Genomic DNA, 144179 nt, shown 5'->3' with positions numbered 1-144179 from the left:
GTTATCAAGGCCAGAGGGGGCTCTAATTACCCAGCAGTTAAAAAAAAAAAAAAATCCTTTGCCGGGAGCTCACCATGTCTGAGAAGGCAGATGGCTTATCCAGCTCTCTGTCCTTCAATAGCCCGAAAGTTGTCTGTTTTTCCATCTTCAAAAGCTACCTACAGCCAAAGTCTCTTAAGTACTCCAAAAAATAAAATTCAATTGAAAATCTTCTCAGAAGAGAAATTTTAAAAAGATAAAGCAATCATGAATGGCTACGCTCGTTTTAGAAATCCCTTCAACTATAACTATTAAAAACAAAACATTTCAAAACTAAAAAAAGGAAAGAAAGAAATAGCTCTCAATTGTACGGGATGCTCTCACGTTGAGGTTTGTCACTGTGTGAAATACACAAGCACAGTGAAAATGATCTTTTGGGTTCTCTAAGGGTCCAAAGTTTTCCAAATTCAAGCCCATCTTCACTTCCAAAGGAGCGATAAATCTGAGATGAAAACAAGTCACAGACACAGAAGGAATCTAGAATCATAGTCTATTTATTTACAAATATGTACTGCTCCTACACCATATGGTTTGAACAAAGACATCAAACAGTGAAAGCAGCAGCAGGGCCCGGGCACAGCTGCCATAGCAATAGCTCCACTTCCAGGTCTGGACTGTTCTCAGAGAAACATCCACTCACAGTCTGTTCAGTCACAGGATCTTCTGTTTTAGAAACGCCTCCACAGAACTCCACTTTCCCCTTGCCCCTCTGGATGAATTTAATCAATGCTTTGCACTCTGGGTTTAAAAAAAAAATGACCCTTCCTGCTTCCAGCGGTCCTTCCGTTTAAGAATACTATTTCCTCTGGCTATTCAAGTACAGTTTGGAACGATACATGGCAAGGGCCAACCAGATCCGAATGGTGGCGTGAGTTTGTCTTCAGCCACATCGTGCTCCATGTTTTGATCCCTCCACAGTTCCTCACCTTGTTGTTAGCTGCCTTCCAGTCAACTCTGTCTCGTGGCTACCCCACGTGCAACAGAACAAAACACTGCTGGGTCCTGTGCCAACTTAATGATCTTTGGTACGTTCAAGTCCGTTGTTGCCGCCACTGTGCATTTTGAGTGACTTCCAACACAGAGGCTTATCTTCCGGCACTATGTTGGCCAGTACTCTGTTGGAACACATAGGATTTTCACTGGCTAATTTTTGGAAGCAGATTACTAGGCCTTTCTTTCTAATCCGTAACTCTCCACGTCTTCGGTTTCTGCTGTGAGGGCTTTGCTCCACTGTCCTAGTTCTCACTGGGCTCTATTTCCCCCTCTGTTCCTTCAGCCCTGGGGATGGAAAGGCCTCCCGCTGGTGCCAGTCACTGGGGCCTCGCCATTCCTCATTTGTTCACTGACATGGCTGTATACAGTTCCTTGATGAATGTCTCTTCATTTGAACCATCTAGGGCGAGTCCACTTTCCTGCTAGGACAGTATCCACAGGTCTTTCCTTTGGAGTGCTGCCAGAGAAGAATCTTCTAATATTTTCCTAGGGGATGAAGAAGTAAACGACTGGCTATGAATGCTCACATCAGAGCAAGGAGCATTAGGGTGCGGGTTAGATTTTCCACGTGTAGACTTTATCGCCATTTTATTGCAGTAACTCTTCCCTGCCTAATGTTCTGCCTGGTGTCCTTGAGATTACTTTCCACAAAGTAAATTTCAAGTTTCTTTGTAAGGTTGTTCTTTGTAAGGGAATGAAAGAGAGGATCATAAGACTGTACTGGCTTTCAAAGAGACTTTCAACCAATACTTTTTGTTTTCAGCCCCATCTAGGCTTCCTGTGGTAATGTGTGCCTCTCAAACCTGAGTCTTTCCAGAGTTCCATGGAATGAATTTACTTGCTTCTTATTGCCATTGCCTCTCTTCTGGCTCTTCTCTTCTCAGCTCTTAGCGACTCCCTACATCCATTTTCCATCTTCCAAAATATTTTGGCTTCTCTAATCTGCTGTCATTGCCCTCTGGTTTTCTTTGTCCTTGGGCATTTAGACCATTTTTATGCCTTTCCTCCAACTTGACTATCATTTCAGTGAAATTTTTAATGACAGTATACATAAATCCTGGAGATGCAGCGATTAAAAGCTCAGCTGCTAACCAAAAGGTCAGCAGTTTGAATCCACCGGCTGCTCCTTGGAAACCCCATGGGGAAGTTCTACTCTGTCCTATAGGATCACTGTGAGCTGAGTTGACTCAACAGAAACAGGTTTTTTTTTTTTTGGTTTATACACAAACACATACTTCCATTTCACCACAGAACTAGACATTTCCCCACTGCCTTTTAACAAATGAAGATGCTGACATTGAGAGCATACTTTGTTTCTGAGAGGAAAGCTAGGTGGGGATGAAAGACAAGAGTTGCTGAGAAAGAGCACTGTTGCTCTGCATAAGACAGTAAGTTATTGTTGTTGTTGCTAGATGTCATCGAGACAATTCCAAGTCATGGTGACCCATGTGTGTAGAGTAGAACTTCTCCATAGAGTTTTCAAGCTTGACCTTTCAGAAGCAAATCACCAGGCTTATCTTGAGAAGTACCTCTGGGTGGGTTTGAACCACAATCTTTTAGCTGGTAGTTGAGTATTTAACTATTTGTGCCACCCAGGGACTCCATAAGACAATATAGACACTCCTAAAGGGAAGATCCGAGAAAGGGAAACCAGAAAAGAGAAATTTAGGGGCAGCGTGTGTGTGCGTGTGTGTGTGCGCACACGCGAGTGCAGGATGGTGTCCCAGGAGGGGAAACTCAGGTATGGGCTGCAGAATAAGCACCTTGAGGAAAAACAAAAAGGCCAAATAGGAATTTTTATGAGATTTATCATGTGTTATGTGCTGTAAAAACTCTTCTTCATATCCTCACAAAATCTTCAAACAATAATGACATAAAAATAGTTTTATTCACTTATGATTTCCAGCATGGGTGTGCTTCAAGGGAAAAAGTGCTGAATCTCATTATAAGGCTAATGATACCCCAGGAGACAGTTAATATTTCGGTTATGCCACTTTTTATTTTTGTTTTTACTGCTTTTCTTCCTTCAACAAATATTTATTAAACACTACCTGCTTAAGTATTATACTAGATGATACAGATAATAAGTTTCTGTTTTCAATAGGTTTCCAATATATCTGGAGACACTGAGAAGTGCACTGCCATTGCGGAAAATGGGGAGGTATGTGTAAAGAGCTGCGCCAAAGCAATGAATGGGATGCTTGATGTTGAGATGATCAAATCAGGCAGAGCCTCTGTCTGCGAAAGCTCTACATTCCAGAAGGGGTGGGTTAGAACATAGGGATTAATTAAAAAAAAGGTAGGAAGGAACATTCTAGGTAATGCCAAGGTATGTGCAGAGGCAGTGAGCCTGAAGCTGTGTAAGATATTCAGGGACAGGCCAGCCATTCAGTGTGGATGGAGGGAAGGGTACAAGTATGGGGTCATGCAAGACAAGCCCAGGCCAGACTGTTGAGGGACTAGTGTATCAAACTAACATATTTTAAACTTCTTCCTGAAAAACTTTAAGATGCGAGGTGGTATATAAACATATTTGGATGATTAGAAGACCATTTGGGAGCAATGTAGAAGAACTACTGATATGAGACAAGATGGGAGGCAGTGAGCCCAGATCAAGGAGCAATTGCTGAAGTCCAGCCCTCATAAGTGAGTTATAATGATGGGTGTCTTAACAGTGGCAGGGGAGCTGGAGAGAAAGGAAAGAAATAGCGGTAGGGGTAAAATCTATAGAATCTGGTCATTGGATATCAGGGTGGAAAAGGAAGCAGAATGAGAACATAAAGACAGAATATCTCATTGATTCCCAGGTTCCTGGCATGGGCAACTGAGTTCAAGGGACTCAAACATCATTTGCAGATCTTATACTGTAGGAAAATGATGTTTGGAGGAAGCAGAATCAAGAGCAAAGAAGGAAACAAAACTGAATCGATGGGTTTAAAGAATAATATTTGCTTATGTGAAGGTTTTGGAGGGCAGACGATTCTAGTCAGGACTCTGAGTTCCAAATGTTTTTCTTATGTCCACAAGGTAGAGTTGGACATTATAATAACGAGAGTCCAGAGGAACCTTAAGATCTACAGGGGAAAATGCAGTCCTTGTGGGGACCTGATGCTGTCATGGGTGCTAAGGCTGGATAAATTTGGGGAATGCAAGGAAATTATACTAGCTCCCTCACTGAACATCCTGGAAACACAACCTCCTCCATTGCTCAATGCCCCATATGGAAGCACTTTTAGCAGTAATAGGAAGCTTCATCAAGTGTTTGGCCTTACAATTGCACATAAAATGTAACCAAATGGGCAAACCCATAGAGACAGAAAGTAGATCGCTAGTTGTCAGGGGCTGGGCAAGGGGCATGGGGGGACGGAGGGACATGAGGAGTGACTGCTAATGTGTACGAGATTTCTTTTTGTGGTGATGAAAACATTTCGGAACTGGATAGTGGTAATGGTTGCATAGTCTTGTGAGTATACTAAAAAGCCACTGAACTGTGTACAATAAAAGGATAAATTTTATGTTACATGAATTATATCTCAATTAAAAATAAAGAGAAAATGTAGTCTAATCCCAGGTGCCAGACTCCACCACCCACACATTGTGGAGCATTGCATCATCTTAGAACCCTTGGACCACAGCACTATCCTCTGAGCTGGGCTCTGCTTCTCTCACTAGAGACCTTTTCTCTTGGCCAGTAAACACTTAGTCTAAGATAATGGCCTTTATAACACTCCTGGGCATTGATAGCATCTCATATCACCAAAGAAGAGCCTATTATCCAAGGATCAAAACAGGAGAGACAGGGAGAGAAGACGATCATCCCAACCAGCCCAGATGACAAGTGTCAGCAGCTTCTAGCTGACAGATGGCCATGTTCTGTAGGACACTGAGACTTAGCTCATCAAAGAAATAAGGTCACTCACAAACACACCCAAACATGCATTTACCAAGGAACTACAATACCCATCTCCATCATTTTATTGTCTCTGGGTGGTGCAAAGAGTTACTGTTCTTGGCTACTAACTGAAAGAATGGAGGTTCGAGTCTACCCAGAGGTACTTTGGAAAAAAGGCCTGGTAATCTACTTCCAAAAAAATCAGCCATTGAAAATCCTACAGATCACAGTGGTGTTGCCATCAGTCAGAATCAACTTTAAATGGTAACTGTTATTTTTTCATTTTCATTAGGTTTGAAATCTAATAAACTTTTTGCTTAAGTTAGAATTTAATAATGATATACAGGCAATCCCCAGGTTAACAACATCTAACTTACGGACAACTCATACTTAAAAATGGACTAAAATAAAGCCTATTCTGTTAAAAATTTAAATACAACGGTTCATAATAACAAACGCAGGCACAACTTTTGATGCTCCTGAAAACGTTGCCCAGTTTGGAGGTGTTTCTTAAGTGTCTTACATGCATGCTGTTGTGGAAGTGTTTCTTAAGTATTTTATATGCATGTTGTTGTTGTTAGCTGCAGTGGAGTTGGTTCCAACCCATAATGATCCTATGTACAACAGAACAAAACACTGCCCAGTTCTGCCCCATCCTCACAATTGTTGTTACGTTTGAGCCCATTGTTGCAGCCATTGTGTCAATCCATCTCATTGAGGGTTCTCTTCTTTTTTGCTGACCCTCTACTTTACCAAGCATGATGTCCTTCTCCAGGGAGTGGACCCTTCTAATAACATGTCCGAAGTATGTGAGATTAAGTCTCACTGTCCTTGCTTCTAAGGAGCATTGTGGCTGTACAAATTTGACTTAAAGACAGACTTAGGAACAGATCTTGTTCATAACCCATGGACTGCCTTATTGAAATTTTATTTTAGTAGGACTCGAATAGGTTTTTATTACCCAAAATTAAATATCATGTAATTTTGGCTAGTATGAAACGATGAAAAGATCATAGACTTCAAAGTCAGCAAGATACGGGTTCCACCACCAGCTGCTTGTGGTCCTGGAAGACTCTGAGCATTCATTTCTTCAACTCCAAATTGAAAATAATACCTGTCTTCAAGGATTAAATGCCATAAGACATGCAAAGTATCTAGAAGCATCTGGCTTAATGTTTTCAATGACCATTAATCCATTCCCTGTTAAAATAAAGAAGACTCTAACTCTCTGAATGCTCCTTTAAAAAAAACTGGGTACCTAAAAAGTTTACCCAAAAAGTAGGTAGTACCAAGAAATAAGTGCATGTCAAAACAGGAGGTAGCAAAATCTAAGATTCTCTAAGATTCTTTGACTGTCTTCTCTAAAAAGGAGAGAAAATCATATACCATATTTTAATTTTTACTTGTTTCTATGAGTCATATAAGCATAAAATACAGAAAGGTTCTGATAGCTCAGTGATTTTCCATTCTCAGGCAGAATAATGTAGCTGATAGGTCTCTCTGCCCCTTTAATTATCACTTTCATACAAGCCACATTAGGTTAGCACATCATTTGCATGTTAGCAAGACGGTTACTAACATGAAGTAATAATAATAATAAAAAAACAGAACGCAAACAAAAAAATAGAACACCTTTTTAATAACAGAGGCATTAAATGAAGAACAGCCTTCTTTCATGAAACTGTTACTTGACCTTCTGCAGAGACAAGTTCACTGGATTTAGTTTTGAGGAACCGATTACATTTTTTTCTAGCCAGATTATGGTTTGATCCAACTGAAGTCTGGTTAGGATGCAAAAAGGCTATTAAAATGATTTTTTGCATTTTTTTTTCTAAAGAACAGTCCATTAATTGCTTGTGAATATTCATCCCTCAAACCTCCTACTCTATTAGGCTCAAACCAGAGTTGTAAGATTCTGATGTTTTTATTGATGTCATTAGTAACAAATGTTACTCGTTAACTTGGTTCTAGCCAAATTGGACATTTGACAAATGTCCAATATAAATTTTATATTTAATTTAAATTTTATATTTAATATAAATATGAGGCTACATATCGACCTCAAAAGATGAAATCAAGAGCATTAGCGTGGAAAGGAAGAATAAAGGAGAGGGGGAGAGAAAACGTTTTACCAAGTCTCAGAAAAGCAAAAAAAAAAAGATTTTTAAAACTAATTGTTTTTAGGTTTCTCAAACACCATGCTTAAATAATTTAAGACATCTGTTCAATATATAACATCAATTGAAATGCTAAAAGATAGTTTAAAATATCAGAAGCAAGAATAACACCACAAAAAGCAATAATATGTAATGTACAGAGATTAGGTCAGGAAAAAAATATAAAAAACAACCCACCACTTGGCTCCACACGTCACTCTATACAGCCAAGAAAGCCTACCTCCTTTGTAACAAGAAAACCTAAGAAATAATAACAGTGAAAACCTTCTGCCCTGTATTTGCAAATCGTAACCTTGAAAATTGTAGTCAGGTGTGTACCAAGTGATGGCAATTATGAGAAGGCCTAGGGAACCAGATTCAGAAGAGCAGTCTAAGAACCCACAATAGAATTTTAATTCAGACTACATGAATTTGGACTTTGCCCATGGGCTGAGCTGATGTTTACCTTGATGTCATTTGAAACAAAAATCAGAATGTGGTGAGGATTTTTCTTGTATTTAATGAAATAAATTGTTTTCCAGCTTTAAGCAATAATCTGCATGAAGGATTTGCCATGTAATTCTTGATCCATGTGAACAAGTACAGTGGGGACAGCAGGGAGGTGGGAAGCAGGGAAAGAGGAGGACAAAGTTATTAACTTGGCCAGACATAATCGCTAGGTAGCTAGAGAGAACACTGAGTTCCACCAGGCCAGGTAGGTGCTATTTGATTTCATTTTATAGATCAGGAACTAAAATTGAGAGGTTGCTTGTGCAAAATCACACAGCTCTTTGAGACTCAGACGGGGCTTCAAACCGGTGCCTTCTGGTTCCACCCGCTTCTGGGAATTCACATTTCCACCCCAGATTCTGATTCAGTCTATCTAGGGTGGAAATGCAAATTCTCAGCAGGGGGTCGAACCAGAAAGAATGGGTTTGAAGCCCTGAACTCAGGCTCTGAAAAGCAGTTCTGTTTTTCTTGATACTTTCCTCATTATCACAGCAAATGTTACTATTTTTTAAGATTAAACATCATTGCTTTCATATTTTTTGCATGCATGTTTAAGAGTGAATAAATTACACACATATTTATGTCAATGTCTTAAAAAGCATATTTGTAGTCCGCTTAATTTGAATGCAGTAGTTAAAAGCGTGGCTGCTAACCAAAAGGTCGGCAGTTCGAATCCACCGGCTACTCCTTGGAAACCCTGCAGGAAAGTTCTACTCTGCCCTATAGGATTGCTATCAGTCAAAATCAATTCATCATCAATGGGCTTGATTTTGTTTGATTTTTAATTTGAATATTAAGTATATGTCAGGCTGAATTTTAGAAAGGACAAGTGGCCTGAAATCAATCGGTAAATGAAAGGAAGTAACTCCCAAAACATTATAGGGCTCCCAAGCAGGGGCAGATTATCCAATAGGGAAGGTAAGCACAGTGCTTACCATATTATCTGTAGTGAACAATTTCATTTTTTCACTACATCAAAGATTCTGCTTCTCTTCATAGACACATCCAAACACCCTGATGGACCAAGTTCCTAGGGCTGAGGGCTGGGGACCACAGTCTCGGGGGACATCTAGGTCAATTGGCATAACAGTTTTATAAAGAAAATACTCTACATCCCACTTTGGTGAGTAGCTACTGGAGTCTTAAAAGCTTACGAATAGCCACCTAAGATACATCTACAAGTCCCATTCCTCCCAGAGCAAAGGAGAATAAAGAAAACCAAAGACACAAGGGAAATATTAGTCCAAAGGACTAGTGGACCACAAGTACAACAGCCTCCACCAGCCTTAGCCCATAACAACTAGACGGTGCCTGGTTACTGCCACCGACCACTCTGACAGGGATCACAGTAGAGGGTACCAGACAGAGCTGGAGAAAAAGGAAGAAAAAAAATCAAATTCACACAAAAAAGACCAGACTTACTGTTCTGACAGAGACTGGAGAAACCCCTGGGACTCTGCCCCCAGGACATCCTTTTAACTCAGAACTGAAGCCACCCCCGAAGTTTACCCTTCAGCGGAAGTTTAGACAGGTTTTTATAAAAGTAACAATAACCCACTTGAGAAATGTGCTTCTTAGTTCAATCACGTATACAAGACCAAGTAGGCTATATCTGCCCAAAAGCAAAGATGAGAAGGCAGGAAGGGCAAAGAAAATGGAAAGGTGAAAACGAGGAAACCTGGGGTGGGGGAAAAAAGAGTGTTGACACATGGCGGGGATTGCAACCAATGTCACAAAACAATTTGTGTATAAATTGTTGAATGGGAAACTAATTTGCTCTGTAAACTTTCACTTAAAGCACAACAAAAAAAACATTCTGCTTCTAGATACAGCTGGAATCTGTCTCTCTGCCAACCCCAAAGCACTTTCCTACAGAATCAAAGCCTCTTTTTAAATTTACAATCCCTGACAGGGGCGGATGACCCAATAAGCAAAGTAAACACAGGCTTACTTGTGCTTACTTATTGATCTGTAGGAACAATTTCACATCAGTCTCACCACATCAAACATGTGAAATTATTCATTATAGATGGTCTGGTAGCAAGGTAAGCACCATGCATCCCAAGTCTGGAATGATAAGGAACATCTATAAGACACAGGGCCCCCACGTGTCTGTCAGTTTGTCATACTGTGGGGGCTTGTGTATTGCTGTGATGCTGGAAGCTATGCCACTGGTATTCAGATACCAGCAGAGTCACCCATGGAGGACAGGTTTCAGCTTAGCTTCCAGACTAAGACAGACTAGGAAGAAGGACCCGGCAGTCTACTTCTGAAGACCATTAGCCAGTGAAAACCTTATGAATAGCAGTGGAACATTGTCTGATATAGTGCTGGAAGATGAGCCCCCCAGATTGGAAGGCACTCAAAAGATGACTGGGGAAGAGCTGCCTCCTCAAAGTAGAGTCGACCTTAATGACATGAATGGACTAAAGCTTTCGGGACATTCATTTGCTGATGGGGCACGACGCAAAATGAGAAGAAACAGCTGGAAACATCCATTAATAATCGGAACCTAGAATGTACGAAGTATGAATCTAGGAAAATTGGAAATCGTCAAAAATGAAACAGAATGCATAAACATCGATATCTGAGGCATTAGTGAGCTGAAATGGATGGGTATTGGCCATTTTGAATCAGACAATCATATAGTCTACTATGCTGGGAATGACAACTCGAAGAGGAATGGCGTAGCATTCATCATCAAAAAGAATGTTTCAAGATCTATCCTGAAGTACAACGCTGTCAGTGATAGGATAATATCCATACACCTACAAGGAAGACCAGTTAATACAACTAGTATTCAAATTTACACACCAACCACTAGGGCCAAAGATGAAGAAATAAAGATTTTTATCAGCTGCTGCAGTCTGAAATTGATCGAACATGCAATCAAGATGCATTGATAATTACTGGCGATTGGAATGAGAAAGTTGGAAACAAAGAAGAAGAACCAGTAGTTGGAAAATATGGCTTTGGTGATAGAAACAATGCCAGAGATCGAATGATAGAATTTTGCAAGGCCAACGACTTCATGCAAATACCTTCTTTCACCAACATGAACAGCGACTATACACATGGACCTCGCCAGATGGAACACACAGAAATCAAATTGACTACATCTGTGGAAAGAGACGATGGAAAAGCTCAATATCATCAGTCAGAACAAGGCCAGGGCTGACTGTGGAACAGACCATCAATTGCTCATATGCAAGCTCAAGCTGAAACTGAAGAAAATCAGAGCAAATCCACGAGAGCCACAATATTACCTTGAGTTATCCCACCTGAATTTAGAGACCATCTCAAGAATAGATTTGACTCATTGAACACTAGTGATCGAAGACCAGATGAGTTGTGGAATGACATCAAGGACATCATCCATGAAGAAAGCAAGAGGTCACTGAAAAGACAGAAAAGAAAGAAAAGACCAAGATGGATGTCAGAGGAGACTCTAAAACTTGCTCTTGAGCACTGAGCAGCTAAAGCAAAAGGAAGAATTCATGAAGTAAAAGAACTGAGTAGAAGATTTCAAAGGGCCTCTCGAGAAGACAAAGTATTACGATAACATGTGCAAAGAGCTGAAGATGGAAAATCAAAAGGGAAGAACACGCTCGGCCTTTCTCAAGCTGAAAGAACTGAAGAAAAAATTCAAGCCTCGAGTTGCAATAGTGAAGGATTCCAAAAGGAAAATATTAAACTATGCAGGAAGCATCAAAAGAAGATGGAAGGAATACACAGAGTCATTATACCAAAATGAATTAGTTGATATTCAACCATTTCAAGAGGTGGCATATGATCAGGAACCAATGGTACTGAAGGAAGAATCCAAACTGCTCTGAAGGCATTGGCAAAAAACAAGGCCCCAGGAATTGATGGACTATCAATTAAGATGTCTCAGCAAACAGATGCAGCAGTGGAGGTGCTCACTCATCTATGCCAAGAAATATGGAAGATAGCTTCCTGGCCAACTGACTGGAAGACATCCGTATTTATGGCTATTCCCAAGAAAGGTGATCCAACTGAATGTGGAAATTATAGAACAATATCGTTAGTATCACATGCAAGCAAAATTTTGCTGAAGGTCATTCAAAAATGGCTTCAGCAGTATATCGACAGGGAACTGCCAGAAATTCAGGCCAGTTTCAGAAGAGGAGATGGAACCAGGGATATCATTGCTGAGGTCAGATGGATCCTGGCTGAAAGCAGAGAATACCAGAAGGATGTTTACCTGTGTTTTATTGACCATGCAAAGGCATTCGACTGTGTGAATCACAACAAACTATGGATAACACTGGGAAGAATGGGAATTCCAGAACACTTAATTGTGCTCATGAGGAACCTTTACATAGGTCAAGAGGCAGTTGTTTGGACAGAACAAGGGGATACTGATTGGTTTAAAGTCAGGAAAGGTGTGCGTCAGGGTTGTATTCTTTCACCAAAAAAAAAAAAAAAAAAAAAATTTTTTTTTATTTAATCTGTATGCTGAACAAATAATCCGAGAAGCTGGACTATATGAAGAAGAATGGGGCATCAGGATTGGAGGAAGACTCATTAACAACCTGCGTTATGCAGATGACAGAACCTTGCTTGCTGAAAGTAAAGAGGACTTGAAGCACTTACTAATGAAGATCAAAGACCACAGCCTTCAGTATGGATTACACCTCAACATAAAGAAAACAAAAATCCTCACAAATGAACCAATGAGCAACATCATGATAAATGGAGAAATGATTGAAGTTGTCAAGGGTTTCATTTTACTTGGATCTGCAATCAACAGCCATGGAAGCAGCAGTCAAGAAATCAAAAGACGGTTGCACTGGGCAAATCTGCTGCAAAGGACCTCTTCAAAGCATTGAAGAGCAAAGATGTCATCCTGAAGACTAAAGTGTGCCTGACCCAAGCCATGGTATTTTCAATCACATCATATGCATGTGAAAGCTAGACAATGAATAAGAAGACCGAAGAAGAGTTGACGCCTTTGAATTGTGGCGTTGGTGAAGAATTTTGAATATACCATGGACTGCCAAAAGAACGAACATATCTGTCTTGGAAGAAGTGTGGCCAGAATGCTCCTTAGAGGCAAGGATGGCGAGACTGCATCTTATATACTTTGGACACGTTGTCAGGAGGGATGAGTCTCTGGAGAAGGACATCATGCTTGGCAGAGTACAGGGTCAGCGGAAAAGGGGAAGACCCTCAACAAGGTGGATTGACACAGTGGCTGCAACAATGAGCTCAAGCATAACAACAATTGTAAGGATGGCTCAGGACCGGGCGGTGTTTCATTCTGTTGTGCATAGGGTCGCTATGAGTCAGATCCGACTTGAGGGCACCTAACAACAACAACAACATAAGACACAGAGATACCAGCTGTCGCAACATAAACACAGGCCTTTTGGGGCAGCAAAGCTCAGGCCAACTCTCCTGGCTCAGTTCATGACCTGCTTACTCACAACTGCCAAAGCCAGAGTCAGTTGCCTTTTTTAAGAGCTGCTGAATTTTGGAGCTGGATGATGGGAATCCCTAGGTAGTACAACCTGTTAAAGCGTTTGGCTGCTAACCATAAGGTTGAAGGCTCGAGTCCACCCAGAGGCACCTCATAAGAAAGGCTGAAGAACTCATTTCTGAAAAATCAACCATCGAAAACACTATGTAGCACAGTTCTACCCTGAACACGTGTGGGGTCACAATGAGTCAGCGTCAACTAGACAACATCTGGTTTAGAACTTTTTTGGAGCTGGATGATACATTAGTGCTTACCCAAGCCAACTGTTGAATATTTCAAACGAGAAAAGGTTTGGGAGAGGTTGCAGGATTTGCTTGCGTTCACACTGTCTCTAGGAGCAAGATCGGACCCTTGGGCTGTCAGTCTAGAGCTTTCCTTTTCCCCCTGCCCTCATTTCCATGTTAATTGTTGCAACGAGTGACGAAACTCATGCCCTCCTACCCTGGCTGTGGCTTCTTCCCCTAGAAGCACTATATTGAGCAGAGGTAAATAATGGTTTCATGTTGGTCTCATTAACCTCAGTGTTGGCCCAAAACGTCCTTTCTTCCCCCAAGGCAGTCTAATGTGGGCAATTGAATCTGTTCAGTTCAAAATGTGTTTTGGGAGCTACATACATACATCTTGGGTAGGAGAGAAGGAACCAGCTCTCTGCTGAGTGGAATGCTTCAGCTGGTAGAGAAAAGTGGAAATGAAGTAAGCCAGCTATTCTAGCTAACCAGATAAAAGGATCAGCCACAGGAAAGAAAGTTAGAAACCAGGTTGACATACACTCTGTCTTTTCTTTTTGGTTAACAAAAAAGCTTCTGAAGAATTGCAATCTGGAAGCAAATTGAACATGTACTTCTTCATCTTAAATAACCCCAACTTATCTCTAAGTAATTTCTTTTCACAGTAGATAAACGTTAAAAGGAATGCCTGATGAATATATATGAGGGGCATTGGTGGTCCAGTGGTTGTATTCTTGCCTTCCATGCCAGAGACCCAGGTTCGATTCCTGGCCAGTGCACCTCATGGGCAGACACCACCTGTCTGTCAGTGGAGGCTTGCGTGTTGCTATGATGTTGAACAGGTTTCAGCAGAGCTTCCGGACTAGGACAGGCTGGGAAGAAAGGCCTGGTGATCTGCCTCCAAAAAAGCCATATGGGTCACCAAAGTCCTATCTGAGACCGATAATGGAGACAGTGCAAGACGAGAAGTTTCATTCCATTGTGCATGGGGTCCAGCTAACAACATAGAGGGAAAGAACTTAAAAAGAACAATAGTTTTCAAAAATTTCCTCTTTTAGGTAATTACAATTATCTTTAGATAATTAATTACAGGTTATCTTTTAAACGGTGAGGTAGATTTTTAGTTATTTGGGAAATGGGCTTATTTCCCATCCTGGATTCCATACACCCAATTTCATTTACTTTCATCAAAAATACAGCAGGAAAGCGTGAGAGAGAGAAGATGGTCCAGGGTAATTTGCCTGTGGGTACAATAATTCCACGCGTAGGTCCTGTGGAGAAAGCTGGTTGGATTATCTAACATAAATAACAACACATTTGCCTAAAACTAAGCAAATATCTCAGGTTAAATGCTGCCAGGTGGACCTGAAGTCACTAGATAAGATTTCGGGACCAGACCTGAAATTTGCATGACTTTTTTTTGACATCTCATTAACTCATTCATAAAACATTTATTGATCATCTACATGCCAGGTACTGTGACGGGTGCTATGAATACAAAGTTTAAAACAGTGTCTTGCCCTTAAGGAGCTCATGGGTTAGTTCGCAGGGCTCTTACCTAGCCCCAACACCAGTATTACTTAAAGCTGGTCTCCATTCCAATCCAATTGGTCGGCACCTGTGCCCTATTGGTTTTAAATACTTCAAGTACCCTTTCCCCCTTGCAGGTTGCAACTGTAAATTTTAGGAACATGGAAGAACTTAAAAGAACATGCCACTGAGTGAGTTTTAATAGAGATACATACAAGGTCTCGTAGGAGAAGCTGGCAAGGAGTGATAAACCTCATATAATGGCATTTGAGAAGGCTTCCCGGAGAACACGACACTGGAGCTGAGTCGAAGAAATGAGGCTTTCTGGTGAGGGTAGAGATCAGGAGAGAGGTTTGCAGGGGATAAAAGGAGTCTGGGTATTACAAGAGCATACTGCTTCTTACTGAATAATATTTGGGAGCTGCTCAAGTACCACATGGTATGTAATTAAATATAATCATCTTGCTTAGATGATAAAAAAGATAAAGCTACCTTTCGTATTTTCCTAGAATATTGAAGGATATTTGGGAGTTTTTTTTTTTTTTTTAAAGTAAGCAGAGAATAGGAAATATTGTAGCTCCAAAAAGTGGTAAAAAATTAATTAGTAGATAAGAACTGCTTTAGGTGAAGGGAAGGACAACACTCAATACATGGAAGGTCAGCTCAATTGGACTGGACCAAAAGCAAAGAAGTTTCTGGGATAAAATGAATGCTTCAAAGGTCAGCGGAGCAAGGGCGGGGGTCTGGGGACCATGGTTTAAGGGGACTTCTAAGTCAATTGGCAAAATAATTCTATTATGAAAACATTCTGCATCCCACTTTGAAATGTGGCGTCTGGGGTCTTAAATGCTAACAAGCAGCCATCTAAGATGCATCAATTGGTCTCAACCCACCTGGAGCAAAGGAAAATGAAGAACACCAAGGCCACACGACAACTAAGAGCCCAAGAGACAAAAAGGGCCACATGAACCACAGACCTACATCATCCTGAGACCAGAAGAACTAGTTGGTGCCCGGCCACAATCGATGACTGCCCTGACAGGGAGCACAACAGAGAACCCCTGAGGGAGCAGGAGATCAGTGGGATGCGGACCCCAAATTCTCATAAAAAGACCGTACTTAATGGTCTGACTGAGACTAGAGGAATCCCGGTGGCCATGGTCCCCAGACCTTCTGTTGGCACAGGACAGGAACCATCCCCGAAGACAACTCATCAGACATGAAAGGGACTGGACAGTGGGTGGGAGAGAGATGCTGATGAAGAGTGAGCTAATTATATCAGGTGGACACTTGAGATTGTGTTGGCATCTCCTGTCAGGAGGGGGGATGGGAGGATAGAGAGAGCGGGAAGCTGGCAAAATTGTCACGAAAGGGGAGACTGGAAGGGCTGACTCATTAGGGGGAGAGTACGGAGTAAGTGCGAGTACGGAGTAAGATGTATGTAAACTTACATGTGACAGACTGACTTGATTTGTAAACGTTCACTTGAAGCTCAATAAAAGTTAATAAAAAAAAACTGGTAAAAAGTTTCTCAGGTGGAATTCTCCTTTAATCTCTCCGTTCCTGGATGATGGCCTCCACCAGTCAGTGAATATGGGCAGAGGATGCTCGGGAGAAGGCTGGGGAGGATGTCTTTTGGCTGCCTGCCATTCTCTGAACAGAGGCTGATAAACCAGTAAAGTACAACAATAATGGTAAAATACTCTCTTATTCCAAATGATTTTAAAATTATTTGGAGAGTTTTCATGTGCTTTAGAATTAAGAGAATGATTGCAATTCTAAATGTTAGGAATGTGGAAAAACTTTAAATGATCCTATTATGTTAAAGTTTCAGTGCCTCCCTTCTTAAGACGTTATTTTATAAGCTCTTACGTATTTCAAATCTAAATGGACTTTTTGAATGTTCTTATTTAGAGCACTACTGTCTTTCTTTTAAGGAAAATAATACAGACTCTGACTTAAATGTATGAATCAAATATCCAGTAACAGAGAAAGTTGCATATTAGTTTGCTAGTTGAATTATACCTTATGAGTAAACAAACTCAGTTTATAAATGACACCAGATAGAGAACCGAAGTATCAGTTTGCAGGATAGGCAAGTGAGTGGAGAAGCTCGACTGTGCCACCACGCCTCAACACTGACCTCCAGGGGCCATTCCAAGAATGACAGGGGTTTCTAATTACATTAGAGAGTTGCTTTATTAAAGCCATCAAATTCCTCCATGTGTTTTAGTTCACCTGCACCAGATCATATCAAACAGAGGAGGAAGTTATCTTGTTTTTAATCAAAAAAGAACAACTCCTAATGCAATCCTTAGTATTCCAATCACCTGGAATTTCTGATCCATCTCTAGTGCTGCAATGAACACTTTATTCACTCTTCCTGCCTACTTTATTCTTGAGAATGATCAGTACAATGGTTTCCAGCTTTTGTGAATGAATTTTACTCTTTTCCTACAAATCTCATCTTCCATATTTACAAGACATTTATTACATATAACATGTTTATTAGATTCTCACTTCATCTAAAAATTGTGTGATGATGTTGGAAGAGATAAATTTATTTATGGAACTTTAGGGAATTTATATTTATATACACGTAAGCTGCAAAAAAAAAAATTCTGGAAAATTAAATGAATTAGCCTACAGCAAGCCAAGAAAGAGTGATTAAAGCTCACCAATAATCTTTGCATCCCCAAAGTGTTATTTTGACAAATACACACGAACACAATGGTGTCAGATACCACGTGGAGTCCTGTTTTTCAGCAATAAGCTACTAAGGCCCATGCTGGGCACACACAGTGTTAATTATCCCGTATATTAAGATCAGAGAACTTACAGTTGTCAGGACTAACAATTCTCTGAAGGGTTTTATGAGAGGCACCATTTTGATAGAACTGCAAGTGTGTTCTACTATGCCAGGAATGACAAATTAAACAGGAATGACTTAGCATTCATGGTGAAAAAGAACATTTCAAGATCTATCCTGAAGTATAACACTGGTAGTGATAGGATAATACCCACATGTCTACAAGGAAGACCAGTTAATATGACTATTACTCAAATTTATGCACCGACAACTAATACCGAAGATGAAGAAAGTAAAGATTTTTAACCAGCTTCTGCAGTCTGAAATTGATCAAACATGCAATCAACATGCATTGACAATTACTGTTGATTGGAATGCAAAAGTTGGAAACAAAGAAGGATCAGTAGTTAGAAAGTATGGCCTTTGTGATAGAAATGATCCTGGAGATTGAATGATAGAATTCTGTAAGACCAAAAATTTATTCATTGGTAATACCTTTTTTCAACAACATAAACAGTGACTATACATACGGACCTCACCAAATGGAATACATAGGAAACCAATTGACTGCATCTGTGGAAAGAGACTATGGAAAAGCTCAATATCATTGGTCAGAATAAGGCCAAGGGTGACTGTTGGAACAGACCATCAATTGCTCATATTGCAAGTTGAAGCTGAAGAAAATTGAAACAAGTTATGAGAGCCAAAGTATAACCTTGAGTATATCCCACCTGAATTTAGAAATCATCTCAAGAATAGATTTGACACATTGAACACTAATGACTGAAGATCAGACATCAAGGACATCATATGCAAAGAAAGTAAAAGGTCATTTAAAAAAGTCAGGAAATAAAGAAAAGACCAAAATGGATGTCAGAAGAGACTCTGAAACTTGCTCTTGAACGTAGAATAGCTAAAATAAATGGAAGAAATAATGAAGTAAAAGAACTGAATAGAATTTCAAAGGGTGGCTCAAGGAGACAAAGTAAAGCTTAATAATGAAATGTGCAAAGACTTAGAGTTAGAAAACCAAAAGGGAAGAACACACTCAGCATTTCTCAAGCTGAAAGAACTGAAGAAAAAAATTCAAGCCTCCAATTGCAATATTGAAGGATTCTATAGGGAAAATATTAAACAACACAGGAAGCATCAAAAGAAGATGATAGGAAGTCATTGTACCAAAAGAATTGGTCAATGTTCAACCATTTCAGGAGGCAGCATATGGTCAAAACCTGATGATATTGAAGGAAGAAGCCCAAGATGCACTGAAGGCATTGGAATACCAATTGCGGTGTTTCAACAAACGGATGCAGCCCTGGAGGTGCTCACTTGTCTATACCAAGAAATTCGGAAGACTTTTACCTGAACAAATGATTGGAGGAGATCCATATTCGTGCCCATTTCAAAGAAAGGTGATCCAAAAGAATGGAGAAATTATCCATCAATATCGCACACAAGTAAAATTTTGCTGAAGATCATTCAAAAGTGGCTGCAGCAGTACATCAACAGGGAACTGTCAGAAATTCAAGCCAGGTTCAGAAGGGGATGTGGAACAAGGGAGATGTATCTTGGTTGAAAGCAGAGAATACCAGAAAGATGTTTACTTGTATTTTATTGACTATGCAAAGGCATTCAACTGAATGGATCATAACAAATTATGGATAACATTGCGAAGAATGGAAATTCCAGAACATTTAATTGTGCTCATGAGGAACCTGTACATAGACCAAGGGTCAGTTATTCAAACAGAACATGGGGATATTGCATGGTTTAAAGTGAAGAAAAGTGTGTGTCAGGGTTGTATCCTTTCATCATACTTACTCAGTCTGTATGCTGAGCAAATAATCTGAGAAGCTGGACTATCTGAAGAAGAATTCAGCATTCAGACTGAAGGAAGACTCATTAACAACCTACAATATGTAGATGACACAATCTTGCTCACTGAAAGTGAGGAGGACTTGAAGTACTTACTGATGAAGATCAAAGACTACACTCATCAGTGTAGATTGCACCTCAACATAAAGAAAACAAAAATCTTCACAACTGGACCAATAAGCAACATCATGATAAACGGAGGAAAGATTGAAGTTGTCAAAAACTTCATCTTACTTGGATCCACAATCAATGTCCCTGAAAGCAGCAGTTAAGAAATCAAATGATGTATTGTGTAGGGCAAATCTACTGCAAAAGATCTCTTTAAAGTGTTAAGAAGCAAAGGTGTCACTTTGAAGACTAAGATATGTCTCACCCAAGCCATGGTATTTTCAATCACATCATACCCATGTGAAAGCTGGACAATGAATAAGGAAGATGAAAGAATCGATGCTTTTTACTTATGGTGTTGGCAAAGAATATTGAATATACCATGGACTGCCAGAAGAACAAACAAATCTGTCTTCAAAGAAGTACAGCCACAATGCTCTTTAGAAGTAAGGATGGTGAGACTCGTCTCAGTACTTTGGACATGTTATTTGGAGGGATCAGTCCCTGGAGAAGTATATCATGCTTGGTAAAGTAGACAGCGAGCAAAAAGAGGAAGCCCCTTAATGAGATGGAATGACAGAGTGGCTGCAACGATGGGCTCAAACAGCAACAATTGTGAAGATGGTGTAGCACCAGGCAGTGTTTTATTCTGTTGTACATAGGGCCACTTTGAGTAGGAACCAACTTGATGGCACCTAACAATGACAACACATAACTACCACCCCACCTCCACCACTACCCACCAAGTTTCTACTTCCCCATTCTCAAGATATGTAGAATATGAATCCCACGTGTGACCATATTTGGAGTGATCAGTGAGGTGTTCGTGGGACCTATAGCCTTTCTGAGGTTCTCCAACACAGCCTGAGGCAGAAAAAGAATTATCAAGAACCGTTCAAGGATCTACTGGTGTCTAGAGGAGTGGTCGAGTGTAAACACCTTGTGGTGGAGCAGTGGTGGATGAATGAAGTGTTGAATTTACCACATATTCACATGGAGCCTGGGTCCATGTTGGAACAGCCATTAGAGTCAGCCAAGGAGGGGGCTGTGACCGTTCAATGAAACTCCCTTTAGCAGCCCCCTTATTACCACTCAGTCCTCAAAGAAGGAAAACACAGGAAGGTACATGCATTTGTGTTTCACTCTAAGCCCCTAAAGCCAAATTCTAGTCTAAATGAGAGATAGGCAGAGGGCTTACAGTTAAATATAAGATTGAAATCTTTAAATGAACATAATCGATCTTTAACTAAATTCAGACTGTTTAATAACTGTGAGTGGCTGAAAATTATGGAATTGGACTGAGACACCATTAAAAAGTCTGCTAGCCTTAGAGCACATTTTGTAGCAGTTATTAGAAAAATACAATCATTCCATGTTTTTTTCCTTAATGAACTGATGTCTTATTACATCAGTTACATATATAATCTTATAGACTAAAGTATTAAATTTTTACCCCGAATAAACTCCAATTGAATTCAGTAAAATTATTTAGTTCGCAGTCTTGTCTGGACTACACACACACACACACACACACACACACACACACACATATATAGCCTTAGTTATCTAGTGTTGTTACAACAGAAATACAACAGTGGATGGTTTTAACAAAAAGACATTCTTTCACAGTCTAGGAGGCTAGAAGTCTGAATTCAAAGCACCAGCTCCAGGGGAAGGCTTTTTCTCTCTGTTGGCTCTGGAGGAAGGTTCTTGTCATCAATCCTCCCCTGGTGGAGAAGCTTCTCAGTGCAGGGACCCCAGGTCCCATGAATGCACTCCTCTCCTGGTTTTTCATTCTTGGTGGTATGAGGTCTCCCAGCATCTCTCTTTTATATCTCAAAAGAGATTGCCTCCAGACACAACCTTATCTTCTTGATTGAGTCCTGCCTCATTAACATAACTGCCTCTGATCTTGCCTCATTGACATCAAAGAGGTAGGATTTACAACACATAGAAAAATCACATCAGATCACAAAATGGTGGACAGTCACAATATTGGGAATCATGGCCTAGCCAAGTTGACACATATTTGGGGGAGGATACAACTGAATCTATAACTTATATACATAGAGAGAGAGAGAAAGAATATATTTATACGAGGCCTTTCAGTGTTTTATTTTAAAATAATGATATTGATTTACTCTAAAAATGGTGAACTGTTTAAAGGCAGTGTTGATTCATATTCATTATTCTCTCTCTCTATATATATATATGCATAGATTTAATTTATATATATTACTTTATTCAATGACAAGAAGAAAAACATTTTCCCAGGGAATACTTTTTTAATTAATAGATTTGTTTCCAAGTTGTAAGACATTAGCATTCACATCGTGCTTCTGCTGTACAGCTAGACATCTCTTTTATCATTAAGAGAAGGATATTATGACTAGCATTCAACAATAGGAATACTGCCTGGAAAAAAAAAAATGAGTGTTCACCTCATTAAAGCTTCAAAATGACTTCTGAGATGATATTTTACATTCCAAGAAAAGAAGAGACAACTGTAACTATAGTTACCAAGTGTATCAGAGACCCCTGCTTTTCAGAATAGCCTCCAGACCAAGTATTTATTCAAAGAAGTTGTCATGTGAACACACTTTGGGGCAGGAGGTTAGAAAAGAACTTAAATGCATCTGTCACAAACATTTTAATATGCAACATTTCTTATCTTCCCTTTTTTTTCCATAAAACTTTGCAAACATCTTTTAAAAAGATATCTTCCCTTGAGATGTCTAGGACAAAAACCATTAGATGGCCTCAGTTCTGGTACCACAGGTAGTTGTTTTCGGGACCTCACATGCCCAGGATGCTGTTCTGATAGATGGCCTTGACTTGTTTAATATTTTTACTGGAAGGAAGGAACTCCTATCATTTAAGCAGACAAGAGGCGGGTTACTCAGCTCACCTTGCTTCCAGAAAGAACTCCACTTTCTACAGAAAGTAGGGTAAGTAAGTGAGCACTCTTACTAACTTCACGGGCATCTGTAATTCCAGTAGGCAGGGTCACTTCTGCAAATAATGATGTCTATCCAGGAGCTGTGCTACAGGTTGCATTACTTATTCTATATACTGGTATTCAATATGTTTGACTGAGTCACAGCATATAAGAATGTAGGATCTACAATCAGATACATGGATTTGAATAATGAAGCCTTCACTTACGATCTTTGTGAGTATGACCAAGTTACTTAACTTCCTCAACACTCTATTTCTCCATCTGTAAAATGGAGAGCATAGTAGAATCTTCCTCATAGATCGGTTTTGAGGATTAAATGAGGTAATTCAAGTATAGCACAAAGCACTCAATAAGTGTTATCTCCTATTATTGTTGGAGCCTGGTGGCACAGTGGTTGTTACATATACACACAAGTCATGGCATGCAGAAGGTAAGATTACACTAAAGATACTCATGAACTTTTTTAAAACATGATGTAACCCAGTTGTTAGCCTCCCCTACTTAAGGAGTTGCCTTTCTCTGGTGCATTTGGCAAAGAGGACGACTGTCTTATGTGATCTCCTGAGTCATACTCTGGAGTCCTTGGGTGGTACAAACAGTTAACACACTTGGCTGCTAACCAAAAGTTTGGAAGTTCAAGTCCACTTAGAGGCACCACACACAAAAAAGGTCTGATGATCTACTTCTGAAAAATCAGCCATTGAAAACCCTATGGAACACAGTTCTACTCTGACACACCTGGGGTTGTCGTAAGTTGGAGTCAACTTGACGGCAACTGCAAAGTCATATTCTTAGCACTTGTTTGTGTACTCCTCTGGGCTTGGCTTGCTCCTCTGGGACTATTGTCCTTCTCGGTGCAGTACTGATGCCACAAACCTGAGAAAGACTGTACTTTCCCTAATGCCTCCCTCTACTACTAATGCATGTATGTTAATGCACGAGGTTACACAAGTGTACCCGAAGGAAGGAGGATAAGTAAAGGAAATTAGAATGTTAGAGAAAATTAAAATTGCTCAGTAAATATATGGATGCACATTGTTTTGTTTGCTAGGTGCCATCTAGTCAGTTTTGTCTCATAGCGACCCCATGTACAACAGAATTAAACACTGCCCAGTCTTGTACCATCCTCACAATCATTACTGTGTTTGAGCCCATTGTTGCAGCCACTGTCAGTCCATCTCACTGAGAGTCGTCTTCTTTTTCACTCACCCTCTTGCATTTACCAAGCATGCTGTCCTTCTCCAAGGACTGGTCCCTCCTGATAACATGTCCAAAGTAATGTGAGATGAAGTCTTACTATCCTAGCTTCTAACAAGCATTCTGGCTGTACTTCTTCCAAGACAGATTTGTTTGTTCTTCTGGCAGTCCGTGGTATATTCAATATTCTTTGCCAACACCGTAAAAAAAGGCATCAATTCTTCTTCAGTCTTCCTTATTCATTGTCCAGATTTCACAGGCATATGAGACAATTGAAAATACCATGGCTTTGGTCAGTTGGACCTTAGTCCTTAAAGTGACATATCTGCTATTTAACACTTTAAAAAGGTCCTTTGCAGCAGAAGTCCATGAGAAAAGAAAGCAAGTATTTTTCACACATTGCCTCTTTGTAGTGACAATTCTCTTCTGTCCTTGCTTCTCTGCCTTTCCTCTTTCTCCTTGAAGACTGTTTCTTTCACACTCAAGTGCTGGTATCCATCTCCCTGTAGAGAAATATGACCCTCTCCTGTCCGCAAGGATTGTCTCTTCTGAGGCTCCACCTCCTTTCCCTCACTGATACTGTCCACAGGATGTAATGAACACATTTCCCAAAGACTTAGTGGTTGAGTTTAGAATTATACCTTGAGGGATAGTTAGTAGTTTTGTACACAGACAGCAGATCAGTCTAGGTTGAGCTTTAGCTCTGCAAGGCTTAGAGTGTTCCAAGACTTCAGGACTTCTCTACCAGTGTTAAGGGAAGATATCCTTTCTGATTTTTCCCACATGGAGCCCCTAGGTGTTAGAAACAATTAACATGCTCAGCAACAGGGGCTGAGCAGCCTGAGGTTAGGATGGTAATCCAGACGTGTCTCAAACAGATAAACAAACGGGAGCTGACGCTACCGTGCATAATGATTTAACAGGCCAACATCTTAGTGAGGAATTTGTACTTTTTATTTAGAAAAAAAATTCTTCTATATTACACTGCCTCTGAAAATTTTTATTTGCCCTTTGGAGGAGTGTGTATGTGTGTGGGTGTGCATAAATCTCTGCTGGTAATCTGGAAACAAACAAACAAAAACAAAAAACAGCTGTGTGGAATCAGTTCCAACTCATGACAACTCCATGTGTGTCAGAGTTGAACTGTGCTCCATAGGACAGTCAATGGCTGATTTTTCAGAAGTAGGTCAATTTTTTTTTAGGTCACTAGGGCTTTTTTGGGGGGTAAACTTGATCTTTCAACCTTTCAGTTATCAGCGGAGAGCATTAACTGGGATAATAATAGTATCTGTTTAAGAAGATCATTGCAAGGAGGAAATGAAATACTATAGGCAAGAAGGCATAGATGGTTCAGTAGAATTCTCACTTTCCATGCAGGAGACTGGGTTTGATTCCTGGCCAATGTACCTCATGCATAGCCACCATTCTCTATCAGTGGAGGCATGCATGTTGCTATGATATTGAGCAGGTTCCAGTATAGCTTCCAGACCAAGATGAACTAGTAAAAAAGACCTGGCGACTTTTTTCTGAAAATCTGCCAGTAAAAACTCTATGGATCGCAATGGTCTGACCTGCAGCAAATCATGGGGAGGGATGGTGCAGGACCAGGCAGCATTTCATTCTGTTGTGCATGGGGTTTCCATAAGTCAGGACCAACTTGATGGCAGCTGACAATGACAATGTAATGTAACATAATGTAATCACTTTCCATAATGTAATCTATCTATCACTTGAAAAGAGAGTTTCCCTAGGGTGTTTTCTGCCTCCAGACTATAAATATTTTGGCAAAATTCTATCACACACACACACTGGGGAAAGTAGACACCATTTGAGGATTGTCTACAAGCCAAGGAATGTTAAGAAAACAAGGAATGCCTGGGGCTACCAAAGAGAAAGGAGTCAATGCTGCCAAGACCGTGATTTAGACATTTTGCCTCCAGAACTGTTAGAAAATAAATTTCTGTCCTTTAAAGCCACCCACATGTGATATTTCTGTTACAGCAGAACTAGGAGACGAAACCAGTGGGTTACTTCTGCACGGCTAACTGTTCATCTGCGTAGCCTTTTGATTATGAATGCCAGGATGTACCTACGATTTGGCACTACTGTTTTTGCTCTTTTGAAATTCTATATTCTAACAATTCAGGATGAGCTTAACCATTAGCACTAATGTGTATTTGCAGCTTTCAGGTAATCAGATGTTGAGGCAAGTCAGCTTACCACGCAGCATGACTGTCTCCTTTCATCTCCTCCAGGTGCTGCGTGATTCTTATCAAACGATGCTCTCACTAACCTGTCCTCATGAACTCACGACAAGATTTGCTGCAGAATTCCTTCAATATTAATGCAGGAGCTATTTCTTTAAGTGGCATGCATGATGTTACATACTGGGGGTAAAACAAAGCAGTTGTATATAATTCCGGCCCTTGTGAAGTGCACAGTCCAGTGAATAAAACAAAGAAGCAAAGTGGGAATTTACTGCAGTGTGGTAAGTGGTATGACTGCAGAAGCCCGAGTGTTCTAGGACCAGGAGACCTGATAGACTTGGAAGATCAGGTCAGCCCTCATGGGAGAGATGATGTGCAAGCAGCAGGTTTTGCAATCCACTGTGTTCATGCAACACAATTCTGGCTGGCTGTCTATGTTTTTTTTTTTTTTCTCAGCCTGTACCTTTTATTTCCACAAAGGGCCTTCTGAACCACTCTATGAACTAGATAGGGTAGGTTTGGTAAGCTGAATAATGCTCCCCAAAGAGGTCAATGTTCAAATCCCTGAAACCTGTGAATACGTGACCTTACATGGCAAAAAGGACTTCTGTATGTGATTAGGCTGAGGATCTTGAGATGGGGAGATTATCCTGGATTATCTGGGAGGGTTCAGTGTGATCACAACGGTCCTTATATGAGTGAGGCAGGAGGGCTAAAGTCAAGCAGGAGATAGATGCGAGGATAGAAGCAGAGGTTGTAGTGTGTCTTAGTCATCTAGTCCTGCTATAACAGAAATACCACAAATGGATGGCTTTAACAAAGAGAAATTTATTTTCTCACAGTAAAGTAGGCTAGAAGTCCAAATTCAGGGCGTCAGCTCTGGAGGAAGGTCCTTATCCTCAATCTTCCCCTGGTGGAGGAGCTTCTCGGGCACAGGGACACCAACTCCAAAGGACACACTCTGCTCCTGGTGCCGCTTTCTTGGTGGTATGAGGTCCCCAACTCTCTGCTTGCTTCCCTTTCCTTTTATCTCTTGAGAGATAAAAGGTGGTGCAGGCCACACCCCAGGAAAACTCCCTTTACATTGGATCAGGGATGTGACCTGGTAAGGGTGTTACAATCCCATCCTAATCCTGTTTAACATAAAATTACAATCACAAAATAGAGGACATCAGAATACTGGGAATCATGGCATAATCAAATTAACATACAAATTTGGGCAGGGGGCGGGGGAGGACATAATTCAATCCATGGCAGAGTGATATGCTTTGAAGATGGAGGGAGGAGCCAAGAACCAAGGAATAGGGTGGCCTCTAGAAGCTGGAAAAGGCAAGGAAATGGATTCTCCCTTAGAGCATACAGAAGAAACACAGCCTGGCTGACACCTTGATTTCACCCCAGTGAAATCCATTTCAGACTTCTGACCTCCAGAACTATAAGATAATAAATTTGTGTTGTTTCAAGCCACTGGTAAGTTTTTACAGCAACAATAAGAAACAAATACAGTAACCCCAGAAACCCAGCGCAGTAGATACGCTAAAGACCAAGCCTTTAAATAACTTGCTGAGGTCTTCACAAAAAGATAGAGGCAATGCCAAGGGCAGACCCACAGGCTCTTAACTTCTCATCTCACAACCACACTTCAGTGTCTCCTTCCCCTGCTGTGCTCCTCGTTCCCCACTGGGTATCATACAAATAAACCAATGATTGTCAGTTTCTTATACAGTGCACTTTGATATGTAACTTCTCTGTATAATCAAGAAATAATACAAAGATGATGGAATAGAAATGGAGAGTAGAATTGGGACTATGAAGCCAAGAGAAGGTAAGAGTTTTCAGTGCGTCACACAGCTCTTTAGAATCAAAGCTGACACGAGAACCTTGACCGCTCATACAGTATTCCTTCCACTGTGTCCCAGAATAGGAAGATTAGGATCCCCTGTGCAGTAGCATGTTTTAGCAATGATTGCAAACTGTATGTAATGATCTTTGACTTGGGCCTATCGTAACTCTTCAGTTTAGCTATTCCGCCATTACTGTGTTTCCTTTAGGGGCATGTTTCTTCCAATTCCACAATTGCACTGGCCAGTCCACAGGTCATATCTGCATTTGTAGCACGGTTTGTGTAAAGACAGTCTTTTATTGTACCAGTGCCTTTACCAGTGCACAGACTTAAAAAAAAAAATCAGTCTTATTTTAGAGACAGGCTTGCTCCAGCCAGTTACACTCAGAGCTTTCATTGTCCTGGTTTTTAAGCTGCAAGTTACTAATAAGATCCTTAGTCCTTCAAGCGAGACCAATGAGGAGTTTGACGATAAGTTGGGTGTGGGGCATGATCTTGGACCTGAAGTTTGACATCACTTTTTGTTCTTTTCTCTCTTCAGGGAGAGGGCAAAATTAAAACTCCTCGGGACTGAAACTCTTGAGTTTCTTAAGCAACCAGTGTGTAATTTAACCTACAGGATTATCTGAGTTTAGAAGAAGCAAAATTGGATAGCCAGTTATTCTTTTGTGTTTATTTTTCATGATATGCATATTTATGAAAAAACAAACAGATTTTTAAAAATAAAGCAACCTGGGAGTTCAGAAGAAAGATTGATATTTGGCTGAGACTGGAATACTCGATTTATCAGGTGCCTCAAACCAAACCAAACCCATTGCTGCAAAGTCAATTATGACTCATAGCGACCCTATAGGACAGAGTAGACCTGCCCTGTAGTGTTCTAAGGCTATAATCTTTACAGAAGCAGACTGCCACATCCTTCTCCCAAGGAGTGAGGAGCGGCTGGTGACTTCGAGGCACCAACCTTTCAGTCAGCAACTCGAGTGCTTAACCACTGCACCACCAGGGTTCCCCCAGGTACCTCAGAGGGCTTATAATCTTCTTTGTTTCCTGGGCAGCAGGGGGGTTGGGGCTGGGACTAGAGGAGGTCTCATATTTAAGGGAGCTCCTAAAAATGCAACAACACTTTAATGCAAAATTTTAAAAACTCAAACACAAATATGACCTGTGACTGGCTAATATACGGCACAGCTGACATGTGTTCCATTTCTCATTTGTGTGGGTCAGTTCTGTTCTAGGAGAACAATACTTATGAGTCCCGATTTTCTCAGATGTAAATTAGAGGCAAAGATCTGTGGGCTCTAAACACAAAAGGTACTTAATAAAAACATTTTGATGATTTAGATTTATATTGCCAAAGAGTCTAGGAACTGGATGCAAACCATAATTTTACTCCATTTACTCGATTAACTCATTCATTCAACGTTCAACAAATGTTTATTTAATAGTATTATTACATGCTAGGTACTGTTCTGGGCACAGGGAACAAAAAATCCTTTCCTGTATGGAACCAGAGCACAATCATAACGTAGTTAACATGACTTAGTGGACAGAGTAGGGTTGGTTTTTGTTCCTGGTTAATATTTTTAGGAATAAGTTACCCTTTAAATTTTGTTTCAGCTGGCTTGGCTTTGTTCTTTACTTTAATAGTTTAGGTTTCTTTATTAAAGAAAAACTACATTTTATTTGTTCATAATAATTAAGTACCAATAAGTAGTTTTAAATATGTAGTAACTATTGTAAAATTTGTACACACTGGAAATTTATTCTTAAGAAATAACTCAAGATAGATGAAACTATTTCACCAAAAAGGTCTTTATCACTGTTTTACTAGAGTGTGTTTAATTATTTTTGGTTCTGTTTATCTACATATTTAAATTTGTCTATAGCACAGTGCTTTTGTTAGAAAAATATCATTTTAATATTTTTAACGTCGTTCCTTATATTGTCTGTATAAAATTATGTCATGAATAAATAAATATAAAACTTGCTTTTAAGATAATATTTTATTGAACCCAGAAGTCTACGGCAAATTATGCACTCAGCTGAGGCCTCTTTGGCTGAAAAGTTAGGACATTTCTGAAAGCAATGGACTGGAGAAAGACCTTCTTGCAAAATATTTCTTAGGTAATCAAACTTTAGCTTTGTCCTTTCCGATGTGCATTTATGATGTGTTTTTATATGAAGGGATAATAATCTGTACAAAGCAAGATTTCTTATTGCTTACCTTGAAATGCGATTACATCAGTGACAACTGTCATGAGTTTGAGACTTGCCCTGGATAAACAGTCAAATCCTTCACGGTTAGTGCTCTCTTGAAAAGGGTTGCTAGAAGAATAAAGTCAGGTAAGTACAAAGATACAAATTCACATATTCTCTCTGTCTGTCTATAGAAATTCAAAAGCAAACTAGAGCTACTAATGGAAGCCCAGCTAATATCTGAAGGAGCACTTTTCTCTTTCTTTTAAAAAAGGACACCAAAAGGCTTACTTAGCCATCGAAGCCTGTCAATGAATAGGGGGTGAAATCAGTCTTTTCTGACCCCCTTCTTTCATGAGTACTCTGCTCCTGAGTCCCAACACATCGGGTTTCAGATTATTGGCTCATAAATGAGTAAAAGAACACCGTGATTCTACATGCCTGGAAATGCAGACATTGGTTAGAAGACTTGGTTAAAGTTATATTAGGCTGAAGGAAATTTTGCCTAATTTTCATCACCGTTTAGGGTTTGCTTCACTGGTTGCTAATATTTGGGCAGAAAATATTTCTACTTCCTACATGGTAAAAAAAGAAAAAAAATGGAGCTTTAAAACCCCATTTCTTTTGCAAAGGTAAATTAAACTCTAATTATGCACATAGTTGCTGATTTCATCAGCCTGAACAATTGCTAATGTAGCTGAAAAAAAATCTAATATCAGGAAATGTCTTTTAGGATTATGATTCTATAAATCTAGTGCTGTTTAAGTTCCTACCTCATATTCGAGTGTGTTTCTCCATGCATTTTGTAGCCAACAAGCATGTCCTGATCATCCACTATGTTTGGGCACTGAGGCAGTTGCTCGACTTCAAAAGGAAATACAATAGACGAGACCCTCGCCCTTTTGGAGACAGATTAAAAATAAACAAATAAATGTGCCCAGTTTGATAAGCAGAGACAAAAGGGAAGCTGAGTAGAGAATAATAGGGAAGGAGAGAATCTACTTTAGATGGGAAAGTCAAAGTAGTGAGAGTTAAGCTAAGACTTGATGTCTGAGAAGGAGCCGGTGGGAAGTAATAGTGGGCGCAGTGAGGGCAGGGAGAGAAGACCAAGTGTTCATGTAGAGTGAAAGTTTTGAATGAAACAAAGTTCTTTGTGTTCAATCAACTCAAAGGAAATTGGGAAGAGATAAGGCCAGAAAAGTAGGCAGGAACCAGATCATTGCTCTCCACGTAAGAGGCTCTTAGCCTCTTCTATGTCATGCAACCCTTTGAAAATCAGTTGGAAGTTATAGATCTCCATCCCCCAAACAAGTACATAATAAAAATTTACATGAAATTTTGCATACAATTTTAGGGGCTTCAGAGAGTAACATTCATACCTGGTTTGTCCTTGACCCAGAACACTTTCCTTGGCTTGAGTCTCCACCTGGGGAAAATCTCTTCACTGAAGACCTGAGCACAGGCACTTGGTCTAATGTGTATCAGAAGAAAGTTGACCACACGTCACTCAGAGTCTTGGTTAAAGAATTGTTCCCCTTCTTCAGTAAGTCACTCCCAGAGAATCCTCTGCTCTGCCCTTTGTCGGTATAGTCCAGGGGACAATGGGATCCTCCCATCCTGATCTTCTTGCTCTATTGTCCAGAGACCGGTTGTTATGGGTTGAATTGTGTCCCCCCAAAATACGTTTTGAAATTCTGGCCCCTGGAAATAGGGTTTTCTTTTCTATACTAGGACATAGAAAAGATTTAGGACATAGGGTGGGTCCTAAATCTAAAACTTCGGTATTATAAGAAGAGCAAAATGGACACAGAAACACACACAGGTGAAGATAAACCCCATATGAGGACTGTCTACAAGCCAAGGAACACCTAGGAATGCCAAGAAACACCCGGGGAAGGAATCGACATAGCCAAGACTCTGATGTGGACTTTAAGCCTCCATAACTGTGAGAAAATAAATTTCTATTCCTTATTTGTGGCATTTGTGGTACAGCAGCATTAGCTAAGACAAGGGCCCTGCCATTCAGACCTCTGTCTCTCATGTAGGACCCACAGAGCTTCCCTGGATACTTGACTGTCCACTTGCTGAGGAGGTACAGAAGTCTCCACTGCTGTAGGGATAAGGCGCCTGAGCAGAGCTGCCATTGCCCAAGAATGAAGTCAGCAAGTGGCCTCAGTGCTGAGCCTCAGTCTCAACCCCACCCCCATCTATTATTTTGTCCCCAGTGCGAGACTTTAATTTCCTTGGCAGAACTTGGGACATGAGAAGTTCTGAGCTCAGAATCCCTTCCCTGGCCACGCAGTGTGACACATGCATCCTGACTCACTTCTTTAATGCCTGCACACTCGTTGTTGTCAGGTGCCATCAAATTGGTTCCAACTCATAGCTACCCTATAGGACAGAGTAGAACTACCCCATAGGGTTTCCAAGATTTTCATGCACTAGTCTGCAGCTGAATCATTTTAAGGCAATATTCTAGAGTAATAAAATACCCAGAACAGCCCTTTAAGATGTGCACTAGTGAACAAATGTATAAATAGCATTTTATTGACTGTCCTGTCCACAGTGGACTCTGTCCTACAACAGAGTTAGACCTGGGTCTCCACTTCCAAAGTGTCGTTATCAGGTGCCAATGGTTTTACACAAGAGGAAGGCCACCTGGGACATTTTCTCTATTGCAACATTCAGAATATCATTCTTAAAAAAGAGAAAAAACATAATAAAATAGGTGTGCTTTCCTTGAAGGGAAGGCTAAAACCTGCCAATAGTACCTTGAGTCCCTGAAATTCTTTGACTCTCTTGACCCTTGACTAAAAAAAAATTGTTTAGTTGAACAATTATCCACACGATTTGGTCCCCATGACTTACTAACGTAGGATCCCGCTGGAATGCTAGCTTTGGAGTCTGAGCTGGGAAGCCTTCACTTTTGCTCCTTTAGGACAATGTTATGTTGAGATTTCTTCATACCAAAGGAGAATTTACTTCTGAATTACCCATCCTTCCTATGAAAATCAAGTTCAACAAAACTGGATGTATCACATAAACATGGCTTTAATGTCCATATAATTGTGTTTTAAACCAATAATTGTGTTTTCTCAGAAGCTAAATACTTCAAACTCTTTAAATCAGAGAAACCTTCATTTTTCCTCTGGGATACATACATAGTATAAAAATATTAAACAAAGGAAAACAGCATAAATCATTTCAACGGCTATATTTTAACCTTGAACCGAATAAAAGCCGGTTATTATTTTCTCGGTGAGAAATGCTCTTAGGAAGTGGAAAAGAAAAAGTAGAGTTTAAAACAAAAGGCTTGATTTGTTTAAGACAAACATAAACAAGCAAAACAGAAAAGGTCTCACCCCCAACCGAACACCACAGAAAATGTCAACATAGCAGAAAATGTCAATGGAAAAAAATTCTAACCTTTTTTTTTTTTAATCCTATTCATTTCCCACAGACTCTAAGAATATTCTCTTTTTAAATAAAATTTGTCTCCTTTATTTCATTGCAGGAAAGAATATAAATCAATGTGGCGTTGCTCTATAAAAACACACTTGCAATAAGCAGTTTCCACCAAACAGGAGGAGCCCTGGTGGCTCAGGGGTTAAGAGCTCCGCTGCTAACCAAAAAGGTTGGCAGTTCGAACCCACCAGCTGCTTCACAGAAACCGTATGGTGCACTTCCACTCTGTCATATAGGCTTGCCGTGAGTCAGAATCCACTTGATGGCAACGAGTTTGGTTTTTGTTTGTTTGTTTGTTTACTAAACAGAAGCAACAGAAGTGTGACATTATCTTCCCTTACCAGTGTTGTCTTTCCTTCAAGGGCCTTACCAAAACCAAAACCAAAACCAAACCCACTGCTGTCTAGTTGATTCCGACTCATAGCAACCCTATAGGACAGAGTAGAACTGCCCCATAGAGTTTCCAAGGAGCACCTGGAGGATTTGAACTGCTGACCTCTTGGATAGCAGCCATAGCACTTAACCACTACGCCACCAGGGTTTCCTCAAGGGCCTTACAGGATTAATAATAAGCAACTACTTAAGTCCAAAGCCCTTCAGTACAGACCAAAATAAGCCTTAAGTTTAAGTCCTCCCCTCCCTTTTTTCCCAGGGCAAAGGAGCATAGTGGGAGGGCTGCCACTCGGCATGCCAGGGGGTGCTGATCCCATCATGTAACCTATGACCAGCCTTTGCAACGTCTCTGCAGAGTAGTTCAAGGCCAACCTCTGGAGTGAGTGGTGGGTGCCAAGATGACTTCATTCCCTACTGGCCTTGTAACCTTGGCAAGTTGCTTAACCTCCTAAGCCTTAGCTTCCTCACCTATTGAACAGGATATTACCTATCTGATAGGGTTGTGAGGTACATGCACATAGTAGGAAGGAAATCAACCAACCACATAAATGTTTAGAGAGATAGATAAACTAGATAAGTAGATAGCTGGATAGATACATATGCTTAGGATACAGAAAAGGAGAAAATACTTAAACTTTCCTTCAAGCACCCTCCTCTACAAGTATGTTTATGTATATATTTGTTCCCTATGCCACTCCCTGATGTCCTCATCTATTTTATTCTGATAACACTCATATTCAAAAGCTAAAACTCCAGTTATGAGGTGGTGTGTCTTAGACTGATAAAGATTTAGCTTCTGGTTTCCAACAACTGGCAAGAGGCATTCAGACCTCTGCATTGATGTTGAATCCATGGCTTACAGAAAGAGTGAGGAGAGACTAAGTCAGAGACACAACACAAGCTAGAGTCTTCGTGTATGCTCACAAATAAAAAAATATCTGAGGAGTTGGTGGCCAGAAGAGTATCCTTCCTACCAGAATACTGGTGCTTGGGCTGGTCAAAGAGTCCAAATTCTCAGCCAGTCTGCTGGTACCCTAACCACTAAGCCTAAGGATATATACTATATTGAGACTACATCAAATGCTTTGCTTTAACTATTGTTGCTGTTAGGTGCCATTGAGTTGATTTCAACTCATAGAGACCCCATGTGACAGAGTAGAACTGGCCCATAGGGTTTTCTAAGCTGTAATCTTTATGGGAGCAGATGGCCTGGTCCTTCTCTCATGGAGTCGGTGGGTGGCTTTGAACTGCTAATCTTTCAGTTAGCAGCTGAGTAACCATTGTACCACCAAGACTCCTGCTTTAACTATTAACCAACATCAAATGAAGCAAGTTGGTTCTGGGGCTCTTGCTTAAATGCCAGTTGGTGTGTCAATGATCTGGTAATGAAGCTGTTAGCTAAGTATCAGTTTTTCTTACTACGCATAGTCCTCTGAGTTTATGATCCATTAGGTCTACGTGAAGATATCAACTATACAAGAGTTTCTTATACTAAGTCACAGTATATTTTTCAACTTTGGGAACTAATTATTGTTATCTTCATTCACCCAAAAGTAAGACCAGCCTTAAGCTAGTCTTAAGATTAAGTCTCAGCTTTGGTAGGGTTAGGGTCTTGACTAACATCATCTTTACTCGGTTCTCCTAAATTCAAAACATCAGGGTCATATTTTCTTCACCCAGCTATTTCACTTTGCAAACAATTGGTTATTAAATTGTATATATTCTGCTTCCAAGATGTTTCTTACATTCACAATACCCTCCTACCTATCCTGGTTCACGTCCTCAACATCTCTTCACAGGACTATCGCAATAGAATCCTAAATGGTCTCTTTGCTTCTTAGCTCTTGCTCTCCAATTAATCCTCCAAATATCAGGCACAGTAATTTTTTCTAAAGCACACACCTATTCATATCTCTCTTCTCCATAAGACCTTCCCTAGCTTCCAAATAACTGTGAGATGAGGTCCAAATGCATCTGTGAGGTTACAGGACTCTTCACAACTTGGTTTCATCCCAACCCTTTACTGCACTTTTTGTATCTTTATATTCTAGCCACACCGTTAGCCCCCAAACCAGACACTTACATACCTCCAAGACTTTGTTCGTGACGCTTCCTTGGTCTGGAATGCCCTCCTCCATCAATGCCTGAACATTATTTTCTTATCTTAGATGACACCACTTCTTTGAAGCCTTCCCATATCTTCTCATACAACATGAAGAGTAATCTCCACTGTGCTTCCACAGCTGTTTGTAGATGTTTTCTGGTAGCATTAATGAATATAGTATCATAATTATTATCTTCGTCTTTCTTTTTCTCTACTATGACTTTCTATGTCTGAAATATCTTTGTACCCACAATAAATATTTGTTGAATGAATAGTGTTTAGGATGAGGTTCAGTAGTAAACTTTTATAATATCATAAAATTTTTTAGAAAACAAGAATCTATTCAAACTAAATATATTTTTTGAAGAAGGGAGGTTTTCTTCCCCCTTTAATTTCATCTTAATATCTGTAAAATGGATGAATAATTGCATTTGACAGTTAATAAATCGCAAGCACGCTAAAAAAAAAGTCAATATCTTTAAATAAGTTTTTTTCCTATGATAAAACACTGCCAAAATCAAAATAAGTGAGCATAAAAGTGCTACTCTTTATATTTAGCTCACTGGCTAATTTAGTTTTCATTGAGTGTTGTTGGAGTTTGGGACCACGTTATTGGGCTTATTAGGCCTATATATGGGCATATATCTGCAAATTTTTCAAAAAGCCATCAGGACAGAAACAAGAAAATAGTTTTAACAGTGAAAACTAATGTGTTAAAATCTCTGTAAAGATCTTTAAAGAAAATACGAGACTTTCTTGTCACCCAAATATTGTCAATTAGCAGCAGCAATTGCAGACAAAAGGCAGAATTAGTGTTGATGAAACTGGACTAGAATTAAAAAAAAAAAAATGTTTTTACCAAAGCATTTTATTGTAGACAATCACCATGGCAGCCCAAATCCTTTAAGGTACACAGATACTCATAGAGAGGCAACCCTAAATTGGCCTTGGAAAAAGTCTTTGAATCTAGAAAATAATCCTTCTCAAGTATTTCCCCACGGACCTATTAAGGTTTCAAAACTGCTTCGTATTCTTTTGATTATGTCTTTGTGTCTGAAAGTCAAAGTTGAGTGAATATCTTCCTTTAAACTTCTTAAGAGCTCTAGGAAATGTCACGATTGTGGTCCTTAACTTGTTTAACCCTTCCTCAGAAGTATCATTCTAGACAGCTTTCATCCATAACTCAGGCTTGACCCATTAGTTTTTAATGAGTAGTAAGGACTCACTCCGGACCCTTACTTTAGAAGCCCTGAGTTCTTTAAAATGATAATTCATTTATCCTCTCACATCAGTTTTGAAAGGGAGAGGATAAAAACTAAATGTCCAATAGAGAGATGGAGAATAGAGTACACCCATTAAACTTCTTGACTCTACTTCTTGATCCCAAAACAGATCAGTACACTTTTAGCAGAAGAAAGAATTCATGCTATCCATTAATTCATTTATTCAAAGGACGTTAGTAAACACACTCTAGATACCAGGCGTTTTGCTAAGCATATAAGATACTAAAAGAAAAATTAAAATTAATAACATGCAGTCTCTGCCCTTAAAAAAAAGTTGAGGAGACAAACAGGTAAAGAGACATCAAGTACAATGTAGTGTGAAGACAGCTCTGACAGAGGTAACATGGATGCTATGAGAGCCTTGTGCAAAACAGGTAGAAAGAGGGTGTTCGATAGGCAAAAAGTCTATCTAGCAAAAACATGGAGCAAAGGTGGCCATTCTCCGAAATGAATGAGAATGGCCAAGTGGAGGCCAACAGAAGTCAGGAGCTAAATCATAACAGCCTCTTATACCACTCTAAAGGAGCCCTGGTGGCAAAACGGTTAAGCGTTCAGCTGTTAGCTGAAAGGCCCAAGGTTCAACCCACCAACTGCTCCATGGGAGAAAAGACGTGGGAAACTGCTCTACTTTGCCCGATAGGTTCACTATGAGTTGAAATTGACTTGATGGCACACAAAAACAACAATAACATATCAGTCTAGGTTCACATTGTCCTGAAAGCAGTGTGCCCAAGGACTTTTAGGTAGTAAACGTGGAGTGTGGTCACCACCGGGTGACTTTTGCTAAGGTATAAGTCATACTTTTTTAGTATTTGCATGCATATATTATTCATGGATCTATTTCATTACTTTCCTGCTAAGGTGATCTGGAAAACAATTTTGTGACATTTCTTCTTATACAGTGGTATACATGGTTTTGTAAATACAGCTATATAACTGTGATGGTTAAGATTGTGTGTCAGCTTGGCTGGGCCATGATTCTCAGTGTTTTGGCAGTTGTATAATGTTGTGATCACTTCCCTGTTGAGATATGATACGTGATCACCACCACGATAGGATCTGCGGTGAGTGGTCCCAGTGGGATCAGGGTCCCTAGCTGCTCACTGCCCCCTCATCTTTCATCTCACCACCCTCTGCTGCCTAGTCCTTCCTGCTCTCCTTGCCAGGGCTTTTGCTTGTTCTGGATCCTGCAGCTGGCTCCTGCTCATCTAATCTCTTGTTTTTGGGACTTGAGCTAGCAGCTTACCTGTGGTCTTGCCTGCTAATCTTGAGGTTCGTCTATCTTCACAGCCTGTAAGCAACAGCCCTGCTTTCTGGCCTACCGATTTTGATTCACCAGCCCCTGCCACTACGTTAGTCAGGAGAAGCTTCTTTCCTACCCCCACAGACTTGGGACATTACAGCTTCTAAAAACTGCATGAGACATTTCCTTGATACAAATCTCTCTCTGTATGTATATATTTATATCCTTTACTGGTTTTGCTTCTATAGAGCTCAGCCTAAGACAAGTCACCACCTGGTTAAGTTTTTGATACTCCACTGTCATTCTCCAAGATCCATCTGTTTGTTGCACATACTAAATAGGCGAGTTGAATGGGGATGTGGTCTGAATCACCACTCCTGCCTCCTTCAAGTCCTTGGTGGTGGCAGTAATCTCCGCAATCCCTCCACAGCCCAAGAATCAGTATATAGTCACAAATCTGGCCATTTCTCCTTCCAAGCAAAGTGAACAACAAGGTGCATTACTCAAAATTCTGCCCATTGGGAAGATTTCCCTTCACCACTATCCTTCAGGGAGGTCCCAGAAAGAGGCTTCGATTTTCTTATTGAGATAGGAAGCAAGGTCATCAGCTGAGAGTGAGATCGGGAGAGTGCTGGGGAATTTAGAATGAAAGAAAACATAAGCAGAGAGGGAAAGTGAAAAGATTTGAAACGTGTGTTTTGCTTTCTGGGCAGTACTAAGGGCCTACTTAAGATCTGTGATTATTAATTTAAAGTGAGACCTAGTCAGCATGGTTTTGGATTTTTCTGCAGCCACTTTCAACATATTGATGCAAGCCCAGAGAAGGAGACAGTGGATTTAACCAATGCTGTGACTTGCCCGAAGGCTTCTGGTTAGTGCAATCAGTTTCTGATAGACTACTAATCAAAACTTGCCAGTCGGAATCCTCCCAGGCATGCTCCATGGAAGAAAGTCCTGGCTATCTAATTCTATAAGATTACAACCATTAAAAACCCTATGGGGTACAGCTGTTTTCTGAAACATGTGGAATCTGCATGATTCAGAATGGACTGATTGCAATATTTTTTTTTTATTATTTATGTTTTATTTTTCCGTGATTTGCCAGGCCAACACAATAAAGTCAGAGAGCAGCAAGGGATTTGAGAGTGTATCTGCAGAAGAGGTCATATGATTGACCATGGAATTCAAGTTGAGACAATAAAGAGGAGTGGAGATGAAGGTGATAAGGGGTAGTAGAAAGGCCATAGGTTCAGAGGATTGTTGAATTCAAGGTACTGAAAGGAAGTGAATTGGGAAGAGAGGAGGTAGTGTTTCAGGCAGGGACACCTGAAGCCGAGAGTAGAGATGGTTGCACTGCAGTTCTTAGTTAGCACTGTTATTGGTGAAAGCTTCTTCCCTTCCCCTGATGTGAAAGGAAGTTCAATTTGTGTGACTCATATCTGTAATGTGGCCTTAACTAAAGAGCCCTGGTGGCACAACAGTTAAGTGTACTTGGCTGCTAACCAAAAGGTTGGTGATTCAAATTCACCATCCGCTCCGTGGGAGAAAGATGTGGCAGTCTGCTTCTGTAAAGATTACAGCCTTGGAAACCTTGTGGGGCAGTTCTACTCTGTCCTACAAGGTCATTGTGTGTCAGAATCAACTCGAAGGCAATGGGTTTGGGTTTGGTTTTGGCCTTAACTCACTCCATCCCTTAGCAGGTTGAATGACTTACTTGAATTGTGAATTTGGGAAAACAGCCCATGCTGGCTGGCCTGTACCCTTGTTCTTCCTCTTAGGAGCTCCTCTTCCCAGAGAGCACAAGTTCTCCTCTGTCCTTCATATGTAAGACATGCAAGGGTCTACTGCTGTGGTGGGAAGAGGGGGAAGAAGAAAAGCCTGCCTGGGTCCAGTGCTGCTAGTGTCTGGGAGCATAAGTCTGCCTAAATCTTGAGTTCAAACTTGGAAATTCACTGGGTTTATGAACCTAAAATTTCCTGTAGGAGGACATGGACAGAATTGCTGCTGAGAATTTGACACCCAAAGCTGACCCTATTTTAGAATATATGCTTCTTGGGGGTGGTACAATCATCAGATAAGTGTTTGCTATTGTTTTGGTTTTTAATTATGTGAACAAGCATAAGAGTCTAATGGGATCCTAAGATCTCTCCAGGGTGCATTACAAAAGGAGACCTGGTAAATGCAGCCAGATGGATGGAGGGAGATGAGGCTAGGAGGGCAAAGCTTTACACAGAGCTGCTCAGAGACATGGGCTTTATTCATTTTTTTATCCATTCATTTACCCAACAGGTATTTTCTAAGCTGCTAATTGTACCATGCTAGATTTTTTTTTAGATGTTAGGAAATCAACATATGAACAATGAACAAGACTAATGTGGTCCCTGCCTGCATATAATTTATAATCAGTTCTTTTCAAATCATCAAGGCAGACCTAATTTTCTCCAGTTAACCCTCAAAGAGGGTAAATTCTAGCCTTCCTCTGATAAGGGACTAATCATAAAAATGGCAGAAATTTATCTCAGCTTGTTTCTACTAGTTCTTCACAGAGAACTCATATGAGGCATGGCTATACCTTTAATAAAGAAACTCCTTTGTGCCAGCAAGATCTGCAAAAGCCAGAGCACTGGCAAAAGTTACGTATACACATCATGCTTGCAGATGGATGTGAAATGCAGGACTGACCAGGCTTTCATTACAAAATAAAAACACATAGGAAATAAGCAGGGGAAATAAAAAAAAAGATAATGTAAATTCCTCCAAGAAAACCAGTGGGGGTAGAAAAATGATTTCAAATTCATCACAAATGCTCTCTTCTCCTTAGAGAAAGGCAGCAACAATGGACTGCCATCCAATCCAGACAGCTTCATGTCAGAGCCAAGTCAGGACCTACATCACCCAGCCCCAGGCTCTGTTCAGCCCAGCAATCTTGGAGAAGGAGACTAGGAACTTGGCATTTCAGCACACTGGAAGCAACATAGAGCAGAACCTTAACATGACTGTAAAACCTCTCACCCATCAGGAAGGAAAACATTGTAGATGGTACTAAGCGTAATTACTGAGAGCAATTACAGCAACAGTGACGACAGCCTAGAGGATCGGTGCTCCTGTGAGTCTTTCACAGGGTGAACATTTGGAGTCACTGACACATGGCACAGTAGGAGGGAACATAATGTTGGCCCCAGAGAAAGGTGCTCTGTAGCCGTGAAAAATATGGTCCTCCTCCTAACAACATCTGCCACCTTTGCCTATGCCCCCAGTACTGTTGCTTTTTTCAGAAAAGACTTTAGATTTTCATTTTAGGCAGGATACCACACACATATCGCTCATTACCCCTATTACAACATTTGCCGGGATATATGGAAACACTGGTGGCATAGTGGTTAAGAGCTACGGCTGCTAACCAAAAGGTCAGCAGTTCGATTCCACCAGGTGCTCCTTGGAAACCCTACGGTGCAGTTCTGCTCTGTCCTATAGGGTTCCTATGAGTTGGAATAGACTCAATGGCAACAGGTTTGGTATTGGAAGAGAAGTGAGGAGCAGGTCGTTTGAAAAAAGAGCAGAGCCAAGATTGCTTCTTGTCATTTAACCCAGAGTTCACCCAGAATGGAGTCCTAGGAGCAAGAATGTTTGCAAAACTCAAGGAATGGTAATTATACTTATAGCATAAAACTCTTACAGTAAATTTTGTCCAACTGCTTCCATACCTGTTTGAAGATAATATACACCAGTACAACATACAGAAAATAAAGCACTCATCAGAAGAAAATCTGCCTACCTGAGGCAAAACCTCACTGGGAGCTTAAAATAAAACCTCTCGAGGTCTACCATGACTGGGAATAAAAATAATAATAACAATAATAATCTCCTTTTGGAATTTCAGAGTCCCTATGTTTTTTTGGGATGTGGTGCAAACAGTCAATTCACTGGGCTGCTTACCAAAATGTTGGAGGTTCAAGTCTACCCAGAGGCACAACGGGGGAAGCCGCTGGAGCACAATTCTATTCTGACACGCATGGGGTTGCCATGAGTCACACACAATCAACTCAATGGCAGCTGGTTTGGTGTTAGATTTTCTAACCATAGACCTGCCCTTATATAGGCCTGGGGTTCAAATGTACATTATCTGCAAGATCACGACAAACCTATGCCAATACACTGAGTTAAAGAGATCTGTTGACTGTTGGATTCGATGAATGAACACCTTCTCACTCATCTAGACTCTCACTTTCTCATTTCTACTCCCACAGTTCTTTGTCCATACTTTTAAGGCAGACTCGACAGGGATCTATTAAAATTATCAGTATCCACTTTGTATCTAAAAGGTAAAATACAAGTTTCTGCCTTTTCACCTTTGTACCTGAGCACCTAGAAGAGTGCTTGATATGTAATAAAAGCCAATTGAGATATTTAATGAGTGAATGGATCTATATGTCCTGTGTCACTGATCTCCACATTTCATTGACAGCTCCTTTGGTAAGTGAATTGGTCAAGAAAATGAACTACTACCAAAATATATTCATGATGATTTGATCAATTAATAGAGTATAGAAAGTGTTACTAACCAACAATCCTAACGAACCCTCAAAAATGAATGGCAGAGTAAGCGAAGCAAATGACAGAAATTTGCCATCGTGCTTGCTCAGTAATTGTGAGATACATGGGATGTTTTTCCAAAAGCTGTGTGTAATAAACTGGCAATTAACTCATTAATGATTTAATAAGGATCACTGGTGGTGCAAAAGTTGAACAATCAGCTGCTAACCAAAAGGCTGGCTGTTCAAACCCATCCAGTGGCTACACAAGAGAAAGACCTAGAGATTGTTCCAGTATAGATTACATCGCAGAAAATTCTTTGGGGATACTACTAGTCGAAATCGACTCAATGTCACCTAACAACAACAGCAACAATGATTTAATAAAATAGCCCTTCACCTAAGAGAAAAATACTTTCAACCACGTTAGAAGTAATGACCTACATGTAAACATCTCCCTGGCATGCCGTAGTCACATAAATAATGGTATTAAATAGAAATTTTAAATCATTGCCAACTATTGATTAATGAAATTCCAAAAGGAGTTCTCCTTTAAATACATAGATGCAAATACCATTATGTATTAAAAAGGGCCACAACTACATTTCTTAAAAAATATTCTACAATTAGGAATTTTATTAATTCAAAGTAATCTGCCCCTTTTCGTTCCCTTCCCTACCTGAGAAAGTCAATCCCAATTACTCACATTTTATAAATTCTACTGCTGATCAAAATAAACCATTGGTATTAATAATCACTCCTATGACTTAAATAAAGCCCCAAATTAATCAAAAAGTACATTAGAGAGAGGAATGGTCGTGGTGCTCCAAAGAAGCATTCAAGAGATTCCCTGTTGTCATGGAGTCGATTTGGACTCATAGATAGAGCCCTACCATGATCTTAACCAAATGAAACTACTGAAGGAATTGTACTCAAATAGGAGAAAAAAGATACACCTCTTTTCTGATGGAATCTGAGTTAAAGGAAGAGGGATTTGTATCTAGACAGAATGCAAATCTGTGGTCTTCTCTGTGCATAAAAAGATATAGCAAGCAACCATTAGTTAGTTATTGGAATTTTGAATAGCTTTTCCACACAAAACGGCCCATGTTTGAATATCTTGAATCTCATCTGATCATTACTAGTAATGACTCTATCTTGAAACCAAAATTTCCATTCTCATACAAGCCTGCTGTTATTTCCCTACTTAGAACTGTAATTTGTTAACATTAGAATTGCTAAACCTTGAAATTTGAAGTTATAGACAATTCACACCCTAGGAGAAAATCCCTTGGCATTTCACCAGACTTTGGTACTCCTTTGAAGTAAATCACCTTATTATGCCTTTCTGCATTATATAAAAATCTATTGTCCTCTCTTTAACTTTTGGCAGGTGGAAACCTCCCTGAAACTGTATGCAGCAGACTCCTGAGAGTAAGTGAAAAAGGATGAGCTTGAATAAAACAGAGAACATCATGATTAGTCATTCCAATAGTAGAGTGCTCCATCATAAAAGAGAATTGTTAAAATGCATCTGGAACTTGTAAAATAGCAAAGCATTTAAGGCACTTAGTCCCAATCCTCCTTCCTACACCCTTACCATAGCATACCCATTGCCGTTTAGTCGATTCCGACTTATAGTGACCCTACAGGACAGAGTAGAACTGCCCCATAGGGTTTCCAAGGAGCGGCTGGTGGATTTGAACTGCTGACTTTTGGTTAGCACCTGTGCTCTTAATCATTGTGCCACCAGGGCTCCTCCTATACCCTTCTAACTATAAATTCCACCAGGTTCTTAGGAATGAATCTTTAGGCTCGTCTTTGACTTTTCCCTGTTGCTCTCTTTGCAACACGTAAGACATCAACTAGTCTTTTTGAGCTATCTTTTATGCCCTCCCTTATATCCATCTCTCCACTGTTACTTGTCATTGCTGTTGTTGTTTGTCAGCTTCAAGTCAGTTCTATCTCATAGTGACCCTATGTATAACAGCACAAAATGTTTCCTGGGCCTGTGCCATCTTCATGATCATTGTTATATTCGAGTCCACTGCTCTAATCCCATTTTAATCTATGTTCTTTTCCATTTCACTGAAATAGCCCATAAAGTATAGCTGATTAAAGATATGAAGAAAAGTTACAGTGTTGTTCACTTCTTCCATCAAATCAGATCATGACTCCCATTTGCAAGGTTCTCAGTACAAAACCTCCAAAAAATGATGCAAAGGAAATTGGACGTACTACCTTTCCTTTTCAATCTGAAAATCTTGGTAGAATTTGGTACTCCTTGCCCCCTCCTCGACTTTTTTTTAAAAGAATTCTCATTTATGGCATGTGAATTTAATTTTTTCATATTTATACAAGATTCCTCAAACTACTTGCAACAACTAGTTGGTTGCTTGGTTGGTTATATCTCATCACATAGAACCACCTGGTACATGGCAAATACTTGCAAAATGAACAAATAAATGACTGAATGGACAAATGAACCGAGGAAGGAGGAAAAGGTGAAGACCTGGCTAAGGTACACCGGTGGGAAATGGAAGGTAGTATGTGGGTCTCAAAGCATTGGTGTTTGGGGTCAGTGAAGTACCAGCAGAATGGGGGAACACGAAAGGAAGCTCCAATCAATTTTCCAGTTTTCTTTTTTTTCTGCAATTGGCACTTTGGCAAATCATTTTAGCTTTTAACTCCATAGAAAATGCATTTGGCATACTCATGAGACTTCAAGGGGAAAATGCAACATAGGCTCACTTCAAACTCTGGCCTGGAAAAAAAAAATCGGAGACATTTGCTTGCAGATACTGTAGACAGAATAAATTATACTAAAGACAAAAATATCGCAGAACCCCAGTTGAAAGACTAACTTGTGAAATCCCCTGCCCATCCTCCTTCCATCATCTTCTCCCATAATAACTCCAGGGAAATCTCCTGGCAATACATATAGTGAACAAGTGATCAGTTCCCAAAAAAGGGAGGATAAAAATTAGAATGATGACATGGCAAGAAAAATTAACATCAGAAAGAGAAAAGAGCCAGGAATCCAAGTCAGCCTGGCCAGCCCAGGCAACAGCCCATGGAAACAGCTGTTCCGCCGCACTTGTAGAGGGGGTGCCCAGGGCTCTACCTTCCAAAGAACAAGAATGTCCCCAGATGACCAGGCTTTCTTTTATTCTTTCCCACCCCTCCCCCAGCACATTCTCTCAACCCTCCCTCTACTTCCCCCTCCTTAGGACCAGCTTGTGTTCCTGGGTGCCCTGCCAAGAACAAGATGCAAATTCAACATAAATGTCAAACAGAAGCCTGAAGCCCCTCTTTGACAAAGCAAGCCTCCTAACGAGGGAATTTTCCTGGCTGCTTAGTGAACAGGGGCACTAACACACAGATTTTCTAAATTTATTACAAAATGTAAGACAGCATTTCACAGAGGGCATCAGGGAATCAATATTGGAAAGCGGGATACTTCCCAGTGCCCTGGTGGTATCCTGAAAGTTGGGACATAATACAAACAGCTAGTCTTGCTATAATCATTCTAATGATATAAATTATTTATATAGAAAAGCACAGATACTAGTGAAATTAAAATGTCATTAGTGAATTTCACTATATTCTCTCTGGGTTTTTTTTTCTGCTGTGCTTTAAAGCTTTTGAGAATGAAAACGCAGGGGGAGACAGGTAAAGAAAGTTTATTAAAATGGGTGCACGATCTAAATAGGTTTCCTGGTTGTAGATAAAGTTCTCTTCAATTCTCTAACTTTTGCCAAATAAATTGGGACCCATAAAATTTCCTCAAGCTGCCCCTTGTACTAGTGCTTTTAAAATATGTGGTATCCTGTCACAAAGTGGAGAAAATGGAGAGCACAGAGATTCAGAAATTGGATTATATAACATAAAAAAAAAATTATAACAGGGAATTCCAATTGTCTTCCAATATTCATTTTCTCTTCTGCCATATTCTGCTGTTGTCAGTTGCAATCGAGTCAATTCTGACTGATGGTGACCCCATGTGTCTAGAACCATAATTTTTATTGGGGCACTTGATCCTTCACAATAAAGTCTAAACTTTTCAGACTCCAGTATATCTAAGTTTGACCACGTGGCTAAGCTCTGATCAATAAAACAGAAGTGGAAGTAACGAGTGACGACTTCTATACATCTTCCTTATAAGGTAACTGCTGTATATCCTGCACCCCTTTCTTCTTCACCCCCATCTCTATTACCCTAGCTGGAACTGGGATGTGATGGCTGGCTCCCTCACCACCATCTTGGACCACTGGGACAAGGACCGCACTGTAAAGAGATCATGTCCAAAAGGATTTCCTGGAGCTGAACCACCATACCAAACCTAAACATGAGAGAGAAATAAAGCTCTATCTTATTTAAGCCTCTCTATTTTTTTTTTATTTGGTTTTATTTTGTCTTTATTATTATGTGTCTGTTAATCATAACTGAATCTAATTTGAATTATTTTACTAGTTTTATTTTAAATAACATTAATTTGAATCATGTGACATTACCATTTTGTAGGTCCAAAATGGTAAGTTATTGGCAATTCCATGGGGCTTAACCTAATACGTGTTCACGGGTGCAGGAAGGAGGGAATCTTGAATAGAAAGATATAAGAAGAAGAAAATAAAGATAATCTTTGGTCACGTCACTCAGAGATAAATGATCTTTACAGTTTTGCTGTTCACATCTTTTTTTCTATGCGTATATGTTCCAAAATTAACTTCAAAGTGTTATTGCTGCCTTATCTGGAACACTGTAAAACTAGAACAAAAAGATTAATTTTTCGGATCACGGCCACTGTTTAGACTTTATCTATTTAATGTTTTCCAGAAGGTCAAGTAAGATTGTGCTGTAGCTTTAGTTTTAGAAGCTGATAATTAGCTTCAAGCTTTTGGATCACCTCACATGTCTTTGTCACCTGGGAATATAGTTTTGGTTCTTATGAGTACTAAAAGGTATAGATTCATCTTTAAAAATAAACTGAAATAAAAATAAGCAATCTTTCATTATCCATGCTTATTATGGGATCTCTGGGGTCCATATGTTGATTCTAAAGATACTTTTCAAAAACCATATTCATCCATAAATTTACATTGGCACCATTTCTTTCTTCCTGCTGCAGTGTTTTAAAATTCAAATGCAAAGAGACCACCCCTAAATTATCTTGCCTTGTGAGTGACATCCTCCATCAAGGCCTAAATTTACCTCCAACCCACATAGACCCAATGTTCACAGAGTTTACTGCTATGAATTTTAATAACTGGAATGAAGAATAGTGGAATAGAGGCTTGAGAAATTACTTGTGCTGAAAAAACAGAGCCTCGCATCAGTTTAGATATCTTTTCTGAATATTAGCTTCAGAGGCGGAGATTTACAGAGTATCTGGACTCAAGAAGAAATAGGAGCCATGAGTCAATGCACCTATAGAGAGTGACCTGTGTTTAATCACTTGACACGAAGCATGGCCTTGGAGAAAATTACCTTATGGCATCTCACATACAGTAAAGTTGGAGTTGAAGGGAATGGAGTGAAACAAGATTTCTGTTGTGTGTCCCTATGTAAAGAAATTTCAAAAAATGATCATAATAACAACTGTAGAAATGAGGAATAAACACCAGCTGAAAAAGAGACAGTTAACTATGAAATTTCTATTCATTGGATGAAAGGTTATTGCACAAAGAGTGGTAAACAGCTGTTCTCCATCTTCACTGAGAATGGAACAAAAGGACAGAGGCCTCCTCTGTAATGTGAGCAGTGGGTTACATACCAAATATTTCTTGGCAGGAGGACTTAGAGACTGCGGAAGGGGTAAAAAGTGAAGATGTTGGGGTTCCATCAGTGAAAGCATTGTACCATACATATTCACTCATATAATAGCTCCTTCTTTTGGGTTTTGTTTTTTTAAGTGAGAAAATAGGCAAATGAAGTTGATCACTAGCTCAGTGCCTACTTCCAATGCTCTTCCCAGGAACCATTCCATACCCCAATGAAGAGAGGAGTGAGAAGAGTTCCCCTGGTAGATTATGAAAAACATGAGACTCACCATGGAAATAGAAAGCTAAGTACACATAGATGGTGCCTATTATTGGACAGGAAACTTAAATGATAGGGAAAAACTGTCAGATAAGCATTATCTGGGAATGAGGAATGGACAGAAGAGGAAAAGACTCTGCAAGGGTATGAAAGAGGGAGGGCTGGATTTGGGTGCCCCCTTCTCCTAGGTGAGGCATAGAAGAAATGAGGGCCGAATCTAGCTCTAGGCAGGTGGACAAATTTTGCTGGCAGCAGCCCTGTTCTCTCCCAGTTTCCTCTGTGATTTCAGCTACTCTGCATCCAGACCCCTGTGCAGTGTTCCCTGGCCAGCCAGTTCCCCCAGCACCCTGGCACCCCCATTTAAGACTCTGTTCCGTATTCCCTAAAATTCACAAACTGAGGGAGGTCTGCATTCATATGGGTCCCTTCGTGGTTCCTTTTCTTAAATATGCCCACAAAAGTAAGCTCTAGAATTATTTTCTTATTCATGAACTCCTGGGAAGCTTTGATTTCTTCCTTTCTTTGTCATTCTCCCTTGGTGTTCCCATGTGGTCCTTCCAGTCTCCTGGGCTTTGAAAGTGTCTTGTGAGGATACAATAATACACACAAGCTCATAGGTCACTCAAGTGCCTCCAGATACTACAGGACTGTACCCCCAGAGATTGTGGTTCAGTGTGGCTAGAAAAGGGTTAGAGTTTTTAAAGTTCTGTTGGTATGCCTAATGGATCCCTAACTTGGGAAGAACTGGATCAATGGATATTTCAAAGGGAAGTTATAACTCACCCTAGCATTCATGTAAAAATTAAAAGCAATTGTTTCAACTAAACACTTTTTAAACTACTGCGTATATCTTCTATTTTCTACGATAGTTAATTCATTCTCTACATCCTGATTTTGTTGTGTGTGTGTCTATCATCTCATTCTCTCTCTCTATAGACTGATATTTGTGTCTTTTCTTTCTTCATCTCTTTCCCCCTTCTTCATTTCTGTCTTTTTTTGTTTTTCCTTATCTTTCTCTCCTGCCTTCTCTGACTCTATTATGGATTTATAAGCTCAAATACCTACAGGACTCAGGTCAGTGGTGGCTTCATAATTTTTATACAGGAGCTTCTAAGAAATAGCAGTCTTATAGGAAATAAGGCAAAGTCAGGGATTTTCAACCAGAAGAGGGCTACAGGGTGACTTTCAAAGGATGCAAGGATATCAATAGTTCTTAAAGAAATCAGTTTTCCATACCCCAAAGTACAGTCACATGATTTCCTAGCATCAAGTAGATTCTATTTTCTACTCTCCTTTTCACGATATCCCTACCACCATAATAAAATTCACACTCCTTACTCACCAGGAATCTCATTATGGTACATTGCCCCAGCAAATAACAACTTCCAAGGTATCAAACTAAAGGGCAATTCCAAATATTGTTATTGGGGAAATTCATTTAATGAGTAATTAAACCACCTCAAATCCATCTTAATTAAAGCTTCCTACTTTGTTTTATATCTATTGGAAATAAGGATGAAGAAATGGGGTATACTGGTGCTTGTGAGGAAGATTTAAAATCAGGCATAATGTAGAGCATGGTTAATAAGAGTGATAATTATTTCTTTTTGACAATTTTAATCACTCATCCTTAAACTATTGTCAAGCAAAACAAAATGGAGAATATGAAAGAAGATATAAATGCTGAAAATAGTTTTTACCTAAATGTAAGCATTTTTTTTTCATTTTTCTCAGTACTCATCCTCAAAATAAATGATTAGCTGAAATGAAAAGTATCTCTAAACAAAGAGGAACAAGAAGTACCACATCATTCTAATTACAACAAATAAAACCTGCGGACACAAATTTAATGAGGTATTATTTACATTTGGTATAATTAAATTATATAAGGTAATAAAATCAAAAACTTATTTTGTCAAATTATATAATGAAAAGTGCATACATATGCACTTAAAATACATAAATATATTTATTCCAAGTATAGTCATTCTTCATTTTATTTTGTCTTAAAAAATGTTTAATATTTACCACATTCTATTAATAATACATAAAATACATAGTAGTTATTGGATCAATTAATTATTAGCAGTATGTACCTTTTTCCTTTGTTAATGTGTAGGAAAAGATTGATCTGAACAACTAATGAAATTAATGGAGTTATTTCTGACTTTTCATACATAATACTTTTTTAGTTAGTCCCAAAAGCTGAATACCACAGTCTAATATATGCATGCACACTCTTTTAACGAAAGAATGCCTTTTGGCATCCTCTTTTCCTTATAAATAATTTATAATTTTAGTTACACATACAATGCATTATTAAAAACTAAGTAATAAATAACACGTAAATGTATATCGTTTTTATAACCTTTGAAAAGCAGATATATTATTTACATTAGTTCCCATATCATTTTAATCTTGAATTGACTGTTTTTAGTAATCTTTTACAAGATGCGTTCCATAATTTATCTTAGGCATTTTTATTATCTTTCTGAAAATTCCTATTAGCATGTTTCTGTGAATTTAAAAACAGAGCCAGGCTTTTCAAAAAGAAATTAAGTCTTGTTTGGCTGATTGTGTTGACTGGAAAGACTGAATTTATTAATTAATTATATTACATGGTAGACATTTTCTGTACATTTGTGTCAGTTCAGGTCTTCCAAGAAGGATATGTCATAATAGGATTAAAAATGTAAGGAATTTATTAGGTAAAAACCTTATGAATAATAAGAAGATGAAGCAGGAGTTGGCAGGAGAGCCTCAAGCCACAGTGTAGGTCTGACACCTAGGGAAGATGAGGAGGAAGGAAAAAGAGCAGGGTAGAAAAAGCCTCAGACTAAAGTGAAGCTCTGAAAAAGTTTTGCCTACGGCAATGGGCAGTCCCAAGTCAAAGCTGTTTGTTGGAAAATTCTATGTAGAATAGGCCAGCACTATTATTACACCCCCCCATTGGCTGGGAGCTCTCCAAGGGAAGTGCAGTTTCAGAATAAACCCAATGATGAATCCAAAAGGTGGCAATTGCAACTGTCAGTCAATTATGCTTTCCACAGGAAATCTAAGTAGTGTGTTTCATAGCTGTTACAAATCGAATGAGTTAAATTTGTACTCTTAAGTTTTGAAAACAAAAATTAATGAAATACAAGCATTTTTTACCAAAATATTGTATTGGCAAAGATCTTTTGATTTCAATTTCACAAATTTCTCTGAATCTGTTAGCAAAGAAAACACACTTTCAAGAGAATAGGGAATCATCAGAACTAGAGCAAAATATAATGTAGATATTGGATCTATCAAACAGGGAATTTAAAATAACTTTTTTTATCTTAATATTTTAAAGACTCTAATTGAAAAGGTAGACAATATGCAAGATCAGATAGGTAATTCCATAAGAGAAATGGAAACTCTGGGAAAGAACCAAATGAAAATGCTATAAATAAAAAATACAATAATAAATATTGCCTTCAATTGGCTCATTGGTAGACCTGACACAGCTGGGGGAGAAAAAAAAAATCAGTGAATTGGAAAATAGGTCAATAGAAATTACCTAAACAGAAAAGCAAAGTGGAAAAAAAGTGGGGGGAAGAGGGAGTAGAGGGACAGAATAAAGGATTCAAGAACTGTGGGACTATATCAAATGATCTAACATACATAAAACTGCAATATCAGAAAAAAAGAAAGGCAAAAAAAATTTGAAGAAATAATGGCTGAGAATTGTTCAAAATGAATGGCAGACTCCATACCACGAATCAAAAATGCTCAGAAAATCCAAATAGGATTAAAAAACAAACTAGCAGGTAGGCATACACTATTCAAACTGGTAAACACATAAGACAAAGAGAAAAACTTAAAGACATTCAGAGGAAAAAAGAGAATATTTTACCTAAAAAACAACAAGGATAAGAATTATACCTAAAGATGCAATCAACCAAATTACAAAAATTGGTCTCTATTCATCTGGAGCAACACAGGAAGGAGAGTCAGGAATTGGAGGAGCAAACGGAATGTGTGACTAATTGTCTCCATGAACAACTGTCTCCTTTGCCATGAGAGGAGAAGAACTGGATGGTGCCTGGCTACCATTACTGAACATTTTGATCAAAGATTCCATAGAAGAATCTGGATGAAAGGGGGAAAATGCAGAACAGATTTAAAATTCTCATGGACTCCAGACTTTCTGGAGCGAAGGAAGGTGGATGAAGCCCTGAAAATTTTGCCAAGATGATCTTTAAACCTTAAGCCAAAAACATCCCCTGAAGTCTTAAAGCCAAATAGTTTAGTTTAACTAGTAAAAAAAATGTCTGCCTTAAGCATTATGCTCTTTTAAGAACTGTCTATATGGATCAAATTGACAACAGCAACTCAAAAGATTAGATAGGAACCTTAGGGGGCAGGGAGTTTCTGTTAATGGGGGAGGAACAACTCAGAAAAAGAGGGCGAGAACGGTTTCAATATTTGAAGAATGTAATCAATATCACGGAGTTGTACATGTAGAAACTGCTGAATTGGTGTATATTTTGCTGTGCACATTTTCAACAACCACAACAAAATAAATAATTTTTAATAGAAGGATGCAATCAAGAAGACAATGAAGTGATATCTTTAAATTGAAGAAAACAACTGTTATGATTTATTTATATGATCTCCTGGAAAAGGCAAAACTCTTCGGAATCAAAATCAGATCAGTGATGACTTGACATTGTTGTTGTTGTTAGGTGCCCTTTAGTTGGTTTCGACTCATAGCAACCCAATCTATAACAGAACAAAACACTGCCCACCATCCTCACAATCGTTGCCACGCTTGAGCCCCTGTTCCAGGCACTGTGTCAATCCATCTTGTTGAGGGTCTCCCTCTTTTTCACTGACCCTCTACTCTATCAAGCATGACGCCCTTCTCCAGGGACTGGTCCCTTCTGATAACATGCCCAAATTATGTGAGATGAAGTCTCACCATCCTTGCTTCTAAGGAGCATTCTGACTGTGTTTCTCCCAAGACAGATTTGTTCATTTTTCTGGAAGTCCATGTTATCTTCAGTATTCTTCACCAACACCATAATTCAAAGGCATCAATTCTTCTCTGGTCTTCCTTATTCATTGTCTAGCTTTCACATGAATATCAGGCAATTGAAACACCATCGCTTGAGTCAGGTGCACCTTAGTCCTCAAAGTTACATCTTTGCTTTTTAATACTTTAAAGAGGTCTTTTGCAGCAGATTTGCCCAATGCAATGCACCTTTTGATTTCTTGCCTGCGCTGATTGTGGATCCAAGTAAAATGAAATCATTTACAACTTCAATCTTTTCTCCATTTATCATGATGTTGCTTATTGGTCCAGTTGTGAGGATTTTTGTTTTCTTTATTTTGAATGTAATCCATACTGAAGGCTATGGTTTTTGATCTTCCTCAGAAAGTGTTTCAAGTGCTCTTCACTTTCAGCAAGCAAAGTTGTGTCATCTGCATATTTAATGAGTCTTCCTCCAATCCTGATGCTGCTTTCTTCTTCATATAGTCCAGCTTCTTGGATTATTTATTTCCTCAGCATACAGATTGAATAACTATGGTAAAAGGACACAACCCTGAAGCACACCTTTCCTGATTTTAAACCAGGCAATACACCCTTGTTCTGTTTGAACGACTGAGTCTTGATCTAAGTACAGGTTCCTTATGAGCACAATTAAGTGTTCTAGAATTCCCATTCTTCACAATGTTATTCATAATTTGTTATGATCCACATAGTTGAATGCCTTTACATAGTCAACAAAACATCAGTAAACATCTTTCTGGTATTCTCTGCTTTCAGCCAGGATCCATCGGACATCAACAATGATATCCCTTGTTCCACATCCTCTTCTGAATCTGGTTCAATTTCTGGCAGTTCCCTATTGATGTACTGCTGTAACTGCTTTTGAATGATCTTCAGCAAAATTTTACTTGAGTGTAATATTAATAATATTGTTCGATAACTTCCACATTCTGTTGGATCACTTTTCTTTGGAATAGGCACAAGTACAGATCTCTTCCAGTTGGTCGACTAGGGAGCTGTCCTCCAAATTTTTTGGCATAGATGAGTGAGTATTTCCAGCGCTGCAGCCATTTGTTGAAACATCTCAATTGATATTCTGTCAATTCCTGGAGTCTTGTTTTTCACCGATGCCTTCAGTGCAGCTTGGACTTCTTCCTTCAGTACCATTAGTTCTTGATCATATGTTTTCTTCTGAAATGGTTGAATGGCAGCCATTTCTTTTTGGTACAGTGACTGTGTATTCCTTCCATCTTCTTTTGTTGCTTCCTATGTCATTTAATATTCTCCCCGTAGATTTCTCCAATATTGCAACTTAAGGCTTGAATTTTTTCTTCAGTGTTTTCAGCTTGAGAAACGCTGAACATTTTTTTCCCTTTTGGTTTCCTATTCCCAGGTCTTTGCACTTTTCATTATAATATTACTTTGTTTTCTTGAGACACCTTTTGAAATCTTCCATTCAGTTCTTTTACTTCATTACTTCTTCCATTTGCTTTAGCTACTCTATGTTCAAGAGCAAATTTCAGAGTCTCTTCTGATGTCCATTTTGGTCTTATCTTTCTTGTCTGTCTTTTCAATGACCTCTTGCCTTCTTCATGTGTGATATCCTTGATGTCATTCCACAACTCATCTGGTCTTTGGTCATTAGTGTTCAACGTATCAAATCTATTCTTGAGATGATTTCTAAACTCAGGTGGGATATACTCAAGGTCATACTTTGGCTCTTGTGGACTTGTTCTAATTTTCTTCAACTTCAACTTGATCTTGCATATGAGCAAACTGATGGTCTGTTCCACAGTCGTCCCCTGGCCTTGTTCGAACTGATGGTATTGTGCTTTTCCAACGTCTCTTTCCACAGATGTAGTCGATTTGGTTACTGTAGTGGTTTTAATATATTCCACAAATTTTTTAATACTCTTCTCTTCAGGAGGTGAAGCTTAATTCACCTTCTCATGTGTGGTGTTGACTTTGTATCTTGCTTCTAATAAATAAAGTATGAAAACAGAAAAATAGTAACTTGAGAATGAAGAAGCCTATCAGAGACCACCTTACCAAGTGATGAAGATCAACATTGCCACTAATACAACATGTTGATATGTACCCCTCGATATGATGTCGAGTGAAGGGCACATCACCACTCTGGTACTCTTGCACAAAAGCCATAACTTCTGTCCTACCATGAAAAATTACCAGACAAACTCAAACTGATGGACATTTTACAAAATATCTGACCAGTACTCTTCAGAGGTGTCAAAATCATGAAAGACAGGAAAGCCTAAGAAATAATCAGATTGGAGGAAACTAAGAGACATGGCAAGTGAAAGCAAAATGGAATTCTGGATTGGATCCTGGAACAAAAATAAACATTAGTGGAAAAACTAGTGAAATCCAAATGATGTCTGTAGTTTAGTTAACTGCATTGTAATATCATTAACTTCTTAGTTTTGACACTTGTACCATGGCTATTGTCTTAGGCTTGGTTCTCTAGAGAAGCAAAACCAGTAAAGTGTGTAAACATATATACAGAGAGAGAGATTTGTATCAATGAAACAGCTCACACGGTTGTAGAGACTGGAGCATCCCAAGTCTATGGGTCAGGATAGAGGTTTCTAATCCACGTAGCTGCAGGGACTGGTGAACCCAAGATCAGCATGTTGGAGAGTGGGGCTCTTACTCACAGGCTGTGAAGACCAATGAACCCCAAGATCAGCAGACAAGATTGCAAGGCTTCTCCTGGTTCATGTAGCTGCAGGGGCTGGCAAACCCAAGATTGGGAGGTCAGAGAGCAGGACTTGCTCACAGGCTGTGAAGATCAACAAATCCCAAGATCAGCAGGTAAGCTGCTAGCTCAAGTCCCCAAACTGGAGGTCAGATGAACAAGAAGCAGCTGCAGGATCCAGAACAAGCCAAAAAAAACCTTGGCAAGGCAAGGAGGAAGGAAGTTGGCAGTGGAGGGCAGAGATATAAAGGCTGAGGGGGCCATGAGCCGCCACAGACCCTGTTCCTGCAGGTACCACTCAGCAGATTCCATCATGGGAGTGATCATATATCAAATTTCAACAGGGGAGTGATCACAATATTCAACTGCCAAAACACTGAGAATCATGGCCCAGCCAAGCTGATGCACAATCTTAACCATCACAGTTATAAAAGATGTTAACATTAGGAAGAGCTGGAGGAAGGGGATATGAAGACTCAGTATATAATCTTTACAACCTCCTGTAAGTTTTAAATTATCTAAAAATTTTTTAAAGTCAAAAATAAAGGAAAAAAAAACTATAGAAACCTCTATCAGTTGAGAAGCAATAGAGCATTAGCTATCTGGGTTCTAATCCCAGCTTTGCCACTTACTGGTTACATCACCAACTCCTCCACTAGAATGTAAACCCCAGTCAAGCAGAAAACATGTTTGTTTTGCTTATCATCATATTGCCTATCTGTGCCTGGCATATGTGAATATTTGCTAAAGAAAAATAAACAAACAAAAAACATTGGCCTCAGGCAAAATCTGAATTCTAGGCCACAGCTAACACCTCATGTCGCCAAGAGTCACTTAACCTATTATTTTCAATCTCCGTAAACTGATGGACTTAGTTGGAATAGCTATCAATCATCTATGATGCATTTATTTTCAGAATTGTTCTGATTTTAGCAAAACACAGAACAAAACCAAATCAGAATTGGATTTAATTGTTTATTGTTTGTAAATCAGAGAACACAGATGCTGTCTATTGTGGGCTTGTAGCGGCTGGGTTAGCCGCAGTCTGCAGTAAATCAATGGCTGTGCTTATCACAGCCTTAACCTCAAGTACTTTGATTTTTTCCAGTATAAAGGGGAAAATATTAACTAACAAGATATGTATTTTAGTTCATGTGTAGGTAACTAAGAGGTTGTTTCATTATTATCTAGTCTATAACTATACTTATAATTAAATACACAATATCAAGCAATTCTAACTCCGAAATGCTTCTTTCAAATAGAAGAGAAAATTGGTCTGTTGAGCAACTATTTTGCTTTTAATCTGGTGATCAAACACAGAATTTTTTCCACTGACAAATCTTATTATGTAAATCTCAAAAATAGGCAGAGATGACAATGCAGAAGACTAAGAAACCATAGTCATTTTCTTACTCCTTTTGAAAAGGTACATGGTAGCTGAGTAGCTGGCAATCATAGAAACTATCAAGTTCAAGACAAAGTTCAGTAGAAGAAAGAATTTCCTCTACTTGAGGAGGTATTCTTCTGCGCTAAGGGTCTAAAATTGGCACTTATTGTGAAATTGTACTTTTGATATGGGTACCAACAAAAATATTAAAATATGTCCACAATCTAAGTTGGTGGTATTTATATAATCCTGGAAGACTTGAGGAAACCCTGGTGGTGTAGTGGTTAAGTGCTATGGCTGCTAACCAAAGGGTCGGCAGTTTGAATCCACCAGGCAGGCGCTCCTTGGAAACTCTATGGGGCAGTTCTACTCTGTCCTATAGGGTCGCTATGAGTCAGAATTGACTCGACAGCACTGGGTTTTGGTTTTTTGTTTTTTGTTTTTTTTTTGGAAGACTTGAGAATGGGGAATGGAGAAGGGGTTAATAAAAAATTGTTAAGCTACCATCATTTTAAAAAATGTATGTAAAGCAAAAATTTTGTTTGTTCCCACAGGCCCAGTTGGCACAAGCAGTGCCAGGCACATGGTCAGAAATCAGCTGTGGTTTGCTGAACTGGATTGAAAACACTGACAAAATGTTTCAGATGTTTCTGTTCTCCTGAGTCTATCTAAATTCTAATCTGGGCTGTGGTTACTATAGACCTAAAATGCGAGTTATACAAAGCACCATAGAGATTACCTGGGTTAAATACATCACTGTACTAATGGAAAAATTAAATGACTGATCCAAAAGTATATACATCAGTAAAATCCAACAGCAGGAGTAAAATCCGTATCTCCTCAAATATACCACAGTATCTTTCAATTACACCATCTGATTCTTTACTGATGGTGTGTGTTTATATATAGTCCAGCCCAAAAAACATCTATGAGATAATATAAATCATTTTTGATTTCCTGTGCAATCTGTGGGTGTCAGCCATATTACTCTAAATAATATTTACATATATGAGACAGACATATGGTGGGCAAGAAAAGTTAAAGGCAGAAATTTGAGTTGGCATTCCCGCTCTGGGCAGGTGAAGTGTGGCTGCATTTGTCCACCTGAGTGATATTGGGAAATGAAAATACAGACCATTGCTCAGAAAGCATTATTTTGTTTCTTGCTTGATTCTGCCTTCCCAGGGATATGATTAAGCCTTTTTTGGCCCTTTCAGAGGCATATTTATCCTCTCCCGCAATGCAGCATCAGAAAAATTCAGAGAATTAAAAAAAAAAGAGAGAGGAAAAATACGTGAAGTGATTTGGTATCAAAAGTTAAGAAGCATTCATCAATTGGATTTTACAAATGATCAAGCTACCAAAGTAAATTTACCTTGATGAACACTCATTTCTTAGATTGAGCAATGAAATAAATATAATAAATTCAGTTGATGTGATACTCCCATAAATTATTTTAGAGGAAGTCATTTTTATGCTCAAAGTCAAATCATTCATCACATTTATAATTGCATATGAATAAAAACCTGCCTCAGACTTTTCAGAAATGTGTCTTTCCAAAAATGTTCCTTTAGGTTATATATGAGTCTAAGGAATATAATATACACAGAGCAAAATAAATAAAACACACGCAACTGAACATTTACCTTGGAAATTATAAGTTTTATTAAAAGGCTAGCACTTGATTATTTTACTATTTTTTAATAAAATAAAATAATATTGAAAATACAATATATTACTTTTGTTGGATATAGCTAAAGCACTGCGTAGAGGAAACTTTATAGCATTAAAGTCTTATATTAGAAAAGAATAAAGATTTAAAATTAATTATTTAACTTTTTACTTTAAGAAGCTAGGACAACCAGACTTAATGGTCTAAGACCAGAAGAACCCCAGAGGTCATGGTCCCCAGACCTTCTGTTAGCCCAATACAAGAACCATTCCCAAAGCCAGCTCTTCAGACAGGGATTGGACTGGACAATAGGATAGAAAATGATACTGGTGAAGAATGAGATTCTTGGATCAAGTAGACACACGGGACTATGTGGGCAGCTCCTGTCTAGAGGGGAGATAAGAGGGTAGAAGGGGTCAGAAGCTGGCCAAATGGACAAAAAAAAAAACAGAGAGTGGAGAGAAGGAGTGTGCTGTCTCATTAAGGGGAGAGCAACTAGGAGTATACACCATGGCGTATATAAATTTTTGTATGAGAGACTGATTTGATTTGTAAACTTTCACTTAAAGCACAATAATAATAATAATAAAAATTCCCAAAATACTAGTAAAAACAGAAAAGTTACTCCACGACCAAAACTAAATATGTTTGATAAAGCTATTTAGCATTATGAGTTGGAATTGACTCAATAGAATCGGGTTTGGATTTTTGTTTTGTTTTGTTTTTTATTGAAGTGCTAAAGCCACAATCCACGAATTTGGCAAAATGATGATCTAGCAAAATGGCTTTTAGCATATTGGGCTTTTTGACATGATTTTAGGCAAACTACCCATTCAATGAATTTGTATTTTTTCAAATTGAATTTTAGCCACTTGGCCTGCCTCCTTTTCTACATCACAGCACTTAACTCAGCGAACTGTAGCAATAGTAAGAAGACCAATAATTAATATTTATTCAGTTTTAAATTTGTGCCACCTCTACACTAACCAATTCCCAAGCACATATGAAAAGACAAGCACCCTATAGGGCCAAATTTCTGCCAAAAACCTACTTAGCACTGTCCTCACTATCATCAATGATCATCCTCATTATTTGAATTTGAAGATTTCGAGACTGGATAAACACACTCAGCTTCCCCAAGAGGACCACCACACCCTGTTGGACTATCCCTACTCTTTTCATTCCTTTGTTAATTCAATGCCCTGAGGACTTTTCTGTTTGCAATCCCTGAATACAGGAGCTCACACTATAAGGGTAAGACAGGAATTTGCATTAAAACACTAAGTTATGGAAACCCAAAAAACAAAGTTATGGAAACAGAAAATAACAAATATTGGCAAGGATGTTGCAAAATTGGAACTCTTATCCATTACTGGTGGGAAGGCAAAATGGTACAGCCATTGAGGAAAAATTGTGGCGATTCCCCAAAAAAACTAAAAATAGAACTACCATATGATCCAGCAATTCTACTGTTAGTTATATACCCCCAAAGACTTGAAAGCTGAGACTCAAACAGAGACATGTACACCAATGTTCACTGCAGTGCTGTTCACATAGCCAAAAAGTGGAAACAGTCTAAATGCCCATCAACAGATGAATGGATAAACAAAAAGTGGTACATATATACAGTGGAATACTACTCAGACAGTAGGAGAAATAAAGTCTTGATACATGGTACACTATGGATGGAGCTTGAAGACATCATGCTTGGTGAAATAACCCAATCACAAAATGACAAATATTGTATGACCTCACACATATCAAAAAACAGAAAAGGCAAATGTTAAAAAAAAAAAAAAAGACAGAGATAACAAAACTATCCCCCAAATGATAAGAATCAAAGAATTAGTAAAAATTAAAGCAGAAATCAATGAAATAGACAACAAACAGAGAAAATTAAAGAAGCTTGTTCTTTGTAAAGTAATAAAATTTATCACCTCCCAGCAACAAAAGAGAGAAAACACAAACTACCAATAATTGACATAAAAGAAGTTATATTGCTGTAAATTCTACATATTTTAAAATAATTAAAATGAGATGCTATAAACAACCTTATGCCAATGAATTCAACTTAGAACAAATTTCTTGCAACAATTACTAAAACTGACACAAGAAGAAACAGAAAAGCTGAACAGCTCAATGTTCACAAAGGAAAATGAATGGGCTATCAACATGTTCACACAAAAACAACCCCAGTCCCAGATGGTTTCGCTGGCGAGTCTTTCAGATATTTAAAAGAGAGGTGCCATTCTTACACAAACTCCTTCAGAAAATAGAGTGAACACTTACCAGTGTCATAAAATATTTAGGAATAACATGTTAAAAAGACATGTAGAATCTCTACACAGAAAACTACCAAAAATGGCTGATAGAAATTTTAAAAGACCTTAAAAAGTATACCATGTTCCAGAATTGAAAGACCCATTTTGGATAAGACTTCAATTCTGTCCAAATTTATGTATAGACTTAATGTAATCCCAATTCAAATCTTAATAGTTTTATTTATATATTATTATTACTTGGTTGAGCTGAATGAGCTGATTCTAGAATATACAGAGAAATACGAACAACCAAGAATAATGAGAACAATCCTGAAAAAGAAAAGGCAAAGTTGCAGGCCTCACAACATCTGACTTTAAGACATACTACAAAGCTACATAACTCAAGACAAATAAACTAATGGAAAAGAAGACAAAGGCATGAAACTGACCCTTACATGTACAGCCCGCTGATTTTTGACAAAGGCATAAGGGAGAAGGGAAAGTCTTTTCAATAAATAATGCCACAACACCTGGATATCCACGAGGGAAAAAAAAAAAAGAAAACTTTAATCCTTATTTCACGCAATATACAGAAATTAATTCAAGATGGATCAAGGACCTAAAGGTAAAGAAAAACTACGAAGCAAATAAAAAAAAAAAAAAGCAAATAGAGGGAAATAATATCTGCTCAATCTTGGAGAAGACAAAAATTTATTAGAGAGGACACAAAAACCATTGTCCATGAAAGGAAAAAATGGATTAATTTAACTTTATCAAAATTAAAAACTTACTCATGAAAATACACCACTAAGAAAATAAAATGGCAAACCACCAACTGGGAGAAAATATTCATAATACATGAATCTGACAATGGATTCATGTCCAGAATATATAAAGAACACTTCTATCTCAACAAGACAAGCAACCCAATTAAAAAATGGGCAAAAGATGCACTCCAACAGATGACCCAAGAGTAAGCAAATGAAAATGTGCTCAACATTATTATTCACGAAGAAACGCAAATTAAAACTATGCTGAGATACCACTTCACACCACTGAAATGACTAAAATTTGAAACACCAACTCCTGGTGAGAATACAGAGCAAATGAAATTCTTATATGTTGCTGGTCGGAGTGTAAAATAGTCAACCTTTTTGGAAAACTGTTCAACAGTTTCTTATAAAGTTAAATACACTTCTCTTCTATAACCCAGCAATTCCATTTCTACACATATAATCAATAGAAATCAATCATATGTCCACAGAAAGGCTTGATAAGAGGTCCATAGCACCTTATTTATAATAGGAAAAAAGGAAATAATCCAAATAAAACACTCAACAATAAAAATGAACAAACTTCCAATACATGAAAAAACATCAGTGAATCTTGAAAATACTATATTAAGCAAAAGAAACTGAACATAAAAGAATCTTTCATGAAACTCATGAGTTGGCAATGCTAGTCTTGGGTAATTGAAATCAGAATAGGGGTTGTCTACAGTGAGTGGGAATTGACTGGAAAAGGGTCCAACGAAGCTTCCTGAAGTAATGTGAACATTATTAACTTGATTAGTATATTGGCTATACAGATAAATACATTTTTCAAAATTCACTGTATTATATATTTAGGATATATATTTCGCTGTGTACAAACTTTACCCCAACAATAAAAGGATGCCACAAAAATATATTTACACTTCAACCACTGCAAATAAAAATTGCAACTATAAGTATATTGTGGGATATGGGGTCCTTTTTATAAGTGCCTCTTTCCAGGGTGTCAAATTTATATCTTAGAAAATATAGCTTTTATTAAAATATTTGCCTATGTTTACTATTTTGTATTCATTGCACTTATACTAATGTTGTTGTTGTTAGGTGCTGTCCAGTCAGTTCCGACTCGTAGCAACCCTATGCAAAACAGAATGAAACACGGCCCAGTCCTGTGCCATCCTTACAATTGTTGTTATGCTTGAGCTTATTGTTGCTGCCACTGTGTCAATCCACCTTGTTGAGGGTCTTTCCCTTTTCTGCTGACCCTGTACTCTGCCAAACATGATGTCCTTCTCCAGGGACTGATCCCTTCTGACAACATGTCCAAAGTATGTAAGATGCAGTCTCACGGTCCTTGCCTCTAAGGAGCATTCTGGCCGCACTTCTTCCAAGACAGATTTGTTCGTTCTTTTGGCAGTCCATGGTATATTCAATATTCTTCGCCAACACCACAATTCAAAGGCGTCAATTCTTCGGTCTTCCTTATTCATTGTCCAGCTTTCACATGCATATGATGTGATTGAAAATACCATGGCTTGGGTCAGGCGCACCTTAGTCTTCAGGGTGACATCTTTGCTCTTCAATGCTTTGAAGAGGTCCTTTGCAGCAGATTTGCCCAATGCAATGCATCTTTTGATTTCTTGACTGCTGCTTCCATGGCTGTTGATTGTGGATCCAAGTAAAATGAAATCCTTGACAATTTCAATCTTTTCTCTGTTTATCATGATGTTGCTCATTGGTCCAGTTGTGAAGATTTTTGTTTTCTTTATGTTGAGGTGTAATCCATACTGAAGGCTGTGGTCTTTGATCTTCATTAGTAAGTGCTTCAAGTCTTCTTCACTTTCAGCAAGCAAGGTTGTGTCATCTGCATAAAGCAGATTGTTAATGAGTCTTCCTCCAATCCTGATGCCCCATTCTTCTTCATATAGTCGAGCTTCTCGGATTATTTGCTCAGCATACAGATTGAATAGGTAAGGTGAAAGAATACAACCCTGACGCACACTTTTCCTGACTTTAAACCAATCAGTATCCCCTTGTTCTGTCCGAACAACTGCCTCTTGACCTACGTAAAGGTTCCTCATGAGCACAATTAAGTGTTCTGGAATTCCCATTCTTCCCAGTGTTATCCATAGTTTGTTATGATCCACACAGTCGAATGCCTTTGCATAGTCAGTAAAACACAGGTAAACATCTTTCTGGTATTTTCTGCTTTCAGCCAGGATCCATCTGACCTCAGCAATGATATCCCAGGTTCCACGCCCTCTTCTGAAACCAGCCTGAATTTCTGGCAGTTCCCTGTCAATATACTGCTGAAGCCGTTTTTGAATGATCTTCAGCAAAATTTTGCTTGCATGTGATATTAATGACATTGTTCTATAATTTCCACCTTCAGTTGGATCACCTTTCTTGGGAATAGCCATAAATATGGGTGTCTTCCAGTCAGTTGGCCAGGGAACTGTCTTCCATATTTCTTGGCATAGACAAGCGAGCACATTCAGCGCTGCATCTGTTTGTTGAAACATCTCAATTGATATTCCATCAATTCCTAGGAGCCTTGTTTTTCACCAATGCCTTCAGAGCAGCTTGGACTTCTTCCTTCAGTACCACCGGTTCCTGATCATATGCCACCTCTTGAAATGGTTGAATATCAACTAATTCTTTTTGGTAGAATGACTCTGTGTATTCCTTCCATCTTCTTTTGATGTTTCCTGCGTCATTTAATATTTTCCCCATGGAATCCTACTCAAGGCTTGAATTTTTTCCTCAGTTCTTTCAACTTTAGAAACGCCGAGCGTGTTCTTCCCTTTGGTTTTCCATATCCAGTTCTTTGCACATGTCATTGTAATACTTTGCTTTGTCTTCTCGAGAGGCCCTTTGAAATCTTCAGTTCTTTTACTTCATCAATTCTTCCTTTTGCTTTAGCTGCTTGACGCTCAAGAGCAAGTTTCAGAGTCTCCTCTGACATCCATCTTGGTCTTTTCTTTCTTTCCTGTCTTTTCAATGACCTCTTGCTTTCTTCATGGATGATATCCTTGATGTCATTCCATAACTCATCTGGTCTTTGGTCACTAGCATTCAATGCGTCAAATCTATTCTTGAGATGGTCTCTAAATTCAGGTGGGATATTTTTTTTTTTATACTCAAGGTCATATTGTGGCTCTCGTGGACTTGTTCTGATTTTCTTCAGTTTCAGCTTGAACTTGTATATGAGCAATTGATGGTCTGTTCCACAGTCGGCCCCTGGCCTTGTTCTGACTGATGATATTGAGCTTTTCCATCGTCTCTTTCCGCAGATGTAGTCGATTTGATTTCTGTGTCTTCCATCTGGTGAGGTCCATGTGTATAGTCGCCGTTTATGTTAGTGAAAGAAGGTATTTGCAATGAAGAAGCCATTGGTCTTGCAAAATTCTATCATTTGATCTCCGGCACTGTTTCTATCTCCAAGGCCATATTTTCCAACTACTGGTCCTTCTTCTTTGTTTCCAACTTTCTCATTCCAATCGCCAGTAATTATCAATGCATCTTGATTGCATAAACCCCAGTGCCGTCGAGTCGATTCCGACTCATAGCGACCCTCTAGGACAGAGTAGAACTGCCCCATAGAGTTCCCAAGGAGCATGTTCGATCAATTTCAGACTGCAGCAGCTGATAAAAATCTTCTATTTCTTCATCTTTGGCCCTAGTGGTTGGTGCAGAAATCTAATAATAGTCATATTAACTGGTCTTCCTTGTAGGCGTACGGATATTATCCTATCACTGACAGCGTTGTACTTCAGGATAGATCTTGAAACGTTCTTTTTGATGAAAAATGCAACACCATTCCTCTTCGAGTTGTCATTCCCAGCATAGTAGACTATATGATTGTCCTATTCGAAATGGCCAATGCCACTCCGTTTCAGCTCACTGATGCCTAGGATATCGATGTTTATGCATTCCATTTCATTTTTGATGATTTCCAATTTTCCTAGATTCATACTTCATACATTCCAGGTTCCGATTATTAATGGATGTTTCCAGCTGTTTCTTCTCATTTGGAGTTGTGCCACATCAGCAAATGAAGGTTCTGAAAGCTTTACTCCACCCACGTCATTAGGGTCGACTCTACTTTGAGGAGGCAGCTCTTCCCCAGTCATCTTTTGAGTGCCTTCCAACCTGGGGGGCTCATCTTCCAGCACTACATCAACGTTTCACTGCTATTCATAAGGTTTTCACTGGGTAATGCTTTTCAGAAGTAGACTTCCGGGTCCTTCTTCCTAGTCTGTCTTAGTCTGGAAGCTCAGCTGAAACCTGTCCTCCATGCGTGACCCTGCTGGTATCTGAATACCGGTGGCATAGCTTCCAGCATCACAGCAACACACGAGCCCCCACAGTATGACAAACTGACAGACATGTGGGGGTATACTAATGTATAAGTGTTTTTGAAGTAAAGTCTTGTTATGATTTGTCAAAGAACCAAGGCTGATTTCCTTCTCCACACTTCCATAACTCAGTGGGGTGCTGGCCCCAGTATATGGCACCATGACTTATATAATGAAGCTTTTCCTTAAGAGTTATTCACGAGTGTAGAAAGAGGGTTAAAAAGGCAGATCAGGATGAGTTTGGTCAAATAATATAATTAAAAAACTGGAAAAAAGAAAAAAATTAAAGACATTAAATTCATTCTAAAAATAGTTATCATTGGAATTTGCTCCCAGGAAAACAGTGACAAAAAAACATATTGTTAATATAACACAGCTGGGGTTTTCATTTAGCAAGTAAGAACTCTTTATTCTTAAGCAACTTTAAAAAAAGTTTTTCTTCAACTCAAGGGTCCTTTTCTACCTTCTGTGCCTACTAGAAATTAGTTTCTTACAATGGAGAAACTGACTCTAGTTGGTTTTATTCATATCAACTTAAAAAGAGGCAGGGAGAAGGGAGCTATCACAATATACAGTGTGCTTATTTTTTGTAATAATTGGTATTTTTTTAATTTTCACAGTGTTCTAGAATATCTGTATAATAATAAAGCCTAAAAAGTTTAAGTCAATATTACAATTCTTTGTTGAGAGGCTGGGTCAGTCTCCTGAAATCTGAGGGATTAGTGGCTTTACAAACTAGAGAAGAGAGAATTAGTGAGTTGTTGTCTCCCTAAAATTGCCCAGCTGCCTCTAATTTGAGAAAGATAACTACAGGTTAGGAAGACCAGTGGAAACTGCCAAGCACAAGCTGCATGGGAGGATGGAGACAAAACAACCCACTGACAGATAAAACTCTTGTGATTAGGGAATATTTTTCCGAGGAAGTGCCACGGAAAGTTCACGATAACCTCTTTAACACTTGTAACATAACTGGAAAGGGTCTACAGTGGGTGCTCATACTAACGACCTTGGAAACTTCACCTCTAGAAAGCAGAGTCTGTCCCTTTTGAATAGAGTTTACACGTACATTAAAAGGAAAGAGTAAGGCTAATGAAAGATAAAAAAATACTATGGTCAAATTAGGGTGCAATTGCTGTTGGACAAATTCCAAGGTTCCATGTGTTAACAGCCACATGGACCCCTAAGAAAAAGGTCAGTAATTAGATGGGAAACTTAATTCTGCATGAGTCCTCCATGAACATATTGCATTTAAAATAAATTATGTCATCTTAAAATTTTTTTTCAAACAAGTAAACATTACTCATTCATTTTGTTTTCTGTGTCCCAGATATTTTACAGACACACTTAATTTTTAGCAATCTTACAGTTGAAGTGTTGCCAGCCTCATTTTTATAGCTGAGGCACAGAAAGATTGCAATGATTTGTATGTCTGCTACATTGGTTCCTTGAGGGCATGGATAGTTTATTAGGCAATGTTGCTCCAAAACATAATAGCCAGTACATATTAAGCTCAGTAAATATGTGTCAAGTAAATGAATGAATGAGGTATAGTTGGGCTGACCTGGAACAAAGCATAGGATTGGAATAAGTGAAAACTCAGGAGTGAAGGTAGCAAAAAAAAAAAAATATATATTAGGAAAAAACAGCATATGAAAATTATCAAAGAGGTATAGGTTTCCAAGTAAAAATGATAACAATTTGAAGAGCTGTTAGGCAAAAATAATTCGATCTTCTTTTTCTATCACTTGTTCTTGTACCTAATGCAATTCACAATTCTAGTATTGAGATGAAATCTCCAATTCCAGTAAATTACTTTATTGGAGAGTCAGAAAAATAGGCTTCTGACTTGTGTAAAACTGTTCACTGTCTGTTCAAGATCACTTTGTTACTTCATCCCCCAAATTTGTCTTCACACCCTTTCACTTGAGTTAGCAATGATTAAACATTTCTGAATTCTGTTTTGATATGCTCTTTGGATTTGACACGACATAAAAATGTAAACTCTCTAGAATGTGAGAACCATCACTCTTACTGTGTATATGTTGGGATGGTGATTTAGTTCTGCATTGCGTGTGGGAGTGAGAGAAGAAATTCAAGTTCAGTTTGTTTCTCAAATATCTTCTAACAGCAGTCTATAAGATGCTATGAAAAGCAGTCATTGCTTCTCTCTCATTATCATAACTGTTCATATTTGAGAGGTTCATAGTTTAGTATATATTTTCCTTCCCTGATTACATAAATGCATAAAAATGGGAACTGTAAATCGACTGAAAATTGAGTATAGGTACATGTTTTAACAATTGATAATCATGGACAATATTTTAATCTATCTTTTTATGTGTATTTGATCTGTGTAATATAGTAAGTGTTTTGGGGATTTTATAGGGTGCTAAAAAAAAGTTTTTTTTGGGTTAAGTTGGTAAGTTGTTAGGTACCACTGAGTCAGTTCCGACTCACAGTGACCCTGTGTACAACAGAACAAAACAATGCCTGGTCCTGCACTATCCTTACAATGGTGGTTAACGTTATTCTCGAGCCCATCATTGCAGACACTGTGTCAATCCATCTGATGGAGGGTCTTCTTCTGTTTCGCTGACCCTCTACAAAAGGGTCAGTGGTAAAAAGACTATCAAAATTCTCTCCACATAGAGAGCATCCAGTACGTTATTTTCTTAACCAAAACTCTTTTTCAGGTCTCCTTCTGAAACTCAGTCTCACTTTTAAGATTACTGTTGTACAAAATGTAACATGTAATAGTTTTTGGAGTTTGAAATAGCGTTTGTTTTATAATGCCCATTATGGAGGGATACATTATCCCTCCCATGATAGTTCTTGGATCCAGTAAAGCAACATGGTGTAGTGGATCTAACAGGGCACCCTAGCAAACTGTTTGGGATATCATTCGCAATTGCCAGACACTCTAACTTGTGATAGAATAATCTTATAACAAAAATATGGAAAACGTTCTTCCTCAACCAGATATTGGTGGCTCTCAACCTGTGGAAAAGAGAAATTATGGCCTGTTTACTTAGGAAGACACACACTTACTAAACCATCTGAACTCTCTAATGTATTTCTTTGTAAGTCTCAGATTCCAATTCAGTGGAAATACTAGTGGGTTCCCTGTAGGAATTCCCCCTTTGGACATAAAGACTTCTAAATCTATTGGGTCCAAAATTGAAGAGATGAGAAATGATAATGCCTTAAGTAGGTTAAAAACAAAACAAAAATACCCCAAACCCATTGCTGTCCAGTCGACTGACTCATAACGACCCTAAAGGACAGAGTAGAACTGCCCCATAGGGTTTCCAAAGAGCAGCTGGTGAATTCGAACTGCTGCTCTTTTGATTAGCAGCCAAGCTGTTAACCATTGCACCACCAGGGCTCCTTAAGTAGGTTATGTGGATTAATATCTTCCTTTTGTTCCCATTCCTGTGCATTCTGAATGAAGAAGAGACAGCAACAGCTACTGACCACCTCTACCCATTGTTTCCCAACCTATGCATTCTGGCTGTGAGGGAAATGGCACTGCTTACTAATTAATGAATTATTTAAGGCATATGCTGCATCCTGTAGGACAGATCTCTTATCTCTCAGGGTGTTGTCACCCACATGGTACCATAACTGAGTCTTCAGTAGGCCATTCCAGAGTTTTATCAAGTCAGATATTTCTGAGCAATAGGAAATATGGTAAGACCAGAAAATTCTGTGTGCATGAACCCATTGTCTCATTCCATCTCTGTAAAATGAGTTCCTTGGTTGAAGGCAATGTAATATGTGATACCATAGAGATGAGTAAGACTTTTTATAATTCCATGAGTGATTGTGTGGACAGAAATACTGCAAGCAGGGAAGATAAATCATACCCATATTAAAGATCTATATTCATGAAGACAAATGACTGCCCACTCCATGGTGAAAAGGGTTCAGTAGAGTCTATTAGATGGCCAGCTGATACCCCTGAGAAATATTACCATCTTGTGGCTCAGTATTTGCCTGTGCTGTTGGTAGATTATACAGTCAGCTGTGGTGGTGGCCAAATCAGCCTTGGTGAGGAAAAATACCTGTTGTTGAGCCCATGGGTAAGCTCCATCCATACTGTCAGAGTCACTTTGTGAAGGGACCCACAGAGCAAGCACCAGGGAGGCTAGGGATGCATGGGAGGAATTATCTTGCCCATTTGATTGTTGGTAGCTCAAAAAAAAAAAAAAAATTTTTTTTTTTTTTCCTCTGCAGTCAATGCCATCTGGAGGACACTTACATAGGGCATGTCTATGCACATGCATCTCCCCCAGGACTCCTACCACAAATTTCCTAATATTATTCCTTCTCTTTCCATTTGATCAATCTTTCAGCAATGCTACCCATGGATCTCTGCAGCTCTATACCACCAGCCATCTCCCATTTCATAAACTAGATAATAAAAAAAAATAAAAGATAATAAGATATAAAAAAAAAAAATTCTGCCCACTGGGAGAATTATCTTAAAGGGTCTTTCATGCGTATCCCAAGTAGCACTATAATACAGTGGCCAGCATGGTGTGCAAACAATTCTCTAAGCCAGACTGAAAGACACCATGGTGTGCAGATTTTTCGGTAAACCAGTTCGCTATTTTTTCTATTATTTAAGTTGTCATAGTGAAATTTCCATAAGACCATAGTTACGAGTCAAGGGATAAGTTGAAAGGCAGTAGAAGCACATGCGATGCAGGTCTGAGATACTTCATGCAGTTTACTTATAACTTTCAGGCCTTTTAGGGATTCTTGTATATACCATTCTAATGGAATGATGTTATGTTCAGCCTTGCGATCTGAGTGCATCTGATGACACAGTTCATTATGGGCATTATGAATAAATAATCACTTGGTGAATCATGGTTTTAGGTGTTCAGTGTCGACCAGAGCCCAATAGAAGGCCAGGAGAACACTTGTTGGTAAAAAAGGACATGCTTTAGGGCACCCCAGTACATTAAGCATCTGAGTTACTATCCTCTACTGGAGCTTATCAGAGGCTCTTTACAGCATCTTTCTCTTCCACAGATATGTCCAGTACTATTGAGTCCGCTGAGTCATGTGGTCCAAGTGTCAGGAAAGTTTTCATGGCTGCAATTCCTTTACTCTACTCAAAACTGGCAGCCTTAAGGGTTACTCAATAAGTGGGTCAGAGTCGCATATTCAAACGTGGTACATGTAGATCCCAGGCACCAAGAAGCCCACTAAGCATTGTGCCTTTCTTTATGTCGGCGACACAAGGTACAACAAATGGTTTCTCACCTCAGAGAGGAAATTTCAACATTGCTTTCTGCATCAATGAGGATGCAGTCAGGAGGCAAAAACAACACAGCAATTTGAAAAGGAGAAATTCAATATAAAGTATTCTTAACTAGTAACAAGGGATTAGCTATTATAGGGTAAAGAGAACTCTAAAGAATACAAGAACAGATATCGAGAGCAGCCACTAGGTCCAAGATGGAGGCAGATCATCCCAAAATGGAACACGCTCAGCAGAGTGTCCCACCTGAGGCTGAGACTCGGATCTTGTTGGAGAGGGAGGAGATATGGCAGAGAAGTTTGCTGTGGTGCCTCAAACTAGGGCTGGCAAGCAGAAAACAATCCACCAGGTTGCTGGCAAGATACACTTGGAAGCTGCCCACTAGGGTGCTGGCAAAACTCACCCTCAGAGGTGTTATCAACACCTCACGAAGGGAGTGCCACGGGGTGTCCGGCACCTTATGTTTCTTTTGCAACCTTCTTATTTCCTGTTAACCTAAAAAATAATCCTTGATTTTGTGACAGTTCTCTTTTTTTTTTTTTTTGGTTGTTCTTTTTTCTTTAGAAATGTGGAGCTTATAATTCCATTTTTATTTTGCTACTGGTTACCTTTAAATTTTTTAACTGTTTGAATATACTTGAATATCTACTTTTCTACCTACATAACTATTGGCTCCCCTCAGCCCCTTGTAAAGATTTGACAAATTTTTACTCTACAGAAGACATTTTATTGGAATTACCAGGATATTTTAGATTCAGATCATTTTTACACTACACATTTTTATTTGAGGAATTATTTTTTATTGTTACATTGCTTCATAACCACACAAATGGCGATCATGTAGAGAGGGTCTTGAGGTTGCTCACTGTTGTTTCTCGGATACAATATGGTGCCCATGTCTTAACCTCCATGGCTTTGGGGTCAGTAGGGATACAGCACAGGTACTCACAGATTGATGACAGATGTCTTTCTGTTGTCTTCACGCATAAAAAAGTTTGCCTGGGGGTCACCTTCTTAGTTTACTTTTTCCCCTTTAAATTTGCAATCTTTCAGTGGTCATATTTCTCCCTCCCTGGTTTTCTGGCATTTAGTGCTGGGGAAGAAAAATCTACACTGTTGTAATTGATTTTTTTCTTTTCCTTTGGCTTTTTTCCTCCAATTACAATGTTGATAGAATTTGTCCATTATTCTCAAAATTCAGAAATGTCACAAGGTTGTGTCTAGGTGTGTCTCTTTTTATTAATTTTTCTCAGAACTTGGGAGAAACTTTAGACAACTGAGGATCCAAGTCCCTTGTCAGCTTAGGGAAATTAGCTTAAAATCTTTGAAAATTGTTTCTCCTCTTCTGCTCCATACAAGGCTCGTGTTATTTGTAGCAAAGGTATAGTAAAGCTGTTAAAATTACTTTTGCTCATCTTCCTTTCTTTACCCTTTTCCTCTGAGTTTTAGTAAATTATTGAGCTAATCTACCTATTCCCTGATTTAGCTTTCAAGTACCAAATTTGCTTTTCATTGCCACCAATGTATGTTTTTTTTTCAATTCAGCAGTTGCATATTTTCTCTGCTAGCAATTTTTCCCAATATCACTTTTTCTTTCCAAAAAAAATGAAAGGAGCTCGCAAATGTCATATCAATTATCAAGAAAATTTTTTAAATGTTTTCTCCTACATAGGGGTAAATCTTCAGGACTTTGTTTTTGGTGGTAGATTTTTTGATGTGATACCAAAATCATGAGTTAAAGAAATAGTGAATGCAGATAGCCTGTTTGAGAAGCTAAAAAAAGACAAAAGGTTTTTTTTTTTTTTTTTTCAGTTAAACTTTTCATTGGGGAATATTTGTTCTGATTCCTTAGAAAATCCCTTTTTTAAAAAAGAAATTATTCAATCTTTACTTATCTGGTGACTTTTCTCTATCAGCTTTTTTCTTCTTTCAGTATTGACATGTAAACTTTGACAAATAATTTCATTCCCAAAAAGGAGAATGGGGGACACATATTTTCTGTGGTTTCATTTGCTAGTAGTTGTATGCGTGTGGGTGGTGGGGGTGGCGGGGGTGGGGGTTGTGTATCTGGTCAAGAGCTAGAGGCACGCAGATACTGTGAAGATTCTGATAGAAGGCAATCTAACTGCTCTCCAGCCCGACCCCTACTTTAGCTCCTTCTGCTGGGTATTTTTAGATATCAGTGTAAAATTAGAACTATAATTCATATGAGACTAGGAAAAGAGTTAACTGAAAGAGTTGATTTTTATGAGGGAAAGTTTTTCTGCTGTTGAGCTGTTCCCCCCCGCCCTTGTAGTTACTCCCTCAGGTCTAAATTAAGGTACCACCCCTTTTTCATGTATGATTCAATTGCTCTTGTTGCTCCACACCTTTTTGTTTTACTCCACAAGTCTTCCATTCCTGTAACAAATGCCACAGTCAGCTTCTTCATGTCTTCGGCAGCTGGGGGAATCCGCCCAGTCTTTTATTTGCCCCTAACTGGCTCTTTCCGCCTCACTCTCTGCCTCCCCAGTGCTCCCTCTAACTTTCCCAGCCTTTCTTCTCTGAGCTAGGGGATTCTCCTGAAGTATCTTGTGAAAATCTGGTCATTTACATTCCAGTGAAAGCCTACTTTTGTGTGTGTTAAATTGCTGCCTGCTCATCAGTGAGCAGCATGGTCCCAATCTAATCCCATCTGTGCTATATTGTGTAGAACTTCCATGAATGTCTGGATTGTCTAAGAAACCTTGAAAATAACAATAGCATTATAGCACTTCCCTCCATGTTGTTTAATTCCCTAAGAACAATTGTGCTGTGCCATGCTTTTGCTAAGTAAAAAATTTGTAGACATCTTAGAAAACGTGTTGCTAACGTGTTAGCAAATATTTGGGTAGAACAGATATCAACACTGGTATTGAATGCCCTGATCATTGAACTTGAGAGAACTGAGCAGCCTCCTTAACCCTGGTGGCGTGGTGGTTAAGTGCTACGGCTGCTAACCAAAGGGTCGGCAGTTCAAATTCGCCAGGCACTCCTTGTAAACTCTGTGGGGCAGTTCTACTCTGTCCTATAGGGTCGCTATGAGTCAGAATCGACTCAATGGCACTGGGTTTGGGTTATATATAATTATGCTGTGTGTGTGTATAAGAACTATTGCCACTTGATGATAAAGGCAGGAAGGTTATTTACCATTTAGAAGGGAAAAGAGAAACATTAAAGAGATGTCCCAAGTTGATTCTTCCAACAGAGTGTCACCACTGCGCCAAGGGTAGTTTTTCTCCCACAGGATAAAAGATAGTTCCAATGTTTACCCTGTTTTTCAGCTTGGAATGCAGACGGTTTTTCTGGTTTACACATACTTCCACTTGATTTATGGGGATTTTGAGAAGAGTGGAAGGTGAAAGTGAAAGATAAACAGGAAAGATTCAAGTCCCTTTCTTGAAACCTAAAGTCTTCATCCTACTTGTAAAGATTTTCAAGAAAGAGAATTCTGTTTCCTCCCATCTGTGTTGAATATCTTCCCATGACTACATTTTATCTGAACCAAATTACTTGGGTTGAAGGTAAAGTCTAGTTTTTGTTCATTTGTCTGTGGGATTTTAACTATAACGCACTTGAAATTTAAATAAAAATTTGATGTAAAATGTGTAAAAATAAAATGTTTACTTTAAAAGATCACTTTCAGTAAGAAAATAGTCTTGCAATTTAGCACTAATTGCCTAACAATAAAACATTTATATAGGAATGTTTTCTCTTTAAACAATTTATGCTACTACCAAAAAATCTGAAGTCAATAAAAAGATAAAATTCTATTTCGGTGTTGCGTGACCTCAGTATTACTCTATTAGCAGCGGATGAAAATGCTGATCACCAAACGAGCAGCCCTGGGCCCTCTAAGGACAGGGTCCCTTGGATTCTATAATCTTAGGTGATGTTTTTGGGCGATACTTCATCCTGATCTCATCCATTTCCTCATCCTCAAGTATGAATGAAGCCAGCACTGGAATCTGAGCAAAATAGTTCTTAGCCAGGATATGTCTGTGTTTGATCTTGTGAATAAACAAGGGTTCATATCCCTGAGAAAAAAAGAAGATCAAATTCCGTTAAATGTCACAGATATATTTAGCAGAGTTAAAAATACTTTCACGCCTCAGTGACTTTGCTCATTAGTTATTTCTGCCCAGAATACACTTTTTCCCACTTACCCTACCATCCATAGCTCACACGCTTTAACCTGGAAGCCTTTCCTCTGACCTCTGACCTCTCTAAGTCCAAATTAATCAATCCTTCTTCTATACTCCCAAACACTTTCATTGTATTTTAATTATGATACTTCGTTCATTTTGCCTTGAATTTCACTAATTTGCCTGAGAATCCCTTCCATGATAAGGAAACCTTGAAGGTTCAAACTAGGTCTTTTTCATACTCAATCTTTTCAGACGTAAATGTTCTTGCCACCTCTTTAAATCTATTTCAACATTGATACTAATAAGCAGCTTGAAAGATTTTTTTTTTTTTTTTCTAAAATTGGTCTTTCCCTCCATATCTCCTGAGCTAAAATATAAAGATCACATTGTTGCTGTGACAGTGTAATCTTTTCTTTGGTCAGTCTGCTTGCTACCTCCCATTCCCACCTTATAAGTGCCTTCACTGTTTCTCTACTTTCTTCTAAACAATAAATAACCTCCCTGCCTTTCTCATCACAGCTTTGTGCCTTTCCATTTTTATTTGTTCTTGCTTCATTTTTAGGCTTCTTGTCTCTCCCAAGCTACAACAGTACTGTGTAGTTCTCTGTACAGTGCTGTCAAATTATAAGTATTTGTTTTCGACAGAGAGTAGCAGACACTGCTAGTTGCCAACTCAATACCCCTACCATTCATATTTAGAGACCTGATTTTGTATAGGGTGTGGATATACCAGCTTGCCTAGCCTTCATTCTAGCTAAGAATAGCCACATGGTACATTTCTGGCCATTACATGGAAGTTACCAGATAAAGCTTGAGAGAAAACCCTTTAAAGGGGTTTTCAAGGTGGGCAGACTCACCTGTCAAGCACCTTTAGCCATTTTCTATGGCTAAAAAAAAAAAAAAATGGCTAGGAGGTAGATATAATGCAGGAGATGGGGCAGCTACCTTTTCACTAAGAGTCTGCAGCATGAAAACGAAGGTCAAATGTTAAATACGGCTGAGAAAAAAGTTAGCCCTGGGTTTCTGACAGCACTGTAGAGCTACCACACTAGCCCGAGACTGCCAACCTATGGATTTGTTGTTATATAAGAAAATTAAGTCCCTATTTGATGAAGTAACTGTAAATTGGCTATTCTGTTATTTGCAGCTGAATCCAAATACAACCAAAACAAGGAAGAATGATATCATCATATTTCCTTGTTTTTCTCCAACCATTTAGCACAGTATCTGCAACATTCAAAAGTAGATTCTGACTGAATGAATAAATACCACCTTGTTAGAACCCTGGTGGCACAGTGGTTAAGAGCTTGGCTGCTAACCATAAGGTTAGCAGTTCAAATCCACCAGCTGCTCCTTGGAAACCCTATGGGGCAGTTCTATTCTGTCCTATTGTTGCGCTATTAAGTCAGAATCAACTTGACAGCAATGGGTTTTTTTTTGTTTTTATTCTTTTTATTGGAATCCCTGGGAAGTACAAACGGTTAAGGTGCTCCCCTGCTAACTGAAAGGTTGGAGGTTCAAGTCCATCCAGAAGCACTTGGGAAGCAAGGCCTGGTAATCTATTTCTGTAAAATCGGCCATTGAAAACTCTATGGAAAACAGGTCTACTCTGACACACATGAGGTCGCCATGAGTTGGAATGGATTGGGCTGCAACTGTTCTTTCAATTCTCTTTATTAATCTCAATAGTCTTTCTTTTCAACCAAATCACAAATACTACCTGTACCTACTCCTAAAATTTATTTTCTGAGAGTAAGACATCCCTTCGTTAAAGATCCCTTCCAAGAGTCAAACTGAAAGTAGAAGAAAGCCCTGAGGAAAAGGATTCGATATTCTTGAAGAAAGTATTATTATATAGGAGTTTCCTGGGATTTTTAAGCTTCCTCTTTACAAATTTACCAAGTCAAATTACTCATCCTATGCACTTATCAATCTTTGTTCCACCACTTCTTAGTCTATACTTTATTCAAGGGAAGCTAGCCCATTTCTATAATGCGATATTAATTTATACATGTGTAGAACACTATAGGTTTTCAAAGTACCTCTACAGAACCAAAAGTTAATAATTAAAGATGAGATAAACATATTATAGTACACACATTCAATGGAATAATAAGCATCTCTTAAAGGATAAGAGGAGTTCCTGGGTGGGCAAACAGATGCCACACTCAGCTGCTAACCAAAAGGTTGGAGGTCCGAGCCCACCCAGAGGCACCTCTGAAAAAAGGCCTGACAATTGACTTCCAAGAAATCAGCCACTGAAAACCCTGTGGAACACAGTTCTACTCTGACACACATGGGGTCGCCATAAGTCGGAATCAACTTGACAACAACTGGTTTTTTTTTAAAGAATAAGATAATATGGAAAGATAGCAAAGATATCCAAGATCTATTGTTAAGTACAGCACAGCAATTTAACATGAAACCAGTCCTGGAAAAAAGAGCATATATACTTACATACACACAGAAAACTTCTAGGAGAATTTCAATAAATTGTATGTAAGAAATGGTAGTTACCCCTGGGAAGCAGAAGTGAGGATAGGCAGATACCATGAGACTATTATTTTCTACTTTATAACATTCTTTTGTCATATCCAGATATTTTTAAACCAAGGATGTATTGTTTTTATGCTAACTAAAAATAAAATAAGCCAAAAATGATTTAAAGTGCTTCCATATTACATAGTTACTACCTAAGTCACTTCATGTCAGCGGGTCAGACCTTCTGACTTTATATTCACTTTTGTTTCTACTTTGGTCAATGTGTACACCATGGAAGATTTATCTGCCTCGTGTACAGCTCAGAGAACAGAAGCCTTTTGCCGTGTTTTTTCCTATAACTTGTGTCTGGATTGCAATGTGTCAAGATTATTTTAACTTTGGAATGTTTTTTACTTACTGAGAAAGTAAATCTCTGTGCATCAAGGGAATTCTACAAATGTTCTAACTCGCCACAAGTCATAAACAATTCTATAACAAGACTGAATATTAATAAAGATTACACTAGCCCAAAACCACAATAAAAGCAAATTTTTCCAGTTTGTCTGATTTAGAACCTTAGCTTTATAGAAATTCAATAAGACTGGCATCTTGAAATTGGAAATGCCTGTGAAGAGAACATTTAATTTGATACTGCGGTAATTTGATTAAGTACACAAAGAGAGCTCTGTGGATTAATTAAAGCAGCCCAGAAATAACCAGCTTTAGGAATGAACTTCAATCTCACCAAGGGTCCTAAATGAAATGATATTGCTAGTACTGGCTATGCTTCCAGCAATTAAATATTTATGAGGCAGCTTAGTTTACTAAATATAATATTTAGAACAGTTTCAAATTCTTGCTGCCCTTTCTTTCAGTCCCTAGAGTAAAATTTTTCTTAAAACTCTACTGAAAAATTATTCAGAAAGCTAAAATTTTAACTAGTTTCTCCCTTTATACCTCTCCTCCCACCCCCGTCCCCCCCCCCAAAAAAAAACAGGCAGGGAATGACACTATTCAAAATAACTCTATTTAATGTCATTTCTTTATTTTCCTTTTTTCATTTTTTTATTATCTTCTATAGAATTAAAGGCACAGCAATTTAATCAATAGAAGGCAGAGAATCAGATCAGCTCTTGGGATTCTAGGCTTGCTTAGTTAAATGAAGCTCTCTAGGAACTTGCCAGGGGCCCCTCGAATCTGTTCATCAAAATGCTTTATAGATGGCACCTTGACAGTTACTGAAATTGAACGGCATTTATTTTTTGTAGTGCCTTCCCAACTCCTGGTTCGTTGGAAGCAAATGACAAATGGGGCCTCAGAGGCATACTCCCTCAGCACGGCTGCCCTTTACAGCATGAAATTCTGAACAGAATTTACTTGACAATTTAGTGTGCTTCAAGGCCAACTCGTGATGAATCAAAAAAGGGCGGATTCTGGGTTTGATGATATCTATGCAGTATTAATATTCATTTATTCATTAAACAAATATTTGTTGAGCCCCTAGTCTGTGACAGGCACTATCATAGGTATTAGAGATATAGAGGAAAATAAGCTAAACAAAATCCCTGCCCTCATGTAACTTAGATTTCAGTGAGAGAGTAATACAATAAAGAATTAATATTAATAATTTTTAGAAAGAAAACCTCTCAAGAATGTACTGCATTGTAAAATATTGCAATAATAGAGCTAGCCCTTTCTCTGTGCTTGAACTTGCTATTAGGAGACAGTAGTATCATATTTGGAGCCCTGGTGGCGCAATGGTTAAGAGCTATGGCTGCTAACCAAAAGACCGGCAGTTCGAATCCACCAGCCGCTCCCTGGAAACCCTATGGTTTCTAATCTGTCCTATAAGGTTGCTATGAGTCGAAATCAACTCTACAGCACTGGGTTTGCTTTGTTTTTTTTTTTTTTTTCTTTTTTGGTTTAGTGTCTTATTTGAGTACCTACAAGACTTTGAAATTTCCTATCTTTACCTTTTATGTGTCTTAGCTTCCTTTTAATTTTAATCTCCTCCATGCACACCATCACACGTTTTGTTACTAGTATCCATGAGTTCTTGACTTCTTAATACATCTTTCAGTATTTAAGTCATGCATGGCATGTATTAAAAGGCAGCGGGTTATCTACTAATAGTTCCAATGATTAAACCAATTCCCCAAATCCAGTTCACTTTCCTTACCTCCTCAACACTCGCTAGTTTGAGATGAGCAAAGCTTTCACTTTTGGTGAGGAGAATGCAGTTCCAGGGGGACCATGGCACGGACTTCTCCCACCTGACCATGACCAGATCATTGAGGTCATCCCAAGCACTGAGTGCTGACTGTGACGCCCAGATGTTCTCCACCAGGTACTGAATATCTTGCAGCTGTGTGTCAAAACAAGTTTGAAAAATAACGTTATGTTTACTTCTAAACATAAAACTCCTTTAAGATTATCGTACTAGCTGAGGAAATAATTAAACTATGTTCAGTATGCTTTTTAAACATATTATTCATGAGGTTTTCAGTGACATACCAAAAAAAAAAAAAATGCAAACCCATTGCCATTGAGTCAATTCCAACTCATGGCAACCCTATGTGACAGAGTAGAACTGTTCAATACGTTTTTCTTGGCTGTAGTCTTTATGGAAGCAGGTCGCCAGGTCTTTCTTCCGTGGCAGCATTCAGTGGGTTCAGACCACCAACCTTTAAGGTTAGTAGTCAAGCGCATATTGTCTGCACCACTCAGGGACCTTCAGAGGCACAGTCATCAGTCAATTCCGACTCAAAGTGATACTATAGGACAGAGTAGAACTGTCCCATGAGGTTTCCAAGGCTGTAAATCTTTATTGAAGCAGAATTCCACATCTTTCTCCCACGGAGCAGCTGGTGGGTTTGAACAGCAGACCTTCCGGTTAGCAGCCAAGCATTTAACCACTAGCCACCAGGGCTCTATTTCAGTGACACAAAGCCCCCTATTTTTCACCAAATCTCTGTTCACTCTGCCCAAATAACCTAACATTACCAGTCTTGCAGTCATGACCCCATCTTTAGCCCAGACTAAGATATATCTCTTTCTCTCAGTATGTCAATTTTACCTTATATTTATATGATATTAAATGCTTTTCAAAATTCATTAGTACCTCAGTGCTAGTGTAAAAACCCTTTAAGATTTTTATTCCAATTTTACAAATGAAGAAACTGACGATTTGATAAAGATGAAGTAAATGCATTTAGTGTTATTAAAACTTATTTTAATGAAAGCAGAAGGGTAAAATGTAGAAATGAAATAAATAAGTACTTAAAACTTTTTTTAATTTAATTTATATTAGCTAAAACTCTTGTAAATGACTTTTATCATAGGGTCTGCATAAATAAATTTAGAATCACCAGAGAGGAGTAAGTTTGTAAAATGTATTAAAAGAACCGTTATTTTCATAGGCTTGGGTAAGAAAGCTGGAATCTTTTTTATAAATACAGTTGACAAAAACCTACACAATTTACCAAAGTTTTTTTTTTTTTTAAATCTTGTCACCATCAGTGTCTGCAATGTTTCAGAAACAGGGAATTCAATATATTGAGCTCAACTAACACAATCGAACTTTTACATGATGGTAGAAAACACAACACCACTACGGCAGCTGTTACGGAAAAGAAATCCATAGAATTTTAAAATTTAACACTTCGTATATTTTTACCTACATTCAAAATGTGCATCTTGTTCACATTTTTATTTATCATGTGTTGCATTTCTTTGTTAGATTCCTGTTTTCTCCAGAGACCTTAGCACTTTACATCCACTTTGAGAAGATACACCTGTGCCTTCAACCTCTCCCTCGCCACTGACATTTTCCACTGTCATTCCATCTCCCAATCCCCAAAACCAAAATGCCCGAACAGCATATCCTCTCTCCTGCGACAGCATGACCCCCCTTCTGCCTGTACACCTTCACACACGCTCTTCCCGCTGTCTGCAAGGCTTCTCTCAGCATGGTCGCCAGATTAACCCCTACCCGTTCTTTTATCTCATCATACAGGTCACTTCCTTGAGGAACCCTGTTCTGGCCCTCAGATTACATTAATTCTCCATGTAATGCACACATAGTGCCCACTACATCCTCTTCGTAACACTGTATATATTTGTTTCTACAGGAACTTGGGATATTTTTTAATATCTGCCTTTCTAGGCTGTAAGGTCTTGCTCACTAGTGTACTCTCAGTGCTTCCCACAGTACTTAAATACCTAGAACACGGCTAACCATACAACTCATGAATGGAATCATTGTCCCCATTAGGGAACCAAGGGCAATGTTTCCCACACAGGCACATGCTTCACATAATCCCACTCCAACCCCTTGGAAGACAGCTCTGTGACAGAGACATATCTCACCCATGACTGCCACTCCTCACTGATCATACCTGCATCAGGTAAGCAATTTTAGAATCATCCTCATAATCAGCTTCTGAAAAGTAGAGCCGTTGTAATAAACATTTGTACTTCAAAAACGACTCTCGCTTCCGAGTCTCGTTGTCAAGGCTATTGCACTGACGACATCGGTAGATGCGCTGTGAGGTGGACGATATGGAAAACTCCGTAGACGGCAGATAGAGCTGGCAACCGTGGCAAAAGTAGATCTTCTTATAAAACTTCAGTGGGTCTTGAGGTACCTAAACGGTAAGAAAAACAGAAAGATAGATACAAAAGCCAGATCGCTCACTAACCAACAAAAGCACTGAGGGCTAACATCTTAGAGTGAGATGTAAAGTTAAAGCAATTTTTAAAGTCATATTTTTCCCTTATTCTATATAGAATTTGTATTTCAAGCAGTGCTTATTTATTCTGTGAAAATTATGTAAAAATCTGTTATTTATTAACACTTAGATATATATGATAAAGTGACCTAAACAATTAAGTGACTGAAAAAAAAAATTAGTAAGTATAGGCTTTGGGTTGCCAATGATAAGAAAAACCCTCCACTTACTAAGAACAGTTTAGATAGTACAACTTTGTACAATTAATGTAATACTATACTGCATTAATATTTCCTACAGGCAATAGCTAGAATCACCTATAAATAAAAGCTCACTGAACCAAGTATTCTTATTTCATTCATCACAGTAATAAATTTGCATGGGCTCGATGATAGATTTTGAAAGCTTGAAACTCTACATTTAGAGCAGGGGGAGGGACACCATCAGAGAAGAGTCAATCCAGTGGTTCTCTATGGGCCAAAATATCAAGAATGAACAAATGAATGAATGAATGATGAACCTTTTCAACACAACCTGAATCAAGGCATATATGTAACCCATTGCTTCTGTTTTATGCATCAGTATTTCTGGTCTCCACAAGAAGAAAGATCAAGCAGCAACAGAGTTGGGATTTGACATGTGAAACTACAAAACTAGTTTTTATAAAAAAGAAAGAGGCATCAATGTTCTGTCACATGTCTTCTCGAACCAAGGTGGATTTGAAATATTTAACATTTGATCTCTTATTTACTGCTGCTGAAATCTATTACCTTTCTGCATCTTTCTCCTTTGCTCTGCTTTACTTTTTCTAAACACTCTATCTTCCCAAAGAGTAATATTTATTGAAAACTTCATTGTTGCGTGCCTTATAATTTTTGGCGCTAAGACAATATATTCTTTTAAAAAGTAATCAATTCTTCTGGAGGAAATAAGACTGATCTGGGGGTATGATCAAAGAACGCGGAGACAACATTTCCAGGTTCTTTTCTTCTTCTGTGATTCACACATTAAGCTTATCTTGAACAAATTAGTTTGTTTTCCTAATTCCTAGGCATTAAGCTGGAAAAATACATCAGCCAATTTCATGAAAACCAGTTAACATTCCACTCCTTCTAGATGGATAGGCAATGATAAGGTTATGGAAAGATACCCTCTGCCCATCTGAAACTCTGTGCAGGAAAGAAGATAACCTATCCCCACTGGGGGCAGAGAGCTCTGTTTAAACTGAATTACAGAACTGAAGTCTCTAAGAATTCCCCATGGTAGACCGAGTGCTTTGTCCTGGCTATCTTCCCGGAAGCGGTGGTGGTAGTAGTGGTGCTTCCTCAAGTTCTTCTCCCACTGTGCAAACTAAAAATGCACCAATGAGCCATTCCTTTCTAAAATCCATAACATTATTTTTTATACTAGCATGTAGTTTGGGATGACAAGGAGTGTCTCCCAGAGAAAAGAGAAGGAGCAGAGGAAAAGCCATAGATTTGTCCTAAATACATGAAAAATCATTAAATCTCTTGTTTTAATTAATATTTTTCATAAGGGCATGAGCTATATAGACTAGGTTTTTATGTAAACAGAAGAATAACTTTAAATTCTATCAAAAACAAAATAGGTTATGGTTGGATTTCATTGATGTTTAGAAAAAGTTATTTAAAATAATGTATTTGATCATTTGACATTAAAAGTGTGTTTTCCTTAATAATCCCAATTTATAGCTGGAAACCCTGGTGGCATAGTGATTAAGAGCTACGGCTGCTAACCAAAAGGTTAGCAGTTCAAATCCACCAGGCGCTCCTTGGAAACTCTATGGGACAGTTGTACTCTGTCCTATAGGGTCGCTATGAGTGGGAACCGACTCGATGGCAGCGGGTTTGGTTTGGTTATGGGATAGCTATGAGTCGAAATTGACTCAACGGCAATGAGGTTTTTTTATCTTTGAGGAATGCGAGTCCCTTTGTAGAACAATTTCCAAATAACTGAAACTTACCACTTCTTGAATGAAAACACTATTCATTTTAATTATGTTTGATAGAAATTTTTCTAAAATATTATCAACTTCCTTTCTTCATAAACAGAGTATAATTTAACCAACTATTATTTGGATATCCTTATGGGCACATGCTTCAGTATTATGGTAACATACATGGAGTTTTTTGATGATTGTGCAATGTTCTCTGCCTCAGTTTTTGCCATCAGCTGTCATTTCTCACTCCTTTAATTGTACTTGTCTGTAATTTTTTTTTTTTGTAAGGGCTCTCACACCTTTCCCGTTTTCTGTTCTGTTTTGTTTGAAGCTGAAAAACCAAATCTCCACGTTTGCTACACCATCTTCTACTTTAGCAGCTTCAAATGTCACCCAAATGGCGAGTACTCCCAAGTCTATTTCCAGCCTAGACCTCTCTGTAGAATCAGAAAATAACAGAAATACTTATTTCCCACTGCACTGGAAAAACCCAACTTCTTTCTCCAGTACGTGATCTTTGGAGAATTCAGGTGGCATAATGACCTTCTTCTGCTTTTTTACAGTATTTTGTTATGTTTATTATGTGCCTGTCTCCTGCTCCAGGCCCCTGTAGATCATTCTTTGTATCCTCTATATCTTACATACTACTGAAAAAACGCATAGCCGATCAGTCGATTTCGACTCATGGCAACCCTACAGGACAGAGTAGAACTGCCCCACAGAGTTTCCAAGGACAGCCTTGTGGATTCGAACTGCCAACCTTTGGTTAACAGCCATAGCTCTTAACCACTAAGCCATTAGGATTTCCTACACACTACTAAAAAATATATAAAAAGGTTCAAAATATGTTTATAATTGGTTAAGATTAAAGTAATATGTGAGTTACTCTTAGGAAAAAAAGTACATGGGTCTCAGTGCAAGAATTCTCGGCAGCTATTCCAGGAGCTCAGAGAACTATTTAGCTTATTTCTACTTTACTGAATTCAGTCATGGCTGAAATTGCTGTTTGCATGAGTAACGAAGGAAAGATATACACCAAGCTGTTAATGTCATTATCTTAGGAGACTCAAGGGTAGAAAATGAGAGTGAGGAGACATAAATAAGTAAAAAATTACTATCGAAATGGCGTGATATGGGAAAGAAAAAAATATGGTCACCTCCATAAAAACAGAAAAAATATTTGACAAAGTTCAGTATCAATTCATTAAAACAAACAGCAAAAAAAAAAAAAAAAAAAAAAAACAAAGCAAAAACATGATCATCAAGCTATGAACTGAAGAGAACTTCTTTAACCCAAAAACGGGCATCTGCAAAAACCTAAAGCTAACATTGTACTTAATAGTGAAGAGCTGAATGTTTTCTCTCTAAGATGGATATCTGACTCATTAATCCTATTCAGTGTTGTACTGGAGGTTGTAGCCACTGTAGCAATGAAAGAGAAATAAATAAATACAGACTGGAAAAGAAGAAACAAAAAGTTTCTCTCTTCACAGATGACATGATTATGTCTATAGAAAGGCCCAAGGAATCTACAGAAAAGCTCCTAAAACAAAAAGGTAAGTTTAGCAAATCTCTATAGCAACTGGTTATCATGACTTTAAAATATATACATATATAACATTTATAATAGCACCAAAAATATGAATACCTAGGTATAAAAGTAACAAACTATGTGTAGGATTTACTGGTTGAAAACTACAAAACGCTGATGAAAGAAATCAAAGAAAGCCTAAATAAGAGATCTATCATGTTCATAGATCAGAAGACTCAATATTGTTAATATGTCAGTTATCCTAAACCAGATCTATACAGGAACTACAATCCCAATCTGAAATTCCAGCAGGATTTTTGTACATATTGACAAGCTGGTTCTAAAATTAATATGGAAAGGTAATGGAATTAAAAGAATCAAACAAATTTTCAAAAAGAAGAACAAAGTTGAAGGATGAACAATATCCAATTTCAAGACTTACTATAAACATATGATAAGCACGACAGTGTGGTATTGGTGGAAGAACAGGCACCTAGATCAGCAGAATAGAATAAAGAGCACAGAAGTAAACCTTCGCAAATACAGTCAACTGATTTTGACAAAGGCAATATCCATAAACAGAGAATAATATTTTCAATAAATGTGGTAGAAAAGCTGGAAATCCACATGCATACAAAATGAACCTAGACACAGACTTTACACCTTCCACAAAAATTGACTCAAGTGGATAATAAACCTAAATATAAAATGCAAAAAAATAAAATTTCTAGGAGAAAAATCTATGTGGCCTTGGGTTTCATGAGATTTTACATACAACACCAAAAATATAAGGAATGAAAGAAAATATTGACAAAGTGAGGCCACATTAAAATTAAAAGCTTTTGCTCTGAGAAAATCACTGTTATGAGAATAAAAAGACAAGTCATAAACTAGGAAAAATATAAGTCATATATCAAATAAATAACTTCTATCCAAAATACACAAAATACTCTTAAAACTCAACAATAAGCAAACAACCCAATCTAAAAATGGGCAAAAAATGTGAAAAGACACCTCACCAAAGAAGATATACAGATGCCAAGTGAGCATATGAAAAGATGTTCAACATCATTTGTCACTGGGGAATTGCAAATTAAAACAATAATGAGATGCAACATACCTACTAAAAAAAAAAAAAAAACCTACTAGTATGACTGAAAAAAAAAAAAAATGACTAAAATCCTAAAAACTGACAATGTCAATTGCCGATAAGGCTATGGAGCAACAAGAACTCTCAGTCATCCCTGGTGGGAATATAAAATGGTACAGTGACTTTGGAAGACAGTTTAGCAGTTTCTTACAAAGCTAAATAGTGTTATCATACAATCCAGCCATTGAGCTCCCAGGTATATACCTAACAGATTTGAAATCTTCTATCTATACAAAATCAAAAATGTTGAAAGTTGCTATATTCATAATCATCAGAAACTGGAAGCAACTAATATGTCATTCAATAGGAGACTGTATATACAAACTGTGGCACATGATACAATGGAACAGTATTCAGCAATTTAAAAAATGAGCTGGAACTGGGACAATACAAGAAGGAAGGGTGAAAAGAGAGAGGGAGGGGCCTAAGGGAGAGGTGCTTTTCAGTTCAAAGGCTAATTCATTTTGTACGTATCGTTGGAGTTACTTTCTTTCAAATCCTTGGGAAATGTTATTATTATCTGATTGGAAGCATGGAGACATGAGAGACCATGATGCATTGAACACAATGCAATATTCAATTGAAAATTTGGTTCGGGGCTTAGGAAAGAAGTCAAGGTTGGAAATAGAGACACAGAAGTTAAACGAACAGTTTATTGACATAGAAAATAATCATTCAAAGGAGATTTTACCAATAAGACGGTCTTCCACATGGATCCCAAGTAAAGTGTTACAGCAAATTGGAATATACTTCAATGTACAGTTTGACATTTTAATATTTTGAGAAAGCAATACAGGGGAAAAAAAGTAGAATACCTTAAGGTATCTTGCAACTTCAGGGTTAAACAGAGGTGTTTTGATATAATGAAGAAAGAGTGTTGTAATTCTTTTCCTGAGTCCTTCTAGATTATGAGATTTGACTCCTCTCATCATAAGGTCAACCTCTCTGTCAATCAATTCTAGAATTTCCTGAGTCAGTCTACATTCATGTTCCTATAAAAACCACAAAAAATAGTCAGTACAGAATTTTTTAAATCACTAAGTTTTCAAAATTACCATCCAAAACAAACCAAAAACTAGATTACAAAAGAAATGAGACATTGCTGGTAGGAGTATAAATTGGTGGAACTAATTTGGAAACAATTTTGGTGTCATCTAGTAGAGGTGAGGATATGCATAATCTGTGAATTAGTAATTCTGCTCATATGTGCCTTAGAGAAACATTCCTGTACAGTGTTCACAATATCCAAAAATTACCAACAACCAAATATCAATAAATAAACTGGTTGGATAAATAGATAACGGCTTAATGATACAAAGGAATAGTATCTAATATATGGAAATAAATGAACTACCAAACCCATTGCCATTTAGTCAATTCCAACTCATAGCAACCCTACAGGACAGTTTCCAAGGAGCACCTGGTAGATTCGAACTGCTGACCTTCTGGTTAGTAGCCATAGCACTTAACCACTACACCACCAGGGTTTCCAAATGAACTACAGCTTTATACAAAAACGAACTCGAATCTTACAAATTCATGGTGAGCAAAAGAACTAAGGCACAAAATAATATATACAGTATAATTCCATTTAAATAAAATCTCAACAATAAGCAATACTAACCATATTATTTACAGATGTATACAGAGGTAGTAAAACTATAAAGAAAAAATCAAGGAAATGACTTCCATAAAAGACAGTACAGGAGCTACTTCTAGGGGAAGAGAGGGAGGATCATGATTGGGCAGGGAAAAGGGGATACCGAAAATGTCAGTAATATCCTATTTTGAGGTCTGGGTGGCAGTTAAATAGTCGTTGGCTTCATAATATATATTAAACTGTACATTTTATGCATTTTTATGCATGATTATAGTTCAAAACAACTCTTTACTTAAGTAATGGAACCTAAGCGTGGTTGAGTGAGAAAGATCCAGGTAAGAGTTAAGCGAATAAGGCAGAAGTAGTAAATTAGAAATAAGTTCCTCCACCTGCCCAGAGAAGAACTAGAAGATACAACTCAGGCCTCTAAAACAGGGCATTACCAACATTTCTGGTGACCCCCTTGTCCCTTCCCAATCACAATCCCTCCTCTCCTTCTATGGTAGTAACTCCCATATTGACATTTATGGTAGTCATTTTCCTGATTTTTCTTTAGAGTTTTACTACCTCTGTATACATCTTTGGAAACCCTGGTGGCAGAGTGGTTAAGAGCTATGGCTGCTAACCAAGAGGCTGGCAGTTCGAATCCACCAGGCCTTGGAAACCCTATGGGGCAGTTCTACTCCATCCTATAGGGTCACTATGACTCAGAACCGACTTGAAGGCAATAGGTTTTAATGGATACATCTCTAAATAATATGGTTTAGTATTACTTATTGTTGAGATTTTATTTAAATGGAATTATATTGTATATATTATTTTGTGCCTTTTTCCTTGAATGGAGGAGTCAGAGGTAAAGTCAGTAACTATGAAATAATGCTCTTCTGTACTTTTAAATAAACACTTGATAACGCTAATACAAGAGCTGCTCCCAAAATTTATTACATGAAACAAATGGATCCAAGCAGCAGTAAGTAGTGGATGCTGTCATGTACCGCCCAGATCACTCTCTCTAGGCCTGAAGCACTCATTTCCCCACTCCTGGTACATTGTTCACTGACAACTCTCAACTGTGTCCCTCTCTGAGAATTGTTCTCTGCTAAAGATGGATACCTCATCCTAGGCCACACCTAGGCAGTCAGCATCTAGTAAATGGTCAATGTGGAGCCTAAAAGGCCTGGCCCCCTTATCTCAATTCAGGATGACTCTGCAGGGCCTTCCCAGTTTCAGAGAGAGATTGGCTGAAGCCGTTGCTGAGACTGCCTGTAATTTAATTTCTCATCTGCCCAATCCTTCCTCCTCCACTGCTTCATAGGAGTTACCCCAGAAAGCTCTCTCCAGTAAACTTCCTGCACACAAGCCCCCACCTCAGAGTCTGTTTCTCAGGAAACTTGACCTGCAATATCTACTAATTTCATTTGCATTAAAAGTGGATTAAAAATGCAGAAATCAATAACTGATAAAGGAAAAAAGATTAAAATACTGATGTTGCTTTTAAACTGCTAAAATTTTTTTCACTGAAAAAGGATAAAATATGCAGACAATAATTGCTGTTTTATTTTGAAATAAGTATTGACCTCATGCTATATATTTCTATTCATTACATAGATAAGAATATATTTACTTTACAATCTACTTTGTGCTATGTTTACATTTATTATGTAGCATAAAATATGGTTTGAGAACTTTTACATAAATATTAATGCATATACCATCTCCCTCCCAAATTATACCCAAAAAACCAATTCAGCCACTGACAAAATTAAAATTTATGTAAACATTAATAATTTTTATAATCACTTAATGCAAGATACTTACATTAGTATTCGATTAATGTTTTTATTGCTAGTGAGCTGAACTCCAGGACTAAGAGAGCGTCAACGTACCTTCACAGTGTGTTTAAGTGTTAAGAGTACATCCAGCCTCTCATCCTGAGAGAGGTTTCTCAGCGTGATGCATTTATAGATGTTGTGCAGTTCTCTGGCTCTAATGGTGAACTGCGTATCCATCTCAATTATTTTGCCAGAAGGCGTTCTCCATACCTTCGGAGCTGAGCACTTAAAAACAATATTAAGTTTATAATTACCAATCAAAGGCTAAAAAATAATTTTGTTTATTCAAGTAGTTTACCTAAGTATCATGTTAATGAGTAAAAATATGTGCCTTTATGAATAAAAGTATCACAAAAATTTAATAAACTGACTAATCTGTAGCCATGCAAAAGCAAAACCTTTTAGGAAAAAAAATATGGGAGAGAGAGCTCTCTGATTTGTTAAAGGGTAAAGAGCAGTTCAGGATTTTCTACTCATTTATATTAACTGGTGTGTTGAATGGCCTGGTGAAGGAGTATACAGAATAATTCATTACCCCCGTGGAAGCAAGTGTGCTATTTAAAATGGTATTGAAAATTATTGGCCTGATTCAATTATATTCAGAGAGTATACGAGTGTGTCTTGATCATGCCTTGCGAATTAAAGACAACTTGTGCAGCAGTTGTGATAATCCTGAATATGTTGGACCTAGGATGTAACAAAAGTGGACTCCATGAATTCTGGTTTGATTTTCTCTAAAAATAAATTTATAGCAAGCTCACAAAGCAGATGCCCTCAGCGAAATAGTTCCATTTCCCTATCTTAGCAGTGCTGTGTTCCTGCCTTCCTGATGATGCCTAAGATTCTCACTTTCTCTTTCTAAATCTGGCACGGTGGCTCTCAGCCTAGCCCACCTCCTGAACTGTGGGTCGAAGATGGAGCTGCTTGCCCTGAAGCTCATTTGGACACTCCCAAGCTAAGAATGCAGAGACCAGAGAGAGAAGATGCAGTGAGTCCTCTGCAGACTTAGGGACACCAGCACAATCGTTAATGATGGAAAGTCCTCTGCAGACTTAAGGACACTGGCACAATCATTAATGATGGAAAGTCCTCTGCCACTGCTTCTCTTACATCACGCCAAAGCTTTAAGAGATGTGTCACCTAGAAATTTCACAGTGAAAACATACTGTTTGCTCTTCTATTTTAGGGTATATAGCTGCTCAGTTTCTTTGGTTATAATTTATCAGAAACAAGACTACGTTGATCACATTATTAACTTTTCAGATGTTGGAAGTTATTTGTTAGCTGATAGTTAAGTGCTTTTGGGACCTGTAGCCCAATTTATGTCATACTTCCAACCATTCACATCTGACACTGGATATAAAGTTTAAATAGAATCTCTTTGCATTGGAACAAATCATCAAGAATGTAGAATAGCCAAATGGGCACATAATACAGGAGTTTCTTGGTGATGCAGAGTTAAAAGCCTGGCTACTAACAAAGGTTGGCAGCTCATATCCACCCAGAGGTGCCTCAGATGAAAGACCTGGGTTCTATTCTGAAACACACGGGGTCTCCAAGAGTTGAAATCGACTCGATGGTTTTTTGGTTTAGAATGAGAGTATTATGAGGAATTTTTTATTTATAGCATCAATTTATCTTTACTTTTCTACATTTACTATTAGCTAAAAAAAAAAAATTTTTTTTTTTAATTATGTAGAAAACCACAAATTCACCTCTTTAAAACAACTGTAAAAATAATGGCATTATTTTCTGATCAAATCAAAAATGAATGCATTTCAGAGCTAGGAACCTTCATAAAAAACTTTAGATTCTCAGTTCCACTTTTAATCCAGTAAATGTGAAGCCACAGCTCTACAATTAATTTGTATTATTAGAGAATAAATCTAATATTAAATAATATATTGTTAATTAGTGGACTGATATAATTAAGTAAAATTGATTAAGGACTGTAAAAAGGAAAACAGCTCAATAATAAAGTTTTTATCATTTAATTATTAATGCTTATGAATAAAAGTGTCAACTGTTTTAAATGGATACAGGCTTATGTTGGGCTGGCCTCAGAATGTAACTAAAGTTTGATGCTCATTTCAAAGATCTTTTAAAAAGTTCTAAGGAATAAGCAATCTTAGCCTAAGATGTCAATTTAAGAACTAAGGTGCGCCTGACCCAAGCCATCGTATTTTCAGTAGCCTCATATGCATGCAAAAGCTGGACAATGAATAAGGGAGACCGAAGAATTAATGCACTTGAAGGATGGTGTTGCTGAAGAATACCGAATATACCATAGACTGCAGGAGAATAAATAAATCTATCTTAGAAGAAGTACAGCCAGAATGCACCTTAGAAGTGAAGATGGTGAGATTTCATCTCACATGCTTTGGATGTTATCAAGAGGGATCAGCCCGTGGAGAAGGACATCATTCTTGGTAAAGTAGAGGGTCAGTGAAAAAGAAGAAGACCCTCAAGGAGATGGACTGACACAGTGTCTGCAACAACGGGCTCAAGCACAACAATGACTGTGAGGAGAGCTCAGGACCAAGGATGGCTCAGGACCAGGCAGTGTGTTTCATCCTGTTGTACATAAAGTTGCTGCACGTCGGAACCAACTCGATGGCACCTAATAACAACAGGCTAAGTTCCACAATGCAATTCCAAAGCCTAACTGCTGTCTGTCTCAATCACTGCATGCAGTTTTCCTCATGGTGGCCTTATGAAATGTAATTTTCTTCATTTCAGTAATATGGACAATACCTTTTATTCTGCATGCTGGTAACTTATCTCATTTGTGATAATCCAAGTAATAACCTCCTTATGAAATACCCACTTCATCTACTTTGCAGTTTTTTCAGCTAATAAATTGATTTAAATTGACCTTCCCTCTAAGTTTTTAGCCCCATCCTAATAAGAGATAATAGAGTAGTATTTTGGATTTTTTCAAATATATTTTTAATAAGATATAGAAATATTTTGGATTTTTCCAAATGTATTCTACACCCAAATCCTTCCCATCCTTCCATTTGGAAGTTACTCTACATTTTCATAAATATCCCTCTAACTACTATGGTTTGAACCACTGGTATAATTTGTATATGAAATCCTACTGCACTTGTAAAGAAAAACCCAAGTAAGCAGTGCCTCTATTTTAGTTCCTCAGTGCAATGAAACTGGGATCCAAGTTGTTCTAGAAATGTTTTATGTTTGTTAATTCTACTCCTCCCCAAGTATTTTAATAAATAAATCTCCCACGGAGTTCTTCTGTGTATCTCATAGTGCCTACAGTACTCATCCATTCATTTAACAAATATTTACTGAGTATTTACTACATATTAGTGTATACTAGGCACCATGTACATAAAATGTTCTAATTTAAAGAGGTCTCAAATCTAATGGGATGCAAAAATAAGAAAATAAGTAATTAAAATAAAGGGTGCTTATGCTTGATGATTGTGGGTTGCTATGAAGTATTTAGGAGGGCTACTTAATCAAGCTCAGAGTGGTAAAATAAAGTAGTATCTAAGAGGAAACCAGGAGAATAACCAGCAGCTAGCCAGATTAAAGAGCTCTGATGGCATGGTGGTTAAGACCTTGGCTGCAAACCTAAAGGTTGGCAGTTCGAATTCACCAGCTGCATCTTGGAAACCCAACGGGTGACAGCAACAGGAGCCAGGTTAAAGGGAACTAAGCAATACAATCAAAGGATCCTAGATTTGAAGTTCTAGTCCCTAATACTGGGACTGAGCAGATGTAAAAATATGTTCAGCAAAGCTGTTTCTATACTTGGATGTTTTGCTGCCGACACTGATAACTTGGTCTTCAAGTCTAGGCTGCTTTCATTTCAGGCTTTAAGATATTTTGTACCCTGATGCAGGAAAATATCAAGTTTGCGGGCTGCAATAAGAGATGTACAACAATCATGTTCTTAAACTGCTTCAGAAAATAGCGGAATTAATTCCATTTAAGGGCAACAAAGGAGACAGTGCAGGCTCTGGAGGAGAGAAACAGAAGAACAGCAGGAAGACACATTTCAGGGAAGGGAAGGTGGAGCAGTAACAAAAACCTTGTGAGCAGCGGGCTTTCACAAAAGAGAAGAAATGACTGCACTGTGAAAGGAGGCCTTTTCTCCCTCCTCGATTAATTCTCAAGTCCCTAAGGGCACAAATTAAGAATAACCTTAACCGCTCAAAAGCTACACGGCAAAGGGCTTTGCTCTTCCATAGAGGACAGCCCTGTCTAATGTGGTGCTCAGAAATGGGTGAGAGTAGGTTACGTTTTTCGACCCCATTAGCTGTTGGTCACCTGAGTATGGAGAAAAAAACATTTAAATGACACAGCTAACATGGACTGCAGTTTTTAAAGCCTGTGATTGTGAGAAGCGGTGCACGAATCAGAGAATCAAAAAATAAACGGAGATCCGGGGCCAAGATGGCGGACTAGGTGGACGCTACCGCGGATCCCTCTTGCAACAAAGACTCGGAAAAACAAGGGAATCGATCACATACATAACAATCTACAAACTCTGAACAACAAGCACAGACTTAGAGATGGAAAACGAACAAATACGGGCAGACAGCGACTGTTTTCAGAACCAGGAGCCAGCGCACCAGGCAGGTGACCTTCGGAGCCCGATCTGGGGCAGAGCCCAGGGGGGCAGACGGCACAGAAAGGGGGCCCACCCCTTCCCCCCCGAACCCATCCCGGGAGGAAGTCTAACAGGTTGGCGCGGGCGGCGTAGAGGCGCAGCCGGAGGGAGAAGCACCCGGGAGGCAGTGACTGATCTGGGAGGGGGGAGAACAGCGTCCCAGCTGGGGTGCCGTCCCGCCGGGAGTTAGGCGAGAAGCCGACGGGGCGCGAGCGGGGGGGGGGGGTCAACTATATTTCCCTAAAGTGACCCCAGGGCGGGGCCCACACGTTCGTGCAGGAGGACGCACACCCAGTCCGCGCATGTGGCGCGGCACACCAGAGGGAGAAATCCCCGGAAGTGTCTGGTCTCAAAGCAGGGAAAGCAGCATCCCAGACGAGGAGCCATTCCGCTGGGATCTGGGCGCGTGCACGCGCGCGGGTGGGGCGTGAGCACGGGGTCCATTTTTATTACCCTGAATTGACCCAGGGGGCGGGTCCACCTGGCCGTGCAGGTGACGTCAACCCAGTTCGCGCGAGAGGTGTGGCGCACCGGAAAGAGAAGTCCCCGGGAGGAAGTGACTGGTTCCGGAACAGGGAAAGCAGCGTCTCAACCCGGAAGTCATCCCGCTGGGATTTGGGCGCGCGCACGGGCGGGACGTGACCGCGGGACCCAATTATAATCGCCTGAATAGACCCTGGGGGCGGGCCCACCCGTTTGTGCGGGAAACGCCCACCCAGTGCCCAGGAGCGGTGCCGTGCACCGGAGGAAGTCCCCAGGAGGAAGTGACTGGTTTCCGAGCAAGGAAAGCAGTGTCCTAGCCAGGGACCTGTCCAGCCCGGATTTTGGCGAACGGGGGCAGAGCGTGAATGTGGTGTTCAGCTCTATATTCTGTGGTGCTACACTCCTAGCTCTCAGATCCCTCCCCCACCCTCCCCAGGCGACCCCATTAACATCCGAATACCCGGAGCCAGAGGGAGAATTCAGATAGGGATCTGACTGCATTTTTTTGTAAACGACTACTTGGAAAATCTAGTTTCCCAGTGATGGCTCGGAGACAGCAGTCCATATCAAACCACATAAAGAAACAGACCATGACAGCTTCTCCAACCCCCCAAACAAAAGATTCAAAATCTTTCCCAAATGAAGATACAATCCTGGAATTATCAGATACAGAATATAAAAAACTAATTTACAGAATGCTTAAAGATATCACAAATGAAATTAGGATAAATGCAGAAAAAGCCAAGGAACACACTGATAAAACTGTTGAAGAACTCAAAAAGATTATTCAAGTACATAGTGGAAAAATTAACAAGTTGTAAGAATCCATAGAGAGACAGCATGTAGAAATCCAAAAGATTAACAATAAAATTACAGAATTTGACAATGCAATAGAAAGTCAGAGGAGCAGACTTGAGCAATTAGAATGTAGACTGGGACTTCTGGAGGACCAGGGAAACAACACCAACATAGCTGAAAAAAAATCAGATAAAAGAATTAAAAAAAATGAAGAAACCCTAAGAATCATGTGGGACTCTATCAAGAAGGATAACTTGCGAGTGATTGGAGTCCCAGAACAGGGAGGGGGGACAGAAAACACAGAGAAAATAGTTGAAGAACTCCTGACACAAAACTTCCCTGACATCATGAAAGACGAAAGGATATCTATCCAAGATGCTCATCGAACCCCATTTAAGATTGATCCAAAAAGAAAAACACCAAGACATATTATCATCAAACTCGCCAAAACCAAAGACAAACAGAAAATTTTAAAAGCAGCCAGGGAGAAAAGAAAGGTTTCCTTCAAGGGAGAATCAATAAGAATAAGTTCACACTACTCAGCAGAAACCATGCAGGCAAGAAGGGAATGGGACGACATATACAGAGCACTGAGCGAGAAAAACTGCCAACCAAGGATCATATATCCAGCAAAACTCTCTCTGAAATATGAAGGAGAAATTAAGATATTTACAGATAAACACAAGTTTAGAGAATTTGCAAAAACTAAACCAAGACTGCAAGAAATGCTAAAGGTGATTGTTTGGCCGGATGACCAATAATATCAGGTACCAGCACAATACAAGGTCACAAAACAGAACGTCCTGATATCAACGCAACTCAAACAGGGAAAGCACAAAAACAAACAAATTAAGACTAATTCTAAAAAATAAATAAATAAACAAAATAATACACACAACAGGAAATCATGGAAATCAATAGATAAACGATCAAAATAATCAAAAAGAGGGACTAAATATAGGAGGCATTGAACTGCCAGATGGAGAGTGATACAAGGCGAAATAGAAGGATACAAGTTAGGTTTTTACTTAGAAAAATAGGGGTAAATAAAAAGGTAACCACAAAAAGGAATATCAATCCCATAACTCAAGAAAAAAGCCAAGAAAAACGTAACGACTCAATAAACACAAAGTTAAACATTATGAAAATGAGGACCTCACAAGCTACTAAGAAAAACGTCTCAGCACAAAAAAGCATGTGGAAAAATGAAATGGCCAACAATACACATGAAAAGGCATCAAAATGACAGCACTAAAAACTTCCTTATCTATAATTACGCTGAATGTAAATGGACTAAATGTACCAATAAAGAGACAGAGAGTCACGGACTGGATGAAAAAACACGATCCATCTATATGCTGCCTACAAGAGACACACCTTAGACTTAGAGACACAAACAAACTAAAACTCAAAGGATGGAAAAAAATATATCAAGCAAACAATAAGCAAAAAAGAAGAGGAGTAGCAATATTAATTTCTGACAAAATAGACTTTAGACTTAAATCCACCACAAAGGATAAAGAAGGACACTATATAATGATAAAAGGGACAATTGATCAGGAAGACATAACCATATTAAATATTTACGCACCTAATGACAGGGCTGCAAGATACATAAATCAAATTTTAACAGAATTGAAAAGTGAGATAGACACCTCCACATATATAGTAGGAGACTTCAACACACCACTTTCGGAGAAGGACAGGACATCCAGTAAGAAGCTCAATAGAGACACGGAAGACCTACTTACAACAATCAACCAACTTGACCTCATTGACTTATACAGAACTCTCCACCCAACTGCTGCAAAGTATACTTTTTTTTCTAGTGCACATGGAACATTCTCTAGAATAGACCACATATTAGGTCATAAAACAAATCTTTCCAGAATCCAAAACATCGAAATATTACAAAGCATCTTCTCAGACCACAAGGCAATGAAGCTAGAAATCAATAACAGAAAAACTAGGGAAAAGAAATCAAATACTTGGAAAATGAACAATACCCTCCTGAAAAAAGACTGGGTTATAGAAGACATCAAGGAGGGAATAAGGAAATTCTTAGAAAGCAACGAGAATGAAAATACTTCCTATCAAAACCTCTGGGACACAGCAAAGGCAGTGCTCAGAGGCCAATTTATATCGATAAATGCACACATACAAAAAGAAGAAAGAGCCAAAATCAGAGAACTGTCCCGACAACTTGAACAAATAGAAACTGAGCAACAAAAGAATCCATCAGGCACCCAAAGAAAACAAATAATAAAAATTAAAGCTGAACTAAATGAATTAGAGAACAGAAAAACAATTGAAAGAATTAACAAAGCCAAAAGCTGGTTCTTTGAAAAAATTAACAAAATTGATAAACCATTGGCTAGACTGACTAAAGAAAAACAGGAAAGGAAACAAATAACCCGAATAAGAAACGAGAAGGACCACATCACAACAGAACCAAATGAAATCAAAAGAATCATATCAGATTATGACATAAAATTGTACTCTAACAAATTTGAAAACCTAGAAGAAATGGATAAATTCTTGGAACAATACTACTTACCTAAACTAACACATTCAGAAGTAGAACAACTAAATAGACCCATAACAAAAAAAGAGATTGAAACGGTAATCAAAAAACTCCCAACAAAAAAAAGTCCTGGCCCAGATGGCTTCACTGCAGAGTTCTACCAAACCTTCAGAGAAGACTTAACACCATTACTATTGAAGGTATTTCAAAGCATAGAAAAAGACGGAATACTACCCAACTCATTCTATGAAGCTACCATCTCCCTGATACCAAAACCAGGTAAAGACATTACAAAAAAAGAAAATTTTAGACCTATATCCCTCATGAACATAGATGCAAAAATCCTCAACAAAATTCTAGCCAATAGAACCCAACAACACATCAAAAAAATAATACACCCTGATCAAGTGGGATTTATACCAGGTATGCAAGGCTGGTTTAATATCAGAAAAACCATTAATGTAATCCATCACATAAATAAAACAAAAGATAAAAACCACATGATCTTATCAATAGATGCAGAAAAGGCATTTGACAAAGTTCAACACCCATTTATGATAAAAACTCTTACCAAAATAGGAATTGAAGGAAAATTCCTCAACATAATAAAGGGCATCTATGCAAAGCCAACGGCCAATATCACTCTAAATGGAGAGAACCTGAAAGCATTTCCCTTGAGAACGGGAACCAGACAAGGATGCCCTTTATCACCGCTCTTATTCAACATCGTACTTGAAGTCCTAGCCAGGGCAATTAGGCTAGACAAAGAAATAAAGGGTATCCAGATTGGTAAGGAGGAAGTAAAGCTATCACTATTTGCAGATGACATGATCGTATACATGGAAAACCCTAAGAAATCCTCCAGAAAACTACTGAAACTAATAGAAGAGTTTGGAAGAGTCTCAGGATATAAAATAAACGTACAAAAATCACTTGGATTCCTCTACATCAACAAAAAGAACACCGAAGAGGAAATAACCAAATCAATACCATTCACAGTAGCCCCCAAGAAGATAAAATACTTAGGAATAAATCTTACCAAGGATGTAAAAGACCTATACAAAGAAAACTATAAAACTCTGCTACAAGAAATTCAAAAGGACATACTTAAGTGGAAAAACATACCTTGCTCATGGATAGGAAGACTTAACATAGTAAAAATGTCTATTCTACCAAAAGCCATTTATACATATAACGCACTTCCAATCCAAATACCAATGTCATACTTTAAGGGGATAGAGAAACAAATCACTAATTTCATATGGAAAGGAAAGAACCCCCGGATAAGCAAAACATTACTGAAAAAGAAGAAGAAAGTGGGAGGCCTCACCCTACCTGATTTCAGAACCTATTATATAGCTACAGTAGTCAAAACAGCCTGGTACTGGTACAACAACAGGCACATAGACCAATGGAACAGAATTGAGAATCCAGATATAAATCCATCCACGTATGAGCAGCTGATATTTGACAAAGGACCAGTGTCAGTCAGTTGGGGAAATAATAGTCTTTTTAACAAATGGTGCTGGCATACCTGGATATCCATTTGCAAAAGAATGAAACAGGACCCATACCTCACACCATGCACAAAAACTAACTCCAAGTGGATCAAAGACCTAAACATAAAGACTAAAACGATAAAAATCATGGAAGAAAAAATAGGATCTACCCTAGGATCCCTAATACAGGGCATAAACAGAATACAAAACATTACCAAAAATGATGAAGAGAAACCAGATAACTGGGAGCTCCTAAAAATCAAACACCTATGCTCATCTAAAGACTTCACCAAAAGAGTAAAAAGACCACCTACAGACTGGGAAAGAATATTCAGCTATGACATCTCAGACCAGCGCCTGATCTCTAAAATCTACATGACTCTGTCAAAACTCAACCACAAAAAGACAAACAACCCAATCAAGAAGTGGGCAAAGGATATGAACACACATTTCACTAAGGAAGATATTCAGGCAGCCAATAGATACATGAGAAAATGCTCTCGATCATTAGCCATTAGAGAAATGCAAATTAAAACTACGATGAGATTCCATCTGACACCAACTAGACTGGCATTAATTCAAAAAACACAAAATAATAAATGTTGGAGAGGCTGCGGAGAGATTGGAACTCTCATACACTGCTGGTGGGATTGTAAAATAGTACAACCACTTTGGAAATCCATCTGGCGTTATCTTAAACAGTTAGAAATAGAACTACCATACAACCCAGAAATCCCACTCCTCGGAATATACCCTAAAAATACAAGAGCCTTCACACAAACAGATATATGCACACCCATGTTTATTGCAGCTCTGTTTACAATAGCAAAAAGCTGGAAGCAACCAAGATGTCCATCAACGGACGAATGGGTAAATAAATTGTGGTATATTCACACAATGGAATACTACGCATCGATAAAGAACAGTGACGAATCTCCGAAACATTTCATAACATGGAGGAATCTGGAAGGCATTATGCTGAGCGAAATGAGTCAGAGGCAAAAGGACAAATATTGTATAAGACCACTATTATAAGATCTTGAGAAATAGAAAAAACGGAGAAGAACACATACTTATGTGGTTACAAAGCGGGGAGGAAGGGAGGGAGGGAGAGGGCTTTTTTTGATCAATCTGTAGATGGGAACTGCTTTGGGTGAAGGGAAAGACAACACTCAAAACAAGGAAGGTCAGCCTAATTGGACTGGATTAAAAGTAAAGAGGTTTCCGAGATAAAATGAAAGCTTCAAAGGTCAGCGAAGCAGGGGCTGGGGTCTGGGGAACTTGGTTTGAGGGGACTTCTAAGTCAATGGGCAAAACAATTCTATTATGAAAACACTCTGCATCCCACTTTGAATTGTGGCGCCTGGGGTCCTAAATGCCAACAAGCAGCCATCTAAAATACATTAATTGGTCTCAACCCACCGGGAGCAAAGGCAAAGGAAGAACACCAAGGTCACACGACAACTAAGAACCCAAGAGACAGAAAGGGCCACTTGAACCAGAGACCTACATTATCCTGAGACCAGAAGAACTAGTTGGTGCCCGGCCACAATCGATGTCTGCCCTGTCAGGGAGCACAACAGACAACTCCTGAGGGAGCAGGAGACCAATGGGATACAGACCCCAAATTCTCATTAAAAGACCACACCTAATGGTATGATTGCGACTAGAGGAATCCCAGAGACAATGCTCCCCAGAACTTCTGATGGCACAGGACAGGAACCATCCCCGAAGACAACTCATCAGGCATGAAAAGGACTGGTCAGTGGGGGGGAGAGAGATACTGATGAAGAGTGAGCTAATTAAATCAGGTGGACACTGGAGATTGTGTTGGCAACTCTTGACTGGAGGGGGGATGGGAAGATAGAGAGAGAGGGAAGATGGTAAAATTGGCACGAAACGAGAGACTGAAAGGGCTGACTCAATAGGGGGAGAGCAAGTGGGAGAAGGGAGTAAGATGTATGTAAACCTACATGTGACAGACTGATTGGAATGGTAAATGTTCACTTGAAGCTTAATAAAAATTAATAAATAAATAAATGGCCTTGAATCTGGGGAAAACTCCCTACAGAGATTCAAATGGTGTCTTTATGCAGTTGGGGTCAAGAGCATCCAAGGTCCACTAGAAACTGGCCAAGGATCTGTCATCCAAACGTCTTGACCTGCAGTCTTCGCCTTTGTCAGCCTGTAAGTTTTTAGCATTTGACGACCTATGGAAGGCAATGCTTCTTGCTATGCCAAAATTACAAATTATCTAACTAATGCTTCAAAAAACATCTGTAGATAAACCCTTGTATTAAGAATGAGAGCTTAGTATAGAATCCACAGTAACTGATCTGCTCAATGCCTTGATTAGACTGATTTAAATCGTATTCATTACTATGTTCAATGTAAGACGATAAAAAACCAAAAATTGTCTCAATACATGCAATAGTATTTGGACTCAATGAAATTAAAATAAAGACAAAACATAAAATTTTACTCTCTAAAGTTATTCCACAATTATGAGAAAGCAAATATTTCTCTTTACACATCTGTAGGTTATACCATTTAATGTGGCTCTTAATATCTGTGCTAGGAGTCTGGTAGTTTTGACAATTGAAAAATACCTGACCTTGTTGACCTTCAGGGATAAATTATTATTTTTTCTTAGCAAAAGAAAAAATTTGTAGAATAATAAGTTACTACAGTCAAATTAAATGATGTGAACACATTTAACTAACCCTCCTGAATATTAGAGATAATGCATAGCGTGGGGGTGGGACGTAAAGAACAGCCATTGTATAAGTATTTACGACAGAACATCAACTATAAATGCTATCTTGTTTTTTATGATGCTTAGGGTGGCATCATGTGTGCTTAGTATACAAGAAGGATTAAAAACGATTTATTAGAGTAATAACAGATTTTACCATTTGCTGTAACTCGTTAGAAGCAGGCTAAAAGTCAGTATTTTTTTTTAAAGACTGGACTGGTTAGGCCATGTAATGGACTAATGGACTGGGGAACGACCTCAAGTGTAGTTGTTTCACCCCATGGTTGGTTTTTCCTGCCCTAGAACAACCCTTTGTTCAAAGCTGAGATAAAACCCTTGGCAGCTGCCAACATGTCCATCTCCTCTGAATCTTACCCTGCGGACATAAGATTAACTAGCTTGTCAGCTGGATAACCCAGGACTTAAAACACCAATTCCAAAGCCTGTGAGCCACAAAGAGCCTTCCCTTTGATTTCCACATGTTCTGTGGCTGACTATTCCACCCTTCCTCAGCCTCCTGGTCCTGCATCTTTGCGTGCTGCCCTGCATCAGATTGAACACAAAGACCAGCTCATTTCTCTGGCTCCTTCTCCCCCTCCAAAAAAAAAAAAAAAATCCCCTTGCACTTCTGTTTCACTTATTTATAAATGTAAAGAAGCCCTGGTTGCACAACAGTTAAGCACTCGGTTGCTAACCAAAAGATTGGCAGCTGGAACCCATCCAGCAGCTCTGTGGGAGAATGACACGGCAATCTGCTCTCATAAAGATTAAAGCCTAGAAAACCCTATGGGGCAGTTCTGCTGAGCCACATGGAGTCCTTATGAGTCAACATCGACTTCGCAGCACCCGACAACAACCACAGTCTAACTGGAGAAGGCACTGCACTGCACCCCCACTGCCTTCCAACTGTCTCTTTCTCTACAGGGCAACTCAAAATCCTCCATCTTCCTGGCACACGGCAATTCTTCCCATACTCAGGATCTTTCAGGGTGTCAAATTCTAGTCCAAACACTTACCAAAGTATTTTCAAAAAACAAAAACAGGTCTTGCTTCCTCACAGGAATTCCTGTGAACAAAATTTCTACATTATGTAAAATCTACATACACCATTTCTTGATGACACCTAGTATATAAAGTTACACAACCATACTCCTGTCTGTGATTTACCATCCGTGCCTTCCTCTCTAAGCACTGTGGTAAGATCTGAGGATGCACAGATAAAAGATAGCTCCTGTCTTAAGAAGCTCAGAATCTAGGAAGGATTCAGACACGTAAACAGACCAAAAACTGGCCACTGCACACACAGACAAAGCCGAGACAGAATCTCATAGGAGCACGTCGTACAGGCAAAGGTAGGAGGATCGGGAGGTCATTTCTGGAAGAAGGGCCACCTGAGCTTGTTTTGAAGCTGAGTAACTGCCTACTGAGAAAGGGAGGAAAGAGTATTCCACGTACAGGGAGCATCAGGTGCAAAAGCGTTGAGAGCACATGGTCTCTCTAAGGACGGGTAAGTGGTTGAGTGTGGCTGGAGCAGTGTGAATGTAGTGTGCCAGGAGAGACGACAGTGAGACAACAATGAGACAGGTGACATGTACAGAGAATCGGTCATGAAAAGCCTTGTCTCCCGGAGGGTGGTGGGAGGGGTAGTGTTCAGTGAGGCCACTCTGGCAGCAGTATGGATGATGGAGAGGGAATTAAGAAGTGAGACTGGAGGCTGAGAGCCCAATTTGAAAACACCAAATGAGTAAGAAATTCAGACTCAATTAAGTCAGTGTCAAGCTCACACACAAAAGATAAGACAAGGCAAAGCCTGTCCCATAACAGCCTCCCAGAGGAGATAAAGGCAAGAGAGAGGAGCTGTCCCATAGAAGCTCCTCAGAGGCCTCCATCCTCTCATGTTCTGGGAGCATTACAAGATATTCTGCCAACACTCAGATTAGCTGCAGTTCAAGCATTTGCCTACATGGCCTATTTGGATACATGCAAGGTCGCCAGAGCCCCATGGCAGAGTGTTTCCCTATAGGCAGCGATAGTGGGTTGTCTTGGTCATCTAGTGCTGCCATAACAAAAATACAACAAGTGGATGGCTTTAACAAAGAGAAATTTATTTTCTCATGGTCTAGTAGGTGACAAGTCCAAATTCAGGGCGTCGGCTCCAGGGGAAGGCTTTCTCTCTCTATTGGCTCTGGAGAAAGGTCCTTGTCCTCAACCTTCCCATGGTCAAGGAGCTTCTAAGGCATAGGGACCCCGGGCCCAAAGAATGGACTATGCTCCTGGTGCTGCTTTCTTGGTGGTATGAGGTCCCCAACTCTCTGCTTGCTTCCCTTTCCTTCTACCTCTTGAGAAATAAAAGGTGGTTCAGGCCACACCCCAGGGAAACTCCCTTTACCTTGGATCAGGGAGGAGACACGAGTAAGGGTGGTGTTACAATCCCACCCTAATCCTCTCAACGTAAAATCACAATCACAAAATGGAGGACAACCACACAATACTGGGAATCACGGCCTAACCAAGTTGATATATATTTTTGGGGGGACATAATTCGATCCATGACATGGGTTTAGAAAAAAAGAAGTAAAGAATTGATGAGATAGTAAAGTAACAGAACAAACAGGTTGGTGGCTGGATGGAGAAGTCAAGGATGACATCCAGGTTTTTGTCTGGAGCGAGTGAGTAGATGATGAACCATTTAGAGATACAGGTTATGTGAGTGCTATAGAACAGGATCTGTTTGGGGTGACGAGAAACAAAAAATGATGAATGATGATGGCTTAGGAGTTGACACGCCAACTTGAGGTGCACTCTTTGTGACATCTAAAGAGCAAAAGGAGTAGGCAACTGGATGTGTGATATGGAAGCTTCTAAGGAAGGTCTGGCCTGGAGAGTTCCAGGATGAAGGTAGTAGGTAAAGCCACTGAAAAAACTGGTATTGAGTAGGCAAGAGTATAAATAAGATGAGAGGAGGGCACTGATAGCATCAAAATATATGGTTTTTCAGAACAAACATTTTCAGGTAATAAGAATCACAGAACTAGAAGCTGTACAGGCTAATATCTTGGAGAAATGCATCCTTTTTCCTCTTTTGGCTGGACTGGCTTTTAATTGTTTGGAAAGAGCAGGTCTATAAAAGGAAATCGGTCACTATGGAAACAGGCTCTTCAATATCAAACAGGCAGTTTCCACCACAAAAGGGTAATTACTTTAGTTTTTCCCTTAATTGTATGTTTTCACAGTTTTCAAGAATCACAGACTCTTTTGTTCAGAAATTTCCCGTCAGTCAGTGACCTGATGAATGAAGGCAAAAGCACTAGTTTGTAGCTATTTCCCCCAAGTTACTTACTATCTGGGTACCACAGACCCAGAGGTTTCGTGACTTAAAATACTCTGCATTTTCATGGGGTTCACTAATTATACAACCTCTGGAGCCAGCCTAAATCTACGTGAACAGAGTCAAAAGGAAGGTGTCTCCATTTTTCTTTTATGGTTGAATTCTTTTAGTTAAGAACATGTCAGCTCTACGTGCCCTGTCAATCTTTATTCTAGACTGTACTTAAAATCTAAAGCTATATCAGAGGAAAGGAGATGAAAAATGTAGAATTTAAAGAAATTTGTCATGAAAATGCTAAACAAAATTCATGTACATTTTTAAAATGTAAATCTCTTCTTTAGTTCATTATTCTTTGATATCAAACAAAATCCATTTTCAAACACAGGATACAATCATATTTAAATAATTGTTATTTCACTGACCTTATCCAAAAACGCTTGTACTGATGCTTCCTGGTTCTCCTGGTTTGCGATGTATCTGTGTCTTCCAATGGAAGCAATTATCTGGGTCTCTTTTTCCAGAAGTTCACACAAAGCCGCTTTCCTTTCAGCTCCGGTGAGAGACTGGTTAATGCGCGCTTGTTCTTCTTGACGCCAGACTAGAGGAATACCAGGAAAGATTCTTGAGATTTTAAGTTCCCACATCTTTACAGAGCATTTTATTTTCTTTCTTTGCCACCCCATTCTGACAAGGAATATTTTATTTTTGTAAAATTTTAAACAATATTACACATAAATGGAATCAGTCATTGTACACCTGATTTATGAAAACAAAAAAAGGGAAGCTGAGAGACTTAAAGCAATGAATGTAGAGTGAAACAAAAGAAGCCAAAAGTAAATGATGTCCCAAGTAAGCATATTCATTTCCCCAGGAAATTACCACCGGAAGAATCAGAGCCTGAGAAAAAAAAATATGGCTTGGGTTTTGTGGCAGCCGTGAACATGCACTGCTCAGACCTCCCTCCAAGAAAGAACCAGCTGCAGCACTTCAGATCCACTGTTGTGTTGGAGTGGCGGCCACAATCACCTTAGCAAACTCCCAATCAATGATTGAGAGCTGTGGAGAATTAGGGCATGGTTGTGTCTGCCCAACAATGGAGCCTTGTAGTCAATCGTTGCACCACAGCTGCCTACTGGACTGGCCAAGACTTTCTCAGAGCTGTGCCCAGTTCTCTTTTCTTCCCTCTTTCAACTTTCACAGGGGTTAAGTATTTGTAAAGGTGGTACAAATGGTTAACACCCTTGGCTGCTAGCCAAAAGGTTGATGGTTCAAGTCCATGCTTGAAAGAAAGGCCTGGAGCTCTACTTTCAAAAAAATCAGCCACTGAAAACCCTGTGGAGCACAGCTCTACTCTGACACACATGGGGTCACCATGAATCGGAGCTGACAAGATGGCAACTGGGTATTTTTTTATGGTGCGTACAAAAATAAGAAAGATGGGTAGATTGTAGAATCCTTCCACAAGGGCAGAATTTCTGCTTCTCTTTCCATTCACCTTCACTCAAAACCCCAATACTTTTCACCATTAGGTTTAAAGACTTCCTTTGGGGAGATCTCTTCTTGACATAGGATTACTTTCCTGTTTCTTAAATTAGATATGATTCGATTTAATAAAATATGCTCTTCCACTGTTATAATCCAGATACAATTACTTTCTCATCAAGTTGCAGGGATACTTCAAAATACATTACAGTTACATATAGTTCATATAATTAGAAATTATATTTGCCTTCTTTTACTAAAATTTTAGGTTTACTTTAGCATCAATCAGTCTCTGCATTGGAAGATAAATATCTGAAGCCATAAGTTTTGTTTCTGGCCCTCTTCTGTTATAACCACTGCTTTTCATGATACCAAGCTTCATAGTTTTATCAGAGTGTTTCTTCCTCCTCTCAAATTTTAATTTAAAATCATCCTGATCAGGTCAAGGACTTGCCAGTCGTGTCTTCATAAGAATCCATCCTGCCCATTACCAGGAATACATTATTCAGGTACTGTACAGCTCGGTCTGCCCAGCAAGAAAATTTGTAAATTTAAAAGCTAAATTATATTCAGCAAAAGGCTTGGACATTCAAGCGCTAAATTATGCTATGCAAGTTCAGGAAATCTGTGATTGATGAGTTTATCATTTAAAAGTAATTTCACCAACCAAAAGAACTTTTAAAAAATGATAAAATCCTGTCTTAGGCTAGGTTCTCTAGAGAGGCAAAACCAGTGAAGCATACATATATAGAGAGAGAGAGCTTTATCTCAAGGATAAAGCACACAGTTGTAGAGGCTGGCAAGTCCCGAGTCCATGGGTCAGGCATCAGACTGGAGGCTTCTCCTGACTCGCACAGCTATAGGGCTGATGAGTCCAAGATCAGCAGGTCAGAGGGCAGGCTGCTGGCTCACAGGCTACAGAGGCCAAAGAATCCCAAGACTGGCAGGCAATACAGTAGGCTGCTGGCTCAAGTCCCAAGAACTGGAGGTCAGATGATGATGGGGCAGATGCAGGATCCAGATTGAACAAAAGCCAGTGAGTTTTGCCAGAATGACCATATATATTGAATGCAGGCCACACCCCCCAAGGAAACTCCCCTTACAACTGACTGGCTAATCACATTAGATCATATCAGGGAGGTGATTATATTACAAAACAAAGAATAACTACATCATCACATAACTGCCAAATTACAGCATTACATAACTGCCAAACCACTGGGAATCATGGCACAGCCAAGTTGACACACAACCTTAACCATCACAATCTATACACCAAAAGGCAGTATAGAGATGAAGAGAAAAATTGCTTATTGGCATAAATAATAACAGAATATTTACCTTATGGGATTATGTGGATGTTCCCAAAAAGCAAATAAAATCTGGATGATAGTTAGCAAGCCTATTTCACTTCCCAGTTTTACATTAAAAACTTTTAGTACCTGTAATAAATTTAGGGCACCAGGATATTATTTAAAACATTCTGGCAGCCCCAAAGGGCAGTTTACTACTCCTCTAGATTAATACTGAAATTCTGAGTGAGTGGGGAGATATACATACACATATAAGTGTATATTCAAATGCATTCATATCCATATATGTGAAGTATACATATAATCAATCTATTAAGTTCTTCAAGTTCTTTTTCTGGAAAATGGTTAGATTTAGATTTCACATTTTGCTTAGATTATTAGTAAGACTTTTAAAAGGGAAACAACCCAACCAAGCCAATTAGGGATGAAAATAATGGACTTTAATTCCAACAAGATTCTCTACTAGATGAACAACCTCCCTGTAAATTTATAGTAAGGAACAGAACATGGCAGCAGAAAAATACCATGCCTCAACTACTAATAAACCAAAAAAAAAAAAAAAAAAAAAAACCCACTGCTGTCGAGTCGATTCCAGCTCACAGCGACCCTATAGGACAGAGTAGAACTGCCCCATAGAGTTTCCAAAAGGCGCCTAGTGGATATGAACTGCCGACCTCTTGGTTAGCAGCCACAGTACTTACTTAACCACTACACCACCAGGGTTTCCCCAACTATTGATAAGGAGGGGAAAAACACAGGTTACAGAAGCAGCTGGACAAAGTTGATTTTATATCTGATCTGACAGTTTCCAGAGCTATACACAGAAGGCATTACATGAGAAAAATAAGAGATTCCTCTACCTTTGATAAAATATATGTTTCCTAGGGTTGATATTAAAAAAAAAAAAAAAAAAGAGATACCAATAACCACCAATATTTTTAAACATAATATATTAAAGGAATTGGTTCATTTGAATGAATAAATTCATTTTGTTTTCTTAACCCTTCTCTTTGGAAAAATCATCTAATGTCTAGGGTCTGGAGTACATCATCTGTAAAATGAAAAGACAGGAACAGTATTTAAAGTCCATATTCATTCTAAAATTTCTGAGATCTAAAATCTTAATTTCCAAGTAAGAGATGGCAGAATATCCAAAATGGCACACAAACTGGAAGCTTCTATGAATCTGAATTTTTAAATGTTTGTCGCAGACTGGAAGTCTTAATGGAAAAACCCAATCAAGGCTCACAGCAAAAACGCAGGGCCAGACATGTTGATGAACTGGGCCCAAGTGTCCACAGAAGCTAGAAGAGTCAGAAAACAAAGTTAACACAAGTCAAAGCAAGGCAAAAGATTAGAAATTAATTCAACAAATATTTACTAGACATAATAAACAAGGGCCTATCAGGTGCCATAGGTACAAAAGCAAACATCTAAGAGAATCATGTGTACAGAGAACTATGGGGTAAGGAGAAGAGGCTATAAGCTCAAGCCACACTGTCCGGACAGGTTTCCTGAAGAAGATCCCTATGCTGGTCTAAGATGAGTCATCCAGATAATGAAGGGCATTAAAGGTGAAGGACACAACATGAGTGACAAATTTAAGAAGTAACATAAGCAGCTCAGAGTAAAGACTCTTGAAAGGTGAATCTACAGAGGTGTAAGGAGGCCACCTCCTTTCATGAGAGCCATGAACTCAGGTATATAGGTGAAGAAAACTACTGAAAGGTTCTAAGTCAGATTTGTATTTTTGATAAATAACTCTGGTGATAGTAGGGCTCAGCCATCATCTGAGACTGAAAGGGACGATAGATTCAGATGTAGCGTATTTGGACACAGAGATCTAGATCACCAACAGTGATAATAAGGCTTTCCACCACAGTGATATGTACTGGGGCCCTGATTTGAGAGGTCACCTTTAGGAAGACCTCGAAATCAAATAAAAAATCCTACACACCCTCTGAAGCTTTATCTAACAACTTCTCAACACCATGGAGTGGAAGTCATATCCCACTGTGATGAATGCTTAACACTTTATCTCCCTAAAGCAGTTACCACATTCTACCTTGTACTACAATCACTGTGAATGCAACTTATTTTTCCTACCGAGGCACCTAGTCTTTACCACAATTAACTTATATAGAGTAAGTGGGCTTAATATTTACTATATAAGCAAAACGATAAAGGTAACTTCAAGTCTAAAGAGACTCAATAAAAATAAATGAGCCATTTTCCAATTAACATCTACTATATTGAGTACTTACTATATGTAAGATACCATGCTAAGTATTTATACATATATTCTATCATTTAATTAGCTCTATACTCTCCTGGAAACCCTTGTGGCATAGTGGTTAAGTGCTACAGCTGCTAACCAAAGGGTTGGCAGTTTGAATCCACCAGGCACTCTTTGGAAACTCTACGAGGCAGTTCTACTCTGTCCTATAGTGTCACTATGAGTCGGAACCAATTCGAAGGCAGGGGATTTTTTTATATTCTCCTACTACTGTATTATACTCGGAGAATGTGGAAAGTCAGCAATAAGTACAAGCATTACGTTCTACCAGGACTCCCAGAAATTGCAGTAGGCCTTAGAATGTTTTGAAGAGCCTTAGTTGTATGCAAATAACAAGTTTATGTATAATTTATTGTGTTCAGCTTGATCAAGTGTTATTACAAGGTTGGTAAAGTAAGCTGGAAAGTTCCTCTGGGTCATTCCTGTCTAAGGACAACTAAGGTATTACAGGGCCAACTGCAAAGGCTGACGGCATAAATTCTATCTTAGAGCAACAGTGAACCCTGATCAGAACACATACTCTCTGGAATCTGACATCTGAGACTCTGTGAAGTTATTTACGGGCTTTTTGCTGCTAAATCCTATCATCAATCAACAGATTAGTAGGTTATGCCTATAATGATATTTTTGTCTTAAGCCATATGCTGTAACTAATGGTGCCTGCTCTTAATCTTAATAGAAGATATTAGCATACCAGAGAATAATTTTTCCAATCTGGCAAAATGATAAGTTGTGCCTGTATTTAGTCCCTTTTTAAACCACTACTTCCACGTGCTCTATTCAGTGCTGCAGAGAGTAAAGTATATCATTAAGAGCAGAAGTACCAATACAGCTACAACTCACCAGTTCAACAGACTTCAGCAGACAGGAGCTAACTAGGAGCTCACCTGACATATACACATGTATATAGTCTTTCACAATAAAAGATGTCACTGTAGAACGTATCCCCTTATTTCTGTCCATGCAGGATTTATCCAAAGTCCTTTCTAGATGTTTGTTTGTTTGTTTGTTTTGGACAGGATAATATGAAACACAGTGGAAAATCAATGACCAGCAGTAGCTCTATCACTAAACAGTAGAACAGAAACTTCTATTTATATCTTGAAAAAAAGTTCCCATCACTAAACAGTTTGAAAACGTAACACGTTTCTAAAAGCAGAGCTGAGCTCATAGGAAAGTAAGGAAAACCCCACAGGTCAAAAAACAAATGCAAGAAGCTGGAAAGTTTTTACCCTGCTATTAGGAACATGACAAGAATATAGAGTCTTACCACTGCTATTTAACATTATACTGAAGGTTCTAACCAGTTCGACAAGGCAAGAAAAAGAAGTAAAAGGCATCCAGAATATAAAGAACCAAGTAAAACTATGCTTGTTCACAGACAACATGATCCTCTATGTAGAAAATCCAATGGAATCTGCCAAATAAGTACCAGAACTAATGAGCTGAGTAAGGCTGCAAGATACAAAATCAATATACAAAAATCGACTAAATTTCTATATGTTCACAACAATCAGAAATGAAAAATTTGTAAACAATACCATTTAAAATACCGTAAAAATATGAAATACTGAGGAATAAATCTGACAAAAGTTGCAAAAGGACTGTATACTGAAAACTACAGAGTATTGCTGAGAAAAATTAAAGATACTGTGGAAGACAGAAAAATAGCCCCCTAAAGGTATATCTACTTCCTAATCCCCAGAAGCTGTGGATATTAACTTACACACCAAAAGATGTGATTAAATTAAAAAAAAAAAAAAAAAAAGATGTGATTAAATTAGAGATTTCGGATAAGGCGATTATCCAGGTGGGCCATAAGTGCCATCACAAGTGTCCTTATAAGAGACAGGCAGAAGGAGACACAGATACAGAGAAGAATGTGGTGTGCAGAGTCCATAAATATTAAATTTATTGAATTACTAGTTAAAAGCTAAAACACCAGGTCCAGAAAGTTTTATAGGTTAAGTCTACCAAACAGTCACAAATCAGATGATATCAACAAAGAGAAAAAATAAAGATAATAAAGAAAAGTATTGTTCAGATGATTCATATACCTTATATACTCTTCCAGAAAAAGGAAAGGAGAGAACCAGTCCCCAACTCATTCTATGAGGCTAATTTAACTCTGACATCAAAATCAGACAAAATCACTAGGAGAAAGAAAAACTGCAGGCCAATCTCACTTAGAAATATAGTTGTCAAATACTAAATAAAATGTGAGAAAACCACATTCAGAAATATAGTCATCCCTCAGTATCTGTGGGAAACTGGTTCCAGGCCCCCCGTGGATACCAAAGTCCCTTATATGAAATGGCATAATGGTGTTTTTGTTGTCGTTGAACATAGCACAGGAATGAAGAGTTTTGCTATGAAGAGGAACAGTGATGGTTACACCAGGTTAGAGCAGATGTGTGAGGCACTGAATCAAAGCAGACACTTTAAAAAAAAAAAAAAAGCTTTCAGTAAAATAGGAATAAAAGAGAAATTCCTCAACATAATTAAGAGCATATACAGAAAACCAACAGCCAGCAATATTCTCAATGGAGAGAGACTGAAAGCATTCCCCTTGAGAATGGGTACAAGACAAGGATGCTGTTTTTTACCATTCTTAATCAACATTGTACTGGAAGTCCTAGCCAGAGCAATAAACCAAGAAAGGGAAATAAAAGGCATCTAAATTGGTAAGGAAGAAGTAAAACTATCCCTATTTGCAGACGGTATGATCCTATACACAGAAAATCCCAGACATTCCACAAGAAAATGACTGGAACTAATAGAAGGATTCAGCGAAGGTGTAAAATTAACATACAAAATCAGTCGGATTCCTCTACACTAAGAGAACTCTGACAAGGAAAACAGTACCATTTACAATAGCCTCCCAAAAGATAATTTACTTAGGAATAAACCTAACCAGGATATAAAAGACTTATACAAAGAAAACTATAAAATACTACAGCAAGAAACCAAGAGACATACACAAAATGGAAAAACATACTATGCTCATGGATAGGAAGACTTACCACTGTGAAAATGTCAATAATACCCAAAGCAATCTACAAATATAATGCAATCCCAATCCAGATTCCATCAACATTCTTTAATAAGACAGAAAAACTAATCAACTTTATATGGAAAGGAAGAGGCCCCAAATAAGCAAAGCACTACTGAAAAAGAAGAACAAAGTAAGAGGCCTCACACTTCCAGATCTCAGAACCTACCATACAGCCATGGTAGCCAAACAGCCTGGTGCTGGATCAACAACAGGCACACAGACCACTGGAACAGTACTGAGAACCCAGAAGTAAATCCATCCATCTGTGGACAGCTGATCTTCAACAAAAGGCCAAAATCCATTAAATGGGAAAGAGACAGTCTCTTTAACAAATAGTGCTGGCAAACTGGATGTCCATTTGCAGAAAAATGAAACAGGATCCGTACCTCACACCATACACAAAAATTAACTCAAGATAGATCAAAGACCTAAACGTAAAACCTAAAACTATAAAGTTCACGGAAGAAAACACAGGAGCAAGCCTAAGGGCCCTAGTTTATGGCATAAATAGAATAGGAAACAATTAAAAGTGCACAAACAGTAGAAGATAAACTAGATGACCGGGACCTCTTAAAAATTAAAAACTTATGTGCATCAAAAGACTTCTCCAAAAGAGTAAAAAGAGAACCTACAGATTTGGAAAAAAAGATTTGGTAACAACATATCTGATAAGGGACTAATCTCTAAAATTTATAGAAAAGTTCAACACCTCAACAAAAAGACAAATAATCCACTTAAAAAATGGGAAAGGACATGAACAGACACTTCACCAAAGAAGACATTCAGGCAGTCAACAAACACATGAAGAGATGCTTGTGATCATTAACCATTAGAGAAATGCAAATCAAAACAACAATATCACCTCATCTCAGCAATAATGGCACTGATCCAAAAAACAGAAAATAATAAATGCTGGTAAGCATATGAGAAGACTGGAACTCTTATATACTGCTGGTGGTAATAAATGGTACGTGGAAAATGGTATGGCGCTTCCTTAAAAAGTTAGAAATAGAAATACCATATGATCCAGCAATCCCACTACTAGGTATATACCCTAGAGAAATAAGAGCCATGACACGAATAGATATATGAAAACCCACTGTCATGGGCTGAATTGTGTGCCCCCAAAAATATGTGTCAATTTGGTTAGGCCATGATTCCCAGTATTGTGTGGATGTCCTCCATTTTGTGATTGATGTAATTTTCCTATGTGTTGTAAATCCTAATCTCTGCCTGGGGTTAATGAGGCAAGATTAGATTATGTTAAAGAGGATTAGGGTGGGATATAACACCCTTACTCAGGTCACACCCCTGGTAAAATGTAAAGGGGATTTCCCTGAGGTGTGGCCTGCATCATCTTTTACCTTACAAGAGATACGAGGAAAGTGAAGCAAGCAGAGAACAGGGGAGCTCATACCACCAAGAAAGCCAGAGGCAGAGCACATCCTTTGGACCCGAGGTTCCTGCACAAAGAAGCTCCTAGACCACAGGAAGATTGATGACAAGGACCTTGTCATCAATTCGGAGCCAACAGAGGGAGAAAGCCTTCCCCTGGAGCTGGCATCCTGAATTTGAACTTCTAGCCTACAACACTGTGACAGAATAAAATTTTGTTGAAGCCAATCTACTTCGTGGTATTTCTGTTATAGCAGCCCTAGATAACTAAGACACCCATGTTCATTGCAGCATTATTCACAATAGCAAAAAGATGGAAACAACCTAAGTGCCCATCAATAAAAAAAAAAAAAAAAAATCAATAGATGAATAGATAAACTGTGGTGCATACACAGGATGGAATACTATGCAACGTTAAAGAATAACAATGAATTGGTGAAACACTTCACAACATGGATGAACCGGGAGGACATTATGCTGAATGAAATAAGTAAATCACAAAAGGACAAACATTGTATGAGGTTACTATTATAAAAAGTCAAGAAATGGTTTACACACAGAAAGAAACATTCTTCGATGTTTACCAGGGATGGGAGCAGGAGGAGAGGAATCACTAGACAGTAGACACATATTAACTTAGGTGTAGGGAAAACCAATACACAATAAGGGGGATGTCACCACATGACTGTGATAGTTAAGACTGTATGTCAGTTTGGCTGGACCATGATTCTCAGTGTTTTGGCAGTTGTATAATGTTGTGATCATTTTCCTGTTGAAATGTGATATGTGATCACCCCCATGATGGAATCTGCTGAGCGATACCCGCAGAGGTGGGTCCTGTGGTGGCTCACTGCCTCCTCAGCCTTCATCTCTCCACCCTCCACCACCTACTTCTTTCCTGCTCACTTGCCAAGGTTTTTGACTTGTTCTGGATTCAGCAGCTGTTTCTTGTTGTCTGACCTCCGGTTCTTGGGACGTGAGCTAGCAGCTTACCTGTCACATCTTGGGATTTGTCGATCTTTACAGCCTGTGAGCAAGAGTCCTGCTCCCCGACCTGCTGATGTTGGGTTCGCCAGCCCATGGAACAACGTGAATCAGGAGAAACCTTGCAGTCTTGCCTGCCAGTTTTGGAATTCGTCAACCTTCACAGCCTGTGAGCGGGAGCCCTGCTCTCCGACCTGCTGATCTTGGCTTCGCCAGCTTCTGCGGCTGCACAAATTGGGAGAGGTCTCTATCCTGATCCACAGACTTGGGGCATTCCAGCCTCTACAATCGCGTGAGCTGTTTCCTTGATATAAATCTCTATAGGTATATATTTATATGCTTTACTGGTTTTGCTTCTCTAGAGAACCCAGCCTAAGACAATGACCAAGGCAAAGGAAGATACCGGGAGGCATGCAAGAGTAAAAGGCAACAATGGTAAATTCTATTACATACACAATCTTGCCATAACAGTGATAACAACCAATAATTCACAAGTGGATACACAGGCAGATGTGTAAGCTGAACAGGTGTGGGATGGTATATGGGAGTATACCCACGACCATATATAGGTATGGCAGAGGATAATTCTACATATATATCCATGTACAGAGTAGAGCACGCAGGGTGCACAGTTATGAAAACTTCTTAGCCATAATCAAACACTTCAAGGGACTGAGTCACTGGGCCTGAGGGTTTAGGACCATATTCTCAGGGGACACCTAGATCAGTCCATAAAGACAATGTTTTACATCCTACTTTGGTAAGAAGCAACTGGGATCTTAAAAGTTTGCAAGCAGCCATCCAGGATACCAATATTGGTCTCTTCTCATCTGGAGCAAAGAAGAGCGAAGAAAAATCAAAGTCTCAAGGAAACAGTTAGCCCAAAAGACTAAAAGACCACGTGAACCACAGCCTCCGCTGGCCTAAGACGAGAAGAATTAGATGGTGCCCAGCTGCCACTGCTCTGAGCTAGATCACAGTAGAAGGTCCTGGACAGTGTAGGAGAAAAATGTAGAACAATTCGAATTCATAAAAAAGACTGGACTTACTGGTCTGGTAGACACTGGTGGAACCCCCAAGACTAAGGCCCTTAGATACCCTTCAAACCTGGAACTGAACGCACTCCCAGAGATCACCTTTCAGCCAAGCAAAAGACAGGCCTATAAAGTGAACAATAACACCTGTGAGGAACATGCTCCTCAGCACAATGAACAATATCATACCAAAGGGGAAGTAAACGCCCAGAAATAAAGTTCACAAAGCAGGAATGGGCATAAAACATGAGTGACTGGAAACGAGGAACTCAGGGAGGAAGTAGTTAAGAGTGCTGTCACACTGAGGAGATTGCAACTAATGTCATGAAATAAAATGTGTATAAATTGTTGAGTGGGAAACTACCATGCTCAGTAAAATTTCACCCAAACCACAACATAAATGTTCCAAAAAACCTATCATAAATATTCTTAATGATGAAAGCTTAGAATCATTCTCCTTGCAATACAAACCAAGACATGATGTACACTGTCACGAGCACCACTCAACATTACATAGCAACAGCTCAGTAAGACAAGGAAAGCAATAAGAGGAATAAGAAATTTGTCATTATTCATAAGTGATATCATTATCTACATAAAAACACAGAGAATATACAAGTTATTACAAATAAAAAGAGACCAATAGGTTCTCTGGGAAAAAAAATTGCAATTTTCAAAATTTACTGCACTTCTAAAATCAGCCATAAACAGAAATTTTTTTTTTTAATATATCATTTACCTAAGAATAAATCTAATAAAATACATGGAAGTCCTTTTTAGAGAAAATTATAAAACTTAATTGAAAGACATTGAAAAAAATTGTAAATAAATGGAAACATATATCATGTTTATAAACAGGAAGATTCAGCAGCAAAATCCATTGCCATAGCGTCAATTCTGACTCATGGAGACCCTGCAGGACGGAGGAGAACTGCCTCATAAGGTTTCCAAGAAGCAGGTGATGGATTCAAACGACTGGCCTTTTGGTTAGCTGCTGAGCTCTTAGTCACTGTACCACCAGGGCTCCATTCAATATCATAAGGATGCCAATTAGGTACAAATTAATTAAACTACCAAAACCAAACCTAGTTGCTACTGAGTCGATTCCGACTAATAGCGACCCTATAGGACAGAGCAGAACTGCCCCACAGGGCTTCCAAGGAGCAGCTGGTAGGTTCAAACTGCCGACTTTTTGGTTAACAGCCAAGCTCTTATCCATTGAACCACCAAGGCTCTACAAATTAATTACAAATTATTAAATTCCAATCAATATCTAACATTTTTTGTGGAAGTTGACAAGCAGTACTAAAATTTATGTAAAAGAATAAAGACCAAGAATAGCCAAAAAAAAAACCAAAAAAAACTGAAAGACAACCAGGTAGGAATACTTAACCTACTGTCATGGATTGTAACTGTGTCCCCCAAAAATGTCTGTCAACTTGGCTGGGCCATAATTCCCAGTATGGTATGACTGTCCACCATTTTGACATCTAATGTGATTTCCCTATGTGTTGTAAATCCTACCTCTGTGATGTTGATGAGATGGGATTACCGGCAGTTATGTAAACTCAATCTCAAAATTAGATTATGTTTTAAGTCAATCTCTTCTGAGATATAAAAGAGAGAATCAAGCAGAGAGACGGGGGACATCGTATCACTAAGGAAGCAGTGCTGGAAAGATTGATAACAAGGACCTTCCTCCAGCCTCTCCCTGAAGCTGACACCCTGAATTTGGACTTGGTAGCTTACGAAACTGTGAAAGAATAAACTTCTGTTTGTTGAAGTCATCCTCTTGTGGTATTTCTGTTATAGCAGCACTAGATGACTAAGATACCTACCAAGTATTTATTATCATAAAGATACAGTAATTAAGCCACTGTAGGAGGTGTTGGAATCGATTCGATGGCAACTAACAATAAAAGTAGTAGACAAGATAAATTGAGGTAGAAAAGAATAAAGAGCCCAAAAGAGACCCATACATACAAGGAAACTTAAATGATAGAGGTTAAAGCATAACAGAGAAAATCCCTACTAAAATCTTGTTAAAATGTAGATCTGACATAAGAATCACCAATGGGTCTTGTTAAAATGTAGATTCTAGTTCAGTATATCTGGGGTGGAAATGCAAATTCTGAGCAGGAGGGTCAAACCAAAGCAAACTGGTTCAAAGCCCTGGATTAAGCCAACCCTGAAAAAAAAACAACCTGTTGCCATTGAGTTGATTCCAACTCGTAGAGACCCTATAGGACAGCGTAGAACTGCCCCATAAGGTTTCCCAGAAGTGCCTGGTGGATTTGAAGTGCCAACCTTTTGGTGAGCAGCCATACCTCTTAACCACTACGCCACCAGGATTTCCTAAACCAACCCTAAAACCAAACCAAACCCAGTGCTGTCAAGTCGATTCCGACTCATAGCGACCCTATAGGACAGAGTAGAACTGCCCCATAGAGTTTCCAAGGAGCGCCTGGCAGATTCGGACTGACAACCCTTTGGTTTGCAGCCATAGCACTTAACCACTACGCCACCAGGGTTGCCAACCCTACTCGCAACAAATCCCTCAACGCAATCACCTTCACGTGCAGGTTTTAAATCATCGTAAAGGCTTCAGTCTTCACTTGTGCCAAAGAATGTACCTGTTCAGACTTATCTACAAATTCAACTTAAAGACACACTTAGGAACAGATCTTGCTTTGTAACCTGGCCACTGCCTGTATACCTTCAGGAAATGTCCCCAGGACATCCACATGAAAAAATAAAATAGGACCTATCTCACACCATGCACAAAAGCAATTCAAGTTTGATTAAACCCAATGCCATCGAGTCGATTCCAACCCACAGTGACCCTATAAAACAGAGTAGAACTGCCCCACAGGATTTCCAAGGAGCAGCTGGTGGATTCAAATTGCCAACCTTTTGGTTAGCAGCCAAGCTCTTAACCACTGCACCACCAGAGCTCCCCAGTTTGACTAACAATCTAAATTTGAAAAGTGAAGCTGTATTACTTTTAAGTAACAGTTTTATGACCTCTGGGTAGGATATGGTTTCTAAACAACAACGAAGGCTGATTTATTTCACATCATTAAAATGTAGAATTTCTGGACATTGAAAGACATCATAAAAAAAAGAGAGAGAAAGGATAAGTCAAGGAATCAGAAAAGATAGTTGCCCCACATATAACCAACTAATTTCAACAATTGGTTGGAAATCATGATGTTCACATTTATTAATCATAGCCTTCTCCAGGACATCATTACTATTACAAAAGTACTACACCCAAACCAAGAGTACACCTAGAAGAAAAATAAAATAAGGGCTATGTAATTAATACATCAAACAACACCCCATCTGTAACTGACATACTGACAGCCTCAACTCAGTGGGGTATAAACGTGAAGTAGTTTTATTTTTCTCCAGTCACTTTCAAGAATGCAACCCCAATGACTTCTTTAACTTCCCCCTCTCTCTCCACCCCACTCTTCTCATAAAAACTAGTAGTGGGGTTGGAATGGTAGCTAGTGCCACTACAGCCACTTCTCCAACTTCTTAGGAAGTTCTGTGAAAATATGTCCTGCCCCGATTATTGGAGGCTGTCTTTAAAATACGGGGTACTCAGCGCTTACTTTTCTCAACTATTAGCCCTAGAGACAATTCCAGATCAATGAAAGAAGTCACACTCAAACATACTAATATAAGAATAAAAATGTAAGAATAAAAGGATATATAATAAATCAAACATTGTTGCTTGAAGATACTCTTGACTTTGATATATTATGCAGTTAAATCTATTCTCATCAATTGATTTCATTTTGTCTTTAATATCTGAAGGAGAGGTTATCTTAGGAAAACTTAAAAGTTAAGTTTTATGTTGTGAGTTGTAGTTCAAACTATGCAATTGTCATTGTGAGCCACAAGAGGGCAGAAGTTTCAAAGACTGAGGTGTGAATAAGGAATGAAAAAACTACATTAAATCGAGGAGCAACAGAAATCATTGAGCTGGTGAACCAGAAATTTTAACTATAATAAAACAGAGCTTAAAAAGTTATTATTCTGTAGGTTTTAATGCAGAATTTTAGGGCTTGGAGAAAACTAAGAGATGTCTCTCTTATTTAAGACTTTTGTTTCATTTTTGTTTTCTCCTATAAAACATGTATGTGGATGTACAGAAAATAAATCTAATACAGAAATTCTATATAAAATTATTTACTATAGGACAGCAACTCACATATGTACAGGGCTTTGTACCTTAAGTACTTTCATACATGTACTAGTTTATATTTGTCACTCTACAAAGCTCTCTGAAGTAGATATGAATAAAATTAAATCCTTTCCATAGATGATGAAACTGAGGCTTAGAGAAGTGAGTGTCTTGTCCAAGTTCACACCACTAATGAGTAAAACAATCAGAAATTCATGCAGTATATTTACTATTATTTTGTATGGTGCCTGTTAACCAAACAAAAATAACAATAGTATCCCTTGCTTATTCATATATGAATTTGGAATATTATTTGAACACAGTTCTAATCTAACAGAACTTTGGCTTTATACTTGCTGATAAGAACTTTCACAGACACTTGGCTAATAGTGCTCTTTACTGAACTACTGACACTTCAAAATAACCTTTGTTATCAGCTGACAGAGAAAGTGGAAGTAAGAAATTAAACAGAAATGATTTCCCAAGTCGATGATTGGGATAAAGGGGAAGCAGTCACACAAGACCAGGAGCAGGCATAAAATTCACTTCAAAATGTGGTTACATGAAGCTGTAAACGCTCAACGAGATGGAATGACACAGCTCAGTGAGATGGATTGACACAGTGGCTGCAACAATGGGCTCAAGCATAACAATGAATTCAGGTACTGAGTTTCATGTATTACTACTGTCAATACATTTCTCTTGTAAAAGATGTGTATCAGGGTTGTATTCTTTCACCATACTTATTCAGTCTATATGCTGAGCAAATAATTTGAGAAGCTGGACTCTATGAAGAACACAGCATCAGGATTGGAGGAAGACTCATTAACAACCTCTAACATGCAGATGACACAACCTTCCTTGCTGAAAGTGAAGAGGACTTGAAGCACTTACTGGTGAAGATCAAAGACCACAGCCTTCAGTGTGGATTACGAATCAACATAATGAAAACAAAATTCCTCACACCTAGACCAGTAAGTAACATCTGAATAAACGGAGAAAAGATTGAAGTTGTCAAAGATTTCATTTTTCTTGGATCCACAAGCAAGGACCATAGAAGCAGCAGTCAAGAAATCAAATGCCACATTGCATTGAGCAAATCTGCTGCAAAAGACCTCTTTAAAGAAATCAAACGCCACATTGCATTGAGCAAATCTGCTGCAAAAGACCTCTTTAAAGTGTTAAAAAGAAACAATGTCATTTTAAGGACTAAAGTGCGCCTGACCCAACCCATGGTGTTTCAATCGCTTTATATGCATTGGAAAGCTGGATAATGGATAAGGAAAACTAAAGAAGAATTGACATCTTTGAATTATGGTGTTAGCAAAGAATACTGAATATACCATGGACTTCCAGAAGAACAAACAAATCTGTCTTGGAAGAAGTACAGCCAGGATGCGCCTTGGGAGCAAGGATGGCGAGACTACATCTCACATACTTTGGACATGTTATCAGGAGGACCAATCCCTGTAGAAGGACACCATGCTTGATAAAGTAGAGGGTCAGAGAAAAAGAGGAAAACCCTCAACACAGTGGCTGCAACAATGGGCTCAAGCGTAACAGCGATTGTGAGAACGGCCAGGACCAGGCAGTGTTTCATTCTGTTGTACACACAGTAGCTATGATTCAGAACTGACTCGACCACACCTAACAACAACACTGGTTAGGCCCAGTGTTTAACTGCATCATCCTCAGTATGTTATTACACAGCAATTTAAATAGACCCAATATCTGACACCTAAACATGTATTCAATTAGAGAGGAAACCACGACTTGACAGAAAAGAACACATAATAACATTTGCAAATAGTATATACACGAAGTTACAGTAAGATAATTTGCTTCAGGTTAATGGTATGAATAATCATGGAGGGGTCAAAGAAAGTATTTCCTTGGATTAATATATCCTGCTCAACTAAAAAAAACTGAAGGTATTTCTCATTTTTAAAAGTCTTTTAAGTCATTACAAGAGGAGATAATGTCATCACAACTTCTCCACTTTCAGGCCTCTAATTCATGACAAATAACTCTTCTGTTCCAGTTACTTCCACTTTAGCAGGTACTACTGGCAAAGTGAAGCCAGAGATGGTTGCATTACTATGTTCCTGGGTTTCTTCCCCTCATTCATTCATTCACTCTGTCAATATTTGTTGGGCATGTGTGCCCGGCATAGAAAAAGAGAGATCATCAAAAAATAAATGAATTCTGCCTGCACAGAGCTTGCAATCAAGTTATAGAAATAACTATTAAACAAAAGCTATATTACTACAAATAATGGTGCATGATATAAAGAAATTGTTCGGGGTATAATGAGATCTGAACAGGTTATTCAAGTTGTAAGTCAGGCACAAAAGCCTTTGAGTAGGTGACATCTAAGCTGAGATCAGAAGGTGGCAGTAGGGGAAGGACCTCAGGAAGAGGAAGAGTGTATCCAGTGCCCTGAGTAAGGAGTGCTCGGCTTGTCCAAGTAACTGAAGTTCCCAATGTGTCAATGACTAGCACACATACTATGGAAGAAATAAAGTGTAAAAGTCAAATGTGTAGAGAATATACTTTTATATAATATCCTCAATGAAGTGGAGTTAAAAAAGATATTACCGAGACCTTCCCCTAAAGAGCAGATTGAGACAGATTGCTGGATTGAGAGATTAAATAATAGTTCAACTAGGGGAGTTCACAAGTTCTCAAGATGGAGAACCAGACTGGACAGTACATTCTCTTTATCTCAAAGGAATGAGGATCAAATGAGGTAATGTATTAAAACTGCAAAATTTCCAGAGCCATGTGCACACTTTATCTACTAGTTATTATTGTAAGAGCATATTCAGTTTCATTCCAAACTTAATTCCCACCCCAAATGTAAGACATTATGCATCATTTTTAATACTCTAATCCAGGTTCACAAGATATCTTCCTAAAACAGTAAAGTGTTTCTTTTGTCTTCTGTAAATCTACTTTTCCTCTTAATGAAAGATTGTAAAATTACTACGTTACGCAAAGCCCATGTCAAACTTACGTTCCAGTGCGTTATAAAGAAGTTCAAAATCGTCTCCCGTTTTAGGGTTATGCCTCCGCTGATAATCCATTTTCATCCATTCCTCTTTTTCTCTTATCTTCCTTTGCTCTTCTTGTAATTCCCACTCCAACCTCAGCTTCTTCTGTCTTCTTAACTCCTCTACCACGACTTTGGCGTGCCATTGCCTGTAGTAAGTCTGTAACACTATGACCTATAGTTAAAAGGAAGAAGGGCCTATCGTCAGCTTTTTTAACAGGCAATACCACCTAAAGAAAGGCAATCATGAAGACTTCAATTCCTATTCAGCAAAAAAAAGAACAAAAACTGAGAGTCTAGTTTTACCTCTACATCAGATATTCTCAATACACTAGAACATAAAGCCCACAGGTAATGAGCAGCACTGCTATTTGACTTTGAAAGCTACCAAATACACCTTCATGGAGGGGCAACGAGTACAATGCTAAAGACTGTAGGCTCTGGAGTAAACCTGAGTTTGCAGGTCCACTCTGCGACTTATTACTTGTTTGATTTAGGGTAAGTTACTTGCCTTCTCAGTACCCTTATCTGTAAAATAGTAAAAACAACAGTATGCATATAAAGTGCTTAGCCCAATGCCTGGAATATCACAAGTCCTCAGTAAATATTAATTAGTGGTATTTTTAGCATCTCTTAATTACCATTAGCTTAGACTCACACTTATTATAAAACTGTATTTCCTAAATGAACAGTAGCTAAGCTATGAGGGAAAGGACCAAAAACAGATTAGATAAAAAGGAGACTTAAGAAAAAAAGTATTTATTTAGCTGTGAGGGACATAAATATGTTTAAGGGTATGGCCATAGTACTTGACCCTCAAAAAGCTTGCAATACGGCTGAAAGAGTTGATAGTTTTATTTATGACATCAAGAACAGCGCATATGCTGATACATCCCCCTCTCTCACCCTTATCCCTGATAATTACAGAAAGATTATGTATTGGATCATACTGAAGGGGTGCCCCCACAGGAATAAAAACTTTGAAGAATTTCCCTCCCCACCGCCCCCCACCCAAAGAAAAGAAGCAGGTGGAATCAACTGAAGAAGGAACCTATAGGCCAATCACGCCCTGGAGAGGCAAGCTGGAAATACAAAAGTGGCTCTAGGGCTGCTTCAAGCCCCAAACTGAGGGATGCTAAGAGCAAAAGAGGGTCTTAGGGTGACTAACAAGTGACTGTTTGAAAAATGCAAAAGTGACAGGCTCCTCTCAAATAATTGAGGCAAAGAGCAACAAGTATTTGTCCCTGCGCAAGAAGAGTGATTTATATCCCAGGAGGCTGGCGACACTCAGGATGAAGAGAAAGTCCCCTTATCCAGAAAACCAGCTAGGTGATTCTCCCAGAATCAGGCCTGTCCATGTCCTAAAGCCACTGGGGCCAGGCTGTGATGAACAAGTACGCTGCTAGCACACTGAACATGAGGAAGACTCCATGTGCGTGCACCTGAGGATAACAGAACATTTGAGAAGAGCCAACAAAATGAAAAGTTCCTCCCTCAATAAAAGAGAAGAATTTACACTTTTGTGAAATAGAATTACTAGAGCAGTGATTCTCAAACCACAGGTCCCAACCAGCAGTTTCTGCACCACCTGGAAAATGATTAGAAATACGAGTTGTTGAACCCCACCTGAGTTACTGAATCAGAAACTTTGGGATGGAGCACAACATTTTAAATATTAACAAAGCCTTCCAGGGGATTCTGATGCATGCTAAGGTTTTGTAACTACTAAAGAAAACAAGACCAAAGAAGTTAAACTTAACATTTTCAGAGAAGGGAAAAGCTATTGAATCAATATAAAAGAACAAAAGATTGTAACAATTAAAATTTTTATTTTTGAAATAAAAAATTTTAAAGACTGTAGTAGCTTGCATACAGTAACAAGACACATCAAAACTCAGTAGATTTTCCCCTCCCACATGTTGTTGTTGCTAGATGCTGTCAAGTAGGTTCCAAAACATAGCAACCCTGTGTACAACAGAATGAAACACTGCCAGGTCCTGCACCGTCCTCACTATCACTGTTATGCCCACTGCTGCAGTCACTGTGTCAATCCATCGTGTTGAGGGTCTTCCCCTTTTTCTTATCCTCTACTTTACCAAGCATGATGTCCTTCTGCAGAGAGTGGTCTGGCCTGATAACGTGTCCAAAATATGTAAGAAGTAGTCTCGCCAACCTTGCTTCAAAGGAGCATTCTGGCTGTACTTCTTCAGAGACAGATTTGTTCATTCTTTTGGCAGTCCATGGTATATTCAATATTCTTCACCAACAAATTCAAAGGCGTCAATGCTTCTTCAGGCTTCCTTATTCATTGTCCAGCTTTCACATGCGTATGAGATGATTGGAAATACCATGGTTTGGGTCAAGCACACCTTAGTCTTCAAGGTGACATCTTTGCTTTTCAACATTTTAAAGAGGTCTTTTTGCAGCAGATTTCCCAATGCAACACCTTGTTTGATTTCTTGATTGCTGCCTTCCACAGATGCTGATTGTGGATCCAAGGAAAATGAAATCCTTGACAAATTCAATCTTTTCTCCATTTATCATGATGTTGCTCATTGGCCCAGTTGTGAGGATTTTTGTTGTCTTCATGTTGAGCTGTAATTCTTCCTGAAGGCTGTGGTCTTTGATCTTCATCATAAGTGCTTCAAGTCCTCTTCACTTTCAGCAAGCAAGCTTGTGTCATCTGCATATCGCAGGCTGTTAAGGAGTCTTCCTCCAATCCTGATGCCCCAATCTTCTTCATATAGTCCAGCTTCTCTGATTATGTGCTCAGCATATAGACTGAATAAGTATGGTGAAAGGATACAACCCTGACACACACCTTTCCTGACTTTAAACCACACAGTATCCCCTTGTTCTGTTCCAATGGCTGCCTCTTGATCCATGTACAGGCTCCTCACGAGCAGAATTAAGCATACTGGGATTCTCATTCTTTGCAATATTATCTATAATTTGTTATGATCCACACAGTCGAATGACTTTGCACAGTCAATAAAACACAGGTAAACACCTTTCTGGTATTCTCTGTTTTCAGCCAGGATCCATCTGAAATCAACAATGATATCCCTGGTTCCATGCCCTCTTCTGAATTCAGCTTGAATTTTTGGCAATTCCCTGTGGATATACTGCGGCAGCTGGTTTTGGATGATCCTCAGCAAAATTTTACTTGTGTGTGATATTAATAATATTGTACAATAATTTCCACATTCAATTGGATCACCTTTCTTAGGAATAGACATAAATATGGATCTCTTCCAGTTGGTTGGCCAGGCAGCTGTCTTCCAAATTTCTTGGCATAGACGAGTGAGCACTTCCAGCACTGCATCCATTTGTTGAGACATCTCAGTCGGTATTCAGTCAATTCCTGGAGCCTTGTTTTTCACCAGTGCCTTCAGTATAGCTGGAAACCCTGGTGATGTAGTGGTTAAGAGCTACGGCTGCTAACCAAAATGTCAGTAGTTCGAATCTATGAGGCACTCCTTGGAAACCATATGGGGCAGTTCTACTCTGTCCTACAGGGTTGCTATGAGTCGGAATCAACTCCACAGCAAGGGGTTTTGTTTTTATTTTTATTTTCAGGGATGCTTGGACCTCTTCCTTTAGTAATATCAGCTCCTGTATCATATGTTACCACCTGAAATGGCTGAATGTCAGCCAATTTTTTTTGGTACGGTGTTTCTGTGTACTCCTTTCATCTTCTTCTGATGCCTCCCACGTCATCTAATATTTTCCCTGTAGAATCCTTCAATATTTCAGCTCGAGGCTTGAATTTTTTCTTCAGTTCTTTCAGCCTGAAAAATGGCAAGTGTGTTCTTCCCTTTTGGTTTGCTATCTCCAGCTTTTTGCACATGTCATTATAGCACTTTACGTTGTCTTCTGGAGCCGTCCTTTGAAATCTGTTCAGCTCTTTTACTTCATCATTTCTTCTGTTTGCTTTAGCTACTCAACATTCAAGGGCAAGTTTCAGAGTCTCTTCTGACATCCATTTTTGCCCTTTCTTTCTTTCTTGTCTTTTAACCACTTCTTTCTTCATGTATTATGTCCTTGATGTCATTTCATAACTCATCTGGTCTTCGGTCATTAGTGTTCTATGCATCAAATCTATTCTTGAGATGGTCTCTAAATTCAGCTATAATATACTCAAGGTTGTACTTTGGCTCTCATGGATTTGTTCTAATTTTCTTCATTTTCAACTTGAATTTGCGTAGGAGCAATTGATGGTCTATTCCACAGTCGGCCTCTGGCCTTGTTCTGACTGATGATATTGAGCTTTTCCATCATCTCTTTCCACAGATATAGTCGATTTGATTCCTGTGTGTTCCATCTGGTGAGATCTACTTGTGTCGTCGCCATTTATGTTGATGAAAAAAGTCGGTGGTCTTGCAAAATTCTATTACGCAATCTCCGGCATCATTTCTGTCACCACGGCCATATTTTCCAACTACCTATCCTTCTTCTTTGTTTCCAACTTTCACATTCCCATCACCAGTAATTACCAATGAATCCTGACTGCATGTTCAATCAATTTCGGAGTGTGGAAGTAAAAATCTTCATTTTCTTCATCTTTGACATTAGTGGTTGGTGGTAAATTTGAATAATAGTTGTATTAACTGGGCTTCCTTGTAGGCGTATGGATATTATCCTGTCATTGACAGCATTGTACTTCATGATAGATCCTGAAATGTTCTTTTGACAATGAATGCAGTGCCATTCCTCTTTGTCATTTCCGGCATAGTAGACCATATGATTGTCCAATTCAAAATGGCCAATACCAGTCCACTTCAGCTCACTAATGCCTAGGATATCAACGTATATGTGTTCCATTTCATTTTTGATGATTTCCATTTTTCCTAGATTCACACTTTGTACATTCCACATTCCAATTATTAATGGATGTTTGCAGCTGTTTCTTCTCATTTTGAGTCATACCACATCAGCAAATGAAGGTCCCAAAAGCTTGATTCCATCCACATCATTAAGGTTGACTCTACTTTGAGGAGTCAGCTCTTCCCCAGTCATCTTTTGAGTACCTTCCAACCTGAGGGGCTCATCTTCCGGCACTATATCAGACAGTGTTCCACTGCTATTCATAAGGTTTTCACTGGCTAATTCTTTTCAGAAGTATACCACCAGTCCTTTTTCCTAGTCTGACTTAGTCTGGAAGCTCAGCTGAAACCTGTCCACCATGCGTGACCCTGCTGATATTTGAATACCAGTGGCATAGCTTCCAACATCACAACAACACACATGCCCCCACAGTATGACAAACTGACAGACACGTGGGGGAATCCGAAAATAGGCAGCAATTTAGGGCTGGAAAGGAGCTATATCACATTCAACAAACGGCTTCCTTTCTCTAAGTCCCAGATGGCTGCTCTACTTCCTATCATGTTCCGGCCAATGGAAAGGGGAAGAACAACAAAAGAATTGTAACCCAGTCATTTTCAACACCTGGAGGTGACACACATCATTGTCCCTTACTCCCATGGTCCAGGTTTTAGTTACATGCCCTTACCAATATACAGGGACATAATGAAACGTGGGCCAGCCATGTGCCCACTGAAAGCTCTACTACATTGGAAGACAGGAAGAACGCATATAGCTGGAGAATTAATTCTAATTAACTAATTCAGTTTATTGTAAGCTGATCTGCAAAACATGCAGAGCTTAAGAGGAAATTAGTAAACTGAAAACTTAGATGAGAAAGTCTTTTAAAATGCAGGGCAAAGGTCATAACAATCAGAAAGAATGAAAAGAAATTAAGAAACAAGGAAGATAAATTCAAACATTCCAAAATGTCTGATACAAGTTCCAGAAGACAGAATGAAGAAAACTGATTAGAGAAATTACTCAAAACATAACAGAAGAATATTTTTCCAAAACTAAAGAAAGAATGGGCTCTCAGATAGAAAGGGTCCATCCAAACTCAAACACATCACAATAAAGTTTCAAAACATCAGGGGTGAAACAGAAATCCCAAGGTTTCTGGAAAAAAGAAACTATAAAATGAGTATCAAATTAACATCAACCTTTTAATCAAGTACAGCTTCAAAGTTATAAAAGAAAATATTTTGAAAATTAGCTTGAACCTAACCATTACACCCACACAAACTAAAATTCAAGTATAAGGGTCATTCAGTAAGGGCTTAGATAGGTTACCCCACGAGCATATCTCTGAAAAAACTACTAGAGAGTATGTTCCAGCAAGGAACCCTGGTGGTGCAGTGGTTAAGTGCTTGGCTGCTAACCAAAAGGCCTGTGCTTTTGAACACATCAGTCACTCTGCATGAGAAAGATGTGGCAGTCTGCTTCTGTAAGGATTACAACCTTGAAAACCCTATGGGGCAGTTTTATCTTGTCTTATAGTGTTGCTATGAGTCAGAATGAACTCAATGGCAACAGGTTTATGTTCTAGCAAGAATAATAAATTCGAGGGGAAAAATTAGAATAGTAAAAAAAAAAAACCTCAAAGTTAAGCTAAATACATTTTATTTGAATATATATATGTATGTTGTACAAATGCAAATATATAAAATAATCTGAAATCATAATTATATAATAAGTTAGACTATCATTACAAAATAAACTATGTGCATATATGTATATATACACATACATAAAAATTATAATTCCAGGTCAAATCCTTACTGGATAGGAGGAATTAAGAATGAGGAAAAAAAAAATTAAGAAAAGTTCTTGAATTTTTTTACGACGAAGGTATAGAGCTTGACTAAACATATAGAGTCATCCCACAGTATCCGCAGGCGATTGGTTCCCAGACTCCCTTGGATACAAAATCTGCAAATGCTCAAGTCTCTCATATAAAATGGCATAGCATTTGCATATAACCTACACACATCCTCCCATAATACCTAAACAATGTAAATGGTATGCGGTTGTTATACTGTACTGTTTAGAGAATAATGACAAGAAAAAAACTCTGTTTTTTATATTTTTCACCCATGGTTGGTTGAATCCATGGATGCAGAGCCAGAGAATATGGAGGGCCAACTGCATTTGATATGAAAATATTTAAATGTCCTAAAAACAATTTTTAAGTAAATATTAGAAAAATAGAAGTATCTACTTCTGAATTTTAAGAGTAAAAGATGAGAAAAGTTTAATTAAACGAATAAAACAAAGGAAATGTTAATAAATGAAAAACTAATCAAACAAGAATAAGTCGTAACTAAAAAACAAAATGAGATGGCAAGAATGAGTACAAAAAATATCTATAATTATACATGATATAATCTTGCCCAAAACAGGAAATATTTGAAATAACTACTAAGCATTGAACTCAAAAAGCTATGTAAAGAATAAAAGAAACACAATAAAAGTAGAAAAGGAATGGATGAAGATTAAAGAATTTAGGGCTTACGAAGGCTTGTTCTTTATCCTAGAAGGAGATCGGAGACAAAGACTGCTTTTATTACCAATGAAATGTGACTCACACCCACGGGCTGGTCTTTCCCCATCTAGTGAGGTTTACAGAAGCACACACAGGCACAGACATGTACACAGAACAGTTGGCTTATGTTTACTTTTTAGTAGTCATCCACAATAAAATTCTTCTTACCGCTTGTAATCTTTGAGCATGGTGTTCTGCTGCTGTGAAATATCTCCCTGGTGTTACCAGTTTATCCGTCACATTTGATACATACACACCAATTTTAGTCATCTGTGTGGATGTTGTATTTGTAGTTTGCTGGAGCTTTCTTCTCTCATAAACTGTCTAAAATAAACCATAAAAATGGAAATAAGTATCCACTATATCAAACAGGAGTCCTAGTGGTGCAGTTGTTAGGAGCTCAGCTGCTAACCAAATGGTCAGCAGTTCAAATCCACCAACTCCTCCTTGGAAACCCTAGGGGCAGTTCCACTTAATCTTGTAGGGCAACTATGAGTCAGAATCGACTCACTTGCAATGGGTTTGTTTTTTTTTTTTAATATATATGTACAAACACAAATGAGTGAAGAGTATTTCCCTACATATTTAAGTCAATTTTTCTATTGTTATCTTAACTGCAGTGTAATTACTCATAGTGACTGGGACTAAGCAAACCTACATGACAGAGTAGAACTGCCCCATAGGGTTTCCAAGGAGTGGCTAGTGGATTCGAACTGCTGACCTTTTGGTTTGCAGCCTTACACTTAACTACTATGCTACCAGGAGCCCATATAATTACTTAACCCACCAACCCAGTGCTGTCAAGTCATATATAGAAATATAATTACTTAGAAGAACTTAATTTGAGAGTCATATAGTAAAATGATTTTTGATTCTATAGCTTCAAAAACCAAAATGAAAACTAAAAATACTACCTGGGTATCCCTAGAAAATATGCCAGCTTTTTCAAGAATCTTTTTAGGTACAGTTTGTGTTCCAGCATTATGATATTCTATTCCTGTTATCTTATGTCTGAATCCACCAAGAAATGGTTTGTGAAAGTCAGATTTTACAATCTCAACAGCTACATTCTGGTACTGATCAATACCTGAGGAGACAAAACCAAGATTGAATGAAAGTTCAACTACAAAGAGACTCGAAAATACTTTATCTAAAAAAACAAAAAAAATCAAATAACTAACCAGTTTCTACTCTGACAGCTATGATTTCAGAGCCATTACTTAGTCCAGGTATTCTTCTGATTTGATAGAGATCTGGATTTTTAGAAGAGATTTCCACTTGTACAATTTCCTGTGGCTTAACTTCATGTTGTAGTAGAGTCTCATTATTTTTAAGAATTATTCCTAAGGAAAAAAAAAGGGATAAAATTATAGTAAGTTTTATGACAAAGATATGGTTTTACATACATATATATGTGTAAATATATATACACGTGCTCATTTTAAGGAGATGGAAAATATCAAGGGTGCTTTATGGAGTCGTATCATTTTAATACCACATGTAACCTTGATGGTTTTCACCTCCTACTGTAACGTTAGTACAGAAAACTCCACAGTGAGAAGTGAGGAGTAAGAATGCAACATTATAAAGAAAGTAAACTGCACCCCTCAACTCGTCATAAATACAAATATATAGCAACCATGAAACTCTATAAACGTTTAAAAATAAAGCATATTCCCTATTATGAGCAGAATCATATTCTGAATTTAATTCTATAAAAAGCTGTGATGTATTATATCTAAGCACAGCACATATCCACATCGGGGATAGCCTGACCATTGTAATACCACTGCCTCCTTCTCAGTGCAGAAAAGCATAGACTCGGAATTCCAAGGAATCCCATCTTTTCTCCCTTTCCATACTGGAAATTTCTATAAATTAATTCATGCTAAGGTGGAGTTACGTATCGGCTTTGTGCTGGAAAAAGTACACATCATAGTTAGAATGCATCTGTTATCGTATATGGAGTTAATGGCACCTGTGTGTGTGTTTTGTGTGTTTGTGTGTGTGTTATATTCTGTACATTTATATTCCTAAGCTTCTCAGGCAGTGGTCACTTAAATCAATTAGTGAGAGTTGTACAGAGCTGGCTTTGCTTGTACACCAAGTACTATGTGGTATGAGCATGACTTAAATGAGTGGCTGGTGGTCACTTCACATCGTAGCTCTGTTTAATTGCTTTTATAGATCTTAGAAAGGATTTAAAAAAAAAAAAAAACCCTTGTATCAAAACGCTTTTTATCTTGTATTGCTTTAACTTCTACTCCCCAGGTTTTTCTATAAATTGACTGGTTTTCTTTCTCTGTTTTAAGGCATACAAAAATGTAATAATGTTATTGACTGCTGCTTTTTGTCATGGAAACACTATTGATGGAATCTATATCCACCTTCACATGTCAGGCCTTCTTAAAATTAGGATCTTGAAGACAGCAAGTGCTACAGGCATTCTCAGAAACACAGCAGACACTATAGTCTATTTTGGCTATGCTCGAGAAAGCACGTTCTAACATCTTTGTGTTTCAATATCACATCTCAATTTTTTTAATTTAAAAAACTGGTAAGAATGTCAGTTTAATTCATGGTAGGCTGAAAACGGTCCCCAAATATGTCCACGTCTTAATCCCCAGAATCTGTAAATGTTATTTTGTATGGCAAAAGCGACTTTGCAGATTTGATTACATTAAGGAATTTGAGATAGATTATCCCAGATTATCCTGGTGGGTCCTAAATGTAATCACAAGTGTCTTTATAAGAGGAAAATAAAGGGAAATTTGGCTATGGAGGTGAAGATGATGCTATAGAAGGAAAGAGAGACTGAAGATGCTGAACTCCTGGCTTTGAAGATGGAGGAAGAGGCCACGAGCCAAGGAATGCAGGGAATGAAGCTCTAAAGGCTAAAAAAGGCCAGGAAGTGCATTCTCTCCTCTGGCCTACAGAGGGAACATGGCCCTGATGACACTTTGACATTAGCTCACTGAAACTAATCTAGAACTTCCTGCTTTCAGAACTGTAAAAGAAATAATCTGTGTTGTTTTAAGCCAACAAATTTGTGGTAATTTTATTACCACAATCATTAGAAACCAATAGAGGTTCCCAGATCCCTCTTTATTCCTCCACCTATTTCTACTCGTAGGCTTGATGTTGTTGCCGTGTGCTGTTGAGCTGGTTCCGACTCATTGTGACCCCATCTGATGACACAGCAGACAGGGCTTCCTATGCTGTAATCTTTATATGAGGAGATAGTCAAGTCTTTTCTCCCATGGAGCAGTTGGTGGGTTGGAACTACCGACCTTTTGCTTAGCAGGCAAGCACTTAACCGTTACACAACCAGGGCTTGTTTAATAAGCAGGCTGCATCCCACCAAATTTGAATTCCAGTTCTAGGAGTAGAAGAAAGTACCTATCATCAAGGATGGCTGGCACAATCAAGCTCTCTGTTATTGCTGCTGACTTAAAATAAGCCTGTTACCCAGTGGTGATGCCTGGTAACTATAATGAAGAAACCCAAAGCCAAACCCACTGCAGTAGAGTCGACTCCAACTGATAGCAAACCCATATGGTTTCCAAGGCTGTAAGCCTCTACTGAAGCAGCTTGCCACATCTTTCTCCTGTGTAGCCACTGGTGGTTTCGAACCACTGAACTTTCAGTTAGCAGTCGATTGATTTAACCACTGCACCACCAGAGCTCCCTCACGTGAAGAAACAAGATCATGAAACACAAAGAACAGAGAGTCGTTAGAACCAACTGGCCAGCTACTCCAGTCTCAAAGCTCTCTTCTCCAATTTTGAACTCCACCTGCTAGTTAGCTAGTGCCAATCATTTTCAAATTCCCTCTGTGGAATCCTACCTACATTTAAGTTCAGACTCTGACTTTACACAAGTTCTCTGAGCTTTAGTTCATTTTCTCTCAAAAAGAAGTTAATAACAATACCTACCACAAAAGATTACTGTACAGATTAAGTGACAATGTAGGCAAAAGGTTGTATGGAGGGACTAGCATATAGTTACTGCTCAATAAATTCACTGTCATCATCAACTTAATTATCATCACCATTGTTATCATGGTTACCATTAACAATCATTTAAATCTTAGCTTTGTTTTCCCAGCCACGTGCTTTAGTAATCAGTTATCTGAATGCATGAATATCTTAGTTTTGGAGAACATTCATTATAATAGATCTCTAAAACTAATTCTGAAATTGAACTGACTGTTTTTCTCTGCTTTAGCCAGGAAAAGGGACTTGGAAAGTATGGCAAACTTCTTTTTAGGCTTTTGGACTTGCCCATAAGGTGTTCATATTTCTCTGAAATCTTTTTGTGGCATCTTTTTAAGTTAATGCCAAACACCTTAAACTAAAATATTGGGCTCCGTGCAGGCAAATTCTATAGAAACATTCCTTTAGCTAAACTAGTCTGGTTAACCATATTGCAGTTACAAAGACTATGTCCTCATGTGACAAAAGGCTAGTGTAACTTCAGTGGGCTGCTCAATTCCTTCCACAAAATCTAAATAAACCTGTACCTCATGGGAACATGAATTGACCTTGACGTAAAGAAGACTGATAGACCATTTTCAGTTGTATTTTATTCTATACACTCCCCTTCGTCATTTATTTTCTCAGTCTCATCTTCTCTCATTCTCATATATATTCTACTTCTAGCTACCCTAAACTTCTTACCATTTCCCAAAAATCCCAGGTTCTCTCACATCTTTGGGACTTAGCACAAGTATTACCACTTCTATTAAATGATAATTTAATAGACTGGGGAAGGGTGTTAAGTGAAACTTCTTGAGTCTCCTAGGTTCATTCCTTCCTGTTCCCATAGTTTTTTTGTGCTTCTCTCCATTGAAGCAATTACACGTTATGTAGTAACTACTGCATACATCTTCATCCTTACCAGTTTGTAAATAACTTGACGACAGGGACTTTATCTCATGTTTCTTTGTGTCCCCAGCTCTTAGCAAAGTATCTAGAACAAATTATGCCCTCGGTAAATTGTGTCCAATGAATACACGCATAACCACAATATTTAAATAGTAACTATCAAGAATATTGAGTCTAACAAACAAAAGATCTTGACTGTTTAAAGAACTCTTGATACCTTTTATTAGCCTCCAAACTTACCTGAACAAGTTATCTGCAGTACCTCAGATGGAACATTTAACAAGTCTGAAAAATAATCCTTGAGGTGTTTAAACATGGCATCAACTCTAAAAGGCATTATAATTTCCTGGGCCACAGGAAGAAGTACAACTCTTACTGTAGATAAAAAGAGAAAAGAAGGAATAGTAGTCAAATATAGGTCAGCGATCTACAAGCAGATACAGCATAAATATCAACTTAAAATTTAATGATGTTCATTTATTCAAGAACAACAGAATAGAGGAAGATTTCACGTACAGTAAAGGGACTCAAGCAATACAGCTTCAGAAGTGGGGTAGATAAAAGGAAAGTAACATCAAACAGAACACAAGAAATTCTTTAAGAAAACAAACAAACGAGAAAAAGCAACCTTCCTTCAAAACAAGGGAATGAAATATCCTCCCTAGGTGATACCTGTTGCTGAAAACTCTTGCCTCCATGAGTGCAAAGACTCCTTTACAGTCTTTATTGTATCCAGAAATTCCAGGTTATTATCCAGATTCAGTTTGGGTGGCGGCACTACATTATCTGAGTTGGTTAAATAGTGCTTGTCATAATTTGTTGAAGTATATGACACTCGGATGGATGACACAACCTCTCCCATGAGGGGTTCTTCCTCGTCTTCTTCTGGGCTTATATAGCTCTGCTCACGCTGCTCACTCTGCGACCCAACACGTGTTTCATGGCCCCCGCTGGATGGTTCTACTTCCGAGTTATGCAGCTTTTCAGTGTGCTCTGACTCTGGAAGCTCTTCTAAGGGACCCGGAACACTGACAGTCTCAAAAGCATCATCATCGCTTTCTTCTGATGCGTCAGTTATATTCTGAGCATCAGCCTCTTCCTCCTGATCAGACATTTTCCTGAATTGAGAAAAATAAACACATTTGCTATATACCACGAGGCTATTAAAAAACTACTGCAGTAGCACACACGTGAAATGGATAAGGGTAAGAGTGGAGGAGACGGTGAGAAGTGGTTGGATTCTGCACACATCTTCAAGGTAGAGCGAAAAGGATTTGTTGATGAACTGGACGTGGGCTGTGATATAAAGAGAGGAATCAAGGTTACCTCCAATATTTTTGGCCTGACCAACTGATAATGTCAAGCAAAGCAAGTTGGGATAGAAGTGAGATTAAATGAGAATTCTATTTTGGACATGTGATACTATTGTAAACTTGCTTTTTTATTTAATATACATTTAACATATTTCTACACAAAACATGTGATTCTGCCTCATTCTTTTCAAAAACTTCATAGTAATTTTATTGCAGGGCTAAACCACATTATACTCAACTGTTGCCTTATTGACAGACATTTAAGGTATATCTTGGTAATAAAAATAACCTTGCAACAAACACGTTGCACATATATCTTTTTATATATGTGTAAGTATACTGTAGTATAAATTCCCAGAATTAGAAGCAATGAGTCAAAGGGCACGAACGTTTTTAATTAAATCCCATCAAAGTGTCTTCCAGAAAGGCAGAACCATGTTATAACCCCAAGAAAACTCCATGCTTGTTTCCTTACATTCTTATCTTGTTTTATAAAAGTCAATAATTACCTCTTTGCTGTGTGTGCAAGTATATTTCCCATCATGTTTTTTAGCCTATGTTGTCTTTTGCTGTAAAGTTTTATACTTTTAGGTGGTGAAATGTATCGCTTTTTGCTTGTGAAATTTCCTCAATTTCATGATATGCTTAGAAACACCTCACAACGAAACCTAAATGCATGCATATATATACACACACACACACACACACAAAATGAAGCAGATCTGTGAATACTGATAGAAAATGATCTCCAAAATACACAATGTTGAGTGAAAAAACAAAGCACAGTATTTATAACGTCCCAACTATATATTTATATACGCAGAAAAAAAAAAAAAAAAAAGAATGCCTCTGAAAGGTCAGGAGGGATAGCGTGGAAGGAAGGTTTCACTGTTCATTCTTTTTATCATTCGAATTTATCGTTTGTATGTGTTATCTACTCAAACATAAATATTTTTAAAAGGAAAAAAGCAGTTTCCATTATGACTGCACACCAAAAAATGGACTCCTTTTCAAATATAACGCATGATTTTATTTTTTACTGTTTAAAGATACACCCAGGCTTTAACTGTAAGCAGGGATCCAGTTTTGCCTTCTACCAAACAGATAGGCTTGTTCAGTTTTTCGGTTTATGTGAAGCACAGCAAGGAGTGAGAGAGTGCGGGGTGAGGTAATGGAAAAGCCCTCGGTGTACTTAGGGTTGAAATGGTCACCACAGATGGCTAAACGTTTCCCAGTGTCAGATGTGCCTTACACACACCTCTTGCTTCTATACTATTCCCCGACAAGCACTCGGGGTGGGAGGGGCTGTACACCTCTAGCTTAATGCTGCCGCTGCTTCTGAGACCCCAGACCTAAGAGGCAGATCCGGAAATCGAGCCACAGAACGATAGGATGCTTTGCACGGTTTTTAAGTGAAGGCGGACCATTCCCGACGGGCCAGGCGACCGCCGGAGCCCAGGCGGGATCAGCGTCAGCACGTGGTCCTCGGACTCCAGGGCGGTAGAACCACCGGCTCCGGCCTGGTCCAAGCACCTGGACAGGAGCGGGCAGTCGGAACCTCTCCTCCTACCTGCCTAGGAACCGCAGCTACTCTCCTCGAAACGGTCTCTCCGGCTCCTGGGAAGCAGCGTCTGTACCCTCCCAGTTCATTGTTGCCGGCTGTATCCTAGCAACGGCCCTGGTGCCGCCTCCTCCTGCCGGGGCACCGCCCCCGGGCGAAGAGGCGGAGCCGGCGCTAGAGAGGAAGGCGGCGAGGGCGAGGGGCGGAGCTACGGCGCGAGGGGGCGGGGCGGGGAGGCGGGGCCGCGGGGCGCAACGGGGCGGGGAAGCGGAAGGCGACTTGTGGGGAGAAGGTGGAATTGAGGTACTTTGATTTCAAAGTGAATGGGACGCTAACCACTCTCGGAGAGCCCTGTCACTCTTGTGAAAGGGCACAATTCTCCGAGCCAAACAATGACAGCAACTGACGCTTATTTATAATTAAGAAATCGGGATCAGAGAAAACGCACATATGAGGTGAGACAAGACTATGAGGAGAGCACTGTAGTACAACAGTAGGTGCCCACCTGCTTTTGTTAAATTTAGAACTTAGCTTCCAGGGAGCCAGAGAGAAAAAGGAGACTGAGGCAATTTCTTCTGTAAGTCAGGAGAAGCAAGGCTTTTTATATCACTGAGTCCTAAAGGTAATTTCTTTGAGAAAGTTCTCAAAGAAACAAAGTATTGGGGGAAAGAACCTGAACTATGTTCCTGTTGCAAATGTGCTAACAGACTTCATGCAGCTATCTCACAATAATAGCTAAAAAAAAAAACAACTGTTGCTGTCCAGTTGCTTTTGACTCAGCTACCAGCATTATTATTTGCCAGTAAGCAGTTTCATATACTTTGAAACCTCTTAGAGCTGGAACTTGCCTGCCTTGTTTTTCTGGGGTCTCTCAAGTTTTCTGCCTTTGACATGGTGAAACAGGCAAGAGATGGGACTGGCTATAATTAAATAACCTCTGACTCAGTATTCTTAGAATCTAAACCGAAGCGCAGACCACCGTATAACTTTTACTGCTAGCACCAGAGAACTACTTGAGACTAACAAACTAGGTGCTCAAACAAGATAAGGGGCTACATTCCAAGGCCCTGTGTGCTTGACCAGCTGTAATTAAATAACCTCTGGTTCAGTATTCTTGGAATCTAAACCTGAGTGCAGACCACCATGTAACTTTTACTGCTGGCACTCAAGGACCACTTGTGACTAACTAGGTGCTTAGACAAGATAAGGGGACATATCTCCTATCCCTACATGCTTGACCAGCTATAAATTACTGATAACTCTCCTGAGTTGTTTTTCAAGTCCCCCACCAGGTGTAGAGCATGTGCAGTAAAAATTAAGGTAACGTATGATTGACCTTCCGCATGAGATAATCATGAACGAAGATCCCTTGCTGAGATTCGGACCAAGATCCAGAGACATCACACATGGGCAACATCCCAGAATAAGTCCTGTTCCACATCCCAGCAGCCTTTGTGACAGACTCCATCTTAGTTCCAGCAACCTCTGTGAGGAAATCTGTCTTGAATTCCAACTGCGATCACATTTAATTTTCATAATCCCTCCCCTTCTCCTGAAAATCTCCACCCATCTAATGAATAAACATAATGTCTTTATAAGCCCTAAGAAATCCTTCGTTCAGAGAAAGACTGGAGGCTAGCATAGGTGAAAACTCCTCTCTCTCTCTCTCTTGCGAGCCTTTTCCTAAAAAACTTTGTTCGTGTGGAACCTCCAAGCCTCTCCTGGTCATTCGTGATCAGAACGTAAGAACCTAGGCAGGGCTTAGTCCCGAGCTGGGAAGCCCTGCCCTGTAATAGGAGGTGTGCAGAAAAGTTCACCCAACACTCCCCACCTCCATCTTCAAAATAAAAATGCATCTTAAATTTGACTAGTAATGTGAACACTCACTTTCTGGGTCTCCTCTTTAAAATTTTAAAAACATTCAGGTGGTATTAAATCTATCATTCACTGTCTTCTGTGTAGGGACAGTATGAAAATACCAGGTTTAGGCACATAAAGGGAGGAGATGCAGGGAAGAAACACTGGTGGTGGTGAACTTCAAGTACTTCACAGCGTTGTGATTCGATACCACTCTATCTTCATATTTTATCTTATACTTTGCTGCAGAGAAATCTTATACAACTCAATCTTACAATAGAAGCCTAATTTAACTGGCTTC

General features: G+C 38.8%; 1 protein-coding gene across 2 annotated transcripts; it reads right to left on the bottom strand.

Annotated features, from left to right (window-relative positions):
* Nucleotides 1-33028: 33028 nt before the first annotated feature.
* IQUB (IQ motif and ubiquitin domain containing) lies at nt 33029-142112 on the bottom strand. Of its 2 annotated transcripts, XR_007518388.1 has the most exons (14): nt 142031-142112; nt 139820-140265; nt 139388-139522; nt 135443-135604; nt 135176-135348; nt 134430-134585; nt 126815-127025; nt 108467-108642; nt 92070-92240; nt 89399-89575; nt 83610-83858; nt 81392-81577; nt 35993-36165; nt 33029-33049 (listed from the first exon to the last, which is right to left on the bottom strand). XR_007518388.1 is itself a non-coding variant. In XM_049893134.1 (13 exons), the coding sequence occupies exons 2-13, from the start codon at nt 140259-140261 to the stop codon at nt 76438-76440; spliced, it is 2421 nt and encodes an 806-aa protein (XP_049749091.1). In that variant the 5' UTR covers nt 140262-140265; nt 142031-142112; the 3' UTR covers nt 74470-76437. The 2 variants fall into 2 exon arrangements, 1 of the variants encoding a protein (XP_049749091.1); XM_049893134.1 differs by lacking the exons at nt 33029-33049; nt 35993-36165 and adding an exon at nt 74470-76620.
* Between the last annotated feature and the right edge of the window lie 2067 nt (nt 142113-144179).

This window comes from Elephas maximus, chromosome 8 (assembly GCF_024166365.1).
Source record: "Elephas maximus indicus isolate mEleMax1 chromosome 8, mEleMax1 primary haplotype, whole genome shotgun sequence".
NCBI lineage: Eukaryota > Metazoa > Chordata > Mammalia > Proboscidea > Elephantidae > Elephas > Elephas maximus.
The sequence above is the reverse complement of the archived record's forward strand: the minus strand, read 5'-3'. Positions and strand labels throughout refer to the sequence as shown.

Bases quoted from the DNA above. Each gene is read 5' to 3' on its own strand.
- IQUB (XM_049893134.1), bottom strand. From the start codon at position 140,261: ATGTCTGATCAGGAGGAAGAGGCTGATGCTCAGAATATAACTGACGCA. The intron at 135,605-139,387 runs GTAAGTTTGGAG...TTTTTTCCTTAG, and splicing joins ACTGCAGATAACTTGTTCAG to GAATAATTCTTAAAAATAAT. The intron at 134,586-135,175 runs GTAGTATTTTTA...GGTTTATTTTAG, and splicing joins TATTTTCTAGGGATACCCAG to ACAGTTTATGAGAGAAGAAA.